Genomic DNA, 144,179 nt, shown 5'->3' with positions numbered 1-144,179 from the left:
ATCTGCCCATCTTGGCCTCCCAAAGTGCTGGGATTACAGGCGTGAGCCACCACGCCCGGCCAGATCCCTTTATCTTTAATGAGTGAACTCACTGTGGCAAGTATGAACGTTATCATGAGCTAAGCTACGTAGCATGTTACTTACCATAGTTGATCTGACTACAAACCTTCTGTGCTAATTTATCAACAGCAGAGAATAACACTGAGATCCAGACATAGCATAATGTCTCCACAGACCATATAGATACCTAAAAGACCATATAGATACCTGAAAGAGATCTATTTGTACTTTCTGGAATAGAGACATCCTAATGCTTCTGCCCAACCTATCCTCTGGAGACTTACAGAACACCTTTTTTTTTCCTGGTATTCCACATACCAATGCTTATTGCCAGGAAACTCATTTTATAGAAATTCAAAAAGCAACAATTTGTTCACGATTAAAAAATTCACAGATCTTACTATTTTACTCATAACCCGAAGGCAACTGTCCTGATAGAATGAGGCAGTGCCTTTGCAGAAGACTGTTATGGCACCAGTTAAATGGCCATGTTTGTGGATTACAATAATGTTTTGCTACATGCTCTGAATCAGTGACTAATACATAGTATTTTTATGCCATAGCCATGATACATAGTTACAGTAAACAAAGTAAGAAAATTGTATGCTTCTCCCATTACCTCTGATAATCTAAGTAAATACTTCGAACAAGTGAAACACCAATGGTCCATTTAACTGGAAGGAGAAGCAGTGCAAAGAAGACAATTGCTGTGCTGACTGGGATGATTGATCCTATCCATAATATGAAATTAGGTTGTTACTACACACTGGGAAAGAGTATGTCTGGAAAATGACTGAGATTTTCTGGGAATAATCTCAGTATCCCATATCTAGTGATTACAATTAACTGAAAACTACAGCAACTCAGTACAAGAGAAACACATAATAGTGTAGACACTTTGTTAAGAGAAAGTCTGAGTTGCCTTAACCAGTGGGCCACTATTATAGATTATAGAGGTAGAATGAATATTAGAAGAATAAATTTCTAATTTCTAGCTGCTACCACATTATTAATTGCTATATTATGTATGCATTTTCCTCTTTGCTTTAATATTATTTGTATATATTAACCAATTAGTTTTATCTCCCTCTGACTAATATGCATTATTAGATGTTAAATCTCTCTAACTCAGTAATTAAATTACAGGATGTCAAAGAGAGATTGTGACTTCACTAGAACAAGAATAAATGTGATCTGAAGATTATATGGTCTTTGCATCTCCTCTTTCTGGAAGAAAGTCGACAAGTCTTTAGTTTTATGTGAGATGGTTGCATTCAGTTGAGCTGAAGCATTATTTTCTTAGTATTTTTATTCAGAAATTAAATATAGTTAAAAGGAGTATGTATAGATGCTACATTGGTGAAAGAATGGTCTGTAATAAATTATGTGCTTCAACTAAGCATCAGCACACTTCATATTTCCCAGTATTCACCTACCTATACGAATTTGGGTTACAGTTTGTTCATGAGTGGTACTTGCCCAAAGTTTGGAGACAGACATGAAGTAGAGTCCATTATTATTCTAAACTGTCTATAGCTGTCATATGTTGTGTGGTCAGAAGTGGTGATTGCCAGGCCGGGCGCGGTGGCTCACGCTTGTAATCCCAGCACTTTGGGAGGCCGAGACGGGCGGATCACGAGGTCAGGAGATCGAGACCACGGTGAAACCCCGTCTCTACTAAAAATACAAAAAGATTAGTCGGGCGTGGTGGCGGACGCCTGTAGTCCCAGCTACTCGGAGAGGCTGAGGCAGGAGAATGGCGTGAACCCGGGAGGCGGAGCTTGCAGTGAGCCGAGATTGCGCCACTGCACTCCAGCCTGGGCGACAGAGCGAGACTCCGTCTCAAAAAAAAAAAAAAAAAAAGAAGTGGTGATTGCCATGGCAGCTTCCAAATATACGGAAACTTCTACAAACACTGCCTGCTTTGCAGATCTATCCGTCACATCCTTTTGTGCTTGTAGTTGATTCTCAGATTTCCCCATGATTATTTTTTTCTCCCCTGTAATGCTTTAGATCAATATCATTGTAAGTTGTTTCTGATCTTTTGGCCACAGCAATCCAGACTTTCTCTTCTCCAATGCAAATCACATTTACATAACCTGTAGTTTCTATGTGCAAACCTTATTCCCATACTTGCAGTGGTTCTTATTTTCTTACTAAACCAAAATAGAATAATTCGCTAACAAATAAACAAAAGTCAGTCAAATGTGGACCAATGTAGTAAGTATGTTATTACCCAATAATTATGATTGACTCAAGCATGGGCCTGTTGAAGTTCAGAGAAGAAAAACAAGATTAAATCAGCTGGAGTGTGATTATAAGTCACCTTCAAATGCTTGTCTTAACTGAATAAACAGTATGTACACAAAGACTATAGGGAATTTAAAGGAAGCATGTTAGATACAGTCTGTTAATATCAGAAGCAAGATAAGGATAACCACCATTACCATTTCTAATTATCATTGTGCCTGTCTGTATACCTTGTCAATACAATTAAATAAGAAAAAAATAAAGTAGAAAGATTAGAAAAATTATATGGATATAAATGATAGTGACTTGTTAATACTTAGGTAACAGGAAGGCAAGAAGATATTCTTCAAATGTTGTTTTCTGAGGGAATAAGAACCAAATATACGAAATATTCTTTAGTAAAAGGAGGGTATGAGAAAGTTTATTAGTAGAATGGGAAAGTGAGTAAACTAGCAAACTCCAGTTGGTTCTCAGTACTGAGAGACAACTTGAGGTCTGTGGTCTTGAATAAAGAGATAACAATCATGGAGTTACTCATGTTTTCTAAGGCTATTTTCAATTGATTGGATATGCGTGTGGAGATACATACGGATTTAGCAGATTTCTGGTTAGGCAGTGTAAGTGTAGGTTAGAGCAAGACAGTTTGGGAAGTGAGTAGAATGATGAACACTCAGTTCAAATTAGGCAAAGACAAAAATGAGGATAAGAAGGGAAGACCCATTACAGTAGGAAAATGAAGGGGAGCGGGATCAAAAGAGTAGATTGGAGTATTTACAGAAGTGAGCCTGAAAGATAGGTAGTAGTCAAAGAAAAAGATAATAAAAATGGAAAGTGTAGAAATGACACAGTTGTTGGTAAGGACAGGTTACAAGAATTCTGTTGTAGGAGTTGTTACTAGATCAAAAGTAACATTCGATTACTGGAGGTATAAAACATTTTTGAAAATGGGAGGAAGTAGACGGATTATATAAAAAGTGAACCCCACAAGAATTATGACAAATATAGCGATTGAAGTAAAGACAGCGAAACAGGTATTACAATCTTCAGTGAACGAATGACTATGGTTGGGAAGCTAATTAACTGTATAATTTAATGTCATAGAATCCAAGCAAATCATTATTTATTTATTTGAGGAATGGGAGAAGGGTGGGTGTCAACAGTTTGAAAATAACACTGAGGATAAATTAGCACATATACCTGATCTCTTGTCCTATAGTATACAGGATGTGAAAGGAAAAAAAAGCTTCCCAGGAAGAAAATGTTTTGCAACATATTATACACACTATAGTTATGATCAAACCTTTAATAAATATCGAGAGTTTAATATTCCAGATTACATTCTTTTTAGAGTAAGATTTTACTTTGAAAATTATATATTTATAATTTTTTATCCAAAACATTAAGCACATTTTTATGTCTTTATAATGTGTTTATGGCCAGTAATATCCAACAATTATAATTTTTAAATTTTAGTCTCTTTGTCATCTGACAGATTTAATTCAGAATTTCTTAACTGCAAATATCTTTATCACGAATATGTTTTGATAAATAAAATGTATATATTATCATACATATATTTTGATGATATGTAATTATTTTATATCAGAGTTCTTTTCAAACATGTTTTTGAAAAATTGTTTATACTATTCTTCATTCTTGCATTTTACCTTCACAAATAGAAAACTAAATAAATGCAGTGCGTCTAAAGAAAGATGTTCTAGAGGAGAAATACAGGACTTGAGTAATTCCCCAGTTGTTTCTAAAGAAAAAATAAACCACAATGAGATACCATCCCACACCAGTTAGAATGGTGATCATTAAAAAGTCAGGAAACAACAGGTGCTGGAGAGGATGTGGAGAAATAGGAACACTTTTACACTGTTGGTGGGACTGTAAACTAGTTCAACCATTGTGGAAGTCAGTGTGGCGATTCCTCAGGGATCTAGAACTAGTAATACCATTTGACCCAGCCATTACTGGGTATATACCCAAAGGATTATAAATCATGTGGCTATAAAGACACATGCACACGTATGTTTATTGTGGCACTATTCACAATAGCAAAGACTTGGAACCAACCCAAATGTCCAACAACAATAGACTGGATTAAGAAAATGTGGCACATATACACCATGGAATACTATGCAGCCATAAAAAGGATGAGTTTATGTCCTTTGTAGGGACATGGATGAAACTGGAAACCATCATTCTCAGCAAACTATCTCAAGGACAAAAAACCAAACACCGCATGTTCTCACTCATAGTTGGGAACTGAACAATGAGAACTCATGGACACAGGAAGGGGAACATCACACACCGGGGCCTGTTGTGGGGTGGGGGGAGGCGGGAGGGACAGCATTAGGGGATATACCTAATGTTAAATGACAAGTTAATGGGTGCAGCAAACCAACATGGCACATGGATACATATGTAACAAACCTGCACGTTGTGCACATGTACCCTAAAACTTAAAGTATAATAAAAAAATCCATAAAAGCAAATATAGCAAGTACTTGCATATTTTCTTATTTTCAGCTCATTTCCTTCAACATGATAGAAGTACACCTAATGTATTATTTTTTCTAATAAAACCTCTTTTCACCCAGAAATATTCTGAAATTTAGTTGGGAGCAGTCTGCGTGAGGGTGGGGATAGAACCAAAGAATGTGAACAAGAGAACTGTGGTACCTATCAGAGTCAGAGCTTTGTTGTGAATAGCGACTTAGCAAACTGGCTTTGTGGTCTAGCCAGAATAGTGACCCATTTTCTAACAGCAAATATCTGAAAGTCTTGCTTAGTTCTGTGACTGCACAAAAGCCCATGGGTGACTTCATTTTGGAGATACTTTCTTTGCTACAGTTCTCTAAATGCTTATGGAAAGCTGTACCAAATAAATTATTTAAAAAAATATACGAAAAGCTAATGAGAACAGTGCTGATAAATCATACCCGTGGGTTGAGATAAATTAGACACTGTTTACATCAAAGCTTTAAAAAGCCCATTTCTTTTAAACATTAGCTTCATAGCAATGTTTACCTCATAAAACAAATGTTCAGTGTCTTCTAATAAGTAACTCACTCATAAACACATACATTTTGTCTGCATAATTGTCATAGAGCTATTTGCTCCCCTTGTGAAATGATAATATGAATGAAAATTAAAGACTTAATGAAAGCTACATTTACTGTTGTTAACTAAATTAGCTTTAACCTTGACTTTCTAAAGTCTGCAACTTTACGACAAAGATATTCATGCAGTTAAAAAGATGCCATTCCCTATCCTTCATTTTGCTCCAAAATACTTACACCTTAAAAATGGCCTTCAGGTGTTTATATAAATGGAAGAAGAAATACACAGGTACACTTATAATTACTTTCCTATCTCACAAATTGTCTTCCAAAATCTAATATGGTAAAGCCCTTAAGGTTTTGGAAAATATGCTGTGTACATGTTCCAGGATACAAATAATTTTGGATTTGATTATTGTTTTTCTAATCTTTTTTTTATGAAAATCTGTATGTAACCTCAGGAAATCAATCAGACAGTATAAAAATGATAATATGAGCAGAAGATGAAAAGAGAGAAGGCTGGGGATTCAAGACAAAATTAGAATAACATCTTCATATTCTGTAAGTAGCAGTAGTCAGAAAAGGGAACAGATATATTGCCTAATTTAGAAAAAAAAATACCTTTCAACTTTAAAATTACAAATGTCTATTTGGTGTTTTGAAAAATAATTGTGTCCAGTATCACTCAGAATTTATGCCCAGTGTGTTAGCTTCTTTTGTCATTGGAGATGAACAAAGAGAATATCAATTCAAAATCTTGCCACCTCAAACTCTTTGAACACTACCCATGAGGCCCTAGGTTTTATAATATTTCCTTTGTGTAAAAAGATCTACTATTTGAGGTAACCCAATGAATAAGTAGGTGTGACTAGTGAAGCATGTGGGTAAGGTAATCTGAGAAAGCAGATGGAGTTGGGATGGATGGTAGTTCCTGTACTGAAATTTGGCTACCTAATTGGTGGCATAAACAACTTAAGGTAAGCTCCTTCAGGATGGCACAATTTGTATTCCAGAGTTCTTTACACCTTATTTTAAAATAAAATTTAGTTTTACTTTCTCTGTTTTCCTATTCTGCTATATTTGCCTATATTTCTGCTTAGCATCAGAGAAAATCTGCTTGCTATAACAAACGTATTTATTCAAATACCAAAAAGCCAAGTATTATAAGGTTCCAGAGGAATAGTTGGCAAAATTGAAATTTCTAAGTTATAAAAATTACTGCGGTTGTCCATGTCTAAGCATACACTTAGTTGGTAAAATACCTATGTCAAGTTGTAAACAAAGTATTTTATTAAAATCAAAGATATTATGTTAGGTTACAGTAATCCCTATAGCAGCAGTCAATCCTGCCCATGTTGTCTTTAATGAGAATTTAAATACTTATTTTAAGAATCACTTTGTAATAATCAGATCAATCAGCAAGCCCCAGCAATTAGGTTACTCAGTGTTTCCCAGCCTTTGGTTATCTTGCCACCAAAGGAACATTTTGCGAGTAAGCAGTTAGAAATGGAATCATCAAAGAAGACAAGATCACTATCTCCCAGTTGGAATAAATCTTGAATTAATGAAGTGTTCTGTGTGACACAATCATGAACATAAACTTATTTATGCATTTTGCACCTTGCTTTTTCCCTGTCTGAACTAAGACTTAGAGAACTTCAGTACTAGGCAAGCAAAAGAGGAAGGAAATTTTAAGTCAGGCAAGTGTGTGAATTCATTCAATAGAGAAGAATACTATTTGGAAAGGGATTAATTGTTCTCTCTGTTAACTACCGCCATTTTATACATGTGATTACAAATACGTATACACACATGCATCCATACTCATGTGCGGACCTACACACGTGTACAGAGACACACATGTATGGCCTTTCACTTTCTGCTGGTACTTCTGACCTTCTACTCATTGGAAAAGCTTCTAAATCCTATCCATTGACTGATGGGAAGAGTTGTTTATAACAAAAATGCAGCAAAAGTGCTTTGAGTTTGATGCTCTGAGTAGACAAAAATTCAGAGAAAAACATATGGTCTATAAAATATTACCCAGAAATATAAACAAATAAATTAAGTCAGTCCTGGACTAGGTTACAAATAAGTAAAATGAAATATGGAGTGAATAAATGCCAGTGGGTTACTGAAAAGAGGTTCTGTTCCCTAAGTTACACCCACTCTCTCCATACTTCTTCCCATTGGGACTTGAGCTTGGAAGAAGGTGATGACAGATGATAGTGTTATTGAAATCTAAGGACAAAGGAGATCTTTTGTCCCTCTCTCAGGCAAAGCCTGGGAAGGTGCCAAGGCCCCACAGTGAGAATAGCTGCACAGTAGTGCTTTGTTTCATTGAGGTTCCCTATAACTATAGAAATGTGTAGAGAGAGTAGAATAAGTTCTATGCCCCGCAAAACAGTAGAAAAAGGTGACAGTTTTTCATAATGCTGGGGGATGAAGCACAGTAGAATAGATTTCAGCTACCTTGGAATACACAAAAAAATACCAAAGAGCTACATCCTGGAATCACTCACTCGCATGCAAGCTTTAACTTATTCACAGCAGAAATAAACATCTCACTATGTATCAGTGAACAATGCATCGTGTCATCCGATTCTCGCAAAGACACCATCCGCAATTTATAGCTAGAATTCAAACTTAGAACTCTCAAATTGAATTTGATGATGTCTTCATAATTCTGCTATGAACACTACTTCAATTTTATTTTTGTTGATTGAAAAAATAAGTGAATGAATGTAATTGAATTTATTTTTGTATACAGCAACTGAAAGGTCTTAAATAATTTCAATTTATAAGTTATTTGATAATTTTATTTTACATGTAATGCAATAGTCTAGTTCTTATTTGAATTTCTATAAAGTAGATGTTCTTTGGCTATGTTCAGAGCCATGCACACTCTTGACCCAAAGTAAGGATATATGTCAAGAATTTATGGCCACATTCTGGCACTTACGACTCTATAAAAATTTCCATTTTATGATAAAGTTGATAATGCATATCTCCAATTAGGTTTTCTTATCCGTAAAGAACTCTTCTTAAAAGCTTTCTATACAATAACCGGTTTAACTTTATTTCTGCAAATCAATTCAGTCAGGAGTGTATGTTTGTAACTTTGCTAAAGGAAACATGTTTTTAGAATGACAAGAGACAGGCAATACAGGATAATTTTTTAAAAAGCTAGGAGTTGCTTTCATAAAATGAGAAAAGCACCTACTTTTATCTGAAAGGCAAGCTGTTTTCCCTCTGATAAAGCGGCCATAATCAGATAATAAATGTTGTGGCCCTTGGTTAATCATTTAAATGTATTTAAAAGTAAGTTAGATAGCCTAAGGTATTTTTATATTCTTAATATTAATATTTTAAATATATTTCTGTGAACAGTTAAAATTTAAGTAAAATTTTTTAATCTTTTTACAGTTTTATTATTGGTCTATTTTAAATATGCTTTTTTTTCTTTCTCTACTCCTTTGTGAAGCAACCTATACTCATCCAAAAAGTATGATTCCTATTATACAGGTATTAAATTGAGGTTATAACCCTTTTATTTTTAAAACAATAAATTTTACTCATTGACTATATGTTGTCTCATAGATCTAAAAAATATTCTTAGTTTTGGCTCATGCCTGTAATCCCAGCACTTTGGGAGGCTGAGACGGGTGGATCACGAGGTCAGGAGATGGAGACCATCCTGGCTAACATGGTGAAACCCCGTCTCTACTAAAAAAATACAAAAAATTAGCCAGGCGTGGTGGCAGGTGCCTGTAGTCCCAGCTACTCGGGAGGCTGAGGCAGGAGAATGGCGTGAACCCGGGAGGCTGGAGCTTGCAGTGAGCCAAGATTGTGCCACTGCACTCCAGCCTGGGTGACAGAGCGAGACTCCGTCTCCAAAAAAAGTATTCTCATTTTATTTGAAAATGATGTTATAAATGTCTGCTAATTATAGTTTTAAAACCAAATCATATGATGGTTAAATTAATTTCACATATACAAAGAAAATGTAAATAAACTAAAATGGAAATCTCATTTATAAAATGAATTGCCATAATCCTAGAATGAACTTTTGTTCTTTAAGTACTGTCTCTTTCATTCTTAATAATGTGTAACCATTCTGGGACTATCGAAGTTTCAGTTTCTCCCCCATCTGCTATGCATTTGAGTATGTATTCTTATGACCAAGAAAGCGCAGAAAGTTAGCTCTTGTTAAAGAGAAAGGCAGAAAAGCCATACAGAAATCACTGCCAGATTCTTGGGACATGAAGAGACAAAGCATGAAATGCAATAGTGACAACGATGAAGAGTTTTGGCAAAAATGGCCTGATTTTCATTTACCTCTGATGCCCTGGGCTTCAAATCTGAGAAAACACACTGTAGCATGGAAAATCAGCAGTAGCTACAATCCAGCATGGCTATCATCCAACAGGAGCAATGGAGCAGAATAAAATAAATCAAAGCTTGAGAGATTCGAGTTTAATACCATTTGATTAAAGACAGATACTACATGCACTAAGCTTCCTATTCTATTAAATAACACATAAGTGACTTTTGATTTGATAGTTATTTTAATTCATGCTGTATGCATGTAATAACATTCTCTCACTTGACATTCCGAGAATACTCATTCAATGAAAATAGTTACCAGTTCTGCAAACATGGGAAGAAGGAATTTTCTCTAATATTTCATTTCTATTAAGAGATTACATGTAATCAAGAGGGTTTTAAACACTGTCCTCAGCTTGACCAAACTTCAGTTACTCTTATTCCTGACTACAGGCCCCTGACCTCCTTTTACTTTATAAAAGTAAATTCTTTATAAAACTTGTAAATTCTTTCTCTGCCTCTTTGAGATAATGTAAATATTTTTATATGACTCTTACCGGTTTTACGACCTTGGGATACCTTTCTGAATGACCTAGGAATGATCTCTTAGAAATGGAATCATCAAAGAAGACAAGATCACTACCTCCCAGTCTCTGTTAGGGTAGCAACATAATTTCAGTGGGCTCCGATTAGCAAACATGAAAGGCCTAATCACACAGAAAAGCATGAGTAAACTCGGGAATAATTTATAGTTCTCACTATATCCCTGGATCAACCTCCCCCTAAGTTTTCCACTAATGCAACCCAGCACTTAAAAAATATGATGAAAAAAAAGAAAAGGGAAAGGAAATGGAAGGAAAAGAAACACCTCGTCTTTGGTTTCAGCAGAACTGAGCTCAAAATGAGTTCTAGCCTTTTTTCTTTATCGTAATATCAATGGGGAAAGTATTCCCTATTTAATAAATGGTGCTGGGATAAATGGCTAACTATATGTAGATGATTGAAACTAGACCCCTTTCTCATACCATGCAAAAACGCAACTCAAGATGAATAAAAGATTTAAATGCAAAACCCAAAACTATAAAAACCCTGGATGACAACCTAGGCAATACCATTCTGGACATAGAAACCGGCAAAGACTTCATGATGAGACACCAAAAGCAATTGTAACAAAAGCAAAAATTATCAAGTGAGATCAACTTAAATTTAAGAGCCTCTGCTACAGAAAAAAAAAAAAAAAAAAAAAACAGAATAAACAACCTACCGAATGGAAAAAAAAATTTGCAAATTTCACATCTGACAAAGGTCTAATATCCAGCATTTACAAATAACTTAAACAAGTTTACAAGAAACAAGCAAACAACCCCATTATGAAGTGGACAACAAGAGTGAAACTCCATCTCAAAAAAAAAAAAAAAAAAAGGAGTGGACAAAGGACACAAACAGACACTTTTTAAAGAAGACCACATGTTGATACATGTGTTCAACAAGCATATGAAAAAAAGCTCAATATCACTGATCATTAGAGAAATGCAAACCAAAACCACAATGAGATACCATCTTATACCAGTGAGAATGGCTAATATTAAAAAGTCAAAAAAATTACAGATGCTGGCAAGGTTGCAGAGGAAAGGGAATATTATGCATTATTGGTGGGGGTGTAAATTAGTTAAATCATCATGGAAAGCAGCATAGCAATTCCTCAGAAAGCTAAAAACAGAAATACCATTTGACTCAGCAATCTCATTACTGGGTATATACTTAAAGGAATATAAAATGTTCTACCATAAAGACACATGCATATGTATATGCATTGCAGAACTATTCATAATAGCAAAGACATGGAATCAACCCACATGCCCAACAATGGTAGACTGGATAAAGAAAATGTGGTACGTATACGTCATGGAACAGTATGCAGCAATTAAAAACGAATGACAACATGTCCTTTGCAGGAACATGGAGAGAGCTGAAGGCCATTTTCCTGAGCAAACTAACAGAAGAATAGAAAACTAAATACCACATATTCTCACTTACAAGTGGGAGCTAAGTGATGCGAACACGTGGACACAAAGATGAAAATAACACACACTGGGTACTACCTGAGGGTGGAGGATGGGAGTGTTACTAGCAGCAAACCTCAATTCTTGCCTCCTCAGAAGAAAGAATTCAACGGAGGGGCATAGGCAGAAGGAGAGACTGAAGCAAGTTTTAGAGCAGGAGTGAAAGTGTATTAGAAAGCTTTAGAACAGGAATGAAAGGAAGTAAAGTACCCTTGGAAGAAGGCCAAGAGGGTGACTTCAGAGATCAAGTGTGCAGTTTTACTTTTTGACTTGGGGTTTTATATGTTGGCATACTTCTGGGATCTTGCATCCCTTCTCTCCTGATTCTTCACTTGTGGTGGGCGGTCTGCATGTGCAACGGCCTGCTAGCACATGGGAGGTGAGCATGAGCAGTGTGTTTACTGTAGTTGTGTGCATGCTCACTTGAGGCATCCTTCCATTACCAGTCAATATCCCTGGAAGGTCAAAGTTAAATGCCACTATTTTCTCCCTTAATGCACATGCTTGAGCTCACTCACCCAACTCCTGAGATCTTATGAAGAAGCTGCTGATCACCAGTTTCAGGTTTTTCTATCTATTGGGAGACTGCTTTTCCCTAGTGCTGGCTGAAGTCAATTATTATTTTAGAGAGACGGTTAACAATCACCTGACCATCACCTGATGGTCTCCTGACATTCCTGGTGGGGTGTTGGTGGAGCCCTCTCCAGCCCTGCTCATGCCTGACTAGCTATCTGCTGTAACAGGAGGAGGGAGAGGATAAGAAAAAAATAACTATTGGGTACTCAGTACCTTGGTGATGAAATAATCCGTACAACAACCCCCCACAACACAGTTTTACCTATATAACAAACCTGCACATGTACCTCTGAACCTAAAATAAAAGTTAAAAAAAGAAACAACTTCCGTGCCTATTTAACTTTGCTTGGTGTGATGCTTTCTTTGACCTAATGTATTTATATTTTGCAGCATCATAAGAACATACAGCCGTAATTCATTCGTCATTCCTTGATTCAGAACACTAATTAATTCATTAATTCTTTAAAAACGTTTTAATATCTTATAGTGCCAGAGTCTTCGGAATACATTGAGACACAAAGAAGAAATATTCTTATTAGTCATATTATAATAACCAGAAATCTTTAGACTCCATTTTTTAAAGTATATGTGAAAAGTAGAGATTGTTTTCCGAGAGAATTACTTTATCAAAGCTAACAATTCATGATCTACCCAGGAGATATTTGTTTACTTTTATTTCTTTATATATTTTGCCTGTTTACTTTTTGTTATTTGTCTTTTCTAAGTGGGAATCCTGGAAAGAGCCCAAAGCCTTTGAACAAGGCTACAAACAAATGAGAAAGTTGGATTGTGTTCATTTATTTTGTACCACAAGAGAAGAGCTTTTCTCCTTTACTTGTTGTAGACGTTTAATCATTCACTTCATTTAATATTCTTTCAGATATAGGTATGCAAATATACAAAGCTGAATAGGTGCTTAGTCTTTCTGTTCCTCACTTTTTAGAAAGAAATATCTAACTTAAGTTTTATGTATAATTTGCTTATGGACAAGCAGTTTATTACGCCAAAATGATATCAGCCATATTATAGAGGTGATTTGGAAAGATGCAAAGTGACTGATATTTTGAATTTGATGCAAGTGTAGAAATAGACCCTGTATATTAGGGTCAAAATCATACCTCACAAAATGAGAGCACTCCCCAGGTAGATAGATTTCTGATGGAGATTTTGCCTTATTATCTAGAACAAATATTCAACTTGGTAAAGCACCATTATCACGACATCAATTCTAGGACAATAAACAACTTACCCATTCTGAGGCTGTGAAAACAAATTGCTACAACTGACCTATTAATGATAGCTATTTAAAAATGTTAAAAACTTGGGGAATTAAAAAGTAGATTTTGACAAGACCCTGGAGTAAATGTACCATTCCCCATATGTCTGACTTTATATTTTTTAATGCATTGAAACCTCCTGAAAAGCCCAGAGAACTGGCAAAAATTTGGACACACCTCCATGTGTTATTTCCTGACTGAAGGGTAGGTAAAAGGATAATTGGTGAAATCTGTAAAACAGATCAACACTTATGGAAGAAGAAAACCACAAAGGCCATTTACCCCAGGTAGAGAAAGAGTCTAATCAGGTTAAGAATGAGAGAAATAGCTTTCTGTGCAGGTTCTGATTGTGTGAATTTTCTGGCTCAATAATGAGAGAACCAAAGTACACGTGAAAAAAAAAAAATCCAACAAGAAATTGCTGAAAACCAGCAATTTTCTCTTGTAGATTTTTTAATGTAAATAAAGGAAACACACTAAGAGTATAAAAATAATGCTCATTGCAGAATTATTTTTAACAGCTAAAATCTCAAAATAACCTAAATATTCAATAATAGAATGATTATGTAAATAATGGCTTAGTTGTAATGAAAAAATACTAAGCAGATATTCAAAATCATGTTCAAAAACTCAATGACACAGAAATATTCATATAAGGGACAAAAGCAATCTAGAAAATGCAATTTATGCTATTAACATGATTACCTAATATATATGTGTACGCATAAAAATATTAAAATTTGAACTAGAATCAAATTATTATACTTCTCACTGTAGAGATCATAATTTTTCTTCTTCCTTTTATCTCCTTTTCAAATTCTCTGCACTAAGAAAATACTGCTTCTCTAATTAGAAAAAAAAATCCAAAATAAATAAATAATAAATAAATAAAAAATATTAAGACTAAAATTTTTTCCAACCTGCAAGATAAAAAGTTAGCCTGGCCAAGCTTCATGGATGCTGAGTCAGAGGTAAAGTACTTTATTAATCATGACAACAGCAGACAGCATGAGCTTCATGTTTTCACTGGTCCCCTTAGCCCTCATGTTCCACAGGCGTGAGGAGGAAAAGTTTGTGTACATGGAGTCTATTTGTATCACAGTCCAGGAACCCTGAGTTTAAGAAACCTGGATCTATTGGAGCTTCTAGCAAATGTACCTAAAGTTTGTCCCAAAAGGAGAGAATATCTTTATTATACCCTTCAGGAAACAAGTCTGCGCTCTGTCTGGGATGGAGATGTTATCTCTGTCTTCAAAGCTGTCTGCTATTAAAAACATCCTTGAAAAGATAGTTTGCGGAAAGCATCCAATGCCTCTTGTTTAGCTCATGTGCAGAAATTTAAGAGAGTCATTGCAAGTACTGTCTCCCAAGGGAAGATAAATCTCCAAAATCAGTGTCTACTATGTCTTTATATTCTGAACGTGTTGGCAAAAGGAATAGTGCCTTTAAGACATGTTGTTGCAATTATTAGTACTGACATCCCACTCCCTGAGTCTGCAATAAAGTTCTTCACAGGACAGTACTAGTACTTGCATTATAATCCTATTAAGGATCTGTGGACTTAACACCCTCTTGTGACACCTGAATTTCACTGCTAAACCAACATTGGCTTGTCCTTTGGTTATTACAGGTGGTTTCCTGCATCTATTTCTTTCCAAAGGAATCCCAGAGTCAAGGAATAGATCTGATCCCTTGAACACATACTATGAGGGGAAGGTGGGATGAGGATCTTCAGGTAACCAGCCTACTTCAGGAGTCAGAATGTGAATAGGCAAAATACATTTCTAACATCATTGAGATATATTCTCCAGCCCGAGTCCATAAAATTTTTTAAAAATAGGCTATTAGGTAGACAAAATGAGACTATCTGACTTTGGTTCATATATTAAAACCCCTTCTTCCACAAATGAAAATCCTCTATTGCTCAAAAGAATTCCTCAGATATCTAAGTTCATTATTAAATCTTAATTATTTGTGACATTAGAGAAGTTGCATTCTACTACTTACATTCTTTGATCTGTGCTTCTTTAATTCTTCTTTATTATAGATAGAGATCTAAGTTAAGTCACCAGGAGTAACATGGGCAAATGTCACATTATTTACCATAACTATAACTTAAAAAAAATCACTTGATCCAGTGGTTTTTATTTTCACTACTATTAGCTCTATCTTTACCATCATTCTGTTTGAAAAGAAGTCAGATCTGAAAAAGCATATTGGCTTCCTAGAAAAGTCCATAAATGGAATAAAAATATTAAAATCACATAGTTTTTTAAAAGTGGTCATCCAACCTAGTGCTTTAATGGAAAAGCAATAATTTACCATTATGGTAATTTTCAGGATTTGCAAGCACCAATTCAGTAGAAAAACGAAGAAACTTAGTGGAGTGCATGATGATTATGCTAGCTTTCTTTTGTGTCTCTGTTCATATGACCTGCTAAACAAATGATTATAAATTTAGTTAATGATTATACTGGAACACAAGTTGATAGGTTTGGCTCTGTGTCCCCACCCAAATTTCATCTGGAATTCTAATCGCCATAATCCCCATGTGCTGAGGGAGAGACCAGGTGGGAGGTGATTGGATCATGGGTTGTTTTTTCCCCCGTGCCGTTCTCATGATAGTGAGCGAGTTCCTACAAGATCTGATGATTTTATAAGGCAGTTTTCCCTGCTCTTGCTGGCTGTCTCTTGCCTGCCGCTATGTAAGATGTGCCTCTTCCCCTTCCGCCATGATTGTAAGTTTTCTGAGGTCTCCCCAGCCATGCAGAACTGTGAGTCAATTAAACCTCTTTCTTTTATTAATTACCCAGTCTCAGGTATGTCTTTATAGCAGTGTGAAAACGGACTAATACACAAATCTTCCCTTTTTTTCATTCTACTAACCTAGCAACAGTTAAATAAATAAAATGCTCTCCATACGAAGGACAATGCTTGCTATATAGGCAAGTTTAAAAAATCACTATTTTTAACATTGATATTTGAAAAAGTTAATATGAAGTGTTACAGGACAAAAGTAGATCACAATATTATTTCTTTAAGTTGAAGTGAGAATGTATTTTTCCCTTCTGTGAGGGAGAATTTATCTCTACATTTAAAGAAAAACGGTATCATCTAATTTTTTATTAATAAAATATGGTTTAATACAATAACAATTTAGTGGCAAGAAGAAGAAAATATGTAGCTTATGTTGCTCCAACTCTTTATTCATCCAGTCCACAAATATTAACTAAGTTAATGTTTACAACTTCAGAGGTTCTCAAATTTACGTACTTATAAGTTGTTTAAGCTTGGGCAAACCAGGGTAATTTTTTATGTTTTAGACTCCTCATATGTAAAATGTGGTTAAAATAGTACTTATGTCATATGATTGATTTTAGAATAAATTAAATAGAACTTACAGTAGCAACTAGATCATATAAAAAAACTCAGTAGTATTTGGCTATTGTTATGTTTATCATTTTTACTCCTTTATTGGAGTACTGTTATAGTCTACTCACTAACTAGAAATTCTAGTTTCTCTTCCTCTCCCCTCTTTTTTCTTTTCACCTGCTGTTTTCATCAAAGTAAACTGTCTAAAGCACAATTCAGATCTTTCTTGCTCAAAACCTTTCAGTATCTCATACAGATTCCAACCACTACAATTTGACCCCAATCTAGTCCCTCCACATTTATTTCATACAACTGCCCTTGCCTACTTTACAAGGTATAAAAATAGGAATAGTCAGAGTTCTGAGCTTTCTTGATATCATGCATTTCCTCATGCTTTCTAGGTATTTCACTTGAGATTTCTCCAACAACCAATAGTTGACTGAAATCTTTTATCCTCTGAGTTTTATTTTAGAATGAAACTTCCCCAGAAAATATTTCTGATTCTCACAACTAAACATAAACTCACAACTAGAACAATATAATCCATCTGTCTTTTGAGCCCCCCACAATATTTTGCTAGTATTTTTCCCATATAAATTCCTAGCTTACTTTTTTTTTTCTTTATGAAATGGAGTGTCCCTCTGTTGCTGAGGCTGGAGTGCAGTAGCTTGATCATGGCTCACTGCAGTCTCAAATTCCTGGGCTCAAGCAACCCTCCCACCTCGGCACCCTGAGTAGCTTGGACTACAGGCATGTACCACCACACCTGGCTAATTATGTATTCACTAATATATCTAACATATATTAATATATATTAGTAGCATACATATTGTCATAATAGTGATCATTGGTATATATAACATTGGTATATTTGTTATACATATTATATTTACAAGTGTGTGTATATAAATATACATAGAGAGAATATCCTCCTCCAAAATGTGCCTACTAAATTTTGCTGACATTCTACAAACTGCAAAAGAAGCAATTCTTAAAACACTGAAAATAACGATGAGATCTTTTAATTGAATTCAAATTGACTTTGAGAGAATTATTTCAGTCTAGTATCGTCAAACCCAACTACTTGTACTTATGATTGTGATTTTGTTTTGTTTTTAATTTTTCTGCCCCTTACATAAACTTCCAAAAAACACATTTAACCTATAACATTATTTTAGTCTTCAAGCTCTTCTTTGTAGAACCCCCAGGGGTCTTCTGAGGGATACAGAAGCAATCTTATGTATGGCCTAGAAGCAGTTCTGAAGGAGAGAGATACCTAACCACAGGAGCCTAGTTCACCTTGAAAATGGACTCTGAAGAGCTGTAACTCTACATCACAAAGAAAATATCCCCAGGGCCTCATTGCTGCCTATCCCCAAATTGTGCTATACACATGCAAGATTCCATATGACATGGTGAGAATGGAAGCTTTCAGAAGTGTGAGAAGTGATGATCAAAGTGAGTTGATGGCACTGGGGGAAGGACACATTTTCAAAGCAGGCAAAAGCAACCAGTGCAAATTATACCTTAGAGGATCTAGAGTTCAAACAATCTTTACTTTAACTGCAAGTGAGGAGACAGTACTTTTGAAAAATGATTTTCTTTTTCACATATACCTTTATTATCTTTAAATTAATGTAAAAGTCATGATGTAGCTATTTGGAAATTATAGTATTTCTATGACCTCTAAAATCTAGACAGTGAAAGATTCAGCATTCTCTCTTTCAGACGAGATCTTTTAGGACTCAAACGTGGTTGAGAATGCATGAGAATACAATTGTGTGATTCTTCTTTAAAGCTATTCTTTGTGTTTGGTGCTGAAAAAGTAACAAACTTGCTGAGGGATGTATAATGCTATCATGGTGTATTGCATAATAATTTCATGCATTGGCTTTTAATCTTATGCTGTAACTTCAGCACACCACATAGCTATTTTGACACCTACTACCAAGTCCATCATTTACAATTGCACAGAAATCTAGGACACTGTTCAACAGCCATTTTCTCTCAAGGGCCAGAGAGTAAATATTTCAGGCTTTGCGGGATATATTGTCTTTATTGCAACTACTCAAGTCTGCCATTGTAGTTCCAAACCAGCTATTTGCAATATGTAAGTAAATCGTTGTGCTCCAAACAAAACAAAATAAAACTAACAAACAAAAAACAGGTAGTGAGCCAGATTTGGCCAGGCCATACTTTATCAACTATTAGTCTAAAACATTCTTTTAATGTTATAGCTACAAATTGAAGAGTATTGTTAGGATAAAAGAACCCATTTATATGCGTTATATTTTCCGTCTTGCATTTTATTCAATCATCTTACACTCTAGTCAAAAGGATGTACTTATTGTTATCCTTGCTTTGTTTGTATTTTCTTGCATTTGAAACATCAATCCTGCCAGAAATTCCTATCTTAACATATTCTTGCCCAGAAATCTCATTTATATTTCAAAGACCAACACTAAACTTGCTTTTTTTTCACTTTTGTCTTCTTCAGTTGTGTTATTCTTCCTTTTATTTCTTAAAGCAATGTGTATGCAGATTCTTTAAAACCCTCTAATTACATTCTCTGCAATATTGTTGTTTATCAACATGTATTTAGATGAATTAATTCACTTCAGACTTCTTCCCTTTTCAAATTGACCAGCACAGTGTTTTCTATAAAATGTTCAATAAACAGTTATTCTGCTAATAATTGCCTCAATAAGCACTTATATTTGGAAGGGGAAACAAAAACATTTAAGGTAAATGTCATGGGATCAATTTGGCTAGAAAACTCCAAGTAAATCATGAGTCACTTAGTCTTTATTTCCGTATTACTTTTATAACAGCGCCTACCCGTATTGAGGACTTCCAAACTTGGCTGGGAATCTTGGACACTTGATACCATATTTTTGATACCATATTTTAAAATAAGAAATTGTTATAATGTATCAAAATTGATTCATCTGTTTTATGAAATCGTTTAATTTCCCTTGTAAAATTGAAGGGAAATATCATGTAAATATGTAAACAGCTTTTAAAACAAATAAGGATGATTGCTTTCTAATGACATCTACCTTACTAAGTTTGTGTTTTATTAGCATTTCAATATAATCAGAGATAATTGCATTCTTCTTTGAGAATATGTCACCAGACATTAGAAAATTGCAAATAATCAAAAAAATATTACTCTCTCCCATGTAATATGTGTATTCATCAACAAATTAATCAGTTTTTTCTCCTTAATTTTTTACTCAATAGGAGAGACTCAATTTTCAATAAATACATTTAAAAAAAGAAAATCATGAAGGTCAAGGATAGATAATATTTTCATGAAAATGCTTATTCCTACATCTTTTTTTCAAGAATTTTCTTATTTTTTCCTTTTTTTTTTTTTTCCTTAAAATTATCCTAGTTCTCATAGCATTTTACTGTTATGAAAACTCACCTATGTTTACATAGAGCTTTATTTTTTGCCCCTCGTTTGGAAATGAGATAGCTCTTTCTGTCCTGGGGTCTTTTAGGTTTAAATGATTGTTGTGAGAGAGAATCACTGAGAGCTGCAAGGGACATGGCAGGGTCAACGGGAGACTGCAATAATGAGAATTAGACCTAAGTCTTTATTCTGGATCATAAATCAGGTCTTAAAATACCAGATAAGAGTTCAGAATAATACCCAGAAGGCAGAATTTTAAACACAAGCTGAAACTGCCATTGCAAAAATTGTAACTAAGAAAATGATGACAGTGAAAGAGATCTGACCTAACAAACTCCATCTTGTTTCTAAACTTTAAGCTGTCCTTGTTCATTCCTGGGCATAAGCTGAACTAACCTAGGAAATGGATTTAGTTTATGGTTTGACTCTGAAACAAAATTGATAATAGTCCTTTCCTGAAAAGACCCCCTTCTTGCTTTGAGACCAGTCTGCCTTTGTAGGACCAACACATTAGCTACAACATTCGAAATTACTGTTTAGGGCTCATGCAGCCTCTGGCCTCAAGTCCAAACCTCCTCGAATTGTTTCTGGGGATAACATCACTATTGTAAAACCTAAGATCAGTGCTTGAGATATTTTGCAGACCCTGCACTCTGATGGATCACCTGACATCACTCTGGTAATCTGACTCAACCAGTTCTGCAATACCACCCAGGAAGAGAAGATAGCAAGAAAATCTCACTTCCACTGCCCCTGTGATTCCATCTCCAACCTGAGCTCTCCCTACTTCCGGAGCCCCTACCTGCCAAATTATCTTTAAAAATTCAGATCCCTGTATGATAGGGGAGACTGATTTGAGTCATAATAAAACTCCAGCCTCCCACATAGCCAGCTCTGCATGAATTACTCTTTCTCCATTGCAATTCCCTGTCTTGATAAATCACCGTTGTCTAGGCAGCAAGCAAGGTGAACCCATTCGGTGGTTACAAATTCAAGTTGTCTTAGGATATTTATAAGTCTTGAATCTACAAAGTCAGCCCAGGTATAATGGGAACTAGTTATTTATGTTAAATTAGATTCTCTGGATTCAAGTTACCAAAACAAAATTGATGAAAGTAGAAAAGAGGAATTTATTTAAGGAAATAGAGGCCAACTTTTAGTGTCAAGCAATAGGATGATAGGAACTAAAAATGAGAACTGCAAAGTTGTCAGGATTCCAGCTCTTGATCCTGTCTTTCTCTCTCTCCAGTGTTTTCACTGTCTCTTCCAGAACATACCTTTCTCTTGTTCTTCTTTGTATACATAACAGGATAAAGAAGGCTAAACTATTTATCCTTAAGCAACTGATTTAGAATGTCCTTATCCTAACTTCAAATCTCTAAGAGTGAAAGCTTATACACTTTTAAAAAGTCTAAAAGAAGAGTACGAGATTTTGATAAAATATAGGTTCATGGATGTTAACTATAATCTTGTTTATAAGAGAAAAAACAACAAGAGCCCAATAATAGGGGCTTTTAAAAATTATAGTACATCCATAGAATGCTATTTTTTAAAACACTACTGAAAATTCCATAGCAGGTATATGTAATTGTTTTCTTCTGTAAGATAAGTAAACTACGTTTGGAGAATGATTATATTCTATGACTTCATACTAAAAAAAGGTCTCATGCAAGCCTCTAAATATTCTGCTTCCCAGTTATAATCAGCAAGTGTTGATTACAAAGTTCTTATCTATTGTTTTAGAAATGCAAATATATACACCAGAGCATTGGAAAACCATTAACCACATTGCTCATTTAGTTTTTGGTATATGAGTGTTTTAGGAAAAGGTCTTCTATATATTTTCTTAAGGGATACATGAATTCTGTAGCCCTCTGTGAATTTATTCATTGCCAGGTAAACCATGGATCTTTTCAACTTGTTCCAGTCTACATATCTCACCTGCATGCGATGCTCCAATAAAAATTCTGACTCCAGAAGTTTCAAATTAAAATTCGTTTTATTCAAATTCACTTCCCTCAGGAGCTGAAAACTAAACTCAGATACTTCAACAATTATACTTATTGGAGAGGGTGGGAGAATATAGAGGCATAGACATGAGCCTACACAAAGTTCCAGAGATAAGAAGAAAAGTTGGTTTATCTTTTTGTTGTTGTAATTTTTTAAGGAATTGATATTTAAACTCAAAATCCAAAAAAGTCCATGAGTACATATGGATGCAAATGCATGATTGAATAAATAGATAAATAAGTAAATAAGAGACTATTCTCCCATGAAAAAGAATTTAAATAATTTTTAGAGATACTTTGAAGGAGATGAAGCATACCTCTTAACTCCTCAAGTATGGGTTGTGCATAATGACCTCCTTGTAAGAACTACACTATGGAAAGGGGGGCTGAAAAAGTAACTTTGCAGTGGAGAAACGTGACAAACACTACTTCAAGTAAGGTAATTCAACTTAACAGCAACAATGAAAATTATGTTGATAGTATGTACCCTTGATATTATGAGATAACAATGTCATTTTAGAGACAATAAAAGAAGGAAATTGCAGAAATGTAGCATGCAGCAAAACCTGAGAGACATTCATTTATAATATGAATGTGTATCTTCCTGAACCAGGCCTGTGCAGTAAGTATTGCAGTCTTTATTCTACTGGTGCTCACCTTTCTAGTGTGAAAGAGGGTCAATCAACAATTAAGTCAATAAGAAAATAAGTGTACATTGTGATCATTCTTGTGAAAGAAATAGGCGTAACACCTACACCCTATGCATTATATTATCATGACCCAGTCGTTATTCCTTTCTTAGTATTTCGTGCTACCTATGTTATCAAAACATCAGGGGTTCTATCTAGGTCCTATTGCTTGCCGCACAAAAAGCCAGTCATTGGAACAATGCGTATTGGCCAGGGAAGAAGGCTTTAATTGGGTGTCACAGCTGAGGAGGTGGATGAGTCTCAAATCCATCTCCACAACTGGCCAAAGTTAGGTATTTATATAACAGGGAAGAAATGTAACTATGTGTGGGAAAACAGGAATAGGGACATATAAGGAAAAAAGTTGACCACAGGAAGCACATGGTAATTTAGGCAACCATGACAGGTAAGGTGTCTAGCATCTCATTGCCCAGATGTGGTGATCTGTAAGTTTCAATTCCTTGATACTATTCAGGTTTTCTGAGAAAGGAGCCCAGATAAGACAAATGTAAGTTCTTCAAGTTTTAAGACTGGGAGAGTTGATACCATAAATACCTCTTCTATGGGACGATTGGGTGGTTTCACCTACAACCCATACCTTTGTTCCTAATTTCTGAACTCACTTGACAATATTGACAGATTAGTGTACTTTAAATTAGCCAATGTTTGGAGATGCTATAGCAGTTCCAAGGAGTAAAGATGTTTCTAACTGCCATTGGGTATGGGCATACATGTGTGTTTTAAATGGTGGGAAGTGGATATTCTGTAGCCCCATTTGAATTTGGAAAAAAATTACAGAAAAATGTTGTGAGAATTTATGAAATAATGCAAACATGAATATTAATGTCTTCCTATATAAAAAAGAGTGAATTTTTAACCAATTCGTATTACTTCTCCAACAAATATTTCGGATGCATTTTACTATACATTTCGGAAGCATTGCATGTATAGTCTAAAAAACAGTTTGCTTTTTGATTTGTTGTTCTTGCTTCGTAGAAAGGAGATATTCCTTGGCACCTACGAGCACAGATTATGGAGTATCATAGATCAATAATATGAGAATAATGTGATGCTACTTAAACAGGTCAGGATAGGAAGATCAGTGATGGCTTCCAGTTCACTATTAGACATCACAAGCACAAAACCCTCATGACTGCTTCCAAGATATTTCAGTTTATGAATCTAAATAAAAATAAAATTTTGTTTCGGTCAGGCGCAGTGGCTCCTGCCTGGAATCCCAGCACTTTAGGAGACTGAGGCGGGTGGATCACGCGGTCAGGAGTTGGAGACCAGCCTGACCAACATGGTGAAACCCCGTCTGTACTAAAAATACAAGAGAATTAGCCAGGCATGGTGGCACGTGCCTGTAGTCCCAGCTATTTGGGAGGCTGAGGCAAGAGAATCACTTTAACCCAGGAGTTGGAGGTTTCAGTAAGCCAAGATCACGCCACCACACTCCAGCCTGGGTGACAGAGTGAGACTCCATCTCAAAAAAAAAAAAGAAAAGTTTTTTCATTTGTTTGAAACTTAGTTTTTGTTTGAAACTTAGTTTCACATAATCAACTTTCATACTTACCTGAGACTTGTGTGTTTTAAAACTTAGTTTCAGGTAATCAACAATATAAAACAATTTTGCTTAGAGTAAGATCGAATTTTTAAAACATTCTTGGTGAATATTTTCTAGTTTTTCCATGGTTGTTCTTTTATTTGATATTGTTTTACAGTTCTTTAAAAAAATTTCTTGTTTGACAAGGAAAAATAAATTTGAATTAAAAGAAAAAGAAGTATGTTGTATATTTGTTATTAGATTTTAATCAATCTTAGATTTCATGTTTTGCTGTTTTTTAAATTTGTTTTGCTTTGTTTTTTAAGCTTTTGAAGTTAAAGTTAATACTAGAGACTGTTTGAAGCTTTTGGATGTTATTGTAAGTTTCTGGCCTTCATGAAGACCACAGAGCTTCTGGATCCTTTTAAATTGAAGAGAATTAGAGAGAAAGCACTGATTAATCTTTGAAAGCTCTCAATTACTTAATTTCAGAGTCATAATTAAAGCAAAAAATATTTTCTAAGGATGACTAAGCATAAGTAAACATCTTTGTGAAGAAATTCATATGAATTCTAAATCTTAGTTTAACAACAATATTGGTTCAATGGTTACAGAGCAATAAAACAGGAGAAAACAATAAGACCATAATTTGAAATATATTGGAAAATATTGTTTTAATAAGTATTCAATCAATTTGAAAGCATAAGTTAATGAGTTAGAATGAGCACAGCTTCTGAATAGAGCTATTTCAAGATAGTTTTATATGAAGAATAATACTCTTAGTTATCTAATTTAATTTCTGTAGCAGGAAATGAAAAGCCCTTGGATAGACATCTGAGGGATATCTTACCTGCATCTACCCTTATGTCTTCTTCTGGGAACTTCTGCTTTCTTTTTCTATCTTATTAATTTAGAGGCCAACCTGTTTGTAAAACCTAGGCCACAGTGGTCAGAAATAATTACCTGAATCCAGCTGGAGCAATTAGTCTTTTAATTTTTCAAATTAGAAAATAAGTTGAAGAGTTCTCTTCTTTGTGGTTTGGGTTCTTGGATGGAAAAAAAAAATTAGGAATATAGGTTTTCTGAGATGTGAAAAAGAGCCTGTCTTTAGTAAGAAAAATTTAATGCCAAAATGAAGAGAGCTGAAAATATGAAAATGGAGGTAAAATATGCTGCAACAGTTGAATCCTTGCTTATGGATAGTGTCAGAATGTGACCACATCCCTGCCCTTCCAGTGGTTTTGTGGTTTCACATTTTCTTGTTCAATGACACAATAAATAGCTTCATATAATATTGTTTGAGTGTTCTTTCTGCTTAACAATACTGTGTTCTCCTTTTCTTCTTCTTCATGTATTTGATGTATCTCTGTTAGGTTGTACGGATACAAAGAAGATTTTTTTACAGATCTTAACGTGTTATTGGAGATGTAGAATTAATATTCAAAGAGACTACTTCAGGACCTCTTTGGAAAATGGATGGAATAAACACTTAGTGTACTTGAGAGAGTATTATAGATATTTTTAGTTTCAGAGCTCTTTGGTCAATATGACTTAAATGTTTACATGAGTGTTTAAAGCAACTGACTAGGCTAATGTTTTTAAAATAAACATACTATCTTCTTCCCCTATCCTTCCTTCCTTCTGTACCTTGCTATCTTCTTTTTTTCCTTATTTCTTTCCTCTTTGCCTGAAAAAGTCAGTCTAAAACATATTCCTTAGGAGTGTCGAGTACGGTGGCTCTCCACATGGAGGAGGGAAGGCAGCAGGTTGGGTGAGGTTTGGAGCTGTGTTGGAGTGAAGATGGACCCCGTTTGAGGAAGCGATGGCAACTATGTCAGCTTGGTACTGAAAGTAAAGGCCTGAATGTGGTGAAAAGGCTGCCTCAGAAAAGAATATCTTCAATGCCAGTTGTCGGCAGTGGAGGTCAGAGCTCAAGCAGAGTGAGGAGGGCATTTTAACATCCAGTTGCAGGTGATTGAAACAGAGCAGGACGAAGAGTGGCCATCCAGGAATTTGGCGGTGGCTGCAAGAGTGAGAGTCCTGAGTAAGATGAAGAAGACATCAGTTTGTGTGTGCAGGTGTGGGAGGAGATGCAGGCAGTGATGGAATATTGGTTATATTGGGGAGAAGGTGCCTGTGAATAAATATATATATATATATATATATGTATGAATGTATGTATATGTGTGTATCATATATATGAATGTGTGTATATATCATATATACATCTATATGATATATACACGCATATATATATACATATATATACATGCATATATATATACATATATACATGCATATATATATATGTATATATATATGCATGTATATATATGATATCAGAATATCAGAATCAGGTTTTTTACTGTGAGAGAAGAAAAATACAAACATGGAAAGGAAGAAACAAAAATTGACTCTTTGGTCTTTGATTAAAATTGGAAGTATCAGAGTGAATTTATGGATTGTGATATCTAAATTGATTGACATAGAGAGATATACATGTAGATATGCATATATATTCTCCAACTCTTTCCTCTAAGAAAGCCCAGGAAGAGTAACACCCCTATAGCAATGATCACACTTGCAAATAAATCTTTGTTTCTAAATCTTATTCTCCACTAAAGGCACCAAGGATATGATAAATGGATAATTTCAGAATTGGAACAAGAAAAATATATGACTGGCCTATAATAGTCTTGAAAGGGAACACACTGACCAAATCCAGAATAATCTGAACAGCAAATTAAATCCTAATAGGAATTAATTAAAAATCACTGAAGAAAGTAGAAAACCATAAGTCCATATTGGTTTGAAAAACAGAGTCAAAAATAAATGGAAGAAGAGAAGCTCTTCCTTGTTGTATAATCCTAACTATTAACTGTGTAAAAAAATGACAAAATTAGAATAATCATGATGCAGAAATCATCATGGTAAAATTAATTCAGCCAAGAAAAATCTGTGGTGTTAAGTCTAGTGGGTGTATGTTTGATAAGTACAGGAAATTTACGTAGTCTCAAATTACCTCCTTACAAAATATTTACTAATTGAAAGGGAAAATAGGTTACCTAAAATGGAACAACCTGGAAAATCCTATCTTAACACAAGTGATGAATGTTTACTCATTCATAATAGGACAAATTGAAATTATTTACCAAATGGTATATTACAATGAATGGGACACAACATCATTTGTGTGATTTTCCTGCCTAATGTGAATAACTTGAATCAAATCATGAGGAAAATCATAATACAAATTGAAACACATTTCACAAAATAAATGGTTTATCATCTTTAAAAGTATAAAAGTTATGAAAGTCAAGAATAGGGTGAAGTCAAGGACAGAGAGAAATTAAAAAGATATGACAATTAAATGCAGAAATAACCCTAATTGGCACATTTTTCTATAAATGAGTTATTGGCACAATTTGAAAACTTAAACAGAGTCTGCTATTATTATAATAAAGCATCATATCAATTTATTGGTTTTGGTGTTTTATTATTGCTATGCAAGAATATATTTTTGCTTGTAGAAATGACACACTCAGATTTTCAGAAGCAGTGAAGCATGATGTCATGGTAACTTCCAAATTAAAAAGGACAGGTTGTACTAGTTTTACAAACTTTCTTAGTATCAAATCATTTCAAATGAAAGGAAATAAAAATAATGCAAGAAATAATGTTTTCTAAATAAGCATAGTATTATCCTCATTTTTCCAGCTGCTGAACAAGGTATAGTACCAGGGACCAGGTTAACTCACCTGACTCAAACAACCGTAAAACCAGAGGAAATATGTGAAATTATAGCATCCAAGATATTTGGATGCTGGTCAATGAAAAATAGTGATCCCTGAGAGATGGAAATAAATGAAGTGAGTCTTATTTTTTGATGGCCCTAGCTCACTGTCTTAAAAAGATTTCCAAATTAAAGTGAAGGGGAGGCAACCCCAAGAGAAGTTAAATGGAAGAGATGGAGCTTTCCTGAATTCATGAAAAGAACAACCCAAAATGATTAGAGAAACCATGCTCAGGCCTCATAAAGGGCCAGGAATAGTGCCTGCTTCCAACAACAATGATGGGAAACCCCCTAAGTCAGGGACATCAGTTAGACTACCGAAAAAGGTTTTGACTCACTATCGGGGAACCATAGACTAATTACAGCTGTAAGTTGGATTAAGCTTAAAAAAAAAAAGACCTGAAAAGATAAAATTGTTTGCCATTAGTTTAACTGCATCTCATAACAAAACTCAAAATATTTACTTCAATGGAAAAATATTCTGTACCACAAATGTAACATATAGTTTTTGATCGAATGTTTAGCATTCGATCAAAAACTGTATCACATGGAAAGTAACAGGAAGAATCTCTATAATGACAAAAAATGATTCTATCTAAACTATAGTAGTTATGTAACTGATGATAGATTTAATAAGCAAGGAGATTAAAACAGTTATTATAAGTATATTCTGTTTGTTGAAGATAAAGGTAAAATGCTGAACATATTAAGTGGACATTGAAGATATACAAATGATCCAATTGAACTTCTGAGAAATAAAAACTAGAGTGTCTGAGAGGAAAAATACATTATTAGCAAGTATAGAATTGTAAATAAAACTAAAAGATTAATCTCACACTGTTATTCATATCTTTGATCTTTCCAGTTTTTTTCATCTTCACTATGCACTAGTTTCTGAGAGCAGTGTGTTAAATATGTGAAACTATTTCAGAACACTTGATTTATTTGTTTTTCCCTGGAGTTCAGTCAGTTTATGCTTGATATATGATATTTTGTTGTTTGCCTTTAGGTTGATGATGGTTTTATGTGCTTGTTCAGTTGTTTCTTTTACTATTTTCTATTTCATTATCTTTCACTGATTTTTTATATGAAAAAATATTATTACCTGTAACAATTAGAAACTCAGGATTTTTTCTTTCATGTTTGCTATTTTTATCCTATATTATAAATTTTCGATTTTCCAGTTTTATTCCTTGGATTTTTTTTTCTTTTGACAAAACTATTCAACATATTGTTAAATCTTTTTAAACTAAAATGAGAGACTTCTGTTTTACCTAACAAATTTGTTTGTTCTATAGTTACTGTAAGTGCTGGTATACGAGATCTTACTTTTGATCACTGTTTCTGCTTCTTCCTTGTTTCTTTATCTATTGGCTGGCTGTAGTTTTATCTGTCTTAAAATCTATATATTTTTTTCTCGATTATTGATCTTGATCATTGCTTTATTTATTGACTGATTTTTTTAAGACAGGGTCTCACTCTGTTACTAAGGCTGGAATGTAGTGGCATGATCACTCAGCTCACCACACAGCCTCATCCTCCCAGACTCAAGCAATCCTCTCATCCCAGCCTCCCAAGTAGCTAGGGCTACAGGTATGTTCTACACACTCAGCTAAATTTTTTATTTTTTATAGAGATGAGTTTCTCTATGTTGCCTAGGCTGGTCTCAAACTCCTGGGCTCAAACAATCCACCAGCCTTGGCCTCCCAAAGTGCTGGGATTACAGACGTGAGCCACTGCACCCAGCCCGATTATTTCTCTTAATTTAACACTTATAGTTATACTTACCCACTAATTTATTATCCTTATCAATATATATATTGTACAACAATATGGTTACTAGAACATGTTCTCATTTTACCCATCACTACCATACTGATATTATCCAAATTTTGTTTTCTAGATTATTGTGGAATGTCTTGCTTTGGAATGAGTCTTTTGGACAGCAGTACGTATTCATAAACCCTTTGATTAACCTTCAATCCCATATCTCTATTAACATTTCTTGAATTTAGCTTTTTTTTTTTTTTGAGATGGAGTCTCACTGTGTCGCCAGGCTGGAGTGCAGTGGTGCGATCTTGGCTCACTGGAATTTAGCTATTTTAAAACTCCATTCAAGAGTATTTTCAAAATGAGTTTCTGTTTGCTAATCATTCAGATATCTAACATACCTGATGATGTTTTTATTATTAAACCATCATCCTTAAGAATTTGGTTGATTATAAAATTATAGGTTAAAAATTCTCTTCATTCATATATTGACCAAGGTAGGGAATATATGTTAGTATTATAAACTACCCTGAAATTTCACAATAAATTTTATTGCTTGGTCTCATTACAGTCTGAAGCAGATCAAGCTGTACTCCCAAGCATCCCTCTCAAAACAGTGACTTTAAAATCTACGATCTAGAGAACAGGAAACTACTTTATTTACTGAAGTAGTCCATGAACGAAGAAGGATGTGAAACATTTAGTAAGTGGTCAAAAAATATCTATTGCATTAATTAAATGGTGAATAAAAAATTAACAGTAACTTATTGTATATTTAAAAATCACTTGGCCAGGCATGGTAGCTTATACCTGAAATCCTAGCACTTGGGAGGGCAAGGTGGGAGTATCATTTGAGCCCAACAGTTGCAGACCAGCCTGGGCAACATAAGAAGCCCCCGTCTCTACAAATTTTTTTTTTTTAATTAGCCAGGTGTAGTGGTGTGTGCCTGTCCTTCCAGCTCTTAGGGAGGCTGAGGTGGGAGGATTGCTTGAGCACAGGAGGTCAAGGCTGTAGTAAGCCGTGATTGCACCACTGCACTCTAGCATGGGTAGCAGAGTGAGACCTTGCCTCAAAAAATAAAAAGGTAAATAATAAAAAATAAAAGTGGAATTGGAATGTGTCTAATACAAAAAAAGGACAAAGGTTTGAGGCAATGAATACTCCAATTACCCTGATTTGATCATTACCCATTGTGTGCCTTTATCAAAACATTACATGAACCCCATGCATATATTCAACTACCAGGTACTCATGATAATTAAAATTTTTTTAAGTAAATAAAAATATGAATAGAAAAATAGAAAAAGTTTTTAGAGTCACAAGTCCCATGGAGGGAATAAATATTTATAACATAGTATGTGGTTTATTTAATTTATCAAAATATGCTGTAGGAGTTGCTGTAAGAATTTCTTCTAATTCAGAGTACGATTAGTTTACATCTTTATCTGTGTGTGAATAGATGCCCAGACACATAATTGTGTGATCTTTTTCTTAATAATGTGATAAAAGTTTCAAAAATACTTGTTAATTGAATGTTAGATGAGAATAATAGGGACTATAGAGTAAATGAATCTTATTATTTTCAAGTTGTATATCACTCCCCTTTTCTTTACCACTTCTTTCCCTAACTGTTCTCCATAGTTGTGGCAATATTTACTCTGAGTTTTCTCAATATAAAAAATGAGGCTTAGTCATTTGCTGTTATTGAATCAGTCCTCTTTACTTTTGTGTTATAAATTCAATTGTAATTTTTAAAGTAATATGTCAGTTCATACAATGTACATTTACATCAATAAATTCATTTGGCTATAGACATTTGACTATCTTACAAAAAGTTACAATCTTAATAACTAGAACCCTTATTGCTTATTTATGGTTGTAATGAAAGTTCATAACATAAAGAGACAGAAAATATAATTGTATTTTCTAAGAATTATTTTTACTCAGCATCTAATTAGTAAGTCAACACCCGGTGTCATTAAGTCATTGTTCAAGATAGCACTACTATGCCCTATTGAGGTACCTTTTCCTTCTTATACTTCTGAACCTAATCCCCAAATTGAGGTTCCTTTCTCAAGGTGAATTTTCTGACATGTCATTAATTATTTTTCCTTTTTGTTTAATCTTATTGCCCATGGTAGTTTGTCAGATCTTTTGAATTTAGATACGTGGTTCCTTGCTAGAGGGACTAAAACACATCAGGAATCTCGCTTTTCTTGACAACTACATTATATCACCTCTAGCATTGGCATGTTTTACATTTTCATGTTTTTTTTTCTGATTTGATTGACACATTGCCTACAAATTGCAATAGCTCTTGAATATATTTTCTTGATTATAGCCTCAAGAACTCCACCCCCTATAAGGGAGTATGCTCTGATTTTCAGAAGCAAATATTCTTGTAATTAAAAGAACACTCTGTTTTCCTTATTTAGCAGTGTCAAGGAATAGTTACTTATTTAGGATTAGAGCTCTAAATTTTATTGGCTTATAAATACTATCATTCAGGTGATATTTGGAGTAAAAAATTTCCCCATTCTATAGCATTTAGCTTTTCATTTATCCCAAAACCCATAGTATGCAGTAAATGTCTACTATGTAAGAATTACTGACTGTAAGTCTCTTTTTAAAAGGTGTATCTGAAAGAAACTTAATTAATACACTGAATTCACCTAGCAACATGCTGGGTTTACACCATAAATCATTTTCCAGAAGATAGCAAGGTGAAATGGAGACTACATTAAAAATAACAGTTTGGCAATTTCTTTACAGATATGAAAATGTAACTCTTGCCTTTCACCTTGAGACAGAGAGCCTGTCTAATAAAGGATGTGGATTCAAATAATTTGACCAAATAAAAAAATTATCTTGATCTCTATACTAGTTTCCTAGGGTGCCCAAATATCTTACCACAAAACAACAGAAATTTTTTCTTTTATAGTTCCGTAGGCAAGTTCAAAGTCAAGGTGCATTCAGGGTCATGCTCCCTTTGTAGGCTCTAGGGATGATTCTTTCCTTGCCTCTTGCTAGCTTCTGTTGGCGCCTGAAAATCCTTGCATTTGCAGGGCTTGCTTCTGCATCATGCCAGTCTCTACTTTCATCTTCAAATGACCTTTTCTCTGTGTTTCTGTCTCTTGAATATTCACCTTCTTTATTTTATAAAGATGTGGTCAGTGGATTTAGAACCCACACTAATCCAGCCTGACCTCTTCTTAAGTAAGTACATTTGCAAAGACTCTTGTTTCCAAATGAAGTCATATTCTGGGGTTCTGGGTAGACATGAGTTTTGGGAAGATACTAATCAACTAATTATAGTCTCTATGAAGCAGATAAAATATAAGAAATCATTTCAAGCAAGCAAAGAATCTTACAGATAAACCATTTTTTAAAAGGTAATATCAACTCAAGCATTCAATTGTCATAAATTCCTAGTGAGACTAATACACCTACCTGCACCAGACTTACCTACACTGACTATCACAGCATACAAGCGACAGCCCAGTACTCCATGTGCTTTTGCTGAGACCGCCCCTTCCTTAGTGTTGATACTGTAAGACTATTAATTGCAAAATAGCCACTGACAGGACAAATCATAAAAAAGAAGTTGTAATTAGAGCTGATTAACCACTCATTTCTAAGAGAATATCAGCACAAATCCCATCTGGATTGTATCCCCACCTCACTCACTTATTACTGGGTATATACTCAAAAGATTATAAATCATTCTACTATAAAGACACATGCACAAGTATGTTTATTGCAGCACTGTTCACAATAGCAAAGACTTGAAACCCAAATGTCCATCAATGATAGACTGGATAAAGAAAATGTGGCACTTGGCTGGGTGCGGTGGCTCATGCCTGTAATCCCAGCACTTTGGGAGGCTGAGATGGGCAGATCACGAGGTCAGGAGATGGAGACCATCCTGGCCAACACAGTGAAACCCCATCTCTACTAAAAATACAAAAAATTAGCCAGGCGTGGTGGTGGGTGCCTATAGTCCCAGCTACTTGGGAGGCCGGGGCAGGAGAATGGCATGAACCCAGGAGGCGGAGGTTGCAGTGAGCCAAGATCGTGCCACTGCACTCCAGCCTGGGCGACAGAGCGAGACTTTGTCTCAAAAAAAAGAAAAAGAAAAAGAAAAAAAGAAAATGTGGGTGGCGCTTATTCACCATGTAATACTATGCAGCCATAAAAAAGGATGATTTCATGTCCTTTGCAGGGACATGGATGAAGCTGAAAACCATCATTCTCAGCAAACTAACACAAGAATAGAAAACCAAACACCACATGTTCTCATTCATAAGTGGGAGTTGAACAATGAGAACACATGGACACAAGGAGGGGAACATCACACACTGGGGCCTGTTGGAGGTTGGGGGGATAGCATTAGGAGAAATACCTAATATAGATGATGGGTTGGTAGGTGCAGCAAGCCACCATGGCACGTGTATACCTATGTAACAAACCTGTATGTGCTGCACATGTATCCCAGAACTTAAAAGTATATTAAAAAAGAAAAGAAAAAAATAGGGTCATTTTATAATTTGGCTTCCAAATCAGGGCAAGAGGGTGGAATAATAGTTATTGAAGATGGTAATGTGGAAGGAGGGTGAAGGATGAGAAATTCCTTCGTGGCTACAATGTATAGTATTTAGGTGATGATTACTTTAAAAGCTCAGACTTCACTACTACACAATATGTCCATGTAACAATACTGCACTCGTTCCCCTTAAATTTATACCAAAACAAAACAAAACAAAAGACGGTGCAAGGAAACACCGTTAAAAATTGCACTGAGACCACAGACATAAAAGAAGGTAAGAATCTGTCTGTTCTACCAATAATTGTGACTAATTGGGACCTTGTTCCCAAGTCTCTACTTAGGCACTGAACTAAATATATGTGGGATTCCACTTTTCTCATTTTTCAAACCCTTGTAATGTGCCCTCTCAAACTCACCTGGGCTATCACTGGTAAAACGTAATATTCCCAACCTCTGTCTTAGTGTTGCTGTCACCAGCTTGTTCTATCTCAAACCTGACTGCAACCCCATCCAACAGAGACTATACTGACATTTATTCTAGTAAGGATGTTGAAGTTGAGGTAGGTGTCTTCCTTCTTTTCTCTTGAAAACCTCTTGGCTTGAAAATGCTATTCACTTAACAAGACACGACCTCACACTACACCACTGATACATCCTATGCTTTGTTGGTTATCCAATAACCCCCAAGTCATTCCCCATCCTTTCTTGAAAACTTTATTTTTTAGTTCACTATTTCCCTCTCCAGCACTATTTCTGTGGCAATTTTAGTGACTAAAAATTTCAACGGTATTCTCCACCTCCACCCTTGTTATTCAGTTCTTTGGGTTTACTACTGCTGACAATATTAACCTTCACCTCTTGACAGCCACCCCTCCCACATGAGACATCTCTGTTATCCATGAAAATCTCAGTTTTCAGCACCCACTGTCAAATAATCACCACGTATCTGTCCAGTTTATTGGGTTATCATAGAGGGGAGATCAACCATCCCTTTGTACTAGACTATTCTTATTAGCATACAAACATGCTGTCATATTTCTCACTTAAAGAAGAAAAACAATTACTACATCCACCTCCAGCTCTGTCTCCTAATCTAGTTCATGTTGCAATACAAACACAACTCACTAGAAGTGTTGTCTACAATCTCTGCCCAATTGCCCTCTGTAGTCACCACATTACACTTTCTTTCTTTTTTCTTTCTTTCTTTTTTTTTTTTTTGAGATGGAGTCTCACTGTGTCACCCAGGCTGGAGTGCAGTGGCGCGATCTCGGCTCATTGCAAGCTCCGCCCCCTGGGTTCACGCCATTCTCCTGCCTCAGCCTCCCAAGTAACTGGGACTATAGGCGCCTGCCACCACGCCTGGCTAAATTTTTGTATTTTTAGTAGAGACGGGGTTTCACCATGTTAGCTAGGAAGGTCTCTATCTCCTGACCTCATGATCCGCCCATCTAGGTCTCCCAAAGTGCTGGGATTACAGGCGTGAGCCACTGCGCCTGGCCACCACATTATACTTTCATTCCAATAACTCTACCAGGTACAAGGGAGGGGGAAATCTCTTATCATCACAGCCAAAAATGTTCTTCTTGGATCTCTCAGTAGCACTGGCACATAATCACGCTTTCCTTCCTTCTTGAAATACCTGCTTCACTCAACATCCGGGACACTTCACCTTCCTGCCTGTCCTCCGACTTCACTGTCAAGCCTTCCTCAGTATGCTTTGATGAATCATCAACATTGAGTTGTACCAAGACTTAGTACTGTGCCTTTTTCCCTTCTGTCTCTGTTTTCACTCCCTGAGTCATATTTTCCCTGCTCCTGGCTTGATCTTTCTTGTATATAGTATTGATTTTCACAATAGTAAGAAGTTTTATTCACAACTTGTGCATCTTTGTCCATAGCTGCTCACTCCTATTCAATTACTTAGTCATCCATACTTGGAAGTCAAATGTATATCTCAAGTTTAACAAAGCCAGGACAAAACTCTTACTACCACCACACACCTTTTTAAATTCATCAATCTCCTATTAATCAATAAATATCTCCATCATTCACCCAGTTAGAGTAAACATTTAGAAATCGTTGTTGAATCCTTTCTTTTTCTTTCTTACATCACATTCATTAACACTGATGATCCTTCTTTCAAAATATGCAGACTACTTCTTTCCATTCATTACCACCCTAGCTTAAGTTACAATCATAGCTCTTGTAAACGACAAATATAGTCTCCTTACAGCCATTTCTTCCACCATTTTTACCTGAAATCCATGTAAACATGGACATCCTCTGTCATCTTTTTTCAAAGGCACATAAAATTCAATCCCTCCCTTGCTAATTCTCTCTATCACACTTAAAACAAAATGCCAAATGCTCACTGCAATCTCTGCCTGCTGGGTTCAAGTGATTCTCCTGCCTCAGCCTCCCGAGTAGCTGGGATTACAGGCACATGCCACCATGCCCAACAAATTTTCATATTTTTAGTGGAGATGGGGTTTCTCCATGTTGGCCAGGATGGTCTTGAACTCCTGACCTCAGGGTGATCAGCCCACCTCGGCCTCCCAAAGTGCTGGAATTACAGCCTGCCTATTTCTTATTCATTTAGTCTTAGTAGATTGTATGTGTCTAGGATTTTTTCTGTTTTCTCTAGATTATCTAATTTGTGGTCATATAATTATGCATAGTAATTCTTATTATATAATAATTTATTTAATTTCCGTTGTAAATGTTGTAATGTCTTCTCTTTTATTTCTCAAAATCTTTCTCTCTTGTTTTCTTAGACTACCTAAGAGTTTATTAATTTCGTTTCTTTTCAAAAAGCCAACTCAGTTTTATTGACTTTTTAAATTATTTTTCTATTGTTGATTTCATTTATTTCTGCTCTAATATTTATTATTTCCTCCCATTTAATAAGTTTGTGCTTAGTTCAACTTTTTTTTTCTAGCTCCTTGAGATGTATAGTTAGGTTGCTTATTTGAGATCTTTTTTCTTTTTTAATGAAGGTATTTCTCCATAAACTTCCCTTTTAGTATCTCCACAAACTTCTCTCTAACTACCTCTTTTGCTGCACCCCACAAGTTTGGGTAAGTTTTGTTTTGTTTTCATTTGTATTGAAGTATTTGTCATTTCCTTTTTGATGTTTACTTTGACCCAATGATTGCTCAAAAGTCTGTTGTTTAATTTCCATATATTTGTGCTTTTTTTTTCATTTTCCTTTTGTCACTGGTTTTTAGTTCCTTCATTGTGTTCAGAAAAAAATACTTAGAAGAATTTCAATCTTCTTAAATCTCTCACAAAACAAGTGACCTAGCATGTGATCCATCTTGGAGAATATTCCAAGAGCACTTGAGAAGAACGTGCATCTTGGTGCTGTTGGGTGGAGTGCTCTGGATATGTTAGGTTCATTTGTTCTATAGTGTTTTCATGCATGTTATTTTTATTATTACCAGTACTCTAAGATTTATAAAACTTTAAATTAGCTAAAAAGCCGTGAAAGACAGAGATAACTTGAAAGAGTACATTAGATAGAATGCTCGCTAATCTTTTATCCCACTTCAATTTTTTTTTTTTTTTCTGGAGACAGTCTCGCTCTGTTGAGTAGCTGGGATTACAGATGTGCACCACCACGCCTGGCTAATTTCTGTATTTTTAGTAGAGACGGGGTTTCACTATGTTGGCCAGGCTCATCTTGACCTCCCAACCTTGGGTGATCTGCCCGCCTCAGCCTCCCAAAGGGCTTGGATTTACAGGCGTGAGCCACCATGCCTGGCCTCAAAATCTTTCATAATTTTTCTATGAGAACAGTCACTATTCTCCCCTATTCGTCCCAATATTCATTACTTTTCCCCATTGAAACTATTAAGCCATAAATACATGCTGTGTATTCATGTTTTTATTGTCTGTCTCCCACCATTAGAACACAAGCTCCATGAGAGCATAAAATTTTAAATATCCTGGCACATAGTAGTTAATCATGTTTTTAAAGGGTGAAGGAATGCAAATATTTCATAATATATCTTAATGCTTATACGTCTCTCTCTCTCTCTCTCTCTCTCTCTCTCTCTCTATATATATATATATATATATATGTGTGTGTGTGTGTGTGTGTATTTTTTGGGGGGTGCGGGACAGGGTCCTACTTCCATTGCCCAGGCTGGAGTACAGTGGCACAATAAGGCTCACTGCTCCCCCAACTTCCCAGGCTCAGGTGATCCTCCCACTTCAATGTCCTGGGTAGGTGGGACTACAGGCATGCACCACCATGCCTAACTAATTTTTTATATTTTTAGTAGATATGGGATTTCGCCATGTTTCCCAGACTAGTCTCGCACTCCTGGGCTCAAGTAATCTGCCCACATTGCCCTCCTACATTGCTGGGATTACAGGCATGAGCAACCACACCCAACCCATGGATTTTAGGGAATATTTTATTGTCTGATATATCAGTTCCTCTAGAAAGCCTTGACTGGCATCCTCTCTGAAGTCCCATAATACTTTTCACATACAATTGTCTGCCTGTGGGCCTGTGACTGTCGGAAGAGTGAGTTCTTTGGAGAGCAAGAAGCAACTAGGCTTTTACATCTATTTCCCTAGTTTCTAGCATACTGCCTACATTAGACAAGGTGCTCAGTTTATATTCTCTGAATGAACAGAATACAAGGTCATATAAAGAAATAGCTGAAAAGAATTTGCCCAAAAGATCAGCCTTAAAATCCAGACAAGATGAGAATAACCATTAGAATTAATAAATATGTAGCCACATTAAAATATTCTGCCTCACAGTAATTTCACCAAAGTTAGAAAAAGTACCGATTTTAAAAATTAATTTAAATGGGCTATGTACTACTATGAAGCAAGGTTGAAGGCATTTCCTTAACTTAAAGTGAAATATAACATATTACAGATTAACTTTACAGCATCTTTTCCATATGTTATACATTCTGTGAAACAGATAAAGAGCCCTGATAACTATTAAAATCAGAGGAAAGAGGATAAAGGCATCACACAGGAGCAGAGTGTACAATCAGATGTAAAATAATCAGTGGACTATAGAAAGGCGGCATTTGAAAAGAAATTACAAATCAGTAGGAATTAATGGCTCTTTCTTTGCCATAATATCTACTGATTTGATTACCAAGGAGATTGTTTGTCACATGGGTTTTTATGTCAGAGAAATTTGTAAAAGATGGTGATGGCAAGCTTAATACCAGCATTTAAAGAAGTATATGTTGGAGGTAGGACACCAAATATATAATTCCTTGATTTGATGTAAAAATATTTAATTTTCTAAGAACTAGGATGCAAACTTAGTGTTACAAGGTTTGTGAATGATGTCATTCTGCTCTGAGTTGTAATAACATGTTACAAGGTACAGTTAAGAAGATGGTATGTACCTCAAATTATTTACAGGGTTTTTTGGTCTATTTATATTTCTGAGTCTCTTCCTTTTATATGTATGGATGCACACACACACACATACATATATACATACACATAAAACAGGTCACATTATATATTTAAATGTATATCTATTTGTATGGATTCACTAAAATATTTACTAGATGAGTAATATGTGCTAAACATGATATGAAAACATGAAGGGAAATAAGACAGTTTGGCCCCACAGGTACTTGGCATCAGTGTTGGGAGGAGAATATGTTAAAAAGTACTAGAGGCCAGGCATGGGGGCTCACGCCTGTAATCCTAACAATTTGGGAGGCCGAGGGGAGGATTACCTGAGGTCGGGAGTTCAAGACCAGCCTGGCCAATGTGGTAAAACCCCTTCTCTACTAAAAATACAACAAATTAGCCTAGTGCAGTGGCATGCGTCTGTAATCCCAGCTACTCTGGAGGCTGAGGCAGGAAAATCATTTGAACCCAGGAAATGGAGGTTGCGGTGAGCCGAGATCACACCACTGCCCTCCAGCCTGGGCTACAGAGTGAGACTTCGTCTCAAAAAAACCAAACCAAAACAAAAAAGTATTAGTGCATGCAGTAAATGATCTTTGTTAGATCTTTACATAACAATCTGCAGAGTCCAGGAAAATGAGTGTTGCATGATATTTACTGAAGGGTTTTTACTGCCTTTGTAGCAAAGAAGGCACATGAATGTACTGTCTAAGAAAGAGAAAGAACATTGTTGTATAGGGCATACAAAAAAAAAATAATGTCAAATTAGAAAACAGCACATGCAAAGACATGAAGGAGTTCAAGAGTGAGGGACACTTGGAAAAATCGCATGCAGATCAGTATGACTGCTTATTTACAGATATGCACAGATATCCAAGATTTAAATATATGCATGTGTATTGCTTTCCATTCTTCACATATTTAGATACATACTCTTCTCTATTTTTTTCCTGATTGTAAAAAGAAAAAAGCACTTATTTTTCAGGGGCACATGATGAAACCTGGCTACCTTCTTAAAGCACCAAAGCAACAGAGCAATATAATCCAACCTAAAAGGCACAGGACGCTCTACTTCTCATCATTACTCCATGAAGTAGTTTGTCTATTTGTGAGGAAGACATTTCACTTCTAAACTGAGATTCCAAACAGCTCTCATAAAATGGAGATGCTTCATGCTTGAATTTTATTTATATATTTAGTTAGTTATTAATCATAGTCACAGTTGTTATTTCTTACTGTGTCCTGGGAATAGGTGATTCCCTACCCCTATCCCAAGTTCAGAAAAAAAATCACAATAGGGGAATCAAATTAAATCATGATTTACTGGTTCCAGCTGTATTCAGAAAAGCATTTTGTCATTTTTTTAATTCTAAACACCTTAAAAGGCATTTGCATCTTCAATGCTATGGAAGGTCATGTCTATCTCTGCGGGCCATATTTGATGGAATTTTTTTCAGTGGGTCTGACAGCAGAGAACACAGTACTGTAGCTCACACCTCACCAATGTAATTTGGAGTGTTAATTGGAAAGAACCTAGTTGCCCCTGTGATTTCTGCTCTCTAACAATTGGTGACAATATGTCCCATCTTTCCTTTCGAAGTCTAGTAGACAGAAAAGGTGAGGATTGTAGGGAATTTGTCTGAAGAGGAAAGCCATAGAGAATGTGGCAGAGAGAAGAGAAATGTAACCAAATAAAAAAAATGATTGCTTGGTGAAAATAAATGAAAACAAATTGTATCACTTCTGAAGTGAAAGTTGAAGCAAATGAACTAGAGTGATTATGGCTAGTCAGCTTCTAGTTATGATTTTTTAAAGATAAAGTCAAGAAGGAAACCTCAAAAGTTTTATGACAGAAGAGTCAAGCAAAACAAAAAGAAGGGGACTTTTAGCTTCTCAACAGTAAGTCTATGAGAATAAAAGAAGCGGTTAATTTATCATTGCAAAACACTGCTCTGCATTCTGAAAATAATAGCTAACACAACTTAAATAAATGCAAAATGTCAGTCACTGTTCTAAGCACTTTGCAAGTGCCTAACAATGTAACCGCCTCAAAACTTTTTATAAGACAGGTTACTATTATCACCCGTGTTTTCCAAGAAAAGGAAAAAAAATACATATAGGACAAGTAAATGTAATATCCTATGGTAGCACAGCTATTAGGTGAAGCTGGCTTCATGAAGAGGCAGTAATTTATTACAGACACCTTGGCTTGAGGGGCTTCCTGCGATTAATTACTGTGAAGAATCACTAGTGCTTCTCAATTTTCTAAAAGAAGGACAGAAAGGCTCTTTATGAAAAAAAATAAATGACGCATTAGTTTAGCAAAACTGACATGGAATTGGAATTGGGTGATTTAAAAATGTCGTCTATTTGAATACTGGCTAAGCTTTTGATAACATTAGACATCGTGGAGGGCATACATATTGAATGAATAAGATGGTGAGGATTTGAGTTTGGTACACTGAAATTGACATTGATGCCTCAGTGGTAGCGAACCTTCCCATCTATAATAAGCCTCTTCACAAACCACTAAGTTGGACGGTTAATCAACTTGTTAATACAATTGTAAACTTCTAGGGTCTACGTATTTCATGTTTGAATTCACAGGACAAAAATTCCTGCCACATGATTACCTAGCTTAGCTGGATCATCTTCTGTGATGGAGATTACTTACCCTTCAGAGCAATGCTTTACATCCTTGAAAAAGCTTGTTTCAAATTTTTTATTAAATTCAACTGATACCTAATGCTAAATGATGAGTTAATGGGTGCAGCAAAACAACATGGCACATGGATACATATGCAACAAACCTGCACATTGTGCACACGTACCCTAAAACCTAAAGTATAATAATAAAAGAAAGAAAAAAAAAAGAAAAAAAAATTCAACTGAAATCAGTGACCCTGTAGCATTTAAAATTGGACTCAATTCTATCTCTGGTAAATGATTCTCTTAGGTGGATCGACATACCTACCTTATCATTGTGATAAAATATTGGATGTTTTCAGTTTATAAAATTATCTTTAATTAGTAGTTGATGTAGCTGCAAAAATCACCACTTATCTAGCGGAAAATGTGAAGTTATTTGAATTGCTGAAAGGTATTTTTTCAATTAAAGTAACCACATTCTCACTTCTCTTCTCAGTTGCAGCTTTTGAAGTGCATCCATTTTATATTTCATCCTATAAATGAAGTCAAAGAGTTTTCAAAGAGATAGAACAGAAAACTTGCTAAACAGGATTGCTTTATTTCCTAGAGTCATGTCTTTCAAATGGCTTCCTGTTAGGGAACTGTCTTTCTCATCCAGCAAAGTTAGATATCATCCAGACTAGAGAAGCATGAGGAGATTAATTTCAAAATTCTGTAAAATATAATCCAGGAATAGAAGTAAACAGCAATTTCTGAGGCCTAGGGAAGGACATTCTAAGCAAACTAAGAGTACATGGGAACCTGAGGGTCTGGTGATGAGGGATGGGGCAGAAGAAGTCATAAATAGAGAAACAAAAGAAATAGAAGAGACACAACCACAACATTTTTAAGCACCAAGTGAACACTTTTACCACTTATAAAAGTAGCCTGTTTAAGGAGTAAAAATTTACTCTGTGTAAATGGCATAGCATATGCAAACAGAAATATACTTGTTTAGAGAGTATACTGTGCAAAATGAAATAAGAAATTGACAATATTTTTCTTGTAAGACTACTATCACCACTGACTACTAAATAGATTGAGAAATTATTCCTACTCCTGGTCTTAAATTTTTATAGATGTTCCTAAAATGTTCATTTAGCTCACCTCTGGTGACAGATTGTGCAGAATGATTTATCAATGGGGCTGATTTCCATATCACTGATGGATGCTTTATTCACTTAATGATCACTGGCAAGTGGCAGCTACTATAAAATTTCAAGTGTCACTAATAGGACTTTTTAGCTCTGACACTATAAAATAAAAGGTGTGAGCTTTTTTTTTTTTAAAGACATAAAGCCTAAAAAGCTTCAAAACCTAAACAGACAAACAAAAGACCTTCATTTTTCAAGATACTAAACATTTTAGACCTAAGATGGCTTTTCCAAATACATGATTACTGTATTTTCAGGCAATAAACCTACAAGCCAAGATGAATATATTAAGGATTGATAGTATACTAAGTTGCATATAATTAGGAAAGAAACTTTGAAATAAAAACAAAAAATGAAACCTTCTCTTTTCCAAAACTGTCTGCATAAATATTACGTCCAAGTAGCTGATGCTTCATCATCATAATAATAAAATGAACATTATATTCACTGTATGACAGGTACTAGATGTTATTTTCACCTGTTTTTTCACGTATCTTGAATTTATGTAATTTTAGAAATTTGGAGTTAAAAATCCTTTTCAAATATGCCCTTAATATATCTTGCTGTTTCTGTACAAAGGATATGAAAATATGTGATTTTAAAGGTCCAAGAGTCCAACTAATGCAGTAAGTGAGAGGCTTTTGTCAAATTTACTCATTTATCAGTGAGTTGGGGAGTTACATTGAGAGGGATGGGTGCTTAGCCTTGTTTTTCAATCTGATAGAGGATGCCATGCACCTGAATTTGTTGAGCGGCTCTTGAGACCTCAGTAGTCTCATCTGGGTACCAAGGCAGGTGGACAAGCAGCTCAAAGGACTGTGACATCTCATACATTAAATTTACATTCTATAAACCCAGAACTTAAAATGGAATAGGCACCAATTTAAAACAGACAAATATACAATGAACTGTCATCTCCTTCAAAAATCTTACCACCATTGTTTTATAACTGCAATTATTAGGGAGTATACAGGGACTTGATATTAGAACTTGTGAGCATCATGTCCCAAAACACAAGACCAGGGCCATTTCCTTGTTTTCGGCATACATCTTCACTGTGTCAGGCAATGGTTAAATGGCCCAGCGTGACGGCCATTTAAAGATGTACTAGCATGAAAAAAAAAATCATTTTCTTTGTGTAGTGCCCATTTTCAAGAAAGAAAAAGACTTCCAATCTGCCTTACTTTGCTCTATTGTGTTTACTTATCTAGAGCTCTTGTCACTTCAATAGATTTTTTTATTTATCACATGTATTGTTCAGTATCTGTCTACTACAATAATATATAAGCTCTTTGAAAAAAGTGTTTCTTTCTTCTCTTTTCATTACCCGTTTACCCTTAATGCTGAGAATAGTGGATGGCTCATAGTAATTGCTTTAAGTATATATATTTTAACAGTCCTATGTTCTGCTGACTGAGCCTGCTGGGCATGAGTATAAGGATATATACTTCAATAAATAAATGCAATTTATTCTACAGCTAGTTTTCTTTGGGGATCTATATCAGAGCAAAACTTATTCTTAAATTTTTAACTTTAACATATTTTTTCTATATAGATAGATTTGCAAATGTTGACAGGATTGCCACAAATACATTATCAATGCATTCAGATAAATACTGATACTTTGTAGCATATTCTCATTCATAATGATAACCAGTGTTCATACTCAGTACTTTCTTTCACAATCTATCTGTTTAGAAGCCACCAGAAGTTTGTGTGTGTATGTACCTGTCATCTTTACCCTAATCATTACATATATGAGGAAACAGGTTTGTAAAAGGTGCTAGGTAAGTGCAAAATAAGCTGGAATAAAATACATAAGTGCTAGTGTAATCACACAATATTTGTTCTTTTGTGCTTGGCTTATTTCATTTAGCATAATGTCTTTAAGGTTCATTCATGATGCAGCTTTGTCAGATTTTCCTGCCTTTTTAAGACTGAATAATAACCCATTGCCTGTATATACCAGTTTTTTAAAAAAAATTTAGCTTTCATTTTAAGTTAAGAGATACATGTGCAAGTTTGATATATAGGTAAATGTGTGTCATGGGGGTTTGTTGTACAGATTATTTCATCATGCATTTACTAAGCCTAGTACCCATTAGTTATTTTTCCCAGTTTTCTCCCTCTTCCCAGCCCTCCAACCTCTGATAGGCCCCAGTGTCTTTTGTTGCCCTCTATGTGTTCATGTATTCTCATCATTTAGCTCCCACTTATAAATGAGAACATGTTGTATTTGGTTTTCTGTTCCTGCATTAGTTTATTAAGGATAATGGCCTCCAACTCCACCCATGTTTCTGCAAAGGGCATGATCTTGTTCATCTTTTGTGACTGCATAGTATTCCATGGTGTATATGAACCACATTTTCTTTATTCAGTATAGCATTGATGGACATTAGGTTGATTGCATGGCTTTGCTACTGTGAATAGTTTTGCAATGAACATACACGTGCATGTGTCTTTATAATAGAACAATTCATATTCCTTTGGGTAGATAGCCAGTAATGGGATTGCTGGGTCAAATTTCTGTTTTTAGGTCTTTGTGGAATTGCCACACTGTTTTCCACAATTGTTGAACTAATTTACATTGCACTAACAGTGTATAAGCACTCCTTTTTTTTTTCCTGTAACCTCACCAGCATCTGTTATTGACTTTTTAATAATAATCATTCTGACTGATGGGAGATAGCATCCCATTGTGATTTTGATTTGCATTTCTCTAATGACCAATGATGTTGAGCTTTTTTCATAATGGTTAGGTGCATATATGTCTTCTTTTGAAAAGTTTCTGTTCGCATCCTTTGCCTACATTTTATGAAGTTTTTTTTCCTTTTTGTTTTGTAAATTTGTTGAAGTTTCTTATAGATGCTAGATAATAGATTTTTGTCAGGTGCATAGGTGCAAAAATGTTCTCCCATTCTATAGGCTGTCTGTTCACTCTGTTGATAGTTTCCTTTATTGTGAAGAAGTTCTTTAGTTTAATTAGATCCTATTTGTCAATTTTTGATTTTGTTACAATTGCTTTTGGTGTCTTTGTCATGAAATCTTTGCCTGTTCCTATATTGAGAATAGTATTGCCTAGGTTGTATTCCATGGTTTTTAAAGTTTTGGGTTTTAGATTTAAGTCTTTAATCCATTTTGAGTTAATTTTTGTATGTGGTATAAGGAAGGGGTCCAGTTTCAATCTTCTGCATATGGTTAGCCAGTTATTGCAGCATTATTTATTGAATAGGAATCCTTCCTCTATTGCTTGTTTTTATCAGGTTCATTGAAGACCAGATAGCTGTAAGTGTGTGGCCTTATTTCTGGATTCTCTATTCTTTTGCACTGGTCTATGTGTCTGTTTTTGTACTAGTACCATGCTGTTTGGGTTACTGTAGCCCTGTAGTATAATTTGAAGTGAGGTAGCATAATGCATCCAGCTTTGTTCTTTGTGCTTAGAATTGCCTTGCCTTTCTTTTGGGTTCCATATAGATTTTAAAAGTTTTTTTCTAGTTCCATGAAGAACGTCAGTGATAGTTTAATAGGAATAGCATTGAATCTGTAAATTGTTTGGGGCAGTACGACCATTTTAGTGATACTGATTCTTCCTATCCATGAGGATGGAGTGTTTTTTGATTTGCTGTGTCACCTCTGATTTCTTTGTGCGCTGTTTTGTTGTTCTCCTTTTAGAGATCTTTTGCTTTCCTAGTTGGCTGTATTCCTAGGTATTGTATTCTTTTTGTGGCAATTGTGAATGGGAATCCATTAACTGATTTGGCACTTGGCCTGACTGTTTTTGGTGTATAGGAATGTATGTAGTTTTTGCACACCAATTTTGTATCCTCAGAATTTTTTTAAGTTGTTTATCATTTAAAGGAGCTTTTGGGCTGAGAGTATGGGTTTCTCTACATACAGGATTATGTCATCTGCTAACAGGGATAGTTTGCCTTTTTCTCTTCCTATTTGGATTCGTGTTATTTATTTCTCTTGCCTGATTGACCTGGCTAGGACTTCTAATACTATATGGAATTGAAGTGGAGAGAGAGGGCATCCTTGTCTTGTGCCAGTTCTCAAGGGGAATGTTTCCAACTTTTGCCCATTCAATGTGATGCTGGCTGTGGGTTTGTTATAGATGGCTCTTATTATTTGAGGTAAATTCATTTAATACTTAGATTATTGATACTTTTTAACATGAAGAGGTGTTGAATTTTATTGAAAGCCTTTTATGCATCTATTAAGGTAATCATGTGGTTTTTGTCTTTAGTTCTGTTTATGTAATAAATCACATTTATTGATTTGGGTACATTGAATCAACTTTGCATCCCAGGAATAAAACCTACCTAATTGTGGTAGATAAACTTTTTGATGTGCAGCTGGATTCAGTTTGCCAGTATTTTGTTGGGGGTTTTCGCATTGATATTCATCAAGGATATTGGTCTTAAGTTTTCTTTTTTCTGTGTGTCTCTGCCAGGTTTTGGTATCAGGATGATGTAATGAGTTAGGGAGTAATGAGTTAGGGAGGCATCCCTCCTTCTCAATTTTTTTGGAATATTTTCAGCAGGAAAGGTGCCAACTCTTTTTTGTACATCTGGTAGAATTCGATTGTGAATCCATCTGGTCTTGGGCTTTTATTTTTTGGTTGGTACCCTATTTATTACTGACTCAATTTTAGAGCTCATTATTAGTTTGCTCAGGAACTAATTTTTTTCTGGTTAGTCTTGAAAGGGTGTATGTTTTCAGGAATTTCTCCATTTCTTCTAGATTTTCTAGTTTATGTGCATAGAGGTGTTCATAATATTTTCAGATGGTTGTTTTTATTTCTGTGGGGTCAATGGTAATATCCTTTTTGTTCTGTCTCACTTTTTTCCTTTGTTCATCTAGCTAGTGGTCTATTTTCTTTTTTTCATGAAAACAGCTATTGGATTTGTTGATCTTTTGAATGTTTTTTTGTCTCTATTTCCTTTAGTTCAGCTCGGATTTTAGTTATTTATTGTCTTCTGATAGCTTTGGGGTTGGTTTGCTCTTGTTTTTCTAGTTTTTTTTTTTTTAGTTGTGATATTAGGCTGTTAATTTGATATCTTTCTAACTTTTTGATTTGGGAATTTAGTGCTATTAATTTCCCCCTTAACAATGCCTTAGCTGTGTCCCAGAGATTCTGCTATGTTGTATCTTTGTTCTCACCGATTTCAAATAACTTCTTGATTTCTGCCTTAATATAATTATCTATGCAAAAGTCATTCAGAAGCAGATTTTCCAATTTTAATGTAATTGTATTATTTTGAGTGCATTTCTTAGTCTTGATTTCTAATTTCATTGTACTGTGGTCCAAGAGATTATTCACTAGGATTTCAGTTCTTTAGCATTTGTTGGGGAGTATGTTATCTCCAAATATGTGATTGATTTGAAAGTATGTGCCATGTGGCCATGAGAACAATATATATTCTGTTGTTTTGGGCTGGATAGTTCTGTAGATATCTGTTAGGTCCATTAGATCCAGTGCTGAGTTCCAGTCCTGAATATCTTTGTCAATTTTCTGTCTCGATGATCTTTCTAATATTGTCAGTGGGTTTTTAAAATCTCCCACTGCTATTGTTTCAGAGCCTAAGTCTCTTTGAAGGTTTCTAAGAACTTGCTTTAGGAATCTGGGTGCTCTTGTATTGGGTGCATATATATTTAGAATAGTTAAGTCTTCTTGCTGAATTGAACCCTTTATCAATCATTATGTGGTGCCCTTCTTTGTCTTTTCTGATCTTTATTGGTTTAAAATCTGTTTTGTCTGAAATTAGAATTGCAATCCTTGCTTTTTGTTTTCAATTTGCTTGGTAGATTTTTCTCCATCCCTTTATTTTGACCCTATGTGTGTCATTGCATGTGAGATGGGTCTCCTTAAGATAGCATACAAGTGGGTCTTGGTTCTTTATCCAACTTGTCACTCTGTGTCTTTTAATTGGGGCATTTACATTCAACACTAGTATTGTTATGTGTGGATTTGATCCTGTCATTATGGTGTTAGCTGGTTATTTTACAGACTTGTTTGTGTGGTTGCTTTATAGTGCCACTGGTCTGTACTTCAGCATGCTTTTGTTGTGGCTGGTAATGGTCTTTCCTTTCCATACTTAGTGCTTCCTTCAGCTCTTTTAAGGCAGGTCTGCTAGTAAAGAATTCTCTCAGCATTTGCTTATGTGAAAAGGATCTTGATTCTCCTTCCTTATGAAACTTAGTTTGGCAAGATATGAAATTCTGAGTTGAAATGTTTTTTATGAATATTAAGTATTGACCTCCAATCTCTTATGGCTTGTAGGGTTTCTGCTGAGAGGTCCACTGTTAGTCTAATGGGCTTCCTTTTGCAGGTGACCTGACTTTTCTCTCTAGCTTCCTTTTACAATTTTTCTTTCATTTTGATCTTGGAGAATCTGGTGATCATATCTTGGAGAATCTGGTGATCATATCTTGGAGAATCTGGTGATCATATCTTGGAGATGATCTTCTTGTGAAATATCTCACTGAGTTTCTCTGTATTTCCTGAATTTGAATGTTGGCCTCTCCAGCTAGGTTGGGGATGTCAAATAGATCATATGTTTTCTAAATTGGGTCCATTATCCTCCTCTCTTTCAGGGACACCAATGAGTTGTAGATGTTATCTCTTTACATAATCCCATATTTATTGAAGATTTTGTTCATTTCTTTTCATTCTTTTTTTTAATATTCTTGTCTGACTGTCTTATTCATTAGGCTAGTCTTTATAACCTGAGATTCTTTCCTCCATTTGGTCAATTCTGTTATTAATACTTGTGATTGCATTGTGAAATTATTATAGTGTGTTTTTCAGTTCTATCACATAAGTTACATTCTTTTTTATACTGGCTGTTTTGTCTGTCAACTCCTTCATTCTGTTATCATGATTTTTAGTGCCATTTGATTGGGTTTAATTTATTCCTGTAGCCCAATGATCTTCATTCCTATCCATATTCTGAATTCTTTTTCTGTCATTTTAGCCATCTTGGCCTAGTTCAGAACACTTGCTGGAGAGGTGCTGTAGTCATTTAGGAAAGAAGGCAATCCAGCTTTTTGAACTCTCAGGGTTCTTGTGCCAATTCTTTCTTGTATTTGTGGGTTTATCTGCCGTCAATTTTCAGGTTGGTGATGTTTGGATTATTTAACTTTTATCCTATTTGATGAACTGGAGAGTCTGATTGTGGTGCAAGGTAGATTCAGTCAACTTACTACATTTCTGGAAGATTTTATGGGGCCATCATTCAGCACCCAACTTTTGGACTGCAGCCTGTAACTCTGGGGACTAGTATTGGGCCTCAACTTTGTTCTCTGGCTCCTTGAGGTTAGGAATCCACTGTTCTCGAAGTGGGGGCAGGGTGCCCGCAAACTGCTGGTCACTATACTCTCATAGGTGGTATCAGCAAAAGCATTTTATTGTGCACTGACAGCAGGATTTGTCTTTGTAGCAGCAGCTTGGCATAGTGCTAGTGGGTACTGGGGTGTCTGCCTCCCTGTGGGTGTTCACCACAGTGGCAGATGCAACGCAGCTGGGAGTGTGGAGGAGAACCCTTGCTGGCAACTGTGTGGGTGGTCATGCTGGAGGTGGTGTTCCCTCAGGGTTGGGGCACTGGTGGTTGCTGGTCTGGGTGCCTTCAAAATGCCCTGATAAAAGAAGTGATTGCTCAGGGTGTGGGAGGATCCCCTGCTCTCTGCACAGTGTTAGCGCAAGGCTGGCTGGCTCTGTGCCTACCAAGACTCTGCAATGGTGGTTGGTGGAGTAGGGGGCAGGGACTACATTCCTTTGAGCTAGCTGGACAAGGAAAGCAAAACCTGCCTGTGCAGAAATGAGTCAGCAAAACAATGTGGGGAATTGCCATGGGCCTGGGGGAAGGTACAGTTTGGGGAAGGAGTGGGAAGGCTGATTCATGGCCTTTCGGACTGCCCCCATGGAGCTCTCCACTGGTCAGGCATGGTCCACCAACACAGAAGCTATGGTGTAGGCTCCAGAGGCACTCAAGATTGCCCTGTAAGCAAGCGTGGCCAAGCTGGGGCACCAGGAGAGGCCAGGAGACCAAGGAGTGCTCAGGTTAGATTGGCCCCCTCTGGTGGGCAAGACTGCCTTGCAGACTTCAGGTTTGACAATTCCCTTAGGGCTAAAGTCTCCTATGGTAGAAAGTAAAGCCTAGAGGAATAGCCATCCCTGGCCATGCTCTGCTTCAGATGCCCCTACACCAAACTCTCTTGGCTCCACATCAGTTGGCTTGGTGCTCCTACCACTTCTCTAAGCAGTTCTCCCTGCCAACGTGTGTGTCCCTGGTGGTTGAGAGGTCTTCTCCTGCTGGGGTTCCTGAGGCCTGTGGTGAGAACAGATTGCTCCTTGCCAGTTCAACTCATCTGTTCCCCTAAACCCACTGGGGGCTAGAAATGAGTCCTAGTGCATAGCAGCTCTATGCAGCATTCCCTGCTTCCTCTCCCTTCAGCTCAGCTTCTGTGTCTTCCCTTCATCCATCCGCTCTGGGTAGGTTACCTCTGAATATCTGTTAGGAGCACAACAGTCATCTGGTCCCTAGGTGGGAGCTGTTTCATCTGACTGTCTAGTTGGCTATCTTGCCCTCTAGAACCACATATTCTTTATTATTCATTCACTGATGGACATTTGGATTGTTTGCAGTTTTTGGATCTTGTATAAGGAGACATTAAAAATAATTTTACAAGTTGATGATGCTTGGTAAGGAATTTGATAGCTTTTCAGGAATTATATAGGCAATCTATACAGAGAGATCAGCACGCTGTGAAGTTTAAAAAGTGAGAAATTATATGAAAGCATATCTTGTGTGAATTTTCCTCAGTGATGTTCATGTAATTATATTTTAAAAGGCAATATACAAAAATTGGTAGAAGGCAGATCTAGAAAGTGACCAAAATGCACATTAACTTCTTTAAAAACCTGGCCTAAAAGATGATTTCATCTATTCATCTTGTCAGCGAGCCCCTCCTGCATTTCATTTCTTGCCATTCGAATGTGCTATCCCCCTTTTGTATTCCTCAATCATTTTTTAATTTCAATTTTCTTAATAATTTTAATCACTTTCTGCCATTTCAATTAGTATGATGTTCATTTCCTTGGTCTTTCTGTTAGAAATTATGTTTTTTCTGTGTGTGTGTGTGTTTTTTTTTTTTTCAGTATCGTGGGTGCCTGTTACTTTTCCTTGCAAATCCCATGGCAATTTAGACAGAGTAGGCATTCACCAAATACTTCTGATGAATTACTGAATTGAAAAACTAGGGTGACCTCCTTTCTGGTTTGCTTTAGAGAGTTCTAGTTTATGCTTAATTCCAACAGCGTGATTATTAATAGAGCCACCTTACACGCTCAACGATGCTTCATTTGGATAAGTAGTTTTATGAACATTCTTGTGGTAACCCTTATTAGATCAAGCCCTATAAACTGACATCACTGTGGTAATACAAGTTGTATTATAATTCGTCAAATTACCACTCACTTTTGTACGAAGACACTCTAAACATTTTCAGCATGTGGTAGGTAATGCTAACTTGGTGCAACCTCCTTTATTCCATTTTTATTTAAACTGCAGCATGGGTCTTTTACTGACACCTGGGGAATTTGACCTATAATCTCAGCTTTTAGTATGTTTTCCCCTTTTTAACTATTTTCTCACCTTTCTGTCAGGTTCAGTTGAATTTTGACTTCATTTCTTTGTATTTACAATGTGCAAAAATATAAGACTGGGATTCTTGCATGGATTTACTATCTTAGTGCAAGATGTTATCTGTACAAGTTAGATTTTATAGTTGCTAATTACTCAAACTAATTTTAAATAATCTAGTATATTAAGAATGTATTAGAATGATGTTAAGTATATTATTTAATGGCTGAAAAGAACACTGTAGACTCAGGAGTAGGTGGGAACAACAGTCATGGGTATCGGCCAAAGAGGAAAATGTCATGGGTACTCTCCACGTGTTTGCTACTACATTGCTGCACTTTATCCCCAACACACCCTCAGCCATCCCTCTCTTCTCTCAGCTACATGCTGTACCTAATCTCTAACCAACCGTTGGCTTTTACTTTATTCCAATATGATTTAAATTTGGAGAGTAAAGTATTATTTATATGCTTGAATCATGTGCCATCACTTTAATTGCACAGGTATGGGGTGCCTCTGCTTTCCCTTGTCAGAAGGCATAACTGATGGCATGAAAGATTTACATTACAGCCCACACAATGACTTCCTCATCATACATGTCCATCTTGTCATAGTTACTTAAGAATGTCCTCTCATAATGTAATTTGATGTTTTTTTATAACAACAAAACCCATTCAATTTTCCCTATGGAAAAGAATCTAATGCTCAAAAATCAATAAATCTAAATAATCAAACACAGGTTTCTGAATGACAGTCATACTTCATTTCTGTTATTCTCCCTCGATATTGTTTAACATATACTATAAATTATAAGTTTAATTTAATCACAGTTAAATACATGCATACAAATATGAGAATATGGGGGAAATAATTAAAAGAAAATTTAAACTATGCATGTGTATATGCACACACAGTTATGAGATTTGATAAAAAGAAAAACAGGTGAATGGTGTAGTTTTCCTTTCTGCAAATGGTCATGGGCCTTTAGTAACATTTGTTACTTAGGATTTTCCTTCTCTATTACGCACTCAATCAGTTACATATATTTTCACCAGCTTTATGGGATGAATGCCTCAATTGTAATTACTGAGGAAATGAGCTCTTGGTGATTCTTCTGGGGTGGGTGAGTATTTTTCTTTTTTTTTTTTTTTTTTTTTTTTTTTTTTTTTTTTGAGACGGAGTCTCGCTCTGTCGCCCAGGCTGGAGTGCAGTGGTGCGATCTGGGCTCACTGCAAGCTCCGTCTCCCCGGTTCACTCCATTCTCCTGCCTCAGCCTCCCCAGTAGAGTAGCTGGGACTACAGGTGCCTGCCACTATGCCCAGATAATTTTTCGTATTTTTAGTAGAGACGGGATTTCACCATGTTAGCCAGGATGGCCTCAATCTCCTGACCTCGTGATCCGCTCACCTCGGCCTCCCAAAGTGCTGGGATTACAGGTGTGAGCCACCACGCCTGGCCACTGGGTGAGTATTTTTCATGAGCTTCTTCCTCAGATGGTTTTTGTTTCTTTCCATATTTTCCATTCTTATAGTAAAAATCATTAGTTATCCTCTAGTTTCCCTTTAGTTATCAAGAGGATTTGAATATTTTTGTATAACAACAAAATCAATTCAAATCATTCCCTATGGAAAACAATCTAATATTTTTAAAATTCTTAAAGTCAAATAATCAAGTCCAGGTTTCTGAATGGGCTTGATTATTATATAACATTATATTGAACATGACATTGATTATAATTATAACATTATAATCTGACTTTAGGCCTCTTCAGTGGAAAGGGAAAACAGGAAAGATTGTTAGCAAGTTAAGCTATCAATTTAACATTGATTGATTGTCATCCCTTTTGTATATATTTCTCAAAGCCATTTAAGCATGAAACTGAGTTACAGAAACATAAAATAAACATATTTCAAGCAGAGCAATAGATGTAATGTCAAAGATACCACCTAACTTTGTCCAATTTATTTTGGTAATCACACATTAGAAATAAAGCAGGCAGAATTACTATACCCCCACAAAAAATTTCCACATTCCAAATCTAGGAATCTGAATATGTTCCTTTTTTTTTTTTTTTTTTTTTTTTTGAGGTGGAGTCTCGTTCTGTTGCCCAGGCTGGAGTGCAGTGGCGCAATCTGGGGGCTCACTGCAACCTCTGCCTCCCAGACTCTAGCAATTCTCTTGCCTCAGCCTCCCAAGTAGCTGGGATTATAGGCACGTGGCACCATGCCTGGTTAATTTTTGTATTTTTAGTGGAGAGAGGGTTTCATCATGTTGGCCAGGCTGGTCTCAAACTCCTGACCTCAAATGATTCACCCGCCTCGATCTCCCAAAGTGCTGGGATTACAGGTGTGCACCACTGAGCCTGGCCTGAATATGTTTTTTTCAATGGCAAACAGGACTTTATAGGTGTGATTCAGATTAGGCATGTTGAGATGGTAAAAATATGCTGTATTATCCATGTGTGTCCAATATGATCACATAAATTTCTAAGCATGAAAAAATCTTTGTAGGCCACAGAAACGAGAGATGGCAGCCTGAGAAGGCATCATCTTTCCTCTCCTGTCTATCATTGGCTTTGAAGATGGAAAAAGGACTTAAGCTAGGGAATGTGGGTCATCTTTAGAAGTTGTAAACAAGAAAACGAATTCTCCCATTGAGCCTCCAGAAAGAAATGCAGGCCTACTAGCACCTTGATTTTAGGCCAGTGAGATTCTCATAGGATTTCTGATCAACCATGCTGTAAGATAATAAATACTTTTTTTAAATTCACTAATTTTGTGGTACCTTGTTAGAGCAACCACAGAAATATGTCTGTAGGAACACTGTTTTTAGGAAAAACACTGTCTATAAGAAAAAACTGCATATTCTACAACTACTGGTTAAGAATATCAAAGTCGTTGTTCTCAGATTTGACTGAACATTAAAATTACCGTGAGAGCTTTTAATACTTGCAATGCCTAGGCCCACCTCAGCCCAGTTAAATCAGAATCATGGGCTAGGATCCAGACAACAGTGGTTTTAGAGCTCCCCAGAGAATTCCAATATGTAGCCAAGTTTTGAAAACCACTCATACACGGAGTTCTGCAGAAGAATATTTTAGCTGTTTGTGTTGGAACTGAAATATAGTATTACTGGGTCATTCCACAACTAATAAGTGCAGACTACTTCTAGATGAGAAAATATATTATGAGACAAGTGAATCTATTCTCTTAATAACTCATTGCCTTGTTTCAAAGGTGCCAGCATTTTTCTCAGAAGCAATGTTTGCAGAGTTGATAGTATATTGCTTTTTCAGAAACTTTCATTCTAGGCTGGAATACTTGAGACTAGGTTATGAAGTGGGATTAAAATAATATGATAATGAAAGGATTCTAACAAAAAAGGAAAAGAACAAGTATTTGAAAAGTAAATGGCTTCGGAATGGTAACATAGTTGGTGCATTGTAAAAGTTAGAATCCCCTAATCAAAAATATGGATATACTTTGGGAAGAAAACATATATTCTTGGTGGAAATAAAGAAGTCTACTATGTAGTAGAAAATAATTATATTTTTAAAATGTGTATATTTTTTCAAAAAGTAAATTTATTTTTATTTTATCATAGGTTACAAATAATAATTGTATATGTTTACAGGGTATACTGTGATGTTATGATACATGTATTCATAGTGGGATGATTAAATTAAGCTAATTAACATAACCATCACCTCACATACTGATTTCATTATAGTGAGAACATTTGAAATTTTTTTTAGTAATTTTAAAACATGCATTACTACTAATTTTAGTCACCATTATGTGTGTTTAATGCTTTTCAACTAACAAAGAAAAGAATTTAAAGAGTGAATGTTGTACTTTTTTACATGAATTGAATATACATTTCCTATAAACATGATCGCATTATATTATTTCAAAATAAAAGAGTTAGTAATATGGAAAACGATGAATAAGAACAGTTTTATAAGTTGGTGGGGAGTGTAAAGAGTAGTTGACTGGAAGATAAGTGACCTGCACATTCATCTTGGTTCTATGGTTGATCCATTCACTAGTGACTCTGGGAAAAGATTGACTCTGAGAAAGAACAAAGTATATGAGGTATGTTAGCAGGTATTCATAGTTTAAATTTAAAATTATATGATTTGGAAACTGAATATAATGCTAAATTTAATAAAATATCGCATTGAAAGAAGAAAACACAGTAACCTAGAATTCTATATACCTCAAAATTATACTTCAAAAGTGAAAGATTAAGATTTCTCAAGCAAACAAAACACTAAGAAGATTTATTGTTAGTAGCTCTACTATGCAAAAAATGTTAAAAGAAGTTCTTCCAGGAGAAGGAAAATAATGTAGTCAGCAGTTTGGAACAATGGGAGACTGAAGTGTGCATATCATCTGAGGTCAGGAGTTCCAGACCAACCTGGTCAACATGGCGAAACCCTGTCTCTACTAAAAATACAAGAATTAGAAGAGTGTCATGGCAGATGCTTGTAATCCCAGATACTCGGGAGGCAGAGGCAGGAGAATCGCTTGAACCCGGGACACAGAGGTTACAGTGAGCTGAGATCGCTCCACTGCACTCCAGCCTGGGTGACAGAACTAGACTCCATCTCAAAAACAAGAAGAAGAAGAAAAGGAAAGAAATAATAAAGTTAAGTATAATATTCTACTTTTTCATATATTACTTGACCTATTCGATAATTGTTCAAAATAACAACAGAAACAACTTACTGGGTGATAGTTATAGTATATGGGTAAGTAAAATGAATGAAAGCAATGTTATAAAGGATAGGAAGGAGGAATTGGGGCTACTGTGTTGTAAGGTAACTGTATAATCTGTGAAGCATGATAGTGTTATTTAATAGTGATTTTAGATTTGTTGTGAATGCATATTGCGAAGTCTAGGTCAACTTCTATTTTATTAAAGTATAGTAATGTAATTGGTGTGAAAGGGGACAAAATGAAATTATATACAGTACTTAATTAAAACCAGAGAAGCCAGAAAATAAGAGAAGAAAAAAAAATAACAAGTGCAACTAAAAGAAAACGTATACAAGCATGGCACTTATTAAACCAACCCAGTCAATAATCACTAAAAATGTGAATGCTTTATACCAATTCAAAGACAGAAATTGTCAGAATGAATAAGAAAAATAACACAAAACACAAGGTCCAGCTATATAGAAACTCACTTTAAATATAGACACAGGTATGTTAAAGAAAATAAATGGGGAAAACATGCCATTATAACAATGACGAAAAGCCAGCTGGAGTAGCTAGATTAATTTAAGACTAAGCAAACTTCAGGGAAGGGCAAATATCAGAAATAAAGACAGATATTTTAGAATGATAAATGGGTCAACTTTTAAAGATGTAACAATCCTTAATATTTATTCATCTAAAAATATGTATCAAAATCTATGAGACAAAAGCTAATTGAACTGTAAGAAAAACAGAAAAAATTACCAATATATTTGGAGACTTACTGCTCCTCATTAAGTACTTGATAGATCAAAAAGGCAGTAAATCGGTAAGGATATAAGTGACCTGAATAGAACCATCCGTTGTGTCTTGATCAAATTGACATGTATAGATTATTTTGTCAACCATCACAAAATACACATTCTTCTCAAGCTCAAGAACATTAATCAAGAAAGACCACATTCTGTGCCAATAAAAACATATCTGAACAATTTTGATTATAATATAAATTATATGAAGTATTTTTTCAGATTACAAAGAAGTTAAACTAGAAATAAATAATAGAGTTGAAACAATCCCATGAACAAAATGTTTACTACTATCTTAAAAATCATGTTTTAAACCTGTCAATATCTTACAATAACATGGAAGACACATGGGCCCATTTCTTATAATACAAGGTATAAGGCAACAACAATAACAAAATCCTAAGTGTGAGAGGACCATCAGTTTTCCACATGTAAAACTGAACCTTGGCAAAAACATGAGTGTTAGAATGAATAATGGAGCCAATTAATAAAAGAAACAACAACAACACAGGTTTACAACATTTACCCACATCATAGCCCTGTCCCAAATCACTCATCTCCTTAAAAAAGAGAGTTATAAACCAGTCCCAAAAGATTAAATTTTAAATATGCGGTATGCTGATTATCATGTTTTTCACAAATCACAGTAATATGGCTATAGAAATTATACTTTTAAAATATTTGAGACCTATGTTGAATTTATTGGTTATTTATGATTAGAAAAGTATACTGGTAAAGAAAAGATGTCTTGTATATGAATATAATATTAACTAGCTACCATTTGACCAAGAAGCTTCCACTGAAGGGAACAGTAAAAGTCCTTGCTACTACCTGTCCATATTGCACATATTCAGTTTCCCATTGCCCTTATCAAAAATCTATCTAGGCAACTAAAACATTCTTTGCAGATAATGTGCTGGATTTTGCCATATGAATTGGTAAACATGAGTTAGTCTGGGGCATTACACAATATAAAGCAATGTGATTGAAAACTAGATACCTACTTTAGATACTACTCCAACATATCAAGATAATTGAGTTATTAAACACTGCATAACCAAAAAGAAGAGCAAGGTGAACATCTAAAAATATTATTTATCCTACAGGAATTGCTGCCTTATCTGCAAAATTTTAATTGGATTCTGTAATTGTTTTATTAAAAATCCTATCTTAAAAAGTAAATGAAATTAATTTACATGGGAAATTATGTTAGGGATATGTGAATGATTAAAGTTTGTGTTTCAATATCATTCTGGGATTTTATGTTTCTCAGATTTTAGTAACCAAGTAACTATGATAACTGCAGCACACCTTCTCTGCTTTAGGTTTGGATCCTCCAGAGCATTCAGGGATTTTAGAAAGCTGTGGCTATCAGTTTTCCTTGCCGTGTATAGCTGGTAGAATGCTTTCATTTGCACTTGGTCTTGAGCTCAAGATTTTACTTGTATCCAACTCTGAGTACTTTCAAATTGCAGTTTTTAGAACAAATTAAACTGACTTTATATGTGAAAAAAAGTTTTCTAACAACTGTTGCAATTTATTTCAGATTTTCCATTTAGCAGAAATGAAATTGCCCAGTAGGCCTGGGTCTGTTCTATTTGTAGTGGGTATTTATGTGTTCATGTGCATGGATTTCTTATTCTTTCTATTTCTGAAAAATTCACAACTTCCAGCTTCTGTGAAATATTCCATCTACTTGTTTCCTCACCACCCATCCACCTTGTAATCTAACATCAACTTCCACAGAGAAAGTGCTTTGAATTTTCCATAGCAATACTTGCTGTTTTAAGTTTTCTCTTGGTACCAAAAATATTACTTGATAACTTATTTCCATTAAGGGCTTCATTTTCTTTTCACTACTCTTCCTGCTTAATCTTGCAGTGCTTTTTCAGCTAATGCATTGCCTCTACCTGGAAGTCTTCCTTGACTCTTGAGTAAGAGTTAGATTGTCCTCAGCAGTGTAGGCATACAACCAGTTAGGTCCTGTAGGCCAGTCCTTACTACATTGCATTTCAATGTATTCATTGTTTCCTTAAGGATCTTGTCCTCATTTGTTTGTTTATTTAAACCCAGCACTTAGATTAATATGTTGAACAGTGAATACTTGGAAATGAGTGTTTCTGATTACAGGTACCTGTGTGAGATAATATTCAAAATAGATAAGAGATATTTTTCAATGTAATCTTACCTTTCATATCAATATATGTGAATATAGATATAAACTAGTGACTTTATTGGTGTTTATTGTCTGTTGTGATAAAAATTATGAATTTATGCTCATTAATTTACAAATGGTTCTTCCACTCTCCTCCAACTTTTATTCCTTTTCTTGTTGCATTTAAAGTGACATTGTTAGTGTTGCTATATGAGTCATATGAACCAGATACATGATTTGAAATTAAGATATATTTAGTTTTGTAATGTTAATGTAAAAGAGGGATGTTAACTTCCCTATGCAAATGAGATGATGGGTTTTGGTACTGAAGAATATCAACAGCACACATGCACACACATAAAAAAATCACTGAGTATATGATTTACTCAGGTGTCAAAAGAATTACCTAAGCCTTATATTTTTAGAAATGACAGGGCAACTTAAGAAAATAATATATATTGAGAGAGTGTCCCTATAAATATCTTAGATAAAACATTATTTACTAAATGAAATAATGGCAATTTGCCACTATTATACCTAAGTGGAACTTATAAAATGAATGTCTTGCTTTCAGCTCTATTAATGTTTTACATTAGTAGGTTTATGTGAGACACTTTTGGCTTTAGGTAAAAATGCCAACAAAAAATAAATACAAAGTCTGCTTTGGAAAGTTTGGAATTTCTAAAGTTCAGATTTTGTTATTCATACAACTTCATTCACTAGAATCTCGCTTTATAGTCGCATAAGAGCAGAACAAGGGAAAAATGGCTATGCAAATAGATTTGGGTAAAGCAACAAAACATCCAAAATATATTTAATAGAATTTTGAAAGACCTTCTTCACTGGAAGCAATGATAATAGATGCTAATATCCATGAACTGAAAATTGTACAAGAAGAGGGGAGCTGAGCTTTATTTGAGGCCCACCCTAAATCAGCCCTTCAATGTTAGGAAGATCTTAAATCTATGCAAATTGTGTGTGTGTGTGTGTGTGTGTGTGTGTGTGTGTGTGTGTGTTCACTCACAAAAAGAGGTGAGGTGAACTTCCTCTGATCCTCCTCCTGTTGTTGGTAATAAGATGAGACCTGAGAAAATTCATTTGACTCCATCCTGCCCCAGGTATTGGTCTTCTCACATAGGCTGTTTGCTGATTGAAATATGAATTCATATTCATTGACATGGACAGTTATACTATCCAGTAGAAAATTTATACAGTGAAACCACATTAGACATTATTAGTGGAACCACAGTTACTGTGTGAGGACATGTTTATGCACCAATATGTCTAGAAGACTGCATGAAAATCTGATAATACTAGTTGTCTCTGAAGAGGAACTTACTGGTTGAGATGACAAGAGTGGGAAAAAGGCTGATATTTTTTAAAATTACCTTTTTGAACTTTTGAATTTTATATCATGTAAATGTCTCACCTATGCAAAGGTTCATTTACTTAAATTGTGTGTGTATGTGAAAACTACAGTCAAATGTGCCTCTGATAAAATCTATTAATTGTAAAAATGGACTAGCAAAGTGACTGTCATACTAAAGGCTCAAATATTACATAATAATTTTGGCATTTAAAATATAATGGTTTGAGGATATAGAATGCTATCACTTTCCACTTTCTTTCACTTACTTCTTGGTAATTTTCTCCCAATTCATACCAAGAGAATAACTTCGTTTTGACAAGCAGAAGGCATTTACAGAAATCAGTGGCCTTGGAAATGCTCACTTATTTCTGGAAAGATGATAAATTGTCTGCACATTTGGCCAATAACTTCATCTTTTTTCTCCCTAAAATGACAAACTCACCTGGTGTGTATAACATTATTTATAGAAAATAGTGTAGTAAATGTCATAGTGAAATGATAACTTCTGATTTTGGGACTGCTCCCAGATGTAACAGACTGTAGGTTTTACTTTTGTTAGACCTTAGAGCAAGGAAAATAGTAAAGATAATAAGGTAGCCAGCATTTATTGACTATGCCCCATATGCTAATTACCTGAACCACATGACCTCATTTAATCTTCATAATGAGCTCTTAAGAGAGTACTGCCATTACTTCCATGGTATAGGTGAGGAAACTAACATACAGAGAGGTTAAGGGATTTTCCCCAAGTACACACAATAAATGAATGATAGAACTAGTAGTCTTTTTCCAGAGTCAATGTTTCAAATCCCTAGAATATACTAATACTTGTCATTTCCCAGCTTGAAAAGCCTAAATCTAAATTATAGGCTTAATAGTTTCAATCTTACCTAAGAAAAAAAGGCATTCTCAGGTGTTAAGGGGTTTTAAACACTGATATTTCTTAAGTAAAATCAACACACGAGGCAAAGATTGCTGTTAGTAGATACACTGATTTATCATTTGAACTTCAGCCTCATGAATTTTCAGATTGACTAGAGCTGTACATATCCATTTGCATCTCCATCTGAGTCCAACTTACATTCCAGCTAGGCCTAGACCTTAGTTGATCAACCAGGACACAGTTGCTCACTATAAATGGAAATATCTGTGCCTTAAACTCTCTGATTTATAGAATTTTGTTTAAAAAGTTGTGGAATCCAAACATGTTGTTATTTTGAATCAAATATGTTTGGAAAATACTGGCTCAGAAAACTGGAATGGTGGAAGTTCTTGATTATTTTTTAAAAATAGCAATCCTTCATGTAAGAGGGAAAAATTGACTTGATCATGTGTCCCTAGGAGTTCAGGATACATCCTGGTTTGGACCACTCCATTCCCAAGACATCATTTATTTGTTGCCACAAGGGCATAACCATGGGATGAGATGTTTTTAAAAATTTTACATAAAGCTTAATGTTTGTGACTTTTCATGTTTGTGATTTGGTAAAAGGTCAGTCAATCTTATTACATGTAAAAGAGGCAGACTGGCTTACCACATTCATGGGGGAAAACAGTGACCAAAGTATATTCACAGAGTTTGCCTGGGAATGATCTTCTTCATCCTCCCTGTCTACCATGAAAGAAGAAGTCTGTACATTTGAAAAAATAAAATAATAAATCTTGGCCGAAGGGCACTAGAAGCCAGTGGAAATAAAGTGTGATTACTAATTAACATTATCTTAATTATACTTTTGTAAACCTAGTTTGATTGATTTCTCGGCAATGTGACCCCTTGGCTCACCACATTAGAAAAGAACAAGTTAATTAATTAAGATTTGGGAAAAAAAAGAGAATATTTCCTCCCATCATTGACCAAGAATTCCCTTGAAAATTATTTCATCAATATTTAACATTTCTCAAGGAATAGGAAACAAAAGCCCATTGCTTAATTTTAAGCATAACTGTGACTCAATTTCTACTTAAGTAATCATGGAAGTTTTATTAATCTTTTAAAAGAACAATAGCAGCAACAATAACAAACCCCTAGAAGGCTTTGTAACCTAATACAGTCTGTGAGACTCCAAAAGGAATTCTAGCAATTAAAAATACTCTCATGAAAGCATTTAATGGATGTCAATGAAAATATATGGATAAATGAACAAAAAGCCTAATAAATTTAAGTAGACTGCTGCAGGTCATAAGGTTTATAAGCACTGTAACCCAGAATTTGAATCCAGTGTGTTCAGATTATTAATCCAATATTCTCTTTATTTCTCATGTTTAGAGGCATGTATAAATATAAACTAGCCTTAAGTCTACCCGAAATTTTTAAAAATCTGATTTGTCACATATGGAGGTGGAGGTAACTATTATGCTAGTATTTTAGCCTAAAATTAATAATTAAAAGAGATCTAAGCATTCTTTTGCCTTTTACACAAAAATCTATAATTCACCCCAGATTGTTGAGAGAAAACACTTTCTCACGATTAATAATGCCTAGTAAATGTCAAATAAATTATAAAATTAGAAAAACCATCCTTTGTAAACTTCAGTGTAATAATTGATTATTGATTGCCCCATCAATAATCAATAGATGATGAAACTATTGGTAAAACGTATTAGGTGAATTGGTTTTGAAGGGAACCAAATAATTCTCCTATGTTAAAGTATTGCTTCCTACCCCAAATATTGTTTGCTAAAGTCAAAGGGAAACTGTTTTTTATAACAAAGAGATCTAGTGATCACAACTCTAAGAAAGTAGCCAAACCCAACATCACTACTAGTGGGACCCACTGGTAGAATGTGCTGGCCGGTGTGTTGCAATGTGAAGTACACTGTCTCACCTGTCAAGTGTTCTTACTAAAACATTTCAACTTGCATTTAGTCCAGTCTTTAGTTCCAAGCTTTAGTTTATAAAAAAACATAGAGAACAAGGAAATGACATTGTAAGAGAAGAATTTGACAAAACAAAGTTGGAAACATTCTGCAAGATAACTGACCCAGACTGTTAAAAGTCTCAATGCTGCATATTTTTAAAGTAATATAAAATGTATGATTTGGATTAAAATATGTTAACAAAGACTTTACAGCAATACACATAATAAAAATGGCTGGTTGGTAGTGTGTCCAGAATTGGCTCCTTCCAGTGAGTTCTTGGTCTCGCTGACCTCAAGAATGAAGCCACCGACGCTTGCGGTGAGTGTTACATTTCTTAAAGATGGTGTGTCCGGAGTTTGTTCCTTCAGATGTTCAGATGTGTCCGGAGTTTCTTCCTTCCGGAGGGTTCGTGGTCTTGCGGACTTCAGGAGTGAAGCCACAGACCTTCACAGTGAGCATTACAGCTCTTAAAGGTGGCACGTGTCCGGAGTCGTTTGTTCCTCCCGGTGGGTTCCTGGTCTTGTTGACTTCAGGAGTTAAGCTGCAGACCCTCGTTGTGAGTGTTACAACTCAGAAAGGTAGTGCGGACCCAAAGAGTGAGCAGCAGCAAGATTTATTATGAAGAGTGAAAGAACAAAGCTTCCACAGAGTGGAAGGGGACCCAAGTGGGTTGCTGCTGCTGGCTTGGGTGGCCAGCTTTTATTCCCTTATTTGGCCCCACCCATGTCCTGCTGATTGGTCCATTTTACAGAGCGCTGTTTGGTCGGTCCATTTTACAGAGTGCTGATTGGTCCGTTTTTATGGAGTGCTGATTGATGCCTTTACAATCCTTTAGCTAGACAGAAAAGTTCTCCAAGTCCCCACCCGACCCAGAAGCCCAGCCGGCTTCACCCCTCAGTAGGTTAAAAACGGATTCAATGTCACAAAAAATAAATAAGTAAAAGGAAGTAAAACTGATCTAGATTAAAATGGACTAAAGCGATATGTAAAGCAAATGCAATTAGTAAACTGTATGTGAATCTAAGTTTAAAAAGGTAACTGTAAAATATTTATTGCATGCAACTCAGGAAATTTGAAAAGGAACTGGAAGTTAGATGACATTAGGTAGTTACTGTTACTCTTCTTAGATGTAATGAAAATGCAGGTAACATAAGAGAATGTCATTGCTTTTAGGAAACGATGCTGGAATATTTCAGTGTAAGTTTCATGAGACACATGAAAAACATTAGCAAATGTTGGGTCTATATGGTTCATTCTTTTAACTTCTCTGTGTGTTGAAAAATTTCATAATGAAAACCTGGAAAAACATTTGATGATAAACAATATGCCAAAGATATATTACCTACATTCTCATATGTTAAGTCTTTAAAGTATCTTAGTCAAAATGTATTGAGAATTATTGTAAATAGAGAAGAAATCAACTCATAAATTTATTTGAAAGGTAAAAAGACACATGGATAGCAAATGTTCCTTGGCAAAGTGACCTGTGCCTAAAACTGGTTTTTTTTTTTTTTTTTTTTTTTTTGAAAAAAGGAAGAATTTTAGAGGACTTTGTGGAAATGATAGAGTAGTGCCCAGGATAAATCTTATATTTTTAGCAACAACAACAACAAAAAAATGAAATAAACTGATAGAAGTTGATCTAAATAGGTACTGCCACTCTTACTCCTCTGAAACAATGGTTTGCCTTTCATGGATATAGGTGTCCTAATTGCTAGAACCCCTATCTTGCATTTCTCCTGAGAATATGCTGTGTTTTGGTAGACCATCATGACTTACATAATTTATCTCTCTTTTTCTCAGTGGGACTTTTGTATTCCTGATATTTCTCCTCATCTCTAATGTCTCCCAATCAGCATGAAATGAAGAGATGCTCCAGTGGAAAAAGAACATGATTTAGTCAGAAAACCTTACCTGCTTCACCTACCAATCTTGGGTTTGGGGTAAAGATCTTTAAAGTTTCTTCATCTATAAAATGAAGAGAATGATATGACAACCTACCCTTTAGGGCTATATATTTGATAATTTATTCTTTAAAGAAAATTCATTTTAGCATGTACTGGCTAGACGCTGGGCTAGTTGATTGGAGGAACTTTGTGATCTAAAGGGTTTAATAGACGTTAAATTTTTAAAGTAGATGTAATAACTGTCTACTATGAGAATATTAAGATGGACCACCAATCTCAGGCTTTAGAATAGGCCTCCTAAAAGAGTTGATATCTCACTTGGTATTTGATAATCTAGTAGGAGATAAGTTTAAAAATGACAGTAACAACACTACGAGAAGATGGAATAATATGTTAAGGCAATGAAATTGAAGATAGCATCATTCATTCAAAGATGTCATACTTGGAATGAGACTCAGAGGTTTCAACAAAACTCCCGGTATGAAGTGTGTAAAGACAAGAGTTGAGACAAGTAAAGTAAACTGGAACGATATTATAAAGGGCATTCTATGTGTGAATGTCCATTGTTGCCAATGAGAGTTGATTAAAATCAGTAAGTTCAGAGTAATATGTGTTTTAGACAATGTATGACTCAAAGCAGTCATATGTAGAAATATTAGAGAGAAAATCAAGACCTAGGATGATATCTTTCATATGTGCATCCTGAGAGCCAAACACAGTATTATCACAGTAGGTATTCAATTCTAAAATTGGAGGCAATAATGAACTGAGATAAAAAAGTCAGTGAAACACTCTGGAGATATTAAATACTATTCTTCAAATTGAATATAGTGGGACAGGTTTTTTTATTGCTCCCTTTGGAATCTTCACTTGCTTCTTATTCATTTTCCTCCTTCTCAGTGGGCTGAACATGGCATTGTCTCAGTGCTCTCTGAACCTGCAATAAAATTCTAAATTCAGAGCAGGCTTGGAAGAAAAGAAAATCTCCCTATAATATTCATAACTTCTTGCTCATTTAGGCACCTTGAGATTGGTAATTTCAATTCAAATAATCAGTCGTACTCTCAAGAACAGATTCTGTGAGTGAGAACTAGCTGGGGCCTTGACTAAGCACTGAACAGTCTGCTACTGTGCAAAGGCAGCCATGATTAATTCATGAAAAGATGGTATTTGAGCATTAGCTACTTTCCACCTGCAAATGTTTACTGATATGGATCAATTTTTTTTTGAAAAATGGGATCAAAATTTTGAGTGTTCTTATTATTTGCCTATTTCTTCATTACTGTTTTCTGTGTAAAATGAGATTCATTGTTTTTCTTCTGATTAAGTACCATAATGAAGAAGATTTAAATTAGATTTATCAGCAGGTTCATGAAGATACGGTGCCATGGAATCATGGAGCCAGAAGTTGCAGAGACAAGCTATGCTAAAACTGTCCTTTCTAAGAAAGAAGGATCTTAGCCCAGGAACATCCAGTTTTTTGCCTAGTACAGTGATTGTAAGGATTAACATTTGAATCTGTGTTTCTTATCTTCTAGTACAAAAATCATTCAATACATTGATCTATAAAAAATGTGAAAACTATTGTTCATAAAAATATAGAGGGAGGAAAATATTAAACTGACCGATAATTAAATTTATTTTGATATATTGATGATGACAATATCAGGTCAACGATTATCTTTCTTTGTTGTAGCACCTTTGACCTCAAGGATCTGAATGAAAGGACCTAGTGTGTTTTAAAAAAAGAATAAAAGCATAAGAAAAAGATCACTGAGAAGGCTAAATATTAGAGATAACTGAACAGAGTACAGGTGACACTTTTCTTAACCATCAGATAAGCGGAAAGGTGAAGGGCATTTAAAATTCCCTGGAAAATGACATGGAGTTCCACATCATAGAAATCGTGGTTAGTAATATTATTAGCAATATGGTTGCTCAGTCTGTCAGTCTACGTAGATAATTCTTAATCACAAAAAGTTAATTTTCTGGGTGCTGTGGTAGCTCAGTCTTAAACACACGTTTTAATATTGAAAAAAATTTCTTAGGAGTATGCCTTAGGCAGAAAACACTCTAGGAGGATATCTGCATTTCAAAAACGTATTTCTAATGCACAAAAAAGCAAGGAAAAAAGAAATTGGAAACTAGCATACATTAGTGCTTCTCAGTCTTAAATGTGCAAAAGGATCACCTGGGGATTGCAATGCAATGAATGTTCTGGCTCAATGTGCCGGCAGTGGGATCTGAGATTTTGCATCTATAATAAACTTGCAGGTAATACTGACAACATTAATGTGCAGATCACAGTTTGAATAGCAAGTTTCTTCATCAGTAAATGGTTTTACCATTGCATGGTGGGGTGGGGGGAGAAGGAGGTCTTCCAAAAATAAAAATTTTACTCTCTCATTCCACGGCAAAATACACTAAAATATATATTCCTGAATTTGAAAGATATTTTCCAAATAATTTCTTTTTATTTAGAAAGAAAATGAGAGAAAAAAGAATAATTTTATTTCTAAAAATGCTGTACTTTTTAGTACATCTCTGATATACTAAAGATATACTATACTATCAAAGAATATCTCTGATTTCACCAATTATGTACAGTTGAATAATGAAAAAAGTAATATATCAACTATTTTAGGATATATTGAGAAAGAAAACTGGAAATTTATGAAGGAACTTATGACCTGCCCAGATCAATGCTAAGAGTAGCAGCAGATATAAAAAGATTAAAAGGAAATTCTACACTCTCAAGGAATTTATAATTTAAATGAAAATAGAGACAGGTATATAGACATACAAATGTATGTCATCATAGATTTATTCAATATTTACTACATGACTTCTTTTATCCAGACATGGTATGAAAACAGCTTGCTCCTACCTTCATGGAGATTTAAGATACCTAATTGTAGCCCATTTATTTGAAATCCACTTTGCAGTACATGATGCTACAGATTAGTGGTTATCATATAAGTCAACTTAACCTTTATCTTTTACATTTGAACAAATTAAGACATCTATTTCAATCAAAACTTTATAGCTTATCAAACTCTCCTTTTAATTCCTACATAGTTTCTTGAAATTTACAATATGTGAACATGAATGCAATCATTAACAAAAAATTAAAAATAAATGACACGTATCTTTCTTGCTTTTCCTAATGAACACAATGAGTGAGTTAATGTACGATTTGTGAGACTTACTTTGAATATTGTAATAACTGTACCAAAAATTGATTGAAGGATTAACAATATTCTGACCTGTATTAAGAAATCAATTGTATAGTCATAGGAAAGTTATTTTTTTAATTGCTAGGAAAGCTTCCTCTTAACATAAAGGTCCATAAGAACAGACAAATATCTCTTGAGGAACTTTCAATCACTAATTAATGTTTTAATGTTGGTTAGGTTGTAAATGTCGTAATATAATTTCTAACATATAAACCAATGGTGTGTTAAAATATGTGTTCTGAAAGATTTAAAAGACTATATAACTTGTCATATCTTGAGTTTCCAAACTACTATTTTTCAGTACATTACACTGTCCTAGGGAAATTAGATTACTACCGCTTAGAACCCAGCCTTGGAAATCCTGACTTAATTGGTTTGGTGAGGTCTCTAATTATTACTCTTTTGAAAAGTGATTCTAATATGCTGCCTGGAATCATAACCACTGCATTAATCTATTAAAAGAGTAAAAGATTCCATGACACTAAATGTAGCATTATGTAATCCTGCCAATTCCAAGCTGTATAACCTTGAGAACCTTATTTAAACTTTCTGAATCTTATTTCTACATTCGTAAAACATGATGATACCAAACTTGTAGTGATTTTAGATATTCTTGCTAATGTATAGAAAGCTCCTAGTAAATAGTTGTGTCAGCTATTTCTTGCAATTATTAATCATATATGTGGTACTGGTGGTTGTGAATTACATAGTATAGGTAATAGTGGTAAAACCAGTGATAAGGTTTGTTAGGGAAAGTGAACTAAAAACATATCATGATATGAATTTCCAAAACCACTGTATCCAAGGAGCAATCAGAATAAGAATCAATTAAAATTATTTCATTGTAATGGAAATGAACTATAGGTACTAATGGATCAAGGAAGCTGATTTCTGGACATTTATATTTGGATAGCAAGTAACAGTCTGAAACTCAACATGCCCAAAACTAAAATTTTATGTTCTTGTTTTAGATTGAGATATCATTTACATGCCATAAAATTTACCTTTTAAAGTGTACAACTCAGTGCTTTTTCATATATTCACAAGGTTGTAAATCTTTATCTGGTTCATATTTTCAACTGCTATCAGGTTCCATCAATCTAGGACATTTCATATTAATAGATTTATACACAATATATCTCTCTAGAATTTGGCTTTTTGTTGTTGTCGTTGTTTGTTTTATGAGACAAGAGTCTCACTCTGTCGCCCAGGCTGGAGTGCAGTGTGGCAATCTCGGCTCACTGCAACGTCTGCCTCCCGGGTTCAAGCAATTCTCCTGTCTCAGCCTCCCGAGTAGCTGGGACTACAGTTGCAAGCCACCATGCCAGCTAATTTTTGTATTTTTAGTAGAGATGGGGTTTCACTATATTGATCAGGCTGGTCTTGAACTCCTGATCTCAGGTGATCCACCAGCCTCGGCCTCCCAAAATGCTGGGATTACAGGCATGAGCCACCGTGCCTGGCCTGGCTTCTTTCACTCAGCATGTTTTCAAAGCTCAGGCATGTTGTAACATGTATAAGTTATTCATTCTGATATGGTTTGGATATGTGTCCCTACCCAAATATCATGTTGAAATGTAACCCCCAATGCTGGAGGTGGAGCCTGGTGGGAGGTGATTTGAGTATATGGGTTGTCCTTCATGAACGGTTTACCACCATCCTTTCAGTGCTGCTCTCATGATAGTGAGTGCTCACGAGATCTGGTTGTTTAAAAGTGTGTAGCACCTTCACCCCCTCTCTCTTCGCCTGCTCTGGCCATTTAAAGGGATGGCTCCCCCTTTGCCTTCCATTATGATTGTAAGTTTCCTGAGGCCTCTCCAGAAGCAGATGCTGCCATGCTTCCTGTACAGCCTGTGGAGGTATGAGCACATTAATCCCCTTTTCTTTGTAAATTACCCAGTCTCAGGTATTTCTTTATGGCAATGTGAGAACAGACTAATACACATTCTTTTCATGGCTAAATGATATTCTATTGTATGGATATACCTTATTTTGTTTACCCATTTGTCAGTTGTTAGACATATGATCTCTTTCCATTTTTTGACTATTATCTATAATGTTGCTATAAACACTTTTTATGTATTTTTTGTAATGTGACTATGTTTTCAGTTCCCTTGAAAATCCATGTGTGTGTTTATGTATGATAATGTTTTACATTTGCTAAAATGCCTATTGACTAAATTATTAGAAAGGGGATATGTATAAAAGTATAACTGCTGGGTCATATGGTAATTCTAAGTTTATCATTTGAGGAACTGAAAAACTGTTTTCCAAAGTGGCTGCACTATTTTACATTCCCATTGGCAATGTACAAAGATTTCAACTTTTTATATCCTCCCCAATGCTTATTAGTGACTGTCTTTTTGATAATTGCCATCCAAGTGGGTTTAAAGTGATATATTATTGTTTAGATTTGTATTTCCTTTAGGGCTAATGAAGTTAAGTATTCTTTCACTGCAGCATTGTTTATAATATCAATTGTAATTCACGTGGCATCCGTCTAAGTACAGATAATGAAAAAATTCTCCAAGAGATATTGTTGAGTGAGAAATAGAAAGTTTCAGAACAAAGGCCAGAGGCGGTGGCTCACGCCTGTAATCCCAGCACTTTGGGAGGCCGAGGCGGGTGGATCACGAGATCAGGAGATCGAGACCACGGTGAAACCCCGTCTCGACTAAAAATACAAAAAATTAGCCGGGTGTGGTGGCGGGCGCCTGTAGTCCCAGCTACTCGGAGAGGCTGAGGCAGGAGAATGGCGTGAACCCGTGAGGCGGAGCTTGCAGTGAGCGGAGATCGCGCCACTGCACTCCAGCCTGGGCGACAGAGCGAGACTCCGTCTCAAAAAAAAAAAAAAAAAAAGTTTCAGAACAATGAATGTATGTAGTATATACATTGTAGTATTGGAAAGCAAGGAAGAAAGATACATACAGCTAGCACCTATGAAATAATCACTTGGTAGGGGGACAGGCTGTAAAATACATTGAACTTCTCATAATTTAATAAATGGTGAGCTACTTTTAAATTTTGTTTCTCTTTTCACGGTCATTCTAAAAGAGGGTATTATTATATCTTTTTATCTGGAGCATATTTTGGAAGTCTGTGATCTTATTTGCCCATGACTCCACTCATTTTTTTTTTTTTTTTTTTTGAGACGGAGTCTTGCTTTGTATTTTTTTAGTAGAGACGGGGTTTCACTACGGTCTCGATCTCCTGACCTCGTGATCCGCCCGCCTCGGCCTCCCAAAGTGCTGGGATTACAAGCGTGAGCCACCGCGCCTGGCCGACTCCACTCATTTTTATCTCCTACTTTCCATCTTCATCCACTGGCTATAGTAGAAGCTAATGTGTTGCATTAGAGCCTAACTCTTACACTCAGTTCTCGGTTTAGAGATGAATAACTGACTCAAACTGGGTCATAGTGTCATTTATCTGGGACTTTTAGATAAAAAAATGAAAGTATCCCACGAAAGGGCTGCACATAGGTAAGAAATGCTTTTAACTGAAATAACAAAACCCAAATTTGAAAACGATGATTTGATTGCATCAAGTCTGGATTCCATGTTTACTTGATTCAAAGATTTTTTTTCTCTGCAACATCACACTTATTCTATTTTTGGCACTATTTTAGGCAGTTTATGAAACATAAAAAGAATAAAATGATAAAAGTTTGTAATATATGATGAAGTGAATGATGAATAAAAATTGAATGAGCAAAGAACAAGGAAGTTAAAATAGTTTTAGCTTATGAGTATTTATGTGAATGATATAGTTGCAAATTGATGATATTGTTTTTAATTGCATAATATAAAACCTATTTCTAAGAAAAAACTCAGTGTATCCTCAAAGAAGCATATAGAAGGACATTGATTTAAACATTCTGTGTAATAGAGAAGAAATAGAAGCAATCTAAAGGGTTATCATTAAGGAAAGGTAAAACAAACTGTATCTCTATGGCATAGAACACCAGGTACAGATGTCAAAGAATGGGGTAAATCTATGCAAAGTGACATGAAATGATTTCCAAAATGAATTAAGTAGAAATAATCAAGTTAAATAAACATGCATTCTGATAACATTTAAGTTAGAAAACAAAAGGAAAATCAGAAGTAAATTCTACAAACTGGTAAGGAAGAAAGAGAGACAGAGACAGAAAGAGAGGAAAAAAATCTGAAAAGACACACATCAAATATATAAATGATAAACATAAGGAGTACAATCTTACTTTGAAGATGTTATTGACTCCTGATGAGATGGTGCCTGGGTCCAAACAACAAACCTTCCTTTTCTGAATGACATGAATTTGAGGGCTACAATTCTCATCCACAAGAGGCTTCTCAATGGCAGTAGACATTTACAAAGTCTAAACAATGTCTTTCAAATCTCCCATTCCCTGGATCATTAGACTATGCACTCATTCACAATAGGTATCATCCTCATCTGTGCATCCCCCTTGCTTAACAAATGTCCTATTTCAGAAAAATTAAACAGACCAAAACTTGTTGAAACAAATATTGTGTCCAAGTAAATTCTCAGTACTATTTATATTTGCATTAAACTCACTGTGCTGAAATTGTTTGGTTGGTTAAGTGCATGGGTTCTCCAAGTAGAGGGAAGTACTTACATAATATGTGATTTTTTAAAATCAGTTCTCTACCTAAATACAGTGTGTAAGTTTACGTTCTTCAGAAAATATAAGACACAACCATCAGAAGACCAAGAGATGTGTTGGGGTTAGTACCTATGAATGATAAAGGAGGGAAAGCAGGAGAAGGAATGGAAAATCTTCAGATCATGGTCTCAGGGTGGTACTTGTGTAATGGGAGGGAATAAAAAAAAGAATGAGTAGAAAGTGCTCCAAACCATGGTGCAGCTCTTAGAAAGTATCAGCCAGCTCAATGGGAAACTCCATTGTAAAGATTTCTCAAAGGGGAATCACATTGAGCAAAAACAACTACTTCCTACTGCTCTTCCTATGCTAAATCATTGGCTTATGCCGTCTTGGAAGGCATGTCACCAGCTCAAACACTGTGGCAGAGACCAAAGTCCCTGCAAATGGAAATTATTAGCTAAAAGTTCTTTATGTGGCGAGTCCTTTTGTGAAGGGAACTCTGAATGGCACACCTTGATGGCTACCGAGTTCATCTGCCTTTATTCTTCAGCCCCATATCAGAATTGCTTTTTCCTGAATTTTCTGCTTGACAAAGTTCTCTTCTGCCTTCAAACCTGTTTTCAAAGTTCCCTCCATATATGCCTCTTTCCCTAACTTCACTAGTATATTAATATAACCCATTTTATATGCATGGTAGTTTTATTTTAGAGCACGGTGGTGATGCAGACACCATTATATTGCAGAGAATGAGGCTAAGACAAAAAAAACAAAAACAAAAAAACAATTTAGACCTTACTAATGTCCAAGCAAGAGATGAATAAGACCTGAATGACAACAATAGGGATTGTAGAAACACTTCAGAAAAAATATTAAAAATATAAGTCAGTAGACTGGAAATTCCATAAGGGCAAAGATTGTATTCTCTTGATTTTTGTATTCTTAACAGCATCTGCACAAGGTTTTTCACTAATCCATATTTATAAATATTGGTTAAGTGGAAATAATTATTTAGATAATTTATTGTATTTCTATTCACTTTTTCTCAAAGAAAAGTATTTTATGGAATGACCAATACAACCTATTGAAATTTGCATAGTTAGGAGCTAGGTTGCTTTGACTTTAATTTTCCTTGTATCTAGGAGGACACTTCAAATATATATACTTGAATATAATATACTAATGTAGTTGAAAATAATATACTGATATATACAAATGTAATATATATTTGAATATAATATACTATTTCCATAATATACAAAGCAAACAACTTTACATGATGAATAACATAAAATATTATAATAAAAATGTTTAGAATTATGTAAGGTGCTATATGGAAAGCAATCAAAGAGATTGAAAATAATATAAAAGTCATATTAAAAAAACTTGAATTTGCATCCAGTCTAAAACATATGCATTAAAGTTATTTAATCTGACAACTGGCTTCATTATCTGTAAAAAAAAGTTATAATATAGGCATTAAATTCCTAACCAAGTTAATATGGTTCTAAAATGAGATATAGTGCAAACATTGTACTGCTATATTATTGGTAGTGACAGGAGACAGACAAATTCTTAGGCAGACAGGGATAGGTCCCTGGTAAAACCCGACCTTCAAGCCAAGACAGTATAAAGCCTGAAAAATGAGCTGTCCATTTCAGATAGAGTCCACAACCGGAGTGAGAACTTCTATCCCAGTCTTACCCACTCTCACTCTATTAGTTCCTTCTGAATTATGCCTTTTAACCAATTGAATGGTGCTTTGTCCAAGACCAACCATGGACCAATCAGCATACACTCCCCCATAAAAATCCTGGATTCAGTCTCAAAGACACTGACCCACTTTTGGGTCCCCTCTAGTTGCCAAGAGCTTTCTTTCTGTTGTTCGGTAAAATTCTGCCCTGCCTTACTCACTTTCCAGTGGTCATGTACCTTATTCCTCTTGGCCACAGGACAAAAACCTGGAACTCACCAAACTGCAGGAGTGAAAGAGCTGTAATGGTCCTGCTCTCTGAGTGGTGGGTGGTGGGAGTAAAAGAGCTGTAGCCCTCTCTTCTGCTCGCCAAACTACAGCAGTGAAAAAGCCACAACATTATGTCAGCAAAATAATCTGAATCCTTGAAATACGACAGAATGATAGCACTGGGGGGAATATCATATAGGAGAAAGAAATCCACCCAAGAGCTATCTTGGGCAATGATCTTAGTTCAACTGACTATTTATTATTAATTAATTATATATTAACACATAAATTATCTGTTAATTTGATTTGGTTTAAAAAGATACAAATAACTTCAGTCCAGTTGAACAAATGCCCTTAAAATTGATGGCTTCATTGACCATTAACCAGTTTTATACCGAAACCAGTAATCTACCCTAATACTGTGTATACATGGGTGTGTGTGTATGTGTGTAGTGTATGTGACTTCTCAGTATGCTCTTTAAACAGGTCATAAAATCCTGTTGGTTCCCTTGCTAATTAATGAATTGACCAGAAACTTTGAAATTGGTTCAAATTATATATGCATTAGAGTCATGGCTTTTAAACTTTTGAAAACTTACAGTTTAACAATAAAATGGAGTCAGGCTGCTTGTATTCAAATCCCTATTCTATCATTTTATAACTGGCTGACATTTAGTAAATTACTTAAGCTTTTTTAACTCACCTGTTTTTATACTTACAATGAGGCCAACATTACTTTGTTCATATGACTTTCAAAGGATTCATTATTATAATTTTTTAAAGTTCTTAGAACAGTACCTGGTAAATGAGCAATATTTACCTGGTAAATGAACAGTACCTGGTAAATCAATAAATGAATGTTTCTCCTTCTCCTTTGATTTTTTCTTCTTCTTCATCACCTTATAAGAAGTTTATCTAAAACAGTTTAAAAATTGTTCATTTAACTATATTGTCTTTAGTCAGAAGACCTTTCCATAGATGTTAACAATAATACATTCATGTTTTTATGTATGAATTCTTTCTTTTGTCCCACCAAGACTATTAATTATGTACCTCCTGTCGATTAGATAAAATAAAATTGTTACAAGTTTTGTTCCCTTGACTGTTGGTTGTGATTGCTGGAGGCACCATAACTACTTTGTTTCTAGAGTGTAATCTTTTGTCCAGCAAACAATCTCTTTGACACTGGCACATACTTATATCTCAAATCATAGTGATCAGGAAATACCATGCATACCTTCAAATATTTTCACAACAAATATGCTTCTACCTATGCTTCTAGATTTCTCCTACTGATGTTATATTCTAACAATATGTTTAGAGTTGTTTAAGTTTTTGTCATTTCTTTGTATGAAAACAACTGAAAATAATAAACTAGGAAGTTAATCCTACAGTCACATGTAACACAGCTCATTTTTTTCCACATTCATATTCCTTGTATTTTACCAGATTTACTTTAATACTACTACTATTACTACTAGTAATAACTTACAAATACATGACACTTCACAATCTCCTACTCTATAGTCTATAATTTTAACAATGAGTACTCTGTAGTTTCACTATTTTAACAATTCAGTGATTTATATTACTTGCATTTTAAAGATGCAGGAATTGAGGACCACAGAGTTCAGCCGAATTGTCCCAGCTCACAGAGCTTGAAGGGGCAGAACCAGGAATTAAAACCAATCAGGACACTGGATTCCAATCCCTTTGCAAGCCATACTGCCCTGTCTTTCATTACAAAAACTGATGATAACTAACTCTCGGGAAAAGATGCTAGACAGGTTAACAATTAAGTTCAATAACCCTTTAAAGGTAACCAAAGCAATACCATATGTCCTAAAACCTGAAAAAGTATCAAATATATCTATAATAAATCTCTTGTTGTTTCTCAGAAGATCTTGTCTTCTGGTTAAATAAACTTTTTTATAAATTGTATTACCGCTTGACCTAGCACCGAGATTATCCTGGCACTTTCTTACTCAAATTCGATTTGCCTGTTTGGCAATTCTTAGAGATTAACAGGCAGAATTATGTGGTTGGACACCAAGTAATGCTAGCAAGTATCTCTGTGACTATGTTAGCTCTGGAACAGGGCTTGTAAGTTGTAAACAACTCCAGATAATAATTTTACAAGCTGTGAGTGCTTTAAATCATTGTTTTCTATCACAGCAACAACGTTATCTCTAAGAAAAGTGTGATTTTACTTAGCATTTGTGAGCTTCATAGCCAGAGAGATAAACAGGCTAGACAAAAAAGTGTGAGAGACATAAGGATGGCTTGATTAAAGTGGTAAGTACATTATAGTAAGTAAATTATAGAAATAAACAGGAGTCTTAAAAATGAAAGTCAAAGTATTCCAAATCTGAAGATTATTAGCCCTTATAATGGATTTATTTTCACTGGTTAATTTTCAAGACTCTTTCAAAAACAAACAAACAAACAAAAAGGAAAAACAGAACAGAACTTATATAACAGGCCAGGTTACATTTGCTTTATCTTGTACCTGTAGTAATGTGGAATAACTTCTCAAAATGAATTTCTATTTGTAGAAAAACTCTCCTCTGAAAATTTCGCATTACACACAAGGCCTTTTCCTGCAGACACTACAGCATTGATAGTTTCCAGTGGATTCATGTAACAAAGATGTTTTACAAACTTATTTCTTCCAAAATAGCATTTGTTTATTTTCAAAGAAACTGTCTGTCAATTGAATGTCATATTGATAATAAGTAATAATCTGAATTTTCTTATGGGTACAACATAAATTATAGTCACTTTCTCCATGAAGAGTAAACTCATAGAAATTTTTTTATCCTTAATTAACTGGTGATTTTCACTGTTTAGTTGCTTCAGAAAACAATTTTGCAAGATAAGTAAAGGGAACAACTCTTCTTAACAGTTCAGTTATGTCTCAGAAGAGAAAGAAAAACATATTGCTGTCAAAACAGCAAATAGAAAACTCCATGATGGCCTTTTCCTTCAACACACAAACTAAACCCCAAATTTTTCTAAAAAGAAACTCAGAGTAGATGAAAACATATTGTTTTTTCAGTATATTGTGAGGCATTTTATCCTCATTTTTGTAAATATTCTAGTCAATAAAACCAGAAGTGGGAAAATCGATTGTCCTTACCATCAGTCTTCAGAATTAACAACTCTCTGTGAATGTTCCACTGCTTTGCAGTCTCTTGTTTTAAGGTTTTAGAAATTTAAAAAGTATTAGTTAAAAATATGCAATCCTCCCTAATTAGAAACAATATTCCACCTGGTAAGATGGGCTGGGAAGTTGCAACAATTTGTGAGGCAAAGTAAGTTACACCTGTAGCCTAATTTTTACAGTGGTAAATAAGAAACATTTGTGTAAAAAAGTGATATATTCATATGTGGCTCTGCATTTTTGCTGGAAAAAAACAAACATCTGTACATACTTAGGTTTTATATAATATCTCTATTTTCTGTTGAGAAATAAAGCCAATGTAATTTGAAATGTCTGTGCTAAATAATAATGAGACTGCACATATTTTTATGTACTTATGTTGAACTTCTTAGTAATATAAGTACAGTATATATTTTCCCATAATTGTGTTATACAATACAAAGAACAAATGAGAATAATTATTCTACTTGCTCAAGAAAATATTTTACTTCTGGAATGTAGAACTGCGTGTGAACCAACTAAGGAGGCTTGTTTATCAAGTCCAACAGTCTAACGTGTAACACCAAGACTAGTTTTCAAACCTTTGCTTCATTGTACGACTAAACCAATCCTACTATATCATAACATTTTCCCAGAATCAATCAGTACTCTGCCTTGAGGGACTGTTTCTGTCTGTTTTGTTTTGCAATAACAGAATGCTGGAGACTGGGTAGTTCATAATCAAAAGAGGGTAAGTTATTTGGCTCACAGTTCTGGCATCTGGAAGGTTCAAGATAGAGCCTTTGTATCTGGTGAGGGCCTCGGGCTGTTTTAACTCACGACGGACGTGAAGGAGAGCCAGCATGTGCAGAGATCAGATGGCAAAAAAAGGGAGGAAAAAACAAAACAAAACAGGAAGCCAGAATCTTTTTAACAACCCACTCTCTCAGACTATTCATTTCTGTTAAAGTGAAAGCTCACCACAATGGGAGAGCATTAATTTATTTTCGAGGAATCAGCCCCCTATTACCCAAATAAATAAAATAAACATTTTCTGCCAAAAATATGGAGTAAGAAAAAAAATCGTTTATCTGATAGCATAGCTCAGTAATTTGCAAAAAGCACAACTGCTTGGAAAATTCCTGATACCATAAATGTCTGATTCTTTCATTTAATTATTAAGTACCAAGTATATACTAGATACCATGGTAGGAACTATTAATAAAATAAAGAATAAAGCTGATCCTATCCCTTTTTCATAGAATATAAATAGTTTGTGCATATACTATCATCTATAACATACAGACAATTAAAATACAACTCAATTCTGTAGTCAGCTGCTTAGTAACTATTAAATTGTGACCATTCACAATCTGTCTAAACTTTACTTTCTTCACTTGCAAATAAGATGGATAATAATTACTTTATAAAGTTTTTGCATGATTGAATGCATTGAGTTATAAAAAGGATTTAAAGCAATGTCAGGCACATAATAGGCCCTCAATAAAATATAATGTTAATATTTAAAGGGCAAATAACAGAAATTAATATTGAAATAATTGCAAATTATATTGATCTCTGTGAAAAAAAAAATTAAGAGGAAATAGGGAGACAAGTCTGTATTCAAATGACATTTTATCTATGAATTTAGTAGTGCAGTTGCTACTCAAGGTGTGAGTAGAAACAAGCCATAATAAAAAGAGGGTGGGAAAACACTTCAGGCAGAAGAAAAACTAGTATGTGTAAAGGCCCTAAAATGAGCATGGAAGAGTCTGCAGGATTTAGTGAAAGTCCAGTAAAGTTAGATCTTAATGAACCAAGTGAGATAATTAACTACCAGGACCATCAGCAAGCCCTAATTTTTGAAAAGGCTAACAAGTAAATGGGTGGGGTGGAGTGGGCAGAGGCATTACTCAGTTCAGTCCCTAGTACTTAATTTCACCAAACACAAATGTGTCACCAAGTTGGACTGTTAGCTATAGTCTCAAACTACATCCATGAATGAAGGTAGGAAGATTCCAATTAAACAAAAAGATTCCATCCAATTTGGCCAACCCGCAGCAGAACATTTGGCAAAGGCTGTAGAACTCTTAGTACACACTCTTCTTACTTTTCTTTTCTTTTCTTTTCCTTTCTTTTCTTCTCTTGTCTTTTCTTCTCTTTCCTTTTCTTCTCTTTCCTTTTTTTTTTGTTGTATTGCTGACTACTCTGATTCTGATCTCCTTTGCCTGAAGCAAGGTAGAGGCAGGCTTCATGAACATTTTCTACTTTTCCATTCTGTAGGAGAAACTGAATTCAAAGGTACTAACTTGATTTAAAGTGTAAATAGGTAATGGTGCTGAAATTGAACTCCATTTTAAAAAACAATAGTGGTTAGAAATTCATAATATAAGATGGTATTAGAAGTAAACTCTACATAAACTTCATTCCATTTTATTTGTCTAGAGGTAAAAGTTTAGAACCACTTTTGAGAAAGTTGGATATATCAAAATTCTCAGGCAAATCTGTGCAATAGTTTATAAAAGTGCTCAATGTTTTCCTATTTACTTTTTGTAACTGCCTAGGAAAGTATCTATATTTAGTATTTAATAAATTAATTATTTATATTTGGTATGATAGTCTCTGGACTACAAATTGGAATATAAATCAATAAAATAATCCATTCCTTTTAGAATTTTTTGTTCTATACAATCTTATGGATCTTGAGGAAATTCTATTATGCCATAGGAGTTTTGCTCCACGATTATTATTTGATTAAATCTCCATCATCCAGGTCAGAAAGCCTTTATAAAAATTAATATTGCATACCTATGGATACTAACATAATAAAAAACTGTGGAATGTAGCTCTTGGAATAGCTCACTTCTTTGCCCCTAAAAATACAAAATTCTGCCTTCAGAACTACACAGTCAAAATGTTACCCTTTACTCAATCCAACATACTTCCCTATCTTCACTAATTAATTGTGTTCTCTGTTGAAGGCCAGAATATTTATTCAAAAATCTTACACATCTCCTATGCAGGACTCATCAGGGAAGCTTGGCATACCTGAGCCAAAAAGTGAAATACTATTTCTTTACCCTAGAATTGACAAGGTTATTTTGTCTACACAATACTTTTATTGGTACATTAAAAGTCTGTATGTCAAGGGTATACGAGTTTATTAAAACTGTAGCACCAGTTGAACACGCTAGGAGAAAATCATAATATATGTTCAAAGTATGGAGATTTTATACACATATATATGAAGGGTCTTCAAAAAGGTCATGGAAAATACATATTATCAAAACATTATATATGGATTTCAAAAGTTTTTGACCAAAATAAACTCATACTAAATTGTTATTATGTGCCTGAACAGGATCTAGTTTGAGGCACTAAGAATAAAACATCAGTTTGAGAAGAGCCCCTATCACAGCAATATGAATTCTGCTACAATTGAAGCAAGGACACACATTGAATTTATGATAAAGCTTAGATAGAAGAGTAGTTCTTTACAAAAAATTTATGAGCACAATGATCTCAAAGAACTTGGCAGTTTACAAATAAATAATTCATTTTAAGAAGGATCTAGATGATGTTGAAGATGAACCCCATGACGGCAGAACATCCTCATCAATTTGCAAGAAAAAATTTCATCTTGTTTTTGCCCTAATTGAAGAAGACTGATGATTAATAACTGAAACAAGAGCCAACACCACAGACATCTCAATAGGACGAGCTTACACAATCCCGAATGAAAAATTAGGGCTGAGTAAACTTTCCACCCGACCAGTGCCAAATTCATTGCACTCAGATCAGCTGTAGACAAGAGCACAGCTATCAGTGGGAATTTTAAAGATCCTGAAGCTCGTAAAAGATTTCTTCAAATAATTGTGTCAGAAGATGCAACACGGCTTCACCAGTGTGACCCTGAAGAAAAAGCACTATCTAGTCAATGATCACCAAGAGTTGGACTTGGTCCAGTCAAAGCAAAAGTGAACCAGTCAAAAGCAAGGGTCATGGCAACAAGTTTTTGGTATGCTCAAGGCATTTTGCTATTGACTTACTGGATGGCTGAAGAAGGGTAACATCTGATTATCATGAAAGTGTTTTGAGAAAGCCAAAGCTTTAACAGGAAAACTTTACCAGAGTCTTTTTCCACCACGGGAATGCTGATTGTTCCTCTAAGACAAGGGCACTTTTTCAAGTTTCTATAGAAAATTGTTAGGCATCTACCTTACAGTCTTGATTTGGCTCCTTCTAATTTATTTTTGTTTCCTAATTGTTAAAAATCTGTAAAGAACAGAGACAGGAAGGAGGTAGTTAGGGGATGGCCAATGGGTACAGAAAAGATAGAAAGAATGAATTAGACCTAGTATTTGGTAGCACAACAAGGTGACTATAGTATGTATACATGTAGAATTTAATTGTATATTTGAAAGTAATTAAAATGTATAATTGTAACACAAAGGATAAATTCTTGAGGTGATGGACACCCTGTTTACCCTGATGGGATTATTATGCATTGTATGCCTGTATCAAAATATCTCATGTACCCATAAATATACACACCTACTATATATCCACAAAAATTAAAAACTAAAATTTAAAAATCTGTAAAGGAAACATATTTTTTCAGTTAATTATGTAAAAAAGATGACATTGACATGGTTTAATTCCTAGAATCATACTTAGTTCTTCAGGGATGGACTAAATGGCTGGTATCACTGTTTAAAAAAATATCTTGAACTTTACAGAGCTTATGTTGAGAAAGTTTATATTTATATTATCTTTTAGGTCAATTTTTGTTAACTTTTTAAAGTCCCGACGTGTGTGTGTGTGTGTGTGTGTGTGTGTGTGTGTGTGTACTTTTTGCTTGAACACAAATATCAAATCTTTATTACAGAAAGTCTCTTTTTCTTTCAAAGAATTGGTGTTTGCTTTTTTTTTTTGAGACGGAGTCTTGCTCTGTCGCCCAGGCTGGAGTGCAGTGGTGCGATCTGGGCTCACTGCAAGCTCCGCCTCCCGGGTTCATGCCATTCTCCTGCCTCAGGAGATCAAGACCATCCTGGCAAACACGGTGAAACCCCATCTCTACTAAAAACACACACACACACAAAATTAGCCGGACGTGGTGGTGGGAGCCTGTAGTCCCAGCTGCTTGGGAGAATTGGTGTTTTTAACTTAATAAATTATAAAATATGTCTATTTTCTTTATTTCCCTAGTTTTCTCTTCTTCGTTATAATCAATACTCTTTCTACAGTGGTGATATTTTACACAAAATTGTTATTTCTATTGCAAAAGATGGGCCCACATAAATTATGGGAAAAAAATAGATTCTCTACAATGGGAAAAATACATTCACTATAATGGGAAAAAAATAGATTCTCTACAATGGGAAAAATACATTCACTACAATGGGAAAAAAATAGATTCTCCTTAGAACTTCTATCTCTGTCTCTCACTCCGTTTCTTTCTTACACAATGAATTCCTTTAATTTTCAATAGAGAAATGGCATAGGGTAGGCTATTGCACTTATAAACAACCTCCAAATTGAGACAACTCAACATTTTCAATGGTTTCATGCAAAGAAATGACTAATGGCCCATCTCAATGGATAAGTGCGGCACGGACTCTGCTCATGGAATTATACAAGGACTCGAGATTTTTTTTTTCTACGAATGATCTTGGGCAAAGTCAACCTGCACTTTACCTTCTGAATCTAGCCAGCTGTCAAGGGATGATAGATGGATTGTATAAGACTTTCTAATATTCCAGGTCTAGAGGTGGTATACAGAACCTCTGCCACAGTGTATTGGCCAGAACCCAGTCTCATGGCTCTAACTAGCTGCCAGGAAGACATGAACACTTGCTTCACTGTGTGCCAAGAGGAAAAGCAGGGAGAATTTGGTGAACCTGTATTATTCTTTAAGATGGGGTCCTTGTGGATTATCCAACCTGTTGATGCCTATATTACAATTCACTTCATTACAAGTGAAATGAGTTGGTTGAGATAAGAATACATATTGATCTGAACACAGTTGTGTCAACAAAGCTGTGGAAAAGTGATACCAATACATCTGCTTTCATAAGCTAACACTAGCAAGCTTTAATGCATTTGAAAACGTAGGGAACGGAATACTTTTACAAAGGGGAAAATTGGTTAGAACATAGAACATGGCACAAATGTACTAACAAAAATATTAGTCACCCCTGTAATATGATTAATGTTCAAAGTTAGTTTTTCTACATGCCAAATGATGGACTAACTTAATCTCATCTCATTGTGATAATTACTTTTATCAACCCCATTTTACAGATAAGAAAAATTGTAATATAGGAAGTTTAAGGACACAATGTAAAGCAACACAGCAAGTATCCCTTAAAATAGATAGTCAAGCCAGGGTTCATAATAAAAGATTTTAACCAGAGTGCTACCGTACTTTGCATAATACATCCCCTCACCACCATACACACACACACACACACACACACACATACACACACACACGCACGCACACACACACAACTCACTTTATGTATACCTATAAAAATATGTATTCAAGAATTTGCATTAAGTAATTTTGGATTATGAATACGGTTTCAAGTATGCCCTACTGTTTCCTCTCTGGGTAGAATCATTTAGAGTAGCAGTCTCCAACCATTTTGGCATCAGGGACCGGTTTTGTGGAAGACAATTTTTCCATGGACTGGGGTCCAGGTGGGGCGGGGAAATGGTTTCAGTGTTTCAAGTGCATTTCCTTTATTGTGCACTTTATTTCTATTATTGTTACATTGTAATTTATAATGAAATAATTATACAACTCACCATAACATAGAATCAGCGGGAGGCTGAGCTTGTTTTCCTGGAACTAGATGGTCCCATCTAGGGGTGATGGGAGACAATGACAGATCATCAGGCGTTAGATTCTTATAAGGAGCACACAACCTAGATCCCTCACATGTGCCGTTCAAAATAGGGTTCACACTCCTATGAGAATTTAATGCTGCTGCTGATCTGACAGAAGGCGGAGCTCAGGCAGTAATGAGAATGACGGAGAGCAGCTGTAAATACAGATGGGGTTCCCTGACTGCTAACCCACCCACGCTCACCTCCTGCTGTGTGTTCTAGTTCCTAACAGGCCACAGACTGGTACTCGTCCATGGCCCAGGGTTGGGACCCTTGAGTTAGACAATGAAGATTTTAAAGTTATTTATCATAGTTCCAAGAGTCACCTTATGAGAAATTTAGCCTGGCCAAATACCTTCGACTCTCAGAATGTTAGTTCATGTATCATTCATCTGAAACTTGTAAATGTTTTTCTTAAAAATCTATAATCTCTACTTGAATGTTAAAATCACGAAGGAAGGGATTGTGCTCGTCTTCTTCCAAGTTATATTCTCAGAGCTTAATAGTGTACTTGATAAGAATAGAATGAATAATAAAATAACTAAATGAATGAATGACTAGATGCAGAGAATACAGGGCTGTGATATAGGCAATATGCATAATTTCTCCCACAAGGAGTTAATGTTTTATCTCAGAAATCAGTTAAGCAATTACTACACCTGCATATTACGTCAAGGAAGTAGGTTTAAATGTGAAAGTAGACCACAGTAATCTGCCAATCACCATGTAAACGTGAATCATTCTTTTATATTATCACTAAAAATAAATATACCTAACACGCCTGCCCATTTAGCTCAGCCAGTAGGAAAGATTTCAATGAGCTACAAGCAATAGTTTTGCCTGAAGGAAATGTTACCCTATCTAAAAGTGGCTTTCAGAGAGAATGAGCTGTACTGCCACTGGCCACAAAAAGAACCCAAATGAGAAGCCAGTTCCCACCTCCACTGCAAGTATGGACTGTGTTCATAACAGACAGTCACACAACTCTATATGGAAAGAATTAACAGCTTTTCGTTATTTGTAGATATTTCACTGAGGATGTGTTTACATCGTTTAAAGAATAGAGAGAAATGTCGCAGAATACTTTTTTTCCTCCAAAGTCAGTAAGGAGTGTACTTCGTAGTAAAATTTTTGATATTTACCGCCAACTATTTCTTAGATGTTGATTTTTAATTTTTTTCAATATTGCTTAGCTTTGTTCTTCAAATATTGCCGTTGTTTCCAAACTATTGTTTCAGAAGCACGACTCCTTTTTCTTTGTTCTTTTTTTTAGTCATTCACAAAGTGACAAGGAGAAAGTACTAATAAAATTGTCCCGCTAAACACAAATTGAAGAAACAAATAATGTTACTTTCCCCTCTTATCTCTGGTTATATTATTTATGAGTTGCTAAAACCCTTTTCATGTGCAAACCATGCCTTCAGACTTTGCTAATGGCATGTACACTAAGAAAATAAAACAATGTAGTAAAAAATAATAAAAATTGTCCTTCCTAGTTTATTGACTTGACTTTATAAAATTGATGCTGTATCTAGGACTTTTCTATTTAGTCAATTCCAGATAAGTAAGTTTTATAAACTTGTTATAGCATTTTGAGCGTGTTTAAATTTATTGCAAAAATATTTCATTTATCTACCATTTTCACTCACCATTTTACTGAAGTTAATCACTTTGAAATTTCAAATGATTTAGAAGTCTAACCCTAATTGATGGAAAATTTTCAGATTGCTATATATAGAGAGATATAATGCATTGACAAAGAATGCACAAAACTCATTTAAGTTTTCTTGACAGGTCCAAAATATAATAGAATGAACATGTATTACTGTACATTTTGATTATGCAGTAATTTTGGTATTGCCTTCTAAGCCAAAACATTGTTATTATTGATAACTTTGATTACTGATTCTTGCTAGTAGTCGTTCTAATTTTTCTTTTTCAATTTGCAAACTTCTTGAAAAATCAAATGTATGCAACCTGTTATGGTGAATTGATTCTAGAAACAAACCCCTTCTTTGGAACTCCTTAAGTCATTGGGAGAATTTTAGAAACATCACTCATTTTCTCTTGGAATCTTTTAAAAATTTGTCTTCATGAATTTCTAGCACATTGTTACAGTTGAAATGTGCCCTGCCAATATAATGTGACCTTTTAAAAAATATATAACTTGCTTATTCTTTGTTAGATTTTTATTTTTATTTTTCCATTTAGCTAAGAAATTTTACCAGTATATGTCACATATGAGATTTTGTTTTGTTTTGGTTTGGTTTGGTTTTTTGATCATTCTCATTGAGACTTGGTGGCACTTTCAACCTGAACTCTAAAGTTATTCAAGTAAAGAAAGATTGTCCTATGTTTTCTTTTTATTATTTCTTTCATCTCTGACTTTCTCTATCTCTCCCTTTCTTTAATCTTCCATTCTATTTAATTCTTTGTCCTTTTATGTTTTATTTCACATCCAATATATCATTTCAGTCTAATATTTAGCCATGTCCATTCCTTTATTCCATTAATTTTTATTGTACTTTCCAAGTCATGTTTTTAAATAGTAATTTTTTAAATTTTTCTTGTATGAAACCTGCATTTGAACATCTAACATTCTTGCTATTTTCTGTGAAGATACTATCTGCAATTTATTTTAAAACATTTAATGCTTTCTTTACAGGTATTAGTTATGTTTTCTCAAGAGGTTTTATTTCTCCTTTTTATGATCGGAGAGCTTCTTTCACAGTCTTGATTTTCCTAAAATGTTTTATCATTTTTGTTCATAAATCATCAGTATTGATAGTTGGCATATATCTCTTTAGTCCAGTAGTTCATCACTGGCCTCCTTGCTGTGATTTTTGGTTCTAATTAGAGGAGCTTGACACGAGAGATAGTGCAGGGAGTTGGGCTGAAGAAGAGAAATGTGAAAACAGGCTTTTCCTCCAGCATGGTTGCTTATATTCCGGTTATGGTTTTATCTTGGTTCCTTGAGATGGCTCTCAGTTATCTTGTATGTGGCTATGCTTGGCATCTACTCTGTGAATCTCTTGCATCAAATATGCATACTTTATTTAGACAATTACTCTGCTTCGTTGCTTATTGCTAATTTGGAAGGGCACTGCCACCTTCTACGCTTTGGAACAATAGGTCACAGAAATCTCATTTCTGTGTGCTCCCTAGTTGAAGTTTTTCAATGACAGGAACTTCCTCAAGACTGAAAAGGCAGCTGAAATAAAACAGATTTTATTATTTTCCAGAGGTGATGACAGCTAGACACATGGGAAGAGGAGAGGGTCCCAGCAGCTCCTAGCAAGCTTCTGAGAATATCTCATATCATGCTGCAGGCTTACATCTGGGAGCTTCTCAGAGATACTTGAGAATTGCTACGGATTCATGCAAACTTCGTAAGAACCATTCACTTTGATGATTCAAGCTGAAATATTCACAATCAAATAATTGACTCTCAAGAGCAGCTTCTATGAACTTCTTACCCCTCCAGCTTTTCCAGAAGTCATATAAGCCATTTTATTCATATAATACATGGAATGGTTTCTGTTTTTCTTACTGAACTCTGATAAATCCAACAGCAAATTTAGCTTGAAGGCAGATACTTTATGTTATTTTAGTTGCTTTAGAAATAAGAGAGTAAGAGTGTGAGTAGCCTTTTAATTGGTTCTTGAATGAATACCCCAATATATCCATACTATATGTATGTATATATACACACACATATATGTATTTGTATACATATGCATATATACATATATGTATATACAATGTCATATATATTTATATAAAATATGTATTGTATATTTATGATATATTTATATATCATATACAAAATATATATATTTATATAGATCTCATATAAAAGATATAATATTTATATAACTCATATATATAACATGTATATGAGATATATAGATATGTACTTTTTGTTTGACAGTCCCCTCTTTCACCCACATAAGGTGTCTGCCTTCTAGTTCTTATGGAAAGTTTTAAAAAATTGATCCTAACATGTCTTTCTAATTAGTCTTTTTTTTATTGTAAAGTGGAGTATCACTTAAGCCTACGTGTCATGAATACACATATTGAGAGTTATCCTGCAGCCAACATTATATAAAAATTTGCAATTTGCTAAGAAAATGCTGTATTCTGCAAGAAATCAATATTATTGAGTTTAGGTAGCTTACAATCTAGTGATAAAGCCTGGCATGAATAATTAGAGATAGCATAAATTGAGTTTTGAATTAGGATAGACCTGGTTTGAAAGCCAGCCCTTCTATGTGTTATACTGTGGTTTGAAACAATGTTCCTAAATCTTCTGAAATTTAGTGGATAATTAGCATCAAATTAGCATCAACTGTAAAGTGTTAACGCTGGGATTCAATGAGAAAATGGAGATCACCTGTGTATAAAGAAACCAGTACAGTAATTGTCACCTAGAAATCCAATCAACGTGACTTCCTCATCCTCACAGAGCAAGTCAAATGTGCTAAGTGTTACCAAGGAGTTGCAAACAAAGAGATATTGAAGCATAGAGTGAGAAGAAGTTAATTAAATTATAGAAATATAGAAAATTATAATTTGAACTAAATTAACATTAAATGCACATATAATGCTGAAAACATGAGCAGAGGTGGATTTATATGCAATTATTCTCCAATTTTCTTTGACCTCAATAAAAGTCTGATTCCATTCTGTTGTATTCGAAAGTGCTACTACTATATGCTTAACAGTATCCTATTTTTAGAGAAAAAAGAGGGCCTACTAAGAAAATGGGATTTAAACCCAGTTGGAATGAATGCAATTGAGCTGAAATGATAATTCAGCTGAGTATTATTCCATGTGATTGAAGCTGAATTCACTATAATGTACTGTGAGCTGTGCTTTCGTGGGACATTACAATGGCTGGCTAATTTAGTCCAAAAAAAGAAAAAGAAAAAGAAACAGAAATTAAATTGGTGTTTTTTCATCTAAAATAAGCAAGAATTTTGAGAAATGTGTTTATGAAATGAATATGGTGTAATATAAATGCAGGAAAAGGGAAAGAAAAGGCCTTTGTCAGCTGATAAATTTTTTTTTCAAGTAGAAATACCATGTTCATTAATTATATCTGTATTCGTGACATGCTTAAATATTCACCTGCTCCTTTCTAGAGTAACAACTCTTTTTTTTATGTCTTTTTTTATTATACTTTAAGTTTTAGGGTAGATGTGCACAATGTGCAGGTTTGTTACATATGTATCCATGTGCCATGTTGGTGTGCTGCACCCATTAACTCGTCATTTAGCATTAGGTATATCTCCTAATGCTGTCCCTCCCCCCTACTCCCACCCCACAACAGTCCCCGGAGTGTGATGTTCCCCTTCCTGTGTCCATGAGTTCTCATTGTTCAATTTCCACCTATGAGTGAGAACATGTGGTGTTTGCTTTTTTGTCCTTGCAATACTTTACTGAGAATGATGGTTACCAGTTTCATCCATGTCCCTACAAAGGACATGAACTCATCATTTTTTATGGCTGCATAGTATTCCATGGTGTATAAGTGCCACATTCTCTTAATCCAGTCTATTGTTGTTGGACATTTGGGTTGGTTCCAAGTCTTTGCTATTGTGAATAGTGCTGCAATAAACATACATGTGCATGTGTCTTTATAGCAGCATGATTTATAGTCCTTTGGGTATATACCCAGTAATGGGATGGCTAGGTCAAATGGTATTTCTAGTTCTAGATCCCTGAGGAATCGCCACACTGACTTCCACAATGATTGAACTAGTCTACAGTCCCACCAACAGTGTAAAAGTGTTCCTATTTCTCCACATCCTCTCCATCACCTGTTGTTTCCTGACTTTTTAATGATCACCATTCTAACTGGTGTGAGATGGTATCTCATTGTGGTTTTGATTTGCATTTCTCTGATGGCCAGTGATGATGAGCATTTTTTTATGTGTCTTTTGTCTGCATAAATGTCTTCTTTTGAGAAGTGTCCGTTCATGTCCTTCACCCACTTGTTGATGGGGTTGTTTGTTTTTTTCTTGTAAATTTGTTTGAGTTCATTGTAGATTCTGGATATTAGCCCTTTGTCAGATGAGTAGGTTGCAAAAGTTTTCTCCCATTTTGTAGGTTGACTGTTCACTCTGATGGTAATTTCTTTTGCTGTGCAGAAGCTCTTTAGTTTAGTTAGATCCCATTTGTCAATTTTGGCTTTTGTTGCCATTGCTTTTGATGTTTTAGACATGAAGTCCTTGCCCAAGCCTATGTCCTGAATGGTATTGCCTAGGTTTTCTTATAGGGTTTTTATGGTTTTAGGTCTAACATGTAAGTCTTTAATCCATCTTGAATTAATTTTTGTATAAGGTGTAAGGAAGGGATCCAGTTTCAGCTTTCTACATATGGCTAGCCAGTTTTCCCAGCACCATTTATTAAATAGGGAGTCCTTTCCCCATTGCTTGTTTTTGTCAGGTTTGTCAAAGATCAGATAGTTTTAGATATGTGGCATTATTTCTGAGGGCTCTGTTCTGTTCCATTGATCTATGTCTCTGTTTTGGTACCAGTACCATGCTGTTTTGGTTACTGTAGCCTTGTAGTATAGTTTGAAGTCAGGTAGCGTGATGCCTCCAGCTTTGTTCTTTTGGCTTAGGATTGACTTGGCAATGCAGGCTCTTTTTTGGTTCCATATGAACTTTAAAGTAGTTTTTTCCAATTCTGTGAGGAAAGTCATTGGTAGCTTGATGGGGATGGCATTGAATCTATAAATTACCTTGGGCAGTATGGCCATTTTCACGATATTGATTCTTCCCACCCATGAGCATGGAATGTTCTTCCATTTGTTTGTATCCTCTTTTATTTCATTGAGCAGTGGTTTGTAGTTCTCCTTGAAGAGGTCCTTCACGTCCCTTGTAAGTTGGATTCTTAGGTATTTTATTCTCTTTGAAGCAATTGTAAATGGGAGTTCACTCATGATTTGGCTCTCTGTTTGTCTGTTATTGGTGTATAAGAATGCTTGTGATTTTTGTACATTGATTTTGTCCCCTGAGACTTTGCTGAAGTTGCTTATCAGCTTAAGGAGATTTGGGGCTGAGACAATGGGGTTTTCTAGATATACAATTTATGTCATCTGCAAACAGGGACAGTTTGACTTCCTCTTTTCCTAATTGAATACCCTTTATTTCCTTCTCCTGCCTGATTGCCCTGGCCAGAATATCCAACACTATGTTGAATAGGAGTGGTGAGAGAGGGCATCCCTGTCTTGTGCCAGTTTTCAAAGGGAATGCTTCCAGTTTTTGCCCATTCAGTATGATATTGGCTCTGGGTTTGTCATAGATAGCTCTTATTATTTTGAGATACGTCCCATCAATACCTAATTTATTGAGAGTTTTTAGCATGAAGGGTTGTTGAATTTTGTCAAAGGCCTTTTCTGCATCTATTGAGATAATTATGTGGTTTTTGTCTTTGGTTCTGTTTATATGCTGGATTATGTTTATTGATTTTCGTATGTTGAACCAGCCTTGCATCCCAGGGATGAAGCCCACTTGATCATGGTGTATAAGCTTTTTGATGTGCTGCTGGGTTTGATTTGCCGGTATTTTATTGAGGATGTTTGCATTAATGTTCATCAAGGATATTGGTCTGAAATTCTCTTTTTTGGTTGTGTCTCTGCCAGGCTTTGGTATCAGGATGATGTTGGCCTCATAAAATGTGTTAGGGAGGATTCCCTCTTTTTCTGTTGATTGGAATAGTTTCAGAAGGAATGGTACCAGTTCCTCCTTGTACCTCTGCTAGAATTTGGCTGTGAATCCATCAGGTCCTGGACTCTTTTTGGTTGGTAAGCTATTTATTATTGCCACAATTTCAGAACCTATTATTGGTCTATTCAGAGATTCACCTTCTTCCTGGTTTAGTCTTGGGAGGGTGTATTTGTCGAAGAATTTATCCATTTCTTCTAGATTTTCTAGTTTATTTGCATAGAGGTGTTTGTAGTATTCTCTGATGGTAGATTGTATTTCTTTGGGATTGGTGGTGATATCCCCTTTTTCATTTTTTATTGTGTCTATTTGATTCTTCTCTGTTTTCTTCTTCATTAGTCTTGCTAGCGGTCTATGAATTTTGTTGATCTTTTCAAAAAATCAGCTCCTGGAATCATTAATTTTTGAAGGGTTTTTTGTGTCTCTATTTCCTTCAGTTCTGCTCTGATTTTAGTTATTTCTTGCCTTCTGCTAGCTTTTGAATGTGTTTGCTCTTGCTTCTCTAGTTCTTTAAATTCTGATGTTAGGGTGTCAATTTTGGATCTTTCCTGCTTTCTCTTGTGGGCATTTAGTGCTATAAATTTCCCTCTACACACTGCTTTGAACGTGTCCCAGAGATTCTGGTATGTTGTGTCTTTGTTCTCGTTGGTTTCAAAGAACATCTTTATTTCTGCCTTCATTTCATTATGTAAGTAATCATTCAGGAGCAGGTTGTTCAGTTTCCATGTAGTTGAGCGGTTTTTAGTGAGTTTCTTAATCCTGAGTTCTAGTTTGATTGCACTGTGGTCTGAGAGACAGTTTGGTATAATTTCTGTTCTTTTACATTTGCTGAGGAGAGCTTTACTTCCAACTATGTGGTCAGTTTTGGAACAGGTGTGGTGTGGTGCTGAAAAAAATGTATATTCTGTTGATTTGGGGTGGAGAGTTCTGTAGATGTCTATTAGGTATGCTTGGTGCAGGGCTGAGTTCAATTCCTGGGTATCCTTATTAAATTTCTGTCTCGTTGATCTGTCTAATGTTGAGAGTGGGGTGATAAAATCTCCCATTATTATTGTGTGGGAGTCTAAGTCTCTTTGTAGGTCACTCAGGACTTGCTTTATGAATCTGGGTGCTCCTGTATTGGGTGCATATATATTTAGGATAGTTAGCTCTTCTTGTTGAAATGATCCCTTTACCATTATGTAATGGCCTTCTTTGTCTCTTTTGATCTTTGTTGGTTTAAAGTCTATTTTATCAGAGACTAGGATTGCAACCCCTGCCTTTTTTTGTTTTCCATTTGCTTGATAGATCTTCCTCCATCCCTTTATTTTGAGTCTATGTGTGTCTCTGCACATGAGATGGGTTTCCTGAATACAGCACACTGATGGGTCTTGACTCCTTATCCAATTTGCCAGTCTGTGTCTTTTAATTGGAGCATTTAGCCCATTTACATTTAAAGTTAATATTGTTATGTGTGAATTTGATCCTGTCATTATGATGTTAGCTGGTTATTTTGCTCATTAGTTGATGCAGTTTCTTCCTAGCCTTGATGGTCTTTACAATTTGGCATGTTTTTGCAGTGGCTGGTACCAGTTGTTCCTTTCCATGTTTAGTGCTTCCTTCAGGAGCTCTTTTAGGGCAGGCCTGGTGGTGACAAAATCTCTCAGCATTTGCTTGTCTGTAAAGTATTTTATTTCTCTTTCACTTAGGAAGCTTAGTTTGGCTGGATATGAAATTCTGCATTGAAAATTATTTTCTTTAAGAATGTTGAATATTGTCCCCCACTCTCTTCTGTCTTGTAGAGTTTCCGCCAAGAGATCAGCTGTTAGTCTTATGGGCTTCCCTTTGTGGGCAACCCGACCTTTCTCTCTGGCCGCCCTTAAGATTTTTTCCTTCATTTCAACTTTGGTGAATCTGACAATTATGTGTCTTGGAGTTTCTCTTCTCGAGGAGTATCTTTGTGGCGTTCTCTGTATTTCCTGAATCTGAATGTTGGCCTGCCTTGCTAGATTGGGGAAGTTCTCCTGGATAATATCTTGCAGAGCGTTTTCCAACTTGGTTCCATTCTCCCCGTCACTTTCAGGTACACCAATCAGACGTAGGTTTGGTCTTTTCACATAGTCCCATATTTCTTGGAGGCTTTGTTCATTTCCTTTTATTCTTTTTTCTCTAAACTTCCCTTCTCGCTTCATTTCATTCATTTCATCTTCCATCACTGATACCCTTTCTTCCAGTTGATTGCATCAGCTACTGAGGCTTCTGCAGTCTTCACGTAGTTCTCAAAACTTGGCTTTCAGCTCCATCAGCTCCTTTAAGCACTTCTCTGCATTGGTTATTTTAGTTAAACATTCGTCTAATTTTTTTTCAAAGTTTTTAACTTCTTTGCCATTGGTTTGAATTTCCTCCTGTAGCTCGGAGTAGTTTGATCATCTGAAGCTTTCCTCTCTCAACTCGTCGAAGTCATTCTCCGTCCAGCTTTGTTCTGTTGCTGGTGAGGAACTGCGTTCCTTTGGAGGAGGAGAGGCTCTCTGCTTTTTAGAGTTTCCAGTTTTACTGCTCTGTTTTCTCCCCATCTTTGTAGTTTTTTCTACTTTTGGTCTTTGATGATGGTGATGTACAGATGGGTTTTTGGTGTGGGTGTCCTTTCTGTTTGTTAGTTTTCCTTCTAACAGACAGGACCCTCAGCTGCAGGTCTGTTGGAGTTTGCTAGAGGTCCACTCCAGACACTGTTTGGCTGGGTGTCAGCAGCGGTGGCTCAGATGGAAATGCAGAAGTCACCCATCTTCTGCGTCGCTCATGCTGGGAGCTGTAGACTGGAGCTGTTCCTCTTCGGCCATCTTCTCAGCTGATAATTAAAACCCAAACAAAAACATAAGCTTAATATAAGTTCAAGTGTATAATATATAAAAATGTACTCTAAATAGTCAATCAGATTCTCTATTACTATCAAGGCATATGTTTATTGATTCTCTTTCTTGGTTCCCTCTTCAAGGCTTCCTTGTGATGTTCATCTTAAGCTGACTTTTTCCAGATACAAATGTTGTGGGTGGCAGCAGAAAAACCCAGCACCTGGGCTGACATAGTGCTTATGCCCAGTCTCAATCTTGATGCACATGAACCCCATGTGTACTTCCCCTGTCTGTCTAATATCACTGAGTTTCCTTATGACTTCAGTTCTTAAAAGTTTCATCCGCCGGGCGCGGTGGCTCACGCTTGTAATCCCAGCACTTTGGGAGGCCGAGGCGGGCGGATCACGAGGTCAGGAGATCGAGACCACGGTGAAACCCCGTCTCTACTAAAAAAATACAAAAAATTAGCCGGGCGTGATGGCGGGCGCCTGTAGTCCCAGCTACTAGGGGAGGCTGAGGCAGGAGAATGGCGTGAACCCGGGAGGCGGAGCTTGCAGTGAGCCGAGATCGCGCCACTGCACTCCAGCCTGGGTGACAGAGCGAGACTCCGTCTCAAAAAAAAAAAAAAAAAGAAAAAAGAAAATAGGGAACATATATATATAATTTTAGCTATTATGAATACATAATAGTTGTACATATTTGTGGGGTACATGTGATATTTTTATACAAGAATACAATGTGAAATGATCAAATCAGGGTAATTGGTATATACATCTCCTCTAGCATTTATAATTACTTTGTATTAGAAACATTCTAATTCCACTATTTCAGTTGTTTTGAAATATACATTATTGTTAACTATAGTCATCCTATATTTTAACTAACAGTTTGGCCATTCATGCACACATGAAAATAGAATGTTTATAGCCAGAAAACAGTTTGTTAAAATAGGAGTCTTGCAATGTCTACAGGAGTGTAAATGAGTTCAAACATTGTGGTTATGTATAAAATTTTTATAAATTTGAATAATATATTTTTAAACAAAAAACAAGTTAACAAAGGTAATAATTATCAGTTATTATTATATTTTTTGTGTATATATTTATTTTATATATTTTTATTATTTATATATTCATATATCTATGTATAACTTTTATATTATATATTATATATAAAACATTTTATATATTTTATATAATATATTAACCAATATATAATTATATATTGACCTATATGTAATTATATTACATATATTTTATCCCATATATATTTTATAATATATAATATATGTATATATATTTGATAATATATAATATATATGTATATATATTTGATAACATATAATATATATGTATATATATTTGATAACATATAATATATATGTATATATATTTGATAATATATAATATATGTATATATTTGATAATATATAATATATGTATATATATTTGATAATATATAATATATGTATATATATTTGATAATATATAATATATACTTATGTATATTTGCCTAGGGGAGGTCCCCAGGAATGTCCATATGCAAAGGCTGATCAATGCTGGAAAAAAGGCCTGACTATATTAGCTCAACTGGGGACAATTGTAAAGGACTCTTCTAGCTTGAGAGCCCCTGTGGGGTTACTTGTGGATGTTAACAGACTGACAGCATTTGCAGTTCACCTTCTTACTGCCCAATCCCGCTGTCTGCCCTTCCCTTACAACTAACATCTCAGGAATACTTAATACATGTCTAGCAATGCCAAGTTTCAGTTTAGAATAAGATTCCAAGTATTTTTTTAAACATCTGTTCCTGGTATCAAATATGCTATGTGCATCTATTTTGTATGCATATGAGTGTGTGTGTGTGTGTGTGTGTGTGTGTATTCTTTAAGGCTCTTGATAAATAATCTCAAATGGTGTTATGCCATTGTAAACTTTCCGGTGTTTTTAAGAGTGCCTACTTCATAGTACTTTGAAATAAAGCTCAGAGTTTCAGGGTTTAACATGTTTTGGCTTCCAGCTTTGCCAGTTTGACATGTAAAGGACAGAATCTCAACATCTCATAACATTTTGTTTAAATTTTCTTGAATTTCTAAAGTTGTTGAGCTTGTCATTTATTTAACAGTCTTTTAAATTATATTGGTTGTCTATTTGCTTTGATAGTTTCTGTTGCTTATTTATTGTTTTTGTTTAGTTCTTTTGTATTGAACATATATATTGCTTTAGCTTCAGATACCAGATACTAGGACGCTGGAAAGGAAAGACACTTCCAACAGTAGTGGTTCACAAGAAAAGGAATATGTGGCTTCTCTTCACTCTGCCACACACATTTGAATTCTATTGCTTTTTTTCTCTATAAGCAAAACCTTTTCAAATAATCTCTCCAAATTTATGAATTAGGTGGACTCTGCACCCAAAACACTAGAAAGCACAAAGGGATGCATATCAAAATAAGCATACAGCCATGTTGGAAGACAATTTGGGAGTTTCTTATAAAGGTTAACTCAGTCTTACCATGTCATCCAGCAATCACTCTCCTAAATGTTTGCACAAATAAATTGAAAGCTTATGTCATACAAAAATTTGCACATTTGTGTTTATAGCCACTTTATTTGCAATTGCAAAAAAATCAGCAGCAACCAAGATTTCCTTTCATTGGTGAATGAGTGAATAGTTTGAAGATATTCTAAAACAGTTGAATAGGGAAATAAAAATTAGACAAGCCTCAGACCCTCAGACTTATATAGACTCACACAATGGAAAATTAAAAGAAATGAACAGTCAAGCTATAGAAATACATGGAGGTACTTACAACACATATTGTTAAGGGAAGGAAAGCAGTGCCAGAAGGCCACATACTGTATAATTTTAACTATCTGACATTCTGCAAAAGGCAAAACTATAAAGACAATAGAAAAATCACTGATTCTCAGGGAGTAATGAAGTAGGGAATAAGTGGACAGAGTACAAGATATTTTAAAGACCATGAAACTATTGTTTGATGCTGTTATAGTAGATATGGGACATTATGCATCTGTGTCAAAACCCATGTAACTGTACAGCTACAAGAGGGAACTACAAAGTAAACTATAGATATTAATAATAATATATCTATATTGGTTTTAAAATAATAATATGAAGAAAAAACATTTTAATATGAGTAATAAAATTATTTAATTGTTCTCATACAAGCAAAATAGAGAAAAACAGGATGGCAGATGGGGAATATCAATAAGAAAGATATTAAAATGAAAAAGAAGAAAATTGTGATCATACATTCAATGAACAAAGAAACATAATAAATTAACTACACAGAAATGCAAATGCTCAAAGAAAAAATAAAATAGCTCAAGGAAATTATGATAAGTCTATATAAAGAAATGAAACCTGAACCCTCAAAGCTCATGAAACACCTGAGAGAAAGAAATGAAACTAACATAAAAATATGGTTAAACTTGGAAAAAGTACAAAGCAGAATAAATACAAGACAACCAAAGGTATGTAATATATATACATATATATGTATGTATGTAAACCTATATTACATGCATATGTATGTGTATATATACATATATTACATATACATATTTATATGTGACATAACTTTGTCTTGTGTATACACACACATACATATAAATACATATATGTAAGATTTATGGGAAAAAATAAAACATGTTTTTAAAAATGTCATACATAAAAAAAGAGGACTTCAATACACAAATTGAAAAGCATAGTTTGTCTGACAAAATATTGATTCAGAATTGACTACAAAATGATAAGTCCCCAAATTTCAAAACAGTTAAGAGTGGAAAAGATTAGGCTGGTTTCAGACTTATTCACAATACTATAACGATGCGTACAATACGAGCGATCAATACCTACAAAATTTTCAGGGAAACAAAGAGATATATAATGGAAAAAAAGTTGACATATAAAGACAGAGGAAAAATTGTTTACATGAGAACTTTCTTAGGAATTGGCTAAATTTGTCTTACCAAGATATAAAATAAAAATAAAGGTAGACACACAAAAATAAAATACCTGGAATACATCTAACCAAGGAAGTGAAAGAGATCTACAAGAAGAACTACTGCTGAAAGGAGAACTAATGCTGAAAGAAACCAGATATGACACAAATAAATGGAAAAACTATATGCTCGTGGATTGGAAGAATCAATATCATTAAAAGGCCATGCTGCCCAAAGCAATTTATAGATTCAATGCTATTAGTATCAAACTACCAACACCATTTTTTACAAAATTAAAAAAAAAAGAAACTATCCAAAAATTTATATGGAACTAAAAAAGAGCCCAAAATAGCCAAAAGTTTTCCTAAATGAAAAGAACAAAGCTGGAGGCATTACATTACCTAACTGTACTACAAGGCTACAATAATGAAAACAGAATGATACTGATACAAAAACAGACACATAGATCAATGAAACAGAATAGAGAACCCAGAAATAAAGCCACACACTTACAGCACCTGATCTTCAACAAACTCTACAATAATAAGCAGTGGGTTAAAGAATTTCCATTCAACAAATTGTGCTAGGATAACTGACTAGCCATACGCAGAAAAATGAAACTGGATCCCTACCTATCATCATATACAAAAATTAACTCATAATGTATTAAAGACTTAAATGTGAAACCTCAAACTATAAAAATCCTAGAAGAAAATCTAGGAAATACCCTTCTCGATATTGGCCTTGGTAAACAATTGATGACTAAATCTCCAAAAGCAATTGCAACAAAAACAAAAATTGACAAGTGGAACCTAATTAAATTAAAGAGCTTCTGCACCGCAGGAGAAACTATTCAGGAAGTAAACAACCTACAGAATGAAAGAAAATATTTGCAAACTATGCATCCAATAAAGGTCTAATATCCAGAATCTATAAAGAACTTAAACAAATTACGAACAAAAATCAAATAACCCCATTAAAAAGTGAGGAAAGCACATGAACAGATACTTTTTAAAAGAAGATATACAGGTGGTCAACAAACATATCAGATGTTGGCGAGGCTGTGGGGAAAAGGGGACATTTATCATGTTGATGCAAATGCAAATTAGTCCAGCCACTTTGGAGAGCAGTTTGGAGATTTTTTCAAAGAACTTATTTGAACTACTAGTTGACCCAGCAATCCCATTACTGGCTTTATACCCAAAGGGAAATCATTCTAGCAAAAGGACACATGTGCCCATATGTTTCTGGCAGTGCTATTACCAATGGCAAAAACAAGAAATCAAGCCAGATGCCCATCAACAGTGAACTGGAAAAGAAAATGTGGTATATATTTACCATGGAATACTATGCATACATAAAGAAGGACAAAGTTATGTCTTTTGCAGCAACATGGATGCAGCTGGAGGCCATTATTCTAAGGGAACTAATAAGCAAACAGAAAACCAAATAGTGCATGTTTTCACTTTTAAGTGGAAGCTAAAGATTGGGTACACATGGACATAAAGGTGAGAATAATTGACACTGGGAACTACTAGAGCCGGGAGAGAGAGACCAGGGCAAGGACTGAAAATTACCTTTTGGGTCCTATGTTCAGTATCAGCGAAGCAGGATATTTCCTTGACCACTTTGCAACAGTACTTGCAACAGGTGTGCCTAGTTTACTCAGCCCACCACTCTCAGCTCCTCATGGGAGGGAGGTGCTTAAAGGTGCTTAAGGAGGAAGGAACTGGAGTTCATCAGTTGGAATTGGAACCAGCTGGCTGCTTGAACGCCACTCATTAGGCCTGCTACCTTCCATCCCTCATTGGAGGAAGCATGCAGGTGAGCGGGTGCAGGAGCCCGGGCGAGTGCTTTTGGGTGCTGGCAGAAGCAAACTGAGGGCTCCGCAGCAGCATTTTGGGGGGGGCTGCAAGTGCACTTGTGACCCCTGAAGCTCCAGAGAGCATGTTACAGTGCTTTTTTTTTTTTTTTTAGCTCCATCATATAGTGGCTGAGTGTTAATTTAGTGTTAAAAGGTCAGTGGGGCTGTGGCTGCCCTCAGACAGTGAGGGCAAAGGGCCAGTGTTCAACCCGTTTATATCCCCACTCCTTGCTCCCAAGCTCTCGTCTGGCATCCAGGAAAAATGAGGTTCTAGGAATGAACTGAAGGATGGTAAATGTGAAGGATTTTATTGCTGACGAAAATGGCTCTCAGCAGGAAAGGGAGCTGATACGGGAAAGGAGGCGGGTAAGTAATCTTCCCCTGAAGTCTGGCTGTCTCTGGCTGGATTCTTCTTTAAATCTATGCCATTAAGCTGTCCATCTGAAGCCAAGCCACTGCTCTCTGGCTTCCAGCTGTAGTCCTCGACATCCAGCTGCTTCTCCTCTCTGCCAGCTGAATTTGGGGTCTTTATAGGCACAGGATGGGGCAGGGTGGAGCCATGGGTAGTTTAGGAAAAGGCAACATTCCAGCAGGAAAACAAGGATGTAAGTTCTCACTTTGGGCCCAGGTCTCAGGCTTTTTGGCTCGATGGTGGGGCTTCTCCAGGGACCCGCTTGTGTCTGCCTAGAATTTCCTTTTTTTTTTTTATTATTCAGGTTTTAGGGTACATGTGCACAATGTGCAGGTTTGTTACATATGTAGCCATGTGCCGTGTTGGTTTGCTGCACCCATTAACTCGTCATTTAGCATTAGGTATATCTCCTAATGCTGTCCCTCCCCCCTACCCCCAACCCACAACAGTCCCCACTGTGTGATGTTACCCTTCCTGTGTCCATGAGTTCTCATTGTTCAGTTCCCACCTATGAGTGAGAACATGTGGTGTTTGGTTTTTTGTCCTTGCGATAGTTTACTGAGAATGATGTTTTCCAGTTTCATCCATGTCCCTACAAAGGACATGAACTCATCATTTTTATGGCTGCATAGTATTCCATGGTGTATATGTGCCACATTTTCTTAATCTAGTCTATCGTTGTTGGACATTTGGGTTGGTTCCAAGTCTTTGCTATTGTGAATAGTGCCGCAACAAATATACGTGTGCATGTGTCTTTATAGCAGCATGATTTATAGTCCTTTGGTATATACCCAGTAATGGGATGGCTGGGTCAAATGGTATTTCTAGTTCTAGATCCCTGAGGAATCGCCACACTGACTTCCACAATGGTTGAACTAGCTTACAGTCCCACCAACAGTGTAAAAGTGTTCCTATTTCTCCACATCCTCTCCAGCACCTGTTGTTTCCTGACTTTTTAATGATGGCCATTCTAACTGGTGTGAGATGGTATCTCATTGTGGTTTTGATTTGCATTTCTCTGATGGCCAGTGATGATGAGCATTTTTTCATGTGTTTTTTGGCTGCATAAATGTCTTCTTTTGAGAAGTGTCTGTTCATGTCCTTCGCCCACTTTTTGATGGGGTTGTTTGTTTTTTTCTTGTAAATTTGTTTGAGTTCATTGTAGATGCTGGATATTAGCCCCTTGTCAGATGAGTAGGTTGCAAAAATTTTCTCTCATTCTGTAGGTTGCCTGTTCACTCTGATGGTAGTTTCTTTTGCTGTGCAGAAGCTGTTTAGTTTAATTAGATCCCATTTGTCCATTTTGGCTTTTGTTGCCATTGCTTTTGGTGTTTTAGACATGAAGTCCTTGCCCACGCCTATGTCCTGAATGGTATTGCCTAGGCTTTCTTATAGGGTTTTTTATGGTTTTAGGTCTAACATGTAAGTCTTTAATCCATCTTGAATTAATTTTTGTATAAGGTGTAAGGAAGGGATCCAGTTTCAGCTTTCTACATATGGCTAGCCAGTTTTCCCAGCACCATTTATTAAATAGGGAATCCTTTCCCCATTGCTTGTTTTTGTCAGGTTTGTCAAAGATCAGATAGTTGTAGATATGTGGCATTATTTCTGAGGCCTCTGTTGTGTTCCATTGATCTATGTCTCTGTTGTGGTACCAGTACCATGCTGTTTTGGTTACTGTAGCCTTGTAGTATAGTTTGAAGTCAGGTAGCGTGATGCCTCCAGCTTTGTTCTTTTGGCTTAGGATTGACTTGGCGATGCTCTTTTTCTGCCTAGAATTTCTCAGTCTCCTGCCTCTATCATTGTATCACCAGGGCGATGGGTTCCGTCATACCCCAAACCTCAGCATCATGCCAATATACCTCCATAATAATCCTCACATGTACTCCTGATTCTAAAGTAAAAGGTGAAAAAGAAAAGCAAATAAAGGCAAACGTTTTTACCTATCAGAAATGAAGTCATTTAGTCTTAGAAAAAAATGTTCAAGCAACTATTGGAAGTACAGTAATAAAAAAAAAAGTCAAGGTTATGTATGTGATAAGCTAAAAAATCATGTAAGTGAAAATTATTAAGTAGGGAGTAACAATGTAGGATGCAGAGAAAGTATTCTGATTTCTTCACTTTTACTATGTTTATATCAAAGGAGATTATAGAAATATGACATTAAATAATTGAGATATATTCATGCCCAAATGCGAAAGTGTGAAAACAGCTTGACATAGAAATTATTTTATATTAGGTAGAGGTGTGTGAGGAATAAGAAGTACATTAATTAATTATTGTAATGTTAGGAGATAGATACTGCTGAAAGACATGGAATATTAAATTTATTTTATAAACTTATTTAAACAAAGAATATTATGAATGCAAATGCAAATCTTCATATATATCAAGAGTAATATACACTAAACCATGAAATCAGTCTTTCACTCACATCCGTGTGAAGAGACCACCAAACAGGCTTTGTGTGAGCAACAAGGCTGTTTATTTCACCTGGGTGCAGGCGGGCTGAGTCTGAAAAGAAAGTCAGCAAAAGGAGATGGGGTAGGGCCACTTTGTAAGATTTGGGTAGGTAAAGGAAAATTACAGTCAAAGGGGGGTTGTTCTCTGGCAGGCAGGAGTGGGGGTCACAAGGTGCTCAGTAGGGGAGATTTTGAGCCAGGATGAGCCAGGAGAAGGAATTTCACAAGATAATGTCATCAGTTAAGGCAGGAACAGGCCATTTTCACTTCTTTTGTGGTAGAATGTCATCAGTTAAGGCAAGAACGGGCCGGGCCGTCTGGATGTGTAAGTGCAGGTCACAGGGGATATGATGGCTTAGAGGCCTGACACAGTCTATAAAGTGAAAGTTTTTAAAAACTGTGAGCCTGTAATGTTTGACTCTTGCACAAAACACACTAACAAAACCACTTTTAGAAATGAAAAAAAAAAAAAAATCTTTTCTATGAGCTTTTCTCCATACACTCAGAGGAATAAAGTAAATCTAAAATATTTCTTTTTTAAAAAAATGGAAGTTTTGCTATATTGCCCAGGTTAGACTCAAATTCTTGGGTTCAGGGGATACCCACACCTCAGCCTCTCAATTAGCTGCGACTGCAGGTGTATGCCACCACACCTGGCTAAAATAAAAATCTTGTGGTTTTAGAAATATTTGGCTTATATGCATATTGCATAAACACTATAGTCTTCTGCTGGCTACAGTCTCTGTCTAGAATTACCCATGATCTTGCTTATTCAACCCACCTTTAATGCAAGGCATTAGTGGTTCTTTTTAAATTGCTTCCACCTTTTGTCACTGTATAATTCCATTCTACATAGTTTCTGAAATGCTTGCCCACTATGTAATGATGGCAAATCTAGATTAGTTCAGGCCATATGTTTATTTGATCAGGTATAGCCCCAGTTCCAGGATGCTACAATGTGCCAGTTTCTCTTCATTTTCTCCCTATTTGCAACTTTCAATTTCACTTTATTTATACAACCATTTCCATGTAAAAACTAGTTTGTACCCAACTCACAAATCTAGTATTTTAGACCAGATTTCTTCCCCAAGGACAATTCATATGCAGTCATTAAATAACTCCATAATGACATTTTCAAACACAAACAAGTTGTTTACACCTATCTCCCCAGGACAATGGGGCTAGCTTAATCTACATTTCACAGTCAAGTGATTTTTTTTTTTTTTAAAGAACAAAAACAGATTGCTTCATAGTTTTAATTAGTACCTATCCATCTTATGAAAAAGTGAATATTTTCTTTACAGAAATATTTTGATATAAAAGTTAAAATGCCTTATAATAATTGGTTAAAATGCCTTATAATAATTGCACGTAAATTTATTGAGAATTCATTTTCAACATGGTCTGGTGACTCAGATGTAGGAAGTATGGTTTAGAAAGACCAGCAGGGTGTAGATCCAGAAGACAGTTGGTAGTAATCAGTCAGGTGCTAAGGAAAAACTGAAGATTCATCCAAGGAATTGAAAAGGAAAAGAAAGGCTAGGCACCGTGGCTCAGCCTATAATCTCAGCACTTTGGGAGGCTGAGGCGAGTGGATCACCTGAGGTCGAGACCAGCCTGGCCAACATGGCAAAACCCTGTCTCTACTAAAAATACAAAAATTAGCCTGGTGTAGTGGTACATGCCTGTAGTCCCAGCTACCCGCGAGGCTGAGGCAGGAGAATCACTTGAACCGGGGAGGTGAAGGTTGCAGTTAGCCGAGATCGCACCACTGCACTCCAGCCTGGGCAACAGAGAGCGACTCTGTCTCAAGAAATAAAAATAAAAAGATAAAAAGAAAAAATCCAGAAACATTCTGGATTCTTGGGTTAAATCCTAGGACTCTAGAGTCAGTGTGTGGACTTAAAGAAGTCTATGAACTTTCTGAGGAGATCAGCTACATTATGAGTGTAAAATAAATATAGTGGGCATGTAAACGTCAGGTATTAAGCGCATAGAAGACATCAAGCAATGAGGTATAGGTCGACTGAGTCCATATAGCCTATGGAAAATAAATGAAACCTTTCATAAAAATCTGGTTTGAGGAAATAAATTGAAAATCTTTAATTGAAAGAGTTTTGAGAATGCATAGAATCTTAGTGTCAATAAGTATCTTAAATATTTTTTAGTATAAACTCTTACCAAACTCAGTAATTTTTTAAATTACAGGCAGATATATAAGAATAATTAAGAATCTGCTATCTTGGAGAGCCGGAAGTAAATATTGGCACTGTTACTTGTTAGCTGTGAAGACTTGTTTAACCTATTTCCTTACTATTAAAGATGAGGATGATAGCTTCATGTTTTCCTGGGAGGCTTATAAGACAAGAAAATGTAATATACTCTACCTCTATACTTGACCACAATAACGTCACAACCACTGTTATTTCCATATTGGACATATTTTCAGATTTCTGCTGAAGGGGTGGCCTGGGTAACCATATTGGTAATATGTAATTCCTTCTCTCTCTGCAGCATAAATGAGCATGCTGTACTGATTTGGCATCTAACTAATGGATAACTCAGTCTTTCTCTTTCACCTTCCCCTCTTCCACCTTCATCTCCATATTTTAATGAAGAGACACAATTGCCTTTGTTCTGACAAGTGAAATACACCCAAAGCAACATACAAAGCGAAGTCAAAGGTAAGCCAAAATTCTGAGTGAAAGCAATTTACTATGAATCTGGCATTTAGAGAAAAGAAGGAGTGGACAAAAAAAAAATCTAACAAAAAACCAAAAACATAAGAAAACAAAGAACCAACAAAAACAGTCTCTGGCATACAGGGACAGAGCATTACTATACTCTAACAGGTTCACTCTAACAGGTTCAATGTCTGATGGCTGAGATTTTCCTAGTTTACCCTCTCACTTCCTGTCATTGACTTCCACCAATTCCATATTTTTATGAAACTCAAGTTTATTCCTTTTCTTGAGCTAGCTTGGCTGGCTGCTTTTTTATGCATTTAAAAAATGTGTCATGTAATCAATTCCTTTCCCCATTTCCTTTCCTAAAACATATTCAGAAGTTTTAGGACCCATGACTCCCCTACCCCACCCAACCACCACCAACCATTAGCTTAAATCTTTATAGTCAATACTTTTTGAGGCATGAATTTAACTCAGGGGTTCTATTATCAAGTTCTTACTTAATGTCAAACTGATTTTTTAATTCACCTCAAATCCTGGAATCTCAGCTACTCTGGCATTAAGCTAAAGATAGGTATGTACACATATGTGTGAGGGAGAGAAAAGTCCAGATATACTCAAAGCAATCTGATTACCATTGAAAAAGTATTTTCCAAACTGATGAAATAAAAAACCCAAACAAATACCATTGATATTGCCAAATAAATCTAATTTTTAATGATGCTTGCTGTTTTACTGATCTCAGTCCTCCTCATTAGCACATCTAAAAATATCTTGAAAACTATATGATTACCATCTTGATGGTAGAACTTTAATAAAAACATCTTGAACTTTATAAGACTTAAAGGTAAATATGAAAATAAAAACAGAGCACTAGTCAGAAATGAGATTATTAGTCATGAATTTGCAATCCAAATATTTTTCCCATTTATGCAATACCCAGAAGATAGCACATTTCCTGTCGATTGACTCTGGCCTTAAGTTTTGCCAAACATTAATAATTTAAGGAAAGGAAGAAAGCTAAAATAGCTCCCTTTTAAGGCAAGATAAGAAGACCTTGCATGACTTCATGGATTAAGTAGAATTTTCAACTTTTCAAGCCTCAGTTTGTAAAACAGAATGATGTTTCTTTCTTTCCTTCTTCTGTTTCTTTCTTTTGCTCCATCTTCTCTTCTTTCCAGGCATTTATTCAACAATGTAATAAGACTTTACATTAAAAATTTAATTGTCTTCCCTTTTCTACTTGGTACTAATAGCCATAAACAGCACTAAGCTAAAAATATTCTTAGAGACCTGATTCTATTAGTGATGCTTTGGCTGTGATTTCTTTGACCAATAACACAAGTCAATCTTAAGAGTTCAAAGATCTTAGTCTTATAAACCTCCTTAAAAGCCACATATTACTTTTCACCAGAGCATGCACTTAAAAATGAATCAGACAAGGCAATCTTTTCAGGCTTAAAATAAATTTATTCAAAACAGGAATATATGATCCAAAGGTCAAAGCCAATCTGCCCAAGTTTGATTTTTCACCTCCAGGAGTTCATAAACCTAGAGCTGTTTACTCTTCTGTTTCTGAGGAAATATTTTGATCATGGTCGTAGTATAGACATATTTTCTTTTTGAAGAAAAGTATAGCAGTCTGGCAACAACCTTCATTTTTTTCCACTTCATGAAATTTTTTGATTGATAATTTTTCTTTAAACTTATTTTTTATTAAAACCATGTTCCTCAAGCTACAAGTTGTGACCTAATATTCTGTCATTAAATCAATGTATTAAATGGAATAGGTATCTAATAAATTAAGAAACAATAGATATATAATAATATGAACAATAAAATAGAGCAGTTATATTAAAGTGTTTATTACATCTAGTGAAAGTAAGTAAGTGTTCGTTAGGACAGTTTGCTTTCTGTGTGAGTGTGTGTGTGTGTGTGTGTATGTGTGTGTGTGTATTGAGTCACAATATAAAACATATTCTTTATCATGTTTCTGTCCCAGTTTGTTTAATAAATTACCCAGACTTAGTGGCTTAAACTAACAGTAATCATTCATTATGTCTTACAATTTATCTGGTCAGAAATTCAGAAGGAACATAACTTATTTCTGCTCTGTATGCCTGTGGCATCAGCTGGAAGACGTACAGGCTGAAAGCTGCTGTCACTTTCATTCTCATCCACTCTCACGTCTGGTTCTTGATGCGTGCATGTCTTGATGATCTCATTTGGGCTGTTTGCCAGAACACCTACAAGTGTCCTCTCCATGTGACTGCAGTTTCCTCACAACCGGGTGGCCGGGTTCCAAGGGCAATCATTGTAATAGAGTGAGAGACAGAAGCATCATTGCTTGTGTTGCCTAGCCTTGGCAGTCACGAAGTTACCTGGTGTCATTTCCATCATATTAGTTAAGGCAGTTACAAAGGTCCACTCAGATTTAAGGAGAGTAAACATGGACCCCTCCTCTCTATTGAAGAATGTCAGTGTCATCCAATAAAAGGTACTTTGGATCAGAATATATATTTTTATGGCTTTGTAAAATTTGCTGCCACAGTTTCCTACTCAAAAAAGCTGAAAACTACTCGGTCCTTGGTCATAGTCTTTGGGATATTAGCGTTGAATATTTTGGGAGACATGAAGAGACTTGTATTATAGGAACCCCTGCCAAAATTCATGACCATTAAAATAGAAGAGATAGAAAAAAATGTTTACATTTAGAGAGAAGAAAAATTATAATGAGTATTATATACCCTTAATTCCTGGGGAATGTGTATCAGTCAGAATAGACCCGGCATCTTTGTTCTCTTCTTCTTTTTAGTAGTAGTTTACTTCATACAACTAGGTAATCAAAAAGTTCCAAGTTTTAAATTTATTTTATGAAATTTATATTAATTGACTACTTCAAGCATTATTTTAGGCACTGGATTGGTTATTGAGCCAAATAAAGATAGGTAGCTCAAACAGCATATAGCCTAATCAACAGAAATGCATAATAAATATGCCATTTCATCCCCAAGCTGAAATAGAGGTAAGTACAGAGTATTATGATGACTCCTAGAAAAAGGTGACTGACTCTGGCTGATGGATTTAGAAAGGCTTCACAGAAGAGCTGCTTTTTAAATTGCACTGTGATATGTTTCTAATCATAAGCAATTTTTTACTATGGTTATAGGTTACGTTACGTTAGATCCTTAGAAAATAGTCCTCACAGATATCAAAGTTGAAATATTACTACCAAGTTAAACATAAAAATGGGCCAAATCCTGTAATCCCATCTAGTCAGGAGGCTGAGGCAGGAGAATCGCTTGAACCTGGGAGGTGGAGGTTGCAGTGAGACGAGATTTTGCCACTGCACTCCAGCCTGGGTGACAGAGCAAGACTCTGTCTCAAAAAAAAAGTGGTGGGGGGGGCTGAATCTCATATTGGTTAAGGATCAGTTTCAAATACTTCCTATACTATGTACTGCTTGAGTAACCTTGGGTAAATTGAACCTCCTCATACTTCAGGTTTTCACCTGAAACATAAGAAAATCAGCAATACCCACATCATAATACTGTTAAGAAGATCAAAAGAATAGTATTTGTGAAGTGATTATTATAGTGCCTGAAATGTGTTGAACAATTAAGAAACATCTGCCAAAATTACCACGTTGTTTTCACTACTAATATTACAGCCATAGACAGGAGGACATTTTGTGCAGATCATCAGAGCTAAAAATGTTTAGCAAAAGTTAAGCTAAGGATGTAGCTCATCAGATATCATCATCATTAAAATACAAATGGAATAAGAGCAATAAACAAAGTCAGTCACTTTCTATTCCTGTGCTTCATTCTTATTATGGCACTAAGCACAATAAAAATTATGTTGTCCATTTTATCACTTGTTTATTCAAGATGTTTTTGTTTCTCTATCAGCAATGTTTCTACCAAAAAAAAAAAGCAGAACCAGTAAGATATATGGGTGTGTATATACACACACACACACACACACACACACACACACACACCCCTAATTGACTAAGAGGATTATGGTCTGGTAGGCAAGTTCAAAATCCTGCTGATAGGCAAGGCTTGAGGAAAGGCAGGTTGGAACTTGAAATTGTCTAGCAAGACTAAAAGTGTCATCCTCAGGCAGAGTTCTCAATCAGGGAAGCATCAGCTCTGCTCTTAAAGGTCTTCGAACTGATTTAATCACACCCACAGATTTTATCAAGCATAATCTCCCTTACTTAAAGTTAACTTACGTAAAGTTGTGTAATGATGGGACCTTAATCATATCTCCAAAATACATTCACATCAACTCATACATTATGTTTGATTGAATAACTGAAAACTCTAGCCTAGCCAAGTTGAGCCACCAAAAGACCATCACAGTTTCTAATTGCTTATTTTCTCTGTCCTGTATATAACTCAATCCTTATCACCTGTAATCTTCCCTGGACCACAGCAGAAACTCAAAAATATTTGTTTAACAAATAAAGAAATGTGAGTGTCATGCTGTGTGGCATCTAATAAGCCTTGCAAATGATTTTGAAACATAGCCTAAAAGCAAATGCAAACAAAAAAAATACTTTTAGATTAGATAGGAATTTCATAAAGCGTTTTTTTTTTTTGGAAAAGTAAAGAATACTATAGTCAGTGTGGAAAATTCATTATTAATAGGAGAGGCATTCCACAACAAATCATTAGGAGGATATTATATTCATGCAGGTGAGAGAAAAATGAGCTCCCAAACTAAGTAACACAGAGAAAAAGGAAATATAGAACATTTATGAGAGAATTGTGAAAGATATGGCAAGAATTTGCTTGCCACAGACAAAGAAAGAACAGAATCTTCAGTAGATAATTGTTGCTTATTATGTAAAGTTCAAGGAGTGGAATAAACATATTACAGTTTCTTCAAGTAAGACTACAAATGAAATAATTTTCTAGTTTCAGTACCTCAAGAAGGCACTTTTGGATAGAAATAGAACTGATGTATTACTTTGTGACTCTCATAAGCAAACATCAGTTTTAGTGTAAATGTAGGAGTGCAATTAATAGGAAATTTATCAACATAGTGTACATGATGGCAGTATATTTTTACACATTATGGAGTCCAAAACTTAGCTTTATTAGTGTCATTGGTTAATGATCTCTGTGTTAAGGTATTATACAACCTTTTAAAATATTGAGATATTGCTATTTTCATATTGTCCTCTTCTGATGTTTTATTAATTGTTGCAGCTGTTTGTTCTAAATAATTTAGTTAATATTTAACTGCACTGATGCCCTGGGATTGTTAAAGCTAAAGATGCAATTAAAACAATCAGAACACTAAAAGCGTAATTAGAATCAGAAAATGTTGTGATGAGATTTAATAAGTTTTTAGGATTCCTTTGTGTTTTTCCATACTTACTTATTCCCTCATTAGTAACTAGTATGTCAGTTTCTTTAAAAAATAAAGTGGAAATATCAACTATGTGAAATCGTATTTCAGTGCTAATTAAATATACATAGATATACCTCAGATATGTTAAGTATTCCTACCCCAATGTTCTTTTCAAATGTCATTAAACTTACTACTCCAGAAAAATCTGTCAACACCATTATATAGTCTTCTCACATCAAAATTAATATCTAAATAATCTTCATGTTGTATTAACATTAAATATACATGTTTTGATGTATACTATATTTCAGAATGCTATATTTGTGCTAAGCTGTCCAAATAAGTTTGGAAATCTTTCATGTTAAATACAATTTTATAGATTTTGTTATTTTTATTGTAACACTTCTTATATTTTATAATATACCAATGTACATCCTGAGTTTTCAGAGAAGAAGAAGTAGTATGAAACACTTATTAATCTCATTTAACTAAGTTATCATCATATATTTTGATATTTTTTAAAGAGGAGGATAAGAAAGTTAAGGATACAGATTTGGTTTGTGGTTTAAGGTGGCTTACCAAACACAAGTATTTATTAATCCTCCCTCTGATGTCCTGTTGAAATGATGTAATGCATAAAAAATAATATAGATCAGATATAGGACTAGAAATCTTGAGAAAACACCATCAACAGAAGAGAATAGTGAGGAATTTCTTATCTTTGATCCTCAAAGTGATTTTATAGAAGTAGAAAAATCATTACATTTTTCAGGGCTAATGTGTGGGGAAAATAATGAACAAATAAATAAATGAATGAATAAAAACTACAAGGATCTAAATAATAAGTCACTTAATTTCTAAAGCCAAATCTGACTCACAATGCATGGCATTGCTTCTTATTCTGTGTTCTGTTCCCCAAATAAAATAATATATATTAGGGAAAAATCAACCCAAAGAACTTCAGACTTTTTTTCTACATATATGCTATACATAAATGAAATATTAAAACCTCCACCCAAGTTCTGAAAAAAGCTATTTATTGAGACAAAGCACATTGAAATGTATTAGTATATTTAGAAGTTTACTTTTCCTAAGATGATGAGAAAATCTACAGTGTACTGCTCATTTTTTATTATAATTACCAAAATAATTATTAAAAAATAGTTTTTCATGTCCAAAACAAACCAAAATGAAATAAAACTTTAGATCAAGGCAACTTTTTCCTTAACTATATTAGAAACTTTTTAAAAAAGATTAATGTATTTTATATAACTTTCTGTTAAAAACAAAAAGTCATTCAATTTATAAGTATACTAATAATTATCCAGAAAATTACAAAACATATCTTCTAATTTCCAAATTTCCATTTAGAATTATGCTCATTACTTTAGATATTTTTTATAAGCACATAAAATTGATAAAGGAAGGAAGTAATTGAACTTCAAATTAGAATTTTATATATAAGCTATCTCTTAATTCAACCTGGCTTTAAATTTGTGAATAAAAGTAAAACCAACTTCAGTTGATATTAATTTAATAACCTTATGACAGTAGAAAGAAATGGGCATGGATTTGCTTTTGACTAAGATAAATATTAAAGTTAAGTTTTTCCTCTCTACTTAGCTTTGCAGTTACCCTCAAGGCATTAATCTATTGAAAGGGATAAGATATCATCTTTCAGAGAAAACATGTCATAAATATTTTGATAAAGTATTTGTAATCCTCAAAAACAGATGGCTATTCCAAAAAGATTGTCAGCTGAGAAGGTTTTGCTGACAGAATCGTATTAAACAACAGCAACTGGGTTTTGCACTGCACAATCAAATGTATTCTCTTCTATTAATCAATCACAGCTGGCTGATTTTTCTGACAGCTGGATCTTACAAGACCTAATTTTCACCTTTTGCTCTATTGCTGACTAATGAAACCCAAATCAAGTGAAATAGGCTTTTGCAGGGTGAGGGGTATAATGATAGATTAAAAAGTAGAGGAGAAACATGAAGAATGTTGACTAAACCTTATAAATATGGGAAAATGGAAATATTCCCAAGGACCATGGGCAGAAGTATCTTCCAGAAAATTGATATATCAGGGGAAAAGAGCCCTATATCAATAATGATAACACGATAAGGAGAATGTTCATTTCCCCCAGGGGTTTCCACTTGGCTAATAACATTCCATTACCTACTTGATTATTGCATCTAGTTTTCTTTATTAACCTTTGGATAATATTTTGGTGGGTAGGCTGCATGACTTTGCATTACTAAAACTCAAGTTGTGCTCTTGTAATTTAGAATTTAGTATATTCTTTACACAGGATTACAAAGTTACTTACCGTATTAGTCTGTTCTCATGCTGCTAATAAAGACATACTTGAGATTGGGTAATTTATAAAGAAAAAGAGGTTTAATGGACTCATAGTTTCACATGGCTGGGGAAGCTTCACAATCATGGCAGAAGACTAAGGAAGAGCAAAGGGACGTCTTACATGGCAGCAGGCAAGAGAGCATATGTAGGTGAACTGCCCTTTATAAAACTATTAGATCTTGTGAGACTCATTCATTATCATGAGAACAGCATGAGAAAAACCTGCCCCCATGATTCAATTATCTCCCACAAGGTCCCTCCCATAACACATGGGGATTATTAAAATTCAAAGTGAGATTTGGGTCGGGACACAGAGCCAAACTTTATCATTTACTATTTGTAATTTTTTTACTACTAAGAAGGTAAGAAAAAGGTCATCAACCAATTTTTCTAAATATCAAATGAGCCAAGGCATGGAAACGGTGGGTGTAATTTGATGTGATAGACAAGGAGTGAGTTTAAGGGCACTCTTTAAATAATTTTTTTTACTTTCTTCCATTATCTGTCATTGTCTCAAATTTTCTTTTCATTTATTTTTTTGCCTCTTTGATCTTTTTCTCTCCCTTCCAATACAGTATAAATTTATGTAAGCAAGAATTTTGTGTTGATCATTGCTGTATTACATCCTCAGTGTAGAAAACAATGCCTACTATAAAATATGTCCTCAGTAAATAAATGTTCAAGGAATGCCATGCAATATACCTATAAAGTTGAATTCACAGTATACATTTTGTGTTCTGAACTAATTTACTTTTTATTTGCAAAAATTATTTATTTATCAAATATACATTCTGTAGCTACCATGTGTGAAGCATTGTATTAGCTGCTTCAGAGCAGATATGAGTAGGATATCATCTCTATCTAGAAGGGTTCACAGGAAGGTGGAAAAGAAAAGAAGAAAACCAAACATTACAGCAAATATTTCATTTGCTTATTTATTTGTTTATGTATGTATTTATTTATTTTGTGATCATGTCTCACTCTGTGGCCTAGGTTGGAGTGCAGTGGGGCTATCTTAGCTCACTGCAACCTCCGCCTCCTGGGTTCAGGCGATTCTCCTGCCTCAGCCTCCCAAGTAGCTGAGACTAGGACTACAGGTGCCTGCCATCACACCTGGCTAATTTTTGTATTTTTAGTAGAGAAGGGGTTTCACCATGTTGGCCAGGCTGGTCTCGAACTCCTGACCTTGAGTGATCCACCCACCTCAGCCTCCCAAAGTGCTGAGATTACAGGCATGAGGCACCGCTCCCAACCTCTTTTGCATTTTTAGTTTTTCAAGTAGAGAAATTCAACTTTCATGCAAAAAGCAAAATCCAAGTATTTTAGATCTGAAAGTAATTGGGAATTGCTAATCCACATTCATTTCACAGAGAAGAAATTCAGGGACCCATAGGCTAAAAGCATTGCGTAATATTTCTTTGCTTGTTAGGGAAGATTTTCTAATTTTCAGGCCACCATTCTTTAAAAGAGTGTATTCATCCACTTTTTAAAATTTTGAACACTTATAAAAGCTATGTAGGGGAGATGAAGAATGGAACGTATAATGTGAAATGATTAAAATATTGTTTCTATCTTATAAGTAGCAGAAAGGTTACTGGAAAATAGATTATTTAGTATTTTTGGCAATCATCTGAAATTTTATAAATACCGGGACCTCCCATACACTTGGGTAGTTTTAAATTGTTAATTTAAAGTTTTTTTTTCCTGACACAGTGCCTTGCAAATATTTATTAAAATGGTTAAACTGATAAAGAATGAATGAGTGAGTGTATTACACAAAGATGCCCACATTGTTCATTTTTGTAGAAATACTGATCATATATGAGAGAAACGTACTTTTATCTTTTTATAAGTCACCTGACACATTCTATATGGCCCATGCTTATCATTGAATCTAACCTCAGTAAATAAATGTTCAAGGAATGCCTTGATATTATCTTAAATAAATTCTAGAAAGGCAACTTTCAGGCCATATAATTTAAAAGTCTGCCATGAGCCAGCCATCATGGAAATATGAAAAAAATCAAATATTAACGTGAGTTATTCTCATCCTTAGGTAGCCCGTAAACTAATGAGGTGGGCATAAATATGAACATGTAAAAATATAAAGTGTGAAAAGTGACTTGATTCACTCAAAAAGTCTTGGTTAGTATCGTTGTAAAAATGTCTCACAAGTCTAGATTTTAAATTTGAGTTTATTCGCTTCGTGTCATATTTGTATGTTCTGCTACCCACTGCATGCCTCCATATGAGTTTACCATAAACATTTTGAGAGGAAAACCTAGGCAGTACCATTCAGGACATAGGCATGGGCAAGGACTTCATGTCTAAAACACCAAAAGCAATGGCAACAAAAGCCAAAATTGACAAATGGGATCTAATTAAGCTAAAGAGCTTCTGCACAGTAAAAGAAACCACTGTCAGAGAGAACAGGCAACCTACAGAATGGGAGAAAATTTTTGCAACCTACTCATCTGACAAAGGGCTAATATCCAGAATCTACAATGAACTCAAACAAATTTACAAGAAAAAAACAACCCCATCAACAAGTGGGTGAAGGATATGAACAGACACTTCTCAAAAGAAGACATTTATGCAGCCAAAAGACACATGAAAAAATGCTCGTCATCACTGGCCATCAGAGAAATGCAAATCAAAACCACAATGAGATACCGTCTCACACCAGTTAGAATGGCCATCATTAAAACGTCAGGAAACAACACGTGATGGAGAGGATGTGGAGAAATAGGAACACTTTTACACTGTTGGTGGGACTGTAAGCTAGTTCAACCATTGTGGAAGTCAGTGTGGCGATTCCTCAGGGATCTAGAACTAGAAATACCATTTGACCCAGCCATCCCATTACTGGATATATACCCAAAGGATTATAAATCATGCAGCTATAAAGACACATGCACATGTATGTTTATTGCAGCACTATTCACAATAGCAAAGACTTGGAACCAAGCCGAATGTCCAACAACAATAGACTGGATTAAGACTATGTGGCACATATACACCATGGAATACTATGCAGCCATAAAAAATGACGAGTTCATGTCCTTTGTAGGGACATAGGTGAAGCTGGAAACCATCATTCTCAGCAAACTATCGCAAGGACAAAAAACCAAACACCGCATGTTCTCACTCGCAGGTGGGAATTGAACAATGAGAACTCATGGACACAAGAAGGGGAACATCACATAGCAGGGACTGTTGTGGGGTAGGGGTAGGGGGAGGGGACAGCATTAGGAGATATACCTAATGCTAAATGACGAGTTAATGGGTGCAGCACCCCAACATGGCACATGTATACATACGTAAAAAACCTGCACGTTGTGCACATGTACCCTAAAACTTAAAGTATAATAATAATAAAATTAAAAAACAAAGAATCTATTTCTTAGCAGGATAATGTTTCCAGTTTATTTGCATATTTTGCTCCTGATACGTTTTCTTTTACAAATCCTCTTTTATAGTAAACTTAAGCCACTTCTAATATACCTGGCTATTTCTATAGTAAAATGGAAGGACAATTTTTAGGGTGACTGTGGTTGTTCTTCTACACATAATAAAATTTTAGATATCTCTAGAGCCCTCATTTCTAAAATTCTGTTAATAGTTTGTTTAATATATCTTGTGTTGGATTTGAAGATCTACTTTCAATTCTTGTATCTTTCTTCTTATAAATAATATCTAAATACAACTCTGATACCTTGCCTCTTTTGAGAGTCTAAAAATCAGAGTTGTTGATCTAAGAAGACCTCTAGACTGTCCTCTCCCATTTTGTTTTTGAAAAAACAAGGTCTATTTTTACCTCTTTTTCTCCTAAAAACAGTGTGGATTTCTTATTTTTTCCTAAGGTAGTATACTTGTGAAACTTATAAAACTAGGAGACAATATAATCTTAAGTTTTTATTTATGGTTCTATTGCAAATACTGTGGACATGAGTCAATATCTCTTTATTTTTAAATAAGTGGATTGAAATAAATAACATAGTAAAGAGCTTTGGATTCACACACAATTTGGAATGTACACAATTGATAACAGATACAACTAACTAGATCACGATAAAAACATCAATGTAGATATTTGAGGGATTATTTTTCTATGTAATTATAATATTTTAATGGTAAATTATATATAATGAATACAGCATACTCTATATTTTTCAAGTCACATTATTTTTTAAGTGTGTTAAAATAATGCACAATGAAACTATTACCTAAAAATGCTATTCAATTGTTCTCAGTAGACATTGCTTACATAAAGCCAAAAGTAGAATCAACAGAGCTTATTTTGTGAAAAAATAAAATGAAATAAAGATATTAGAATCATATACATAAGATAAATAATTTGCATTTTATGACACCACATCATAAGGCAAAACCATAGCACAACAATCCCAAACTTTTGAGATAGTTTGTACTTCAAATTCTATACTTCATAAGATTTTCATCATGAAATAAAAATGCCCATGAAATCGAAAGTAGGCTATTAATTTTTCTCCATTTTCCCGTGCATAAATTTTTTTTCTCATATGAGAGTTTAAGTATTTAAAGTCAAGGATTTAAAAATATCAACCTCTACATATACAATTAATATTTGCTAATTAAACCTTGAATATTACTGACAAATTTAGTGAAATTTACAATAATTAGTATTCTTGTATTTGATGTTACCGAGGAGCTACATGTTGCTTACGTAAAGAAAAGTTACTCTACTGTTACGGAAAGGACATTTGAAATCACTTGTCATTTCTGCCATCAATCACCAGTTTATAAATCTGGTATCAAATCTTCCCCACAGGTACCTGGACAAAATTCTTATTAGGCCATCCATTAAATGCTTATGTTACCATTGGCAAACTTGGCTCATCCTTTGGTGTTTTCACTCAGATTTTGTGTTTAGGTATCCCTCTGATTCATCAGTCACTTAGGTAATTCTTGGGGAGATGTCCTGGGGTGAAGTAATTATACAAAATTATTAGATTTTTAGCCTTGAAGTCTGTTGTTAAAGACATAAAAATTATAATATGATCTGCTGTACAATGCTATATTACCGAATAATTGTATATAAATGTCCAAAATGAACACAATAGTTAAACAACAGGAAATAGAATTTCACTTACAATGTACAAAATGTAAAGAAATGTGCAAAGACACGCCTACCAGGAAAAAATATTTAAACTTAAAAAAAATTCCACCAGGTATAGAATCTGGAGACTTACATTCTAAGCCTGGCTCTTCTATTTATTAGCTATAGAACCTCATGTTAGTAACTTGATGTGAGTATCCTAGTCACTGAGAATCATTTATTTATTTGGAAATCACAGGGCTGAATTAAGTATGCCCCCCAATGCAAAAAAGAAATAAGAGAAGTTCAGAAGAATATAGTTTTTTAAAAAAATTATGTAAGTAACTTTTATATTCTCTGTTAACTGTAGCTTATTTACTTGCAAGTAGAAAAGTAAACTCCAAGTTAAGATTGAACTTCATTGTCCTCTATTTCTATGCTAATTGCTTCTCTTTCATCTTTCTATTTATTTTGGATAATTACATCATGGTATGATATTTACCAATTTAGATATATTTTATGGTTTTATTGTGTCCTTGGGTTTTAGACCAATTTTGCACAAATGAAGACCCTTAGGCACCCAGAAAAGTTACCTGCAGACTGTTGTGTTTGATATATCTCATACTATACCTATACATATATTGTACCTATATCTATATTTATTTATATATAGGGGTATATATATATAGTATATATGCAACTATATATAATATATGTTACTATATATACTATATACATACTTATACATGCTATATATTATACAGTATTATATATTATAACATAATCATATAAATTATATTATTATAACAGCATATACATGAATGTATATGTACTTACATAAGTAAGTATAAGTATATATACTTATATATATATATACTGAGTGTGTATATACTTAAACTCAGTATATTTATAAATATACTTAATATATATACTCATATATACTTATACTTCCTTATGTAAGTGTATATACACTCATATATGTGCTTATGTATACTCATATATATATATTCATAACTATAGCTATCTCATCTGTCTCTCTGATTATAGAATTTACATTTAAGTTAATGGCAAAAATGTAACACTTTATCCTAGAAGAAGAATTATGGAGTCAAAAACGAAGCTGGAAACCATCATTCTCAGCAAACTAACACAAGAACAGAAAACCACATGTTCTCACTCATAAGTAGGAGTTGAACAATGAGAACGCATGGACCCAAGGAGGGAAACATCACACACTGGGGCCTGTTGGGGGGTTGGGGGTCTAGGGGAGGGATAGCATTAGGAGAAATACCTAATGTAGATGACGGCTTGATGGGTGCAGCAAACCACTGTGGCACGTGTATACCTATGTAACAAACCTGCACACGTATCCCAGAACTTAAAATATAATAAAAAAAAATTTAAAAAAGAAAATGCAAATCAAAACTGCAATGAGATACCATCTCAGGACATCAAAAGGGTGATTATTAAAAAGTCAGGAAACAATAGATGCTGGCGAGGCTGTGGAGAACTAGGAATGCCTTTACACTGTTGGTGGGAATGTAAATTAGTTCAACCATTGTGGAAGTCAGTGTGGTGATTCCTCAAGGATCTAGAACCAGAAATACCATTTGACCCAGCAACCCCATTACTGGGTATATACCCAAAGGAAAATAAATAATTCTACTATAAAGACACATGCACACGTATGTTTATTGCAGCACTATTTACAATAGCAAAGACATGGAACCAACCCCAATACCCATCAATGATAGACTGGATAAAGAAAATGTGGTACATATATACCATGCAATACTATGCAGCCATAAAAATGAATGAGAACATGTCCTTTGAAGGGACATAGATGAAACTGGAATCCATCATCCTTAGCAAACTAACACATGAACAGAAAACTAAACACCACATGTTCTTACATATAAGTGGGAGTTGAACGATGAGAACACATGGACACAGGGAGGTGGACAACACACACCAGGGCCATTCGGGGGCTCAGGGGGGTGGAGTGGAGGAAGAGCACTAGGACAAATAGTTGATGCATGTGGGGCTTAAAACCTAGATGATGTGTTGATAGGTGCAGCAAACAACTATGGCCTACATAGACCTATGTAACAAGTCTACACATTCCGTACTTGTATACCGGAACTTAAAGTAAAATAAAATAAAATGGCAGCTCTATTTAAAATCTATCATACTTGCAGCCAAACTCATTTCTAGAGAAAGTCTATCAAGCTGCACTGCCACTAAAATCTTATGAGTGTCCATTTCACTGCATCCTCACCAACAATGAGTCTTTGATTTAATTAAGATATTTGTAATTTTCGTAGGTGAAAAGAGAATAATTTCATTACATTGGGTTAAGGAGAATGAATATTATTCAGTCTCTTCAGGCTTATGCAATGCACTTGTGACAGAAAAGTTAAAATGATGCCACTATGCTGTACTAATATCGATTGTATGACATAAAAGTAAGAGAAGGTTTGAGAATATTGTAACAGAGAGAAATAAAACAATATTTATTAATTATGAGGGACTCAGTAGAACAGACATGTGACACTCAAAATAACAAAAGTAAAACATTCTGATATGTATACTAGAAAGACAATTTATACACTGATAAAAGATAGTAGAATTGCCAAGAGGAGCAAGCATTATATACTACCTAAATGATCCAACAGATTTGAAAAAAATTACTACTGGATATAAATTACATTGTATATATAAAGAAAAAATTTTGTGTATATAAGAAAGATCTTATAATCATTTTTTTTCTTTTAGTTACGTCACTCACAAGACTGAAATAAGCTGGCAACATTTTCCTGTATCCCTGACTATGTCTATCTCCTTTATGTGAACATGGAGAGCCAGTGGATCCTCTCCTTGAATGTACTGAGGTAGGCGCAAAGTTTAATTCTGTGGCTATATTTTTTGGTGGCTGAAGAAAAATCCCCATTCATTTTTTAGTATACTAGAATGTCTATCCGATCTGTATTCAATTATTGCCAAATTTGGAGTCCTCGTTTGCATTTATTTTAAAAATGGCTTTGTATTTTCGTGCTCTAGTTAATTCTGCACTTATTTCGCCTTTCAGATAGTAATTCATTTCTAAATTACTTCAAGGTCAAGGTTTCTCAATATACTTCTAGAGTACAGGAAAGACCGCCCACTTGAGAGGTTCTAGAATAAATCCCTGGAGTTTAATTCTCAGCCTTAAGCCAGCATTTTATATGACTTTGAACAATGCTGTCTCCTCTGACTTTCACTTTCGTCATCTGAAAACTGGATATAATAATGACCTCACTGAGTTTTGCTTAGAATAAATGAAACACTATTTCAATGAGTCTCAAACCTGGGAGCATCTTAGAATTACTTGGGCGTTGATATTTTTAAAATACCTTGGGTTATTTAGTGTGTGTATGTCTTCTTAAATGAAAAACTGGTACATGCTAGGAAAAGTTCTGATTCTGCCAGCAAGTCTGTGGTCAGATTAGCCATAATTAATTTGGGATTCTTATTAGAAATATACACCTTTGGGTGCTGAATTTTTTATTTTTGGGGGTGATTTGCATTTTGGTATCTTAAGGCATTTTAATTTATGTTAAGATATGTATGTTGTAATCATTATTGTTTGTCACAAAATATGCAACATTTATTGCTGGGTAAAAAACAAATGTTTTTAATCCGCTGGCAAGCTAGGTATACCCTCTTAGCACCTCTGCCTAAATAGAGAAGGATGTCATTTTTGACCTAGGGCTAAAATCAGGAAAGGAATGAAATAGAGAAAAGCTTGGGATATTCAGTCTGAATAAGCTACAGGAAACAATATCTAAATTATATTGATTGCCTATTGTATACCATATAGCTCACAAAAGAGTTGTACAATATATTTATACAATATAACTATAGAAAACAGATATACAATATAGTTCCCAAATCTATATAACTATAATATAAAGTGGTATTATTATCATGATTTGGTAGATGGAGAAGTTAAGTTTCAGAGAAGTGAGTATATGGTCTACATAAATGATGGATTTTTCAATTCTATCTAACTACTACTCTGACCAATAATGCATTATCCTACATTAAATAGTGGGACATAACTAGAGAGACCAATTTTAAGAAACAAAAGCACTAACAAACATAGAACTCTTTAACACTCTCAAAGGAAACATTTGAATAACTTTAGCACCCATTAGAATTGATAGGAAGATAACTTCACTGATTTTAATAGTAGTGAAATGCTATGGATAACAATGTAATAAAACTTGAGGTTAATACAAAATAATGATGATGATACCATGCTATAAGAAAACAAACAAATAAAACTCTTTTAAACACCTTGCCATATCAAAAAGGAAAGCAAAATTGAAATAGGGTAATTTAAAAAGTTACATGTTAAAATAGATGAGCTATAGATAAAAGGGTGTTTAAGAGAAACTGAAAGCTGTATATATTTTTGTCATCAAAAAATCAAATTCAAGACACTAAAAATATAAATAGACATTGGAAAAGTAGAATGATCTGATTTTAACAAATGTAAATGCTGACATGAAAGAATAACAAAACAAAAAGTGATAGAACTAATAAATTAAGAGATAACCCATTCCCAAAAATAGAAGGAACAACAACAGCAAAAATTATCTTCAAAGATAACGTCTAGCCACACACAGAAAGAAAGACATCATATGAGACTGTTATGTTCACATCTAGACAATTTTTTTTTGCAATGACTGAGCACCATGAAAAAACAAAACATCAAAATCAATCTTCAAAAAGATATCAAATCTAGATAGAACAATGGTTACAAATAGAAATAAAATTATCAACAAGCCATTTAATATGAGATTTCTATAAAATATTCTGAAAATAGTAAGCCCCATAGCCATTTAAAGGGTTCCGGAGCAAAGGAAACATTAAAAAATGTATCCAATTATTTTATTCTAATATTATCTCAGTACCAAAATCCAACCAGGATTGTGCATTCTCACATACAGGCAGATATTCACACACATATGCAGACTTCCATGTGCGTGCACACACATAGTTCAGTTTCCATGCCTCCAATTAGAGAATGGTATGTCATATAGAGCAAAAAATATATAAAGATCCACATACAATAGTATATTATTCCTTACTCGATAAAAGCTCATTTCTTGCCCTTGTTAAAGAACTTAGCAAGAACTTAGAGTCTGTTAGCAAGTTGCCAAGGATACTCTCTCCCCCATGCTGGCATTCACAAATACAAGGATATTGGTGACTTTGCTGATTTCAACATTTATTTTCCAAGTCAGCCACGGAAGTGGAAAAAAGCCATTATGCAGCACCGTGTGCAAAGTTTTTGTGGGTCAGTTCTGGAAAGGTACCCCATCAATTCAATTCACATGGCATTGATGAAAATATATCACAAGCCTTAGCTGCAAGGGAGCCTGGGAAATGTAGCTCCTCTAAGGTCAGCCATTTTCTAGCAACAGCTTGGTACCAGTTTGATACCAAGAAAAATAGAGCTTATATTCTGGAGTAAATTTAGCTTATTTCTCAGGGTAGTTGTGAGGATTCGATGAATTTATTGTTGTCAAGTACTCAGAATAACGTCTGTTAAATGGAAATCTTCCAATAAATTATCTTAATGTCCATTCTGTTTATCCCTAGTCTTACTCCATGTTATGGTCTTACTACTTCCCTTATGTTTTACTCAGAAAACTTTAAGCTATAACAAGAGAAATATCTAAAATCCAGTGGTTTTAGCAGTAAGAAATTATTATAAGGTAGTTGAAATGAAGCCTTAAATTGTGACAATCTCAAGGTTGCTGAATTCAGCATCTCAGTGAAATCAACAAATATGTAGTGTCTTTCAGCTTTTATGTCCAGGATTCACTCTGTGTTAAGATTTATCTATATAAGACTCTGTCCCATAATAAACAGAAAATGTATGGGGAATCCCAAGATACAGGAATATCTAGAAAAATATTACTGACAAGGATACTTCCTTCTGTATATTTTACTAATGTAAAAACATTAACCAGAAATTCTCAAGAAAGTTTTCTCAATGCCATTTGCCACAATTAGGTCACATTTTCACTACTAAGTTAATTTACTAGCAGAAGGAAAAGACCTGCCATTCTTAAGTTAATAAATCAGGATTTAATCCTTGAGTTAGGGATAGGGCCATCTTTTCCTCAATTAACAGATGGAAAGAAGGAAACATGGCAACAAAGTTGGTTGTTCAGAAGAAAAAAGGGAGCAAAGGTTTTCAGCACCTATTTGACAGTGTTTGCTATCACTTTTTATCTGTTGCCCAGAATACCAAAAACTTCTATGAAAATTCTATAACTGGGTTTTCTGATTCTGCCCTACTGTGACAACATCTCATGTTACTGCCAGATACATTTTCCAAATGGATAGGTTTTATTTGTTCCACATCAAAAACTTCAATTCATTTTATACCATTTGGGTCTAAGAGCACCTGTTGATTTTCTACTAGCATCTTACCATATAATATCACACTCACTGAACCCTTTGCAGTGCATCTTTCTCCCCTAAATATTGGAATGGTCTTTCCTATTACTTCAGTAAGGTCTTTTCTCATATGCCATATTTTTTTATTAAGTCCTTTTATATTTACCCTTACATAAAATTCCGACTACTTCCAACTTTTCCTATCCACTTTCACATTTTATATTTTTCTTATAAATTGGCATTATCTGATATATTCTAATAAGACACTTACTGTCTTTTACTACAAAAACTTTATGCTCCAAAAAGTCAGAAATTTTTAAATGTTTTAAAATATCCTATCCCTAGAATCTAGAACAATGAATACTGCATGCTAGGTATTCTCTAAGTATTTGTTGAATAAGCAAATGAATACCTTAATTATGGGCATAAAAAGTCAATCAAACAGATTATAATTTGGGGAGTGGGTACAGGTCCTGAAGACCTGAAGTATACAAAGGAAATACTTGATTAAATCTTCCTTTTAAATGCATTCTTTTTTTTCTTTTTTTTGAGACAGAGTCTCACTCTGTTGCCCAGGCTGGAGTGCAGTGGCACAATCTCAGCTCACTGCAACCTCTGCTTCCCGGGTTTGAGTGATTCTCCTGCCTCAGCCTCCCAAGTAGCTGGGAGAGGTGCATGCCACCAGGCCCGGCTAATTTTTTGTATTTTTAGTAGAGGCGGGGTTTCACTGTGTTAGCAAGGATGGTGTCAGTCTCCTGACCTCTTGATCCACTCGCCTCGGCTTCCCAATGTGCTGGGATTACAGGCGTGATTAAGTGCATTCTTTACACTTTGAACTTTTTTATTAATCTTCACATTGAATGCCTAGTCAGCATTCCCAGTTGTATGAATTTTTTTGGTTTTAACTATACTAAATATATAAAATCTTAAAACAAAAATTACATTAATTTTATTTTATATAAAGCCTTAAAATAACAAATATTTAAATTTTGCATAGGTAAATGCTGCTAAACAAAGATCTCAATGTCATTTAGATTTCTATTGTCATTAATAGGCAGTACTTCTTTTCAAAATTATGAAAGTTTCTTCATCAGCAGATGAGTTTTTTTTGTTTGTTTGTTTTTTTTGAGACGGAGTCTTGCTCTGTCCCCCAGGCTGGAGTGCAGTGGCGCGATCTCGGCTCACTGCAAGCTCCGCCTCCCAGGTTCACGCCATTCTCCTGCCTCAGCCTCCCGAGTAGCTGGGACTACAGGCGCGCCCGGCCGAGTTTTTTAAAAAATTAATATTTGAATGGTAGTTTTTGATGGTCAACTGTAATGTAAGAATGTAAAAATGGTGAAAGTACAAAGGTTCAAACCGACTGAAATTTTAAATGTATGTTGAATAGATTTCTTCTACTTGGAAACATTTGAATGTTTTACACATGCTGCATGAATTTTCAGTTCTATGACTACCATGAAACCTCCCCCAGTATCTTTATTTCAAAGTCTGGTACATTGTCCTGTTGTTTCCAAATGGTTGTTCTTCCTTTTGCTGTCAAGAGAATTGTATGCTTCTTCTTACTGTTATGTGATGTTCTCAGATTGATGACATGTGAATGAACTCATCTGAGTAGTTGTTTTAAAAGGAAAAATCAATGTCAATCATGTGTCTTGCTCTTTTCCTTCTACTGACAAGTGATATCTCCAAAAGAGGAACTTCACTTTTAGCCTAAGTCTTGGGATGGTATTTGTAAAGGCATCACAGTAGTTGCTGTAGCCACCAAAATGTGGCATAAGCAAGAAATGAATTGCAAATTACTTCAATTTAGGGAGTTGTTTGTTGCTGTGGCAAATAAATTCTAATGTGACCCCTAGTGATATCTCATTTCCTGTTGCCTAATACCCTTCCTTTGGTGCAAGCTGGACCTTGCTTCTAATGCATACAATATGGAAAACCAGGTGGGCCATCACTCCCATGATTATGTTGTGTTGTTATGTTATGTTAGATCTATTTTAGCAGATGTGACAAATGAATATCCTCTTATAGCAAAGAACTGCAGTTGGCCTCTAGAATCTGAGGGCAGCCTCCAGCCTGTAGCCAACAAAATCTTGGGACCTCAGTCATAAAACCACAAAGAAATGAATACTGCCAACAGCCTTAATAAGCTTGGAACTGGATTCTTTTCTAGTGTAACCTCCAGATGAGAACACAGATAACATATTGTTTGTATGCATTTAAGACCCCTAAGAAGAGGACCCATAGAGGTCTTGTCCAAACTCCCAATCCATAGAAAATGTGAGATTAAAAAAAAATGTGTGATGTTTTAAGTCACTGTGCTTGGAATAATGTGTTACAAGACAATAGAAAACTAAAACAACTATTATAGAAAAGTTATCTCTTGGACAGTTCCTACCAATATCATAAACCTAATCTCAAAGTCTACCTTCTTCAACTAGGCAATGAAAAATGATAGTACCCACTCTTCACTTTCCTAGCATTTTGCACCGTGATATGGCACTTAGAATTTGCATCTAGACATATGTTAATTTTTAAATCTTATTCTATCTCATGTGTTTCTGATAACTGAGAAAGTGCTTTTTATTTTTATTTGCCCACACTGCTAACATAACACATTTCAATAAAATGTGTTCAAATCAAATAATTAAACCAATTTAAAATATAATAACTAATTTTAGAATCATAATTTTGGTCTAGGCACTAACATTAAACATCTTTTAAGCAAAACAAAAATTTATTTAAAGATAATCTGTACTTTCTTTACATTGTTTTGGATTGATTTCTTTTTAGGCTAAATTTTTAGGGTTTCTTGTAGATAAAATGAAACTACTTAGCTTAAACTCTTATTACATCTGAGCAAGTGATTAATTGTATAGTTTCCTTAAGGTGATTAACTATCGATCTGTGAGTCTCCTCCTCTTGGTTACAATTTCTCATTATACTTCTATGTCCCTCTTACTGTACTTTCACATTGTAGGGATCGCTATTACTGGATGTACTCCACACAGCTCTCGAATATGAGGTTAATCAGAAGTGTAGAAAGAGATGACCATGGGCTTCTCTGTAGGTACTAGTGTGAATAATTTATTATCAGAATTATGAAATCATGCAGTGCTAACAGTAGATGTTTTTTAAAACACAGAAGTCCTAAAAGATATGTTAAGTGGCATCAGGCTTTTGGGCTTACATCAGTTCAAAAAATATATTTAAGAATATGCTAGAAACGTGGAAGGACTTTGCAAATATTTGTGAAGTCCAGAGAGTTTGGTAAGTCTAATATATTCCATATATTTACACATTTATTTGCTTATCATTAGTCTTTCCTCACTAGAAAGTCAAGTCCATGCAAGGAGATTCCATTCTTTTTATTCACTAATGTATGTTACCAGAATTTAGAATAGCTTCTCGTACTTAATGTTAGTTGACTAAATAAATATTTTTACATTATCTTGGCAATAAAAATAAACTTCTATTAAAATAAATTATAACAAGCATGTTTTCTGAAAAAGATACCCTAATGTAAGTCTGACTCCTTTGTCCTTCATGTATCTTCTTATATTCAGGATTTGTTTACCCACATGCAGCACCAATTGGCATAATCTATATAAGAATGTGGACATCTCAATTGGTATATATAATTAATAAATAGAGTTATTTGTTGTATAAATTGGTTGGCATATCTTTAGGGCTTTATATTGTTTCTCTATTATTTTAGTATTTTCTTTTGGCACTACAATCAGAGAAGGTAAGAATTGAACCGACTCTTGGCTCTGCAAAACACAAATTAGCACCTCTGTTTTTTTCATATGTCCTTTCATTCCATGTCTAAGGCAAGGTCTTTTTCATGAAGGAAGAAGAGAATCACTCACATCCATTCAGCTCAGCCATGATCATAGACTTGGAAATACTTTAGTAGGAAAAAGTGGGTTTTTACTCTTTGCAAAAGTCTCCAAAGATGTAGAGGTGTAATTGTGTGAGAAGTACACTGCTGTGATGACGTCCTGTCTCTTAGATCAAGAATTTTGGTGTGGGGAGCTTGCAATTCACTGTCCTTAATTATATTTAATATCCACTTGAGGAGACATTAGGACTAAAGCAGTTAAATACCAGGAGTTTATGACTTAGTATCAATAGAATGTCACTGCAGTTCTTGCCATGTTTAATAATGGTAAACAGGTAGTATTTTTCCACAGTTTTGTCATTACAAACAAGGTACACAAGTTGTTGGATGCACAGAAAATGTCATTTTTTCTCAAATAAATAAATGGCTTCATGAGTAATGAGCCCAGGAGAATGAGGGATGAATGTTACTGTCTTCTCTTTCCCATCTTGTAAGCTCTTCCTGAAGAAAAACATACTATGTATAGTTGTCAAAGCAACGATGCTTGGTGTCTGAGTTGACTTCAGCAATTACAAGAAGAGATAATCTAGTTTTCTTTATGTGACAAAACCAGGAAAAATAGAAGTACTAAAAATCATGAGAGAGAAAAAAAGTGAAAACTATAAAATGTTGAATACTGACAGAATTTTTTTGTTGTTGTTGTTGAATTTAGGGGAAGTCACCATGTAAAATATTTGTCTGTTGAAATAGACCTCAATTTTTATACCAGCAAAGATCATGTTTAAAAATGAAAATTATTTTTAGTGTAGGTACGCTGAGCAACTCTAGCACAGACTAGAGTTGGGTTAGTAACCATTTCAATTTTATTAATCTTAAATTATCAAGTGCCACAAAAAACCTGTAAATATCATGTGAAAGTTGATCATATTTTTATTGTACTCTGACCTTACTCATCTCTTCTCTGTTTGTATACATGAAGGAGTAACAAGAAAAGGGGATAAGTTTAACAAACATTAACATTAACATCATTAACATTAACATTAACTTGAGGTATGGTATTGATACCCAACAGGTAATTGTGCATAATATCTAGTATTATCTACTATGCTGTAATTTGGGTCATATACTGACAATGGATTATACTTTGCACAAGCTTCCTTAGAACTAAAGAGCTAGACTAGGTGCTTATTTAAGTGAATGCCAATAATTAGAAGAGGTTACTCAAGAGACAAAACCTCAGTTTGGTAGGCATGTCTTAAACTAGAGTAAGAAAATAAAAAATAAAATGCTTCCTCTTTACCTAGGCATAGCCTTCCTTTTGACCTAGTACCCTAAGAATAAATATGACCAAAAAAATCTCCGGGGTACTTGTGTGTATATACGCGCCTGTGTATGTGCCTGAGGGCAAGGAAGAGGTTTGTTCCTGGATGTCAAGTTGCTTTGAAATTTTTACTCACAGCTGGCCAGGCGCGGTGGCTCACGCTTGTAATCCCAGCACTTCGGGAGGCCGAGGCGGGCGGATCACGAGTTCAGGAAATCGAGACCACGGTGAAACCCCGTCTCTACTAAAAATACAAAAAAAAAAAAAAAAAAAAAAAAATTAGCCGGGCATGGTGGCGGGCGCCTGTAGTCCCAGCTACTCGGAGAGGCTGAGGCAGGAGAATGGCGGGAACCCGGGAGGCGGAGCTTGCAGTGAGCCGAGATCGCGCCACTGCACTCCAGCCTGGGTGACAGAGTGAGACTCCGTCTCAAAAAAAAAAAAAAGAAATTTTTACTCACAGCCATTCTTATTATGTTCTGCAATGTTCTGTGAAAAGAGGAATGTAATATAAAATAAGTCTGAGGCAGCTAAGGTTAAATTCTGACCCCTAGTTGAAACTAGAATGAAATAAGGACAACTAAGTGAAGTTGATGTGCTCTACTGAATGAAGAGAATCGTAAAACGGTTCAAGATATGCTAAATAATTCACTATAGAACTACTGAGTGATGTGTCTACTTAGAGTGCAAGTGAGTTATGTTTCCTGCAAATCTCCTCAGCTATACCATGGTTAAGCTATATTATGTGTATTAGCAGGTATATAGCATAATATGGCTATATACATACATATATATATATACACATACAATATATGTATGTATATATGCTGTATATATACAATATATAGTATGTATTGTATATCTATGCTGTATATATACATGCAATATAGCATAATACATACATATATGTATGTATGCCATACATCCTATGCATGTATATTATATGTATGCTGTATTAGAAACCTAAAGCTGAGAAAGTATGGAATGTTAGAGCTAGAAGGGACTTTAGAAATCATCTATGTTTAACCTGAGTTCCCTCAATTGTTTAGCATTCAAAACGTTGTAATGAAGATCCAGGAGCTATTTTGATAACCAGTCGTAACATCCTACTAAGACACATGAAATTATATTTAGCCTGGTAGGCCTTATGATTGTGGTAATTTATGATTTGTATTAGGCTCTCTGAAATATTCAAAATAGAATCCTAGATAACAGGTAATGATGAATGTCACTTTCTGTCAGTCTAGAATATTAACAAACACAGGAATTTCAAAGGAGGATATTTTAAATTATACATACTACAGATAAAAAATCTGTTAGAAGTGAATTCGTTGGTTTTGGTTTCTGATCATTGTTTTACACGCAGAACAGCCACTCTGCCCAAAAAATAAACCAAAATTACAAAGCGTAGTTTTGTCCTAGTTCTGGCTTCTCAAATACTTGGAGAATTTTCTTCGAAGCCTGGGCTTCTACCAAAAAGCAATTTTATCTCTCACTTTGCAATGCTATCTAAAAATATGTCATGACTTTTGTCAATATGCATCTTCTGAGAAAGTTGCTGTGTTTCCACAATAAACTGATTAGTAAGGGAAACTTTATAACCTTGGTAATTTTGCAATTTTTTAAATTTAAACATCGATTTTTCCGTCTTTTCTTCCTTCTAGTTTCCTTCCTTGCTTCCTTTCTTCCTTCCTTCCTTCCTTCCTTTCTTTCTTTCTTTTCTTTTTTCCTTTCTCTCTTCCTTTCTTCCTTTCTATTTTGCCATCTCCTCTTGAAGTTGAATCTTTTACAAATTATTAGTGCAGAATAAATTTCTTCTTTTCTCAATACTGTTGCCTCTGAGTCTTGCTTTCACAGCCACTAGTAGGTATAAGGTGCCATTAATTATCATTCTGTGATATACTAGCCATTGTACAAAGGGCTTAGAAAACATTACCTTTTAAAATCTTTTCATTTGGGTGAGGATTTTAAAATAATAAAGGAAGATTTTAGTAATTTTTCCAATGTCACAATCAGTGGCAAACCTAGGTCTGTCTGTCTCAAAATCCATGCCTCTGATTAGCATACAATAAGAATGACTGAACTCTGAATTTAATAAAGATCTTAAATGTGTATTAATTGCCTTGTTACTTAAAGTATGACTTCGTTCCTAAAATTTAAGACAAAATTTCCCAGGAAATATCTTAATGTAGATTATAAGCTAATAAATCATCAAAAATATACAAATTTTGTAGAAAATTTTGGCACTGATTTGTTGTCTTTCTGTATCAAAGATAATAATTTGTAAATGTTATATTAAGGGCTTTTACTAAGTTCCCTTACTTTGCTAATCATATATTTACTTACATAAGCTCAAAAGGAATCTATCTTCCCTATTAACAAATTTAAATTTGTAAATCACACTGTTATTACCATGCTAGAAATACACCATTTGTTAGGCATGACAAGACCTCTACTGAGCAAAAAGATTATCCTTCACATGAACTGATAATTAAAATAATATATATCTAGGCCATAAAAGTCAACTATACTCTGTGAACACAGATTATCATCTCTAAATAGCATCTCCCATTAATAGTTGAAGGGCTCCTTAAAGAAATGGCTCATTTTGGCTGTGGGACAGGATATATCCAAGATGAGTCTGAAATATCTTGTCACATCAGATAGCAAGGATGCTTGTGAAGGTAATTATGGTCAAATCAATAGGACTCAGTCTAGTAGCAAACATAAAGAAGCTACCAGAGGGGAAATTTCCACAGGTGTGACAATTTGAACATAGATAATAGTAATAATTGTAATGAATTCACATAGATCAAATATGTTTAAGCCATAAGTTCAAAAACGTCTGATCTGAATTGAGATGCACATATTATGCAGCGTTGCTGAAACTCTTGGTCTTTCAGTATGCATGTCCTCAAAGCAGTTCTGAAATCTTACATTTGTTTTAAAGTTGTTCACACGGGAAGCACTCTGCCCAATATGTTTTGCCTCTGAGTATTTTCTGTTAGCATCCCACATTTTGGTAGCAGTGGGTTCTCTCTGAAATCAATATTGTTATCAGAATTTGGTACAATGAATAGAGGAGATAAGTCAAAAGCTGTCATTATTTTTGTTTTCTCTTTCAATATAAATATATCAGTGCCTAATTTGGGGAGTCTAAAATAAAAATTAAGATAATAAAATTCACAAGTATTTTTATCTCCCTTTATCATAATATAGACAAAATATTTGTAATTATAATGACAAAAAATAGCTTAAGAAAATAAATACTACATTTTATTTCCCAATATGATATGATTGTGTGTATGTTTTAAAGTATTCTCACTACTGTTTTATCTACCATCTATTCTCACGACATACCTTAGGAAGATAATAGCTCCTTAAAAAGGAAATAAAACACTGGAACATTGCTAGATAAAAGCTTTTAAAAGGACAAAAATGCAATAACATTTGATTAAGTTTTTAGCAAAATCTGAAAGTAGATACTTCAGAGAGAATGTACACGTGAGGTAAAAATTTATCAAAATCTTCGAATGTCTTTCCCCCACCAGCATTTGGTAGCAGATTTAGATTGGCAAAAACATCCAGGTACTTAAAATAAGACAAAATGAGTATGTCCTTGTCCCTCTGTTGGGTACTGGTAGTTATCATCCCCTATTTAGTTTATTTCTTTTTATTGCCTCCATAAAATCATTAATTCTGCTTTTGATAATACTCTCTAATTTTCTCTGGGGAAGGATCCCTTCTCCACGTACTACACATGTTCATCTGGTGAAACTGATTTTACTATCAGATTACAAAAGTGTCACAGCAAAAGATCTAGGCTAAGCAGCAAATGACCTAGGCTAAGCCAGTACTGGAATTCCATACATACCCTCTATCATAGAGATAGATCCAGAAAGATGACCACGTTCCACAGATGAAGACAATGCATGAAAGTTCTGGGTGTTTGTTGTTGTTCTATAAGTTTGTTAATATAAACTCTCCAGCGCCTCCTCCTTGCGTGACTCCAGCTATAAATAATTTATCAAAGTCAAAGACCTAATGTTATTGAAAGCCAGACATGGGAAAGGAGAACAGGATCAACTCAGAGGAAAGAAAGCTGACAGATACTGGTATAGTAGTTTGGACCCCAAGCAGGCTGTGCTTGAGATCAGAACTCCACAGCACTGTGCAGATTCTAGTCTCTCAGCAAAATCATGTTTGTTTCTTGTTGCTGGGCTGTGTGGGCAAATAGGATGTTACAGGCTGACTACTGTCCTCCAAAACACACACGTTGAAGTCCTAACTCTTAAGAAAATACAACAGAATGTGACTTTATTTGGAGACAGAATTCTTAAAGAGGTAATCAAGTTAAAATTAGTTAATTAAGGTGGGCCTTAATTCAATGTGACTGGGGTCTTCATAAAAAGAGAAATTTGGATGTATACATGCATAGAAGGTAAACAGAAAGAGGCAGGGATAAGACAGTCATCTACAAGCTAACCTGCACAGCCTTCAGAAGTCTCAGAAGGAATCAAGCCTGTTGGTATCTTAATATTGGACTTCTAGCTTCTAGGACTGTGAGCCAATAAATTTCTGTTGTTTAGATCACTCGACTGTGGTATTTTGTTGCAGCCTCCCTAGCACACTTAACAGAAAAGGTAAAATGAAAAATGTCATCTGTAGTTGTCATTCACCCTCAAATGAAAAAATAAAAGCCTCCTTTGTTTTAAAAAAACAAAGATTAATAAAATAATACAGGCCTTATTCACCAAATACAGATAAAATATTCATAATTTTAATAACAAAATAACTTGAAGACCTAACAACTTCTTCTTCCAATATATTGCATTTATGGATATGCTCTTCAGAATGGAAGCTGATATGATTTGGACCTGTGTTCTCACCAAATCTTATTGTAATTCCCAATGTTGGAGGTGGGGCCTGGTGGGAGGTGATTGGATCATGGGGACAGATTTCTCATAAATAGTTTCTCACCATTCCTTTGGTGCTGTCCTCATAACAGTGAGTGAGTTCTCATGAAATCTGGTCATTTAAAAGCATGTAGCACCTCATCCAGCTCTCTTTCTCCTGCTCCTGCCCTGTAAAGTTTCTGGCTTTGCCTTCTACCATAAATTTAAGTTTCTTGAAGCTTCCCCAGCAGCTGAGCAGATGCCAGCATCATGCTTCCCGTACAGCCCATGGAACCGTGAACCAATTAAAACTATTTTCTTTATAAATTACCCAATATCAGCTATTTCCTTCTAGCAATGCAAGAATGGACTAATACAGAAGCCAGTAAATTATTTTGTTTATGTAAGCCATTTTGAGACTCCGTTTTCTGTTAATTACTATTAGGAATCATTTTGACTGCAATACACCTGATCTATATGTAGTGCTCTTGGACTTACTGCGTTCCCCCAATTGTCTAGATTTTATTTATTTGGGTTAATATAAAATAAATGTTTATATCTCAGAAGTTAAGCAGGAAATTCTTTATGAGTTGACAAATGGCATTTTTCTCTCTCAGTAATTTCAAGAGAAATACAAAGCAATGAAGACTACAAAAAACTTGGAAAGTAAAGCGCTTAATCTCACACAGTTACTGTTGTTTGCCTTCAATAACTCAATTTCTTAAAAGCTTCCTTCATAGTCAAATGTAGTAGATTTTTTGACCAAACCTTTATGAATTGTTCACACTTAGTGTCTGCACACTTGAGAATTTCAACCCTTCGCCTCCTTTTCCCTCAATCCTTTTCTTAAATCCATTATAAAACAAAATCACTGCTGACTCTGGTGATAAATCACTATATTACAACCATCAGGGCATTTAATTTGTGACTAAAATCAATTGGGATTTGCTGGTGCCAAAAAGTAATATATTGTGAGTTAAGGGGAAAAAAGTGGATATTACACTCCAGTGTAGATGGACCGTCAGTCACCTTGATGACCAAGCAACAATTTATGGTTTGTAAAAATGAAACAGATAAATTGTAAGAAAAATGCTCTTTGACTTTACATCAACGTGTAGGATTCGGCTGGAGGAAAACAGATGAAATGGCTTTGCAGAAAAATGGAGAGATAGATGGTGGTGTTGAGGTACTGTGTTTTTTGGGAAATGTGTGGGGGATGTGAAGAGGTACATGTGTAATTCTTGCCTAAAGATCTCTAATTTGCAAATAATGTTTTACTAAATATTACCATGTTATAGATTATTAACTGCTTCATCTATCCACTTATCAATTATTGGTAAATCTGATATCGTGAACATGTAGTGGTAGAATGGCTGGCTAAGTTTTGGATCCATCAGAAAGGTTACAGCTGACACTTCTATAATGAAAAATAGATTAACAAGAGAAAAACATAACAAATTTATTTAAGAAAACCTTTACATGACGTGGAAGCCTTCAGAAATGAAGACAAAAGACTCAGGGAAAAACTAATTTTTTTTTTTGCATAGATAGATGAAGAATGGACAGCCATGTAGAAACGTGATCAGACAGAGGATGTGATCTGACAGCCACAGACAGAATGGGGCAACCTAGCAAGGCTTGTCTGTTCATATTCTGCTTGGCCTGTCTGTGTAGCATTTCTTCCTCTAGGTATGGGACAGGATCCTCTGGAATGAGGATCTTCATAACAGAAGGGAGAAAAAAGAGAGTTACCTTTCTAGGATTTAAGACTTGCTTTCTGGGAGAGGGTATGTAGTTTCTATGACCTCCTTGGGGAAGAGGAATTCACATTTCCATGACTCTCTTCAGGGGAAAAAGATGGGCAGGAGACAGGAGGGTAGGAGAAGGTCAGAGAGACATTGCTTTTGAGGCCTTTCCAGTTTTGCTCAGTGCAAAGTACTGAGCATGCCAAGATGCCATACTTTGGAGTATCATGTTCTGAGCCCTAACAAGAAAGAATGTTTTTACTATTTTTAAACATTAAATTTTAGTAGATGATGAACTACAACTCCTGGCACCTTCAGAGCCTGTGGTAACTTGATAGAATGTTGGAACCATAACTATGTGCTTCTGCCTGGAGAGATCATTATCCAAATGATGAGAAAAATTTCTATGTCTTAGTTTCTGCTAGGATTTATGGCTTAATTTTTTTCTATCACAGGCAAGACCAGAAATAGTATAAATAAGTGGTATAATAAAAGAGGAATTTATACTATTCATGATGAGAAACGTATCAGACATTTAAATGTTTGTCGTGTGGTTGCAATTGCACAAGCCAAATTGCATTTTTTACATTTCATTTTCTCTACCTTATAAGAGATAAATGTTTTCAACTTGTTCATCCTACATATTTGTTACTTTGTATCTTTTGATCTATACTTCCTGAGAGATATTATTAAGATCACTATTATTATTGAGAGAACAAAGGTTTACAGTTAAAGAGTTTGCCTAAGATTACATAGCTATTGAGAGCAGCCTTGAACCTGGGTATATTTTATGCCCTAACTTCACTCATAACTTCCAAGGTTGAAGAGTGAGCACAGAAGAGGCTGCAATTGATTACTGTCAGTTGTCAATATTCAACAAATGACTCTTCTGCCAATGACAAGGGAATGGCCACTGACAATAAAAATGCTTTGCTAATTTAGTGTGATGATATTTACAAAACTGGAACTTTTTTGCAGCCAAACAAGCTTAGAAATACATTTATTATGTATTTGGCTTTGGACAAGTTACTTAAGCTCTTTGAGCTCGTTGATTAATTGATTGAGTCTAGAAATATTTATTATTTATGTTATCACATTATTTATTTTTGTTTAATACTTACTAATATCTATATATAAAGCAACAAATATCTATATATAAAGCAACAACCCTCAATAAAAATATTAAAGTTATAATTTCAAATTGTAAGTGCTACAAAATTATTATTACTGTTAAATATTGTGTAAGTAAGTGAAGAGAGAGTAGAGGAGGAGTGAGGCTATTTTAAATAGGGTGATCAGGAAAAGCATTGCTGAAGCGGTGGTATTTGGTTGAGATCTGACCAATGTGAAAGAGTCATCTAGGTGATAATATTCAGAAAATGGGTTGTACTGAAGAAATAAGAAGTACAAATATCTTAAAGTCAGATAATCTTGGCACATTTGAGAAAAGCCATTGTTACCAGGACAGAGTGATGGTGAGATTTAAATCAACAAGGATATTGGAGATCAAATCACATAGGGCTTTAAAGTCATGGCATGAAATGTGGAATTTTCTGTAAGTGCTATGAGAAAGTATAAGAATGTTTCAACATGGTGATGATGTAATCTAAGTTATTTCAGCATCCCTCTGACTGCAGTATGAAGAATGAACTAAACTCAGGTTAGTGTGAAAGCAAGGAAAGAGAATAGATGTTAAGTATTCTCACCACAAAAATAAAAACTTCGTGAGGTAGTGCATATATCAATAAGTTAGATTTAGTCATTCCACAATGCATGTATGCTTGAAAACATCATGTTGTACACATTAAATACAAACAATTTTATTTATCAATTTAAAATATTAAATTAAACAATCAAAAAATAAAATTTAGCAGTTGATTGTCCTAGTTTTAAGGAGAGATGTTGGTGTCTTGGTTCTATGAAGTCAATAGTGACAATGGTGTTCATAAGGTTTGAGGCAAACCTTGGGGCAGAGCCAACAAGAATTTGGTTATAGATTGAAGGTAGGTTGTGAGAAATTAAAGATAACCTGTAGGATTCTTTTCATCACCATAACTATGTGGTTCGTAGGGCCATGAACCATAATGAGAGACGCTGGGTTGAGGAAGCAGTTCCTGTTGGAGTGGAGAGAGGGAACGTTAGCTGATACTTTTATTTTGCTCAAATTATCTCAGAAAAACCTATTAGAAATTTAAAAGGAAATGTGAGAAGATGTGAATATATGATTGTGGAGCCACTGGAGGAGAGAGAAGTCTTACATGCATGCACTGGAAATATTATCATATTTAAAGTCATGGAACTGGGTAACATGCAGTGAGCCCTCCATATCCAAAGATGCCATATCGGCAGATTCAACCAACCATGAATCATAAAGATTCAGCAAAAATAAACAAACAAACAAATAAATAAATAAATACATAAATAAATAAAAAATAATAACACAACAATAAAAATAATACAAATAAAAAGCAATGCAGTATAACCACCATTTACATAGCATTTACATTACATTATGTTTCTGTTTTCCCTTTCCTAATTACTAATTTTTCCTTTCTCTTTTAATCTTGTTACTTTGAGCTATAATTTATGAATTTTCACACAGTTATTTTTTATCTTTAAAGAATCTCATGATCCGACAGCTTTCTATCTTTACGTTCTTAGCCTAGAATAAGCAGTGTGAGCACTCGTTTGGGTATAGGTTATATGACCTTCTAGTCCATTCAGAAGACAAAAGAAGTTCAGCCAGTACATCATCCTGGATTAGGAATCAGGAATTTTCAGTTGAGCCTCTAAGCAATTCTTTATTCTCAATGTCCTCCTTCATCCTAGTGTCTGTTTTTGTGTTCTTTAAAGATCATCACACACAAAATAATATTGTTTTTCCATAGCTATGGATCCAAAATTAGAAAATTGCTCTGGAATCATGCCATCTTTCTAAAGAATGTGCATGTAGACAGGTGGAATTCATTCAGAGAACTGGCCTGTCAACGTAGGTGAAACTTTATGAAAGCAACAAATGATCATCTTCTATTATGTGATCCACATCTATCTAATCCCTATAGCATAGTGAAATCACGGCACTGATTTATTCTTCCTTTAGTATTCATGTGAATGGACTCCTGCTCAAATACAACATTTATGATTGGCCTTCTAATGCCCTCCCACAGATATCTCAGGATTCTAATTCTATGTTAACTGATTAATATGGCCTGGCTGTGTCCCCATCCAAATCTCATCTTGAATTGTAGTTCCTATAATCCCCACATGTTATGGGAGGGGCCTGGTGCGAGATAATTGAATCATGGGGGTGGTTACTCCCATGCTGCTGTTCCCTGATAGTGAATGAGTTCTCGCAAGATCTGATAGCTTCATAAAGGGCTTTCCCCTGTTTTGTTCGGCAACTTCTCCTTCCTGCCATCATGCGTAGAAGGACATGTTTGTTTCCTCTTCTGTCATGATTGTAACTTTACTGAGGCCTCTCCAGCCATGCTGAACTGTGAGTCAATTAAACGTCTTTTTTTTTTGAGAAGGATTCTCGCTCTTTCACCCTGGCTGGAGTGTAGTGGCGCCATCTCGGCTCACTGCAGGCTCCGCCCCCTGGGGTTCATGCCATTCTCCTGCCTCAGCCTCCCGCTTAGCTGGGACTACAGGTGCCCACCACCTCGCCCAGCTAATTTTTTGTATCTCTAGTAGAGACAGGGTTTCACCGTGTTAGCCGGGATGGTCTCGATCTCCTGACCTCATGATCTGCCCACCTTGGCCTCCCAAAGTGCTGGAATTACAGGCGTGAGCCACCGTGCCCAGCCCTAAACCTCTTTTTTTATAAATTACCCAGTCTCTTTTATGTCTTCATTAGCGGCATGAGAA

The sequence above is a fragment of the Nomascus leucogenys genome, chromosome 15 (genome assembly GCF_006542625.1).
Source record: "Nomascus leucogenys isolate Asia chromosome 15, Asia_NLE_v1, whole genome shotgun sequence".
NCBI classification, from domain to species: Eukaryota; Metazoa; Chordata; class Mammalia; order Primates; family Hylobatidae; genus Nomascus; species Nomascus leucogenys.
The sequence above is the reverse complement of the archived record's forward strand: the minus strand, read 5'-3'. Positions refer to the sequence as shown.